Here is a 144,179-nt window from a genome sequence, read left to right on the forward strand (position 1 = left end):
CAAGATAAGTCCACATAAGGTGGAAATTCTCCTACACGCACTATCCCAATGTGGCACAAACACTCAAGTGTCTCGTACCCAAACTACTATGAAATGCATTTCCTAAGTAAACTTAAGTAAGGTGTAATAATATCCAAGATGAATAATTATTTACACCAACAAGTACTAAGGCACTGAACAGTGAATATATCATCTCGACCGCCATCAGTATCACAAACTCAACACAAATTCACATGGCCATCACAAGGCAAATTAGCAATTTAGCAATTTAACAACTGCTACATGTCTCATGTTCAAAAAAAAAAGTTCAAAATTATTAATTCAAGCCATGACAAATTAAATATAGATAATAGAAGTACCCAAAACCTAGAAATCAAAAATAGATAAATGCAGAAATGTTTAAACTTGGGAGAATTTGAGAATACAAATTTACAAGGCTGAAGGTTTGCATTGTTCATCAAAGGCTGAATTAGAAATAGTGAGTGCTAGATTTTTCCTCTTCATAAAATAGAGTTATTTCAAGCGATGCCAAATTCCAAACAAAAAACCATAAAACCTTGAAATTAAGAGTAAAAGAAGAAAATAGTGCAATACATACTATGATTCTTGAGATTTTTGTGCCAGTTTTTGTAGGGTGCTCCACTCTTCGTCTCATGGAAGGTCAATATTATTTAAACTATTGAAAGTCAGCTGCAACTTCCTCAACAATCCATATTTAGAAGAGTGACTAGACATCATTGTTTCACCCAATACCGCATTCAAAGTTGTAAATGGTTTGATGAATTCCAGAAAGCTTTGGGGAGTTGTATCCTTAGGAAGCAAGTCTAAATCAGACTTCTTTATTTCCTTCATTCTTTTTTTGTAAGCTTCTTTTCCAATGAATTTATTTAATGGGTCAACGAACTTCGACAAACCAAGTTTAATCAAAGTGCTTGTCTTTTCTTGTAGCTTCAATATCTTTTTTCCACCTTTATCCATAATTTCTGATGTTTCCCTTAGTTTCTGGCATTTTTGAAGGATAGATGATGTCTTAACTGTAGCATCAATGTGGTTGTTAATTCCCTTGGATGCCAAATAACTGTCACTAGTACTGTAGACTACATGCAAAATCTGTTTTCCCATATCCTCTTTTGAATAAACATGTATGCTCTTCTTAATGTGCCCTTTGATCTTGCAATAAATGAATCTCAGACTTTCATTCACTTCAAACCATTCACACAACTTGTCACTCCTCTGCATTATTTGCCCCCAAATGTTTTCTTGTATATACTTAATTTTATTTCTCATATTATCTTTCAATCTATCCTCTGAAGTTTTAATTTTATCATTTGCATTGTGTAGGTCTTGTTTCATTTGTGCACAGTTTTTTCTTTCTTCCTCTTCTTCCTCTTCCAAATGTTTTTCTTTTTCCTTCTCATGATCCAATAGGTCTTGTATTTTTTTTTTTTTCGGCAGCAATAGACTCATAACTTTTGTATAATTTTTGTAAACCGGTTCTTTCATCATCAAATTTTTTATTACTTTTAGCCAGTTTTTCCCTCAGTTCCTTCAATTTTGCCTCCATCTTTTCGTGCTCTACAATTTCTACTACAGAGCTCGAATTTTTTTTCCTTTTCTATAAATCATTGCACTTGTTATCTGATGCTTTCCACTTTGATTTTTTGTTTGTCAGGTTTTCCTGTAACTTTTCTATTTGTTTCTCCAGCTTATTTTTCTCTCTCTCCACCTTTAGGAGTGAAGTGTAGATCATTTTGTTAGTCTTTTTTGACACACTAATTTTGTCCACATTTTGTACTTTGGAAAAATCCATTTGGAGGGTGCTAACTTGAAATTCAGAGGCATCTATCTGACTATGTAGTGAATTTTAATCTTTATTTGGGGGCATAACAACCATGAACTCCATCATATCTTTGTGTGGGTCATAAGTTGGAAATACCCTATTTGTTGGTGTAAATAATTATTCATCATGGATATTATTACACTTACTTAAGTTTACTTAGGAAATGCATTTTCATAGTAGTTTGGGTATGAGACACTTGGGTGTTTGTGCCACATTGGGATAGTGTGTGTAGGAGAAATTCCACCTTTTATGGTATTGATCTTGTTGTTACACTCCACATTCAGTGGGTGATCCACCTCATGTGGACTATTATATTATTTCTCCTACCTACCCACACCTATTTCCTACCTACCCTTGTTTCTTATTGAGCCACATGTCATGTTTGTGTGCTCACATATCCCTAGCCTTGCCTATATAAGCAAGCTCATCTACATTGTATGTAACTATGTAATTTGATTATTGATCATTTTCTATTGATGAGAATACAGTTTATTCTTGTCCCATATTATGTCTCTATTTTGTACATTTCATTAAGCTTTTGATCTTGGCAAAATCTCACATGGTATCAGAGCAATTGGGGCTTCATTGATTCATCTTGAAGAGGCATTATTGCGACGTCAAGAGGCAAATCTAAGGAGCAGCATCTTTTGGAGGCATCCTAGACCAGATCTGACCCCGCCATTGCATCCAGAAGGCCGTTTCCATGAATTTTGGCTATAAAGTCAGCCTATTTTGGTGAGAAAAAAAATTTCGCCAATTTTGCTATAATCGTACGGATTTCAAAAAAAAAAATTATATTTTTTCAAAAAAAAAGAAAATTCATTTTTCTGAAAAATATTTTTCAAAAATCAAAAATCAAAAAATTCAAAAAATTCAAAAAAAAACAATCAAAAAAAAAAAACACAAAAAGTTTTTGGGGGGTCCGCAGACCCCCCGTACCTCGTACCTACATGTCACAGGTTTTGCAGGTCGCGTACTTGCTCTGCAGCACCTGACAGCGCCGCCCATTGTAGTGTACCGTCCGCACGATGCCGACCACTCCGGACGTCACGTCCTCCCTGCCATCCACATTGCCATCGTCACAGCGCCGGCTCCTCCCGACACCGGCTCCCTCAGTCACCGGCGCCCGCAGGTTCCCGCCGGTACCCTCGGCTCCGGCGACCGCTCCCGTTCTCCCGGCTCCGACGCCGCCACCAGCAACCTCATCGTCTGCCGCCGGCCCTCGGCTCCGACCGCTTCCTCCGTCGGTGACCACCAAACAGAAGGACCCGCGCCCGCCACGTGGCAGGCGGCCACTGGCCCGCGGGTACACCCCGTACACGCAGACAGCCGAGTCATCCGCCACATCATCCGTACAGCCACCACGCAAACACCACATGGCTCACACAGTCAGTAAATCCGTACGATACGGCCTGCCACGTCATCTGCCACGCAGAACCGCCTAGTCAGCATATCCGTATAGTACAGCCTGCACAGTCATATGCCCAATTAGCAGTCCGTACAGTACGAACACCTAGTCAGCAGGAGGAGAAGTTTTGCGACGGTCATACGACCGTCAAATTTAACCCAGTGACTTGCTAACGTCAGCACCACATCAGCATTTTTCAAAAATTTTGCAGGCCCCTCTCATTTGCATTTTTTATTTTGCAGTTCAACTTCAAATGGCCATAACTTGCTCATTTTTGCTCCTTTTTGGGTGCAATGTTTTTTGAAATGGGCTAGAATTTAATGCTCTCTGCAGTGGTGAAGAAATTTTTTGATTTTGATGCACTGATTTTTCAGAAAATGCAATTTTTGGTGACTGTACCTGAGTAATCCTAGTTTTTTCAACTTCAGAGGCTTCGTTTGGGGTCATCCGACCTCCTTTTCAAGTGCCGTTTTTTTTTAAAGTGCGTATTTTTTTGTCTACTTTCACATGATGCTATCAGATTGATGTCATTGTAAGTATAAATTGTACTTTCAGATCTTGGCCATTTTTGGCTCTCTTGGTACTTGTATATTTGCTTGAATCTTAGTTAGATTTATTGCACTATTGATTGAAGTCTCTTGTATCTCATTTGAGAAGTTGTAAAATTTGCATCATAAGTCCACTTTGCCTTCTTTTGCAAGTGGCTCATTATAATCGCACTAAGTATAAAGTGCCAAAATCATCACTTTGGGGGGGGTACTTTGATTGAGTGAATTTGGGGGGGGTGTCTCTTGTGCTTTTGTGCTCTTGTGTTCCTTCCTTTTTGCTACTATGGGTTATTCTAAGTTTCCTCTCTTAACTCCACATAATTATGCTACTTGGAAAATTGATGCATGGAGTAAACTTATGGAAAAAGGACTCACTCATTACATTGATGGAACTATTGTTGCTCCAGCTGATCCTAAGGTTGATCCAGTTGGTCACTTGGATTGGCTCACTAAAAATATCATGGCAATTGGTACCTTAAGAAAGTATGTATCAAAGGATCTCATTTTTCATATTGAGAAATGTACTCTAATCAAGGATGCTTGGCAAAAGTTTCAAGACTTTTATGGTCAAGTTGATGAGATTAGGGGATATCAAATTGATAGTGATCTCACCATGTTAGATCCTAAGAATTTTGATACTATACAAGATTATGTCACTAAGGCAAATGAGTTGAGGGCACAACTCAAAGATTGTGGCATTGATAAAAAGGATACACAATTGATATTCAACTTGATAGGCAAGCTTCCACAAGAATATGCAGCATTTGTTTCTAGTTTCCAAACCCATAGGATGACAATGGGTTCAAGCTACAAAATGCCTACATTTGATGCTTTCAATGAAATGTTGATGATGGAACAAACTAAGTTGATAAGCATGGGCATTCTTAAGGCTTCTAAGTCTCAAGCATTAGTGGCAAATCAAGGGAACAAAGGAAATCAAGGAAAGGACAACTCAAACAAGAAGAAATGGCAATCAAAGCCTAAGGAAAAAGCACCATCTTCTCCACAACAAGGAGATTCATCCTCTTCCAAGAGAGATAATTCACCAAAGAGGGAGAGACCTACTTTTGCTTATTGTAAAAAGATTGGTCATGAGGAACATTGTTGCCATTCTAAGAAGATTGATGAGCTCACACATATCATCAAAAAGAATAACATTGATTTTCCTAAAGTCTACAAGAAGGATGATTCATCAACTTCCACTTCCTCACATTCAAAAGGAAAAGGGCAAGCATTCATGGCTTCTACAAGTGGGAAGACTCACTCTTTTGGAACAAGAAAAGGAAAATCTCTATGTGCTACTATCAGTCATAATTCAGAGAGATGGCTTCTAGATTCAGGGGCTTCTCATCATATGGCATCTTCGTAGTCTATGTTCTCTACATTTGAGCCTTGCACTATGCCACAGATTTTGATGGGAAATCATACATACATGGATGTGATTGGGAAAGGATCTATTGACATTGGGGATAACTCCTTCAATGATGTGTTGTGTGTGCCCCACTTGACAAACAATCTCCTTTCTATCTATCAAATCACACATGGCGCAACTAAAAGAGTTGTGGAGTTCACACCTAACTCAGTTTTCATTAGAGACTTGGAGACTAGAGCTATCATTGCGACTGGGGTGGTTGATCATGCATCTCGGTTATACTCCTTTTCAGATTTTGTTGATGATGATGATTTCACATTTGATGATTCTATACATGATGATCACATTTCTTGTGATGGTTCAGATTTTGAGGAGAACTTTGGACACTTGAAAATGGGGATTCTCATATGTGACCCCATTCCTGAGCCTTGTATTTCATCTCCTCATATTGATATCACATCACCTATTGCACCTGATGATGCAGATAGTGCGACAGTTTTGCCTTCATGTGATTCAGTGCAGCAGGATATTCATTGTCTTCCAGCTTCAGATTCATGGGATGATTACTTGACAGATATTGCAGGTTTGTTTGTGGAATCCTATATTGCAGATTTGGGAGACATCATTGATGAAATTCATCTTCTCTTTGATGAAGTTGATCCTTCTTTGATTGTTGCGAGGGAACACTCTGACCCTCTTGTTCATTCTCTACATGATCATTCTTTCGAGGTTGACATGATTGTGGATACTTATGTACAGCAGTTGGAGGAGGTCTCTTTATGTTTTGAGGAGACATGTGAGTCTTTGGGACATGTTCTACATCCATCTCCACTAGATCTTGGAGTGCCTTTTTCAGCAGTGTGGCACAGTTTACCACCTTTGGAGGCGGTATCTTTCAGCATCGACATAGGGACACTTGAGTAGTTTTCAGAGATTCCTTTCATCATTAGTTTTCTTCATACATCTTCCCTTCATGATTGGGGAGACTTCATGGATACACCTTTGGTTTTGTTTCTTCCTAAGGGGAGGAATGTTGTTCGACATTTGTGGAGCAGTTTCTTCATACATCGAGCTTCTATCATTGGTGCAGATTCCACATTGAGGGGGGGCTTCCTAGCTTCTCTTCTTCTCTCATATGGAGGGGACTTTTTCCTCACATGGGGTTTTGTTCCTCACATACTTCTTTGAGAGTTTTTGTATAGCTTTCATCTCTTTTTTGGGGGAGGGTTTTTTCCCATTGGGTTTTTCTCTCTTTCCCCACTTTGTGAGAGATTTCATTGCATTGGTTTGCATGCATTTGCATTTGTACATGGGTACCTAACATGGCCTCGTAGCCGGGACCCATCTTGCATTGCTTAGTTGCATTGTAGACTTAAGTGCATTCCCCTAAGTTGCACCTAAGGGGGGGTGTTGGTGTAAATAATTATTCATCATGGATATTATTACACTTACTTAAGTTTACTTAGGAAATTCATTTTCATAGTAGTTTGGGTATGAGACACTTGGGTGTTTGTGCCACATTGGGATAGTGTGTGTAGGAGAAATTCCACCTTTTATGGTATTGATCTTGTTGTTACACTCCACTCTTGTTGTTACACTCCACATTCAGTGGGTGATCCACCTCATGTGGACTATTATATTATTTCTCCTACCTACCCACACCTATTTCCTACCTACCCTTGTTTCTTATTGAGCCACATGTCATGTTTGTGTGCTCACATATCCCTAGCCTTGCCTATATAAGCAAGCTCATCTACATTGTATGTAACTATGTAATTTGATTATTGATCATTTTCTATTGATGAGAATACAGTTTATTCTTGTCTCATATTATGTCTCTATTTTGTACATTTCATTGAGCTCTTGATCTTGGCAAAATCTCACACTATTCCTTGTATGATGTTCCTCTAAAACTTCAATCAGGGCAACCCTCTACAATGCTCTCTTTTTTTCGTTATTTGTATTTGTTATCTGTTCAAATTTTTTATAGTAATCACGAAATTGAAAATATGGCCTTGTTGAAGCAATTGAATGTTTGAAAGGTGAAATAGTAGAGGCTCCAGTTCCACCTATGCTTGTGGTTTTAACTAATGCATTATGAGGAGTACCAACAACCATTCCTAATCCTATCCCACTATTGCTTGCATGTGTAGTTTTTCTAGTCTTTTGAGGTGTCCATTCTGAAGTTGCAAATGATATTTTTGTAGTGGTAGTGGCAGTTGATATAGGATTTTGAATATTATGAGTATCTACCACTAGTGGCCTCTTGTGAGAGATATTTTGGTGTTGCACTTGTCCAACACCAAGACAACTAGTATCAGTAGTTGTACCCATGCCAACCCCACCAATCATAGTGGAACTTGACTAAACACTAATAGGAATACTATCCCCAGATTCCCCACTAGTGGTAGTGGCACTTGATTCACCACCAATAGGAATACCATGATGTGGTCATGGTTGTGAATTTGAACCTCTAAAAAATGCAGGTGGAGCTGGAGGGTAATGAGTAGTACCTTTCTGTGATGACTCTGACGAATCAAGTCTAATGACTGGTTTGACAAGAGCTTTTGATTTTGAATTTGATGAAAGTTGTACCTCAAGTGGAAACCAAATGCCTTCTCCTCTCGGACCTAGCCCACCACCTTCAAAACCCATTTTTTCCACAATGTTTTCCCCTTTGCTATATTTTTCTTTCATGGACTCATTAACTCCACCAAATATTGCAGGGACTGTAGTAGTTGTTGGAGTGGCCTCAACCTCATACTCATTTTCGTCATCACTCATGTCATATGCTATTGTGGGGTGCTCCATATTCTAGAACAAAGCATATCGATGGGTATGTGCACCAAGTTGTGGTACCAAAAGGGGGTCTTAAGATGCCACTTTTTTTTCTGAAATCAGCAAAGTCTGAACTTCAATGACAAATTGAAGATGCAACAAGAACAAGAGTCAAAGTGCTTCGAGTCTACTTTCTAAACTACTAATTTTTTTTTAAAATGGTGGAGATTAAGGGCTTCAAAAAGGGGGGCCACAAAAATTGGTCCTGTTTTTATGCAAAAAACATAACATAGCGTCTGTTGTGGCCCCCCTAAAATGTTAACTTTTTTTTTGAATTTTTAAAATTGCTTTAGTGAGAAATTAGCTAACACCTTTTAGTTTATGCCCGAATTTTCAGCTAATTTTTTAATGAGTATATGATTTTTTACAAATTTTCGAAGTGGTCACATCCTGAAAAACAAAAATTTGAGCGTGCTCCCCCCTAAAATAATTGAAAACAAATCAAAAATTAAATTTTTTTTTTAAATTGTGTAGAATGGAGTCTAGTTTCTAAAAATGTAATTTTTTTCAAAATCTGATGAACGTGTAAAAATCTATACCTAAAATAGTGCATGTTGGTTTTTGACAAAAAATGGACACACTAACAAAAGAAATTATAGATGAAAGACAATGCAATCAAAATTTGAAATAAATTACATTTTTGGATAGCTAAGAGGGAGCTTAGGATTACCATGGTATTTTTTTTTAACTTCATTGAAATACGTGCAAACCTGATGGAGAGAACGAACAAAAATATGTCAAAATTTTCAATGTTTTGACAAAAACACATCTCTATCCTGAAATGGTCATCCAAACCTTTGGGTTGGATGCCCAAGGAAAATCCAAACCATAGGTTTGGTGTTTCCCAAAGTGGGCCATTTGGCGCTCACCAAATATTGTGAGCACCCTATTTGGCGTGTGGCAAATGTGATGAATGGATATTCCATTTGGCGTGCGCCAAATGTGGTCCATATTCCACATTTGGCCCATGCCAAATAAGGATGAAGAGGGAGATAGCTTGAGGGATAGCAGAATAAAGGAATTGTGAGAGCTAGAAAGGGGAGGGACAAATAAGAGTATGTATCTATAAGAATGAAGCGCTTGAGAAGAGGTAAGGGGAGAGAGAGAATAGGAGATCTAGTTCATAGAGAGAGATGGAACTATGAGGGAAGGGAGATAAAGAAGGGAGAGGTGAGATGGGGGTTTCTATGTACAAATTTGGCACTCTCCCTATTTGGCGCGCACCAAATGTGGAATAGATACAAACTCTTCTTTGTCCCTCCCCTCTCTAGCTCTCACCTCCTTCCCTCAGTTTTTTTCTCACTCCCTCCTCTCTCTAGGTCCTAAGGGGTCATAGGACACCATATGACCCCTTAGGACACAAAATGACCCCTAACGACACCTAAGGGGTCATATGGTGTCCTAAGGGGTCATAGGACACCATATCACCTCTTAGGTTACCATAGGACCCATAACGACACCATAGGTTACCATACGACCCAGAACGACACCTCAGGGGTCATATGGTGTCCTATGGCCCCATAGGAAACCATATGACCCCTTAGGTGTCCATACAACCCATAAAGACACCATATTGTGTCCTAAGGGGTCGTATGGTGTCCTAAGAGGTCATAGGACACCATATGACCCCTTAGGACACCTAAGGGGTCATATGGTGTCCTAAGGGGTCATAGGACACCATATGACCCCTTAGGACACTATATGACACATAACAACACCTAAGGGATCATATGGTGTCCTAAGACACCATATTAAGTCCTAAAGAGTCATATGGTTTCATTTTTATGGTTTTGGCTATCAAACTATAGGGTACAGAGTAGAAATTTATCAAAGGGTATAGGACACCATACGACCCATAACAACACCGTATTGTGTCCTAGGAGGTCATATGGTGTCCTAGGGGTCATAGAACACCATATGACCACTTACGACACCATACAACCCATAACGACATCGTATTGTGTCCTAGGGGGTCATATGGTGTCCTATGACCCCATAGCACACCATATGACCCCCTAGGACACAATACGATGTCGTTATGGGTCGTATGGTGTCGTAAGTGGTCATATGGTGTTCTATGACCCCTAGGACACCATATGACCTCCTAGGACACAATACGGTGTTGTTATGGGTCGTATGGTGTCCTATACCCTTTGATAAATTTCTACTCTGTACCCTATAGTTTGATAGCCAAAACCATAAAAATTAAACCATATGACTCTTTAGGACTTAATATGGTGTCTTAGGACACCATATGATCCCTTAGGTGTCGTTATGTGTCGTATAGTGTCCTAAGGGGTCGTATGGTGTCCTAAGGGGTCATAGGACACCATATGACCCCTTAGGACACCTAAGGGGTCATATGGTGTCCTATGACCCCTTAGGACACCATATGACCCCTTAGGTGTCCTAAGGGGTCATATGGTGTCCTATGACCTCTTAGGACACCATACGACCCCTTAGGACACAATACGATGTCCTATGACCTCTTAGGACACCATATGACCACCTAGGACACAATACAGTATATGACCCCTTACGACACCATACGACCCATAACGACACCTAAAGTGGCATATGGTGTCCTATGGCCCCATAGGACACCATATGACTCCTTAGGTGTCCATACGGTGCCGTTATGGGTCATATGGTGCCCTAAGGGATCATATGGTGTCCCAAGGGGTCATAAGACACCATATGACCCCTTACAACACCATACGACCCATAACAACAACTAAGGGGTCATATGGTGTCCTATGGCCCCATAGGACACCATATGACCCCTTAGGTGTCCATACAACCCATAAAGACACCATATTGTGTCCTAAGGGCTCATATGGTGTCCTATGACCTCTTAGGACACCATATGACCCCTTAGGTGTCCTAAGGGGTCATATGGTGTCCTAAGAGGTCAAAGGACACCATATGAGCCCTTAGGACACCATATGACCCCCTAGGACACCGTATTGTGTCCTAGGGGGTCATATGGTGTCCTAAGGGGTCATAAGAAACCATATTACCCCTTAGGACACCATACGACCCATAAAGACACCATATTGTGTCCCAAGGGCTCATATGGTGTCCTAAGGGGTCATAGGACACCATATGACCCCTTAGGATACCATATGACCCCCTAGGACACAATATGGTGTCGTTATGGTTTGTATGCTGACCTATACAAACCATAATGACACCATATTGTGTCCTAGGGGGTCATATTGTATCCTAAGGGGTCATATGGTGTCCTATGACCCCTTACGACACCATACGACTCATAATGATGCGTAAGGGGTCATATGGTGTCCTAAGGGGTCATAGGACACCATATGACCCTTTAGGACACCCTACGACCCATAACGACACCATATTGTGTCCTAAGGGGTCATATGGTGTCATAAGAGGTCATATGACACCATATGACCCCTTACGACACCATACTACCCATAATGACACATAAGGGGTCATATGGTGTCCTATGGCCCCATAGGACACCATATGACCCCTTAGGTGTCCATACGATGTCGTTATGGGTCGTATTGTGTCCTAAGGGGTCATATGGTGTCCTAAGGGGTCATAAGACACCATATGACCCCTTATGACACCATACGACCCATAATGACACCTAAGGGGTCATATGGTGTCCTATGGCCCCATAGGACACCATATGACCCCTTATGTGTCCATATGACCCATAAAGACACCATACTGTGTCCTAAGGGGTCATATGGTGTCCTAAGAGGTCATAGGACATCATATGACCCCTTAGGACACCATGCCACCCATAACAACACCATATTGTGTCCTACGGGGTCATATGATGTCCTAAGGGGTTCTAGGACACCATACGACCCATAACAACACCGTATTATGTCCTAACGGGTCATATGGTGTCCTAAGGGGTCATAGGACACCATATGACCCCTTAGGTCACCATATGACCGATAACGACACCGTATTGTGTCCTAAGGAGTCATAACGTGTCCTAAGGGGTCATATGGTAGTAAGGGGTCATAGGACACCATACGACCTAGAACGACGTCGTATTGTGTCCTAAGGGGTCATATGGTGTCCTAGGGGGTCATATAACATAATATGACCCCTTATGACACCATACGACCCATGACGACACCTAAGGGGTCATATGGTGTTCTATGGCCCCATAGGACACCATATGACCCCTTAGGTGTCCATACGACCCATAACGACACCATACTATGTCCTAAGGGGTCATATGGTGTCCTAAGGGGTCATAGGACACCATATGACCCCTTTGGACACTATACGACCCATAACGACACCTAAGGGATCATATGGTGTCTTAAGACACCATATTATGTCCTAACGAGTCATATATTTTAATTTTTATGGTTGTGGCTATCAAATGATAGGATATAGAATAAAAATTTATCACAAGGTATAGGACACCATACAACCCATAACGATACCGTATTATGTCCTAAGGGGTCATATGGTGTCCTAAGGGGTCATAGGACACCATAAGACCCCTTATGACACCATATGACCCATAACAACACCTAAGGTGTCATATGGTGTCCTATGGCCCCATAAGACTCCATATGACCCCTTAGGTGTCCATACGACCCATAAAGACACCATATTGTGTCCTAAGGGGTCATATGACACCATATGACCCCTTATGACACCATCCTACCCATAACAACACATAAGGGGTCATATGGTGTCCTATGGCCCCATAGGACACCATATGACCCCTTAGGTGTCCATATAGTGTCATTATGGGTCGTATGGTGTCCTAACGAGTCATATGGTGTCCTAAGGGGTCATAAGACACCATATGATCCATTACGACACCATACAACCTATAACAACACCTAAGGGGTCATATGATGTCCAATGGCCCCATAACACACCATAAGACCCCTTAGGTGTCCATACGACCCATAAAGATACCATATTGTGTCCTAAGGGGTCATATGGTTTCCTAAGGCATCATAGGACACCATATGACCCCTTAAGTCACCATACGACCCATAACGACACTGTATTGTGTCCTACAAGGTCATATGGTGTGCTAAGGGGTCATAGGACACCATATGACCCCTTAGGAAACCATATGACCCCCTAGGACACAGTATTGTGTCATAGGGGGTCATATAGTGTCCTAAGGGGTCATAGGACACCATATGATGCCTTAGCACACCATACGACCCATAACGAAACCATATTATTTCCTAAAAGGTCATATGGTGTCCTAAGGGGTCATAAGACACCATATGACCGCTTATGACACCATATGACACCCTAAGACACCGTATTGTGTCCTAGGGGATCATATGGTGTCCTAAGGGGTCATAGGACACCATATGACCCCTTACAACAGCATACGACCCATAACGACACATAAGGAGTCATATGGTGTCCTATGGCCCCATAGGACACCATATGACCCCATAAGTGTCCATACAATGTCGTTATGGGTCATATGGTGTCCTAAGGGGTCATATGGTGTCCTAAGGGGTTATAAGGCACCATATGACCCCTTACAACACCGTACGACCCATAACGACACCTAAGGGGTCATATGGTGTCCTATGGCCCCATAGGACACCATATGACCCCTTAGGTATCCATATGACCCATAAAGACACCATATTGTGTCCTAAGGGGTCATAGGACACTATATGACCCCTTAGGAAACCATACAACCCATAATGACACCGTATTGTGTCCTACGGGGTCATATGGTGTCCTAAGGGGTCATAGGACACCATATGACCCCCTAGGACACTGTATTGTGTCTTAGGGGGTCATATGGTGTCCTAAGGGGTCATAAGACACCATATTATCGCTTAGGACACCATACGACCCATAATGACACCATATTATGTGCTAAGGACTCATATTGTGTCCTAAGGGGTCATAGGACACCATATGACCCCTTAGGACACCATACGACTCATAACGACGCCTAAGGGGTCATATGGTGTCCTAAGGGGTCATAGGACACCATATGACCCCTTAGGACAGTATACGACCCATAAGGACACCATATTATATCCTAAGTCATATGACACCATATGACCCCTTACACCACCATACTACCTATAACGACACATAAGGGGTCATATGGTGTCCTATGGCCCCATAGGACACCATATGACTCCTTAGGTGTCCATACGGTGCCGTTATGGGTTGTATTGTGTCCTAAGGGGTCATATGGTGTCTGAAGGGGTCATAAGTCACCATATGACCCCTTACGACACCATACGACCCATAACGATACCTAAGGGGTCATATGGTCTCCGATGGCCCCAAAGGACACCATATGACCCCTTAGGTGTCCATACGACCCATAAAGACACCATATTGTGTCCTAAGGGGTCATATGGTTTTCTAAGGGGTCATAAGACACCATATGACCCCTTAGGACACCATACAACCCATAACGACACTGTATTGTGTCCTACGGGGTCATATGGTGTCCTAAGGGGTCATAGGACACCATATAACCAATTAGGCAGCATATGACCCATAACAACACCGTATTGTGTCCTAAGGAGTCATATGGTGTCCTAAGGGGTCATAGGACACCATATGACACCTTAGGACACCATACGACCGATAACGACACCGTATTGTGTCCTAAGGGGTCATATGATGTCCTAAGGGGTCGTAGGACACCATATGAATATTTACGACACCATACGACCCATAACGATACCGTATTGTGTCCTAAGGGGTCATAGGACACCATATGATCCATTATGACACCATACGACCCATGACGACACCTAACGGGTCATATAGTGTCCTATGGCCCCATAGGACACCATATGACCCCTTGGATGTCCATACGACCCATAACAACACCATACTATGTCCTAAGGGGTCATATGGTGTCCTAAGGGGTTATTGGACACCATATGAACCCTTGGGACACTATACGACCCATAACGACACCTAAGGGATCATATGGTGTCTTAAGACACCATATTATGTCCTAAAGAGTCATATATTTTAATTTTTATGGTTGTGGCTATCAAATGATAGGATATAGAATAGAAATTTATCAAAGGGTATAGGACACCATAGGACCTATAACGATACCGTATTATGTCCTAAGGGGTCATAGGACACCATATGACCCCTTACGACACCATACGACCCATAACAACACCTAAGGTGTCATATGGTGTCCTATGGCCCCATAAGACTCCATATGACCCCTTAGGTGTCCATACGACCCATAAAGACACCATATTGTGTCCTAAGGGGTCATATGGTGTCCTAAAGGTTCATATGACACCATATGACCCCTTATGACACCATCCTACCCATAACGACACATAAGGGGTCATATGGTGTCCAATGGCCCCATAGGACACCATATGACCCCTTAAGTGTCCATACAGTGTCATTATGGGTCGTATGGTGTCCTAAGGTGTCATATGGTGTCCTAAGGGTTCATAAGACACCATATGACCCATTACGACACCATAAGACCCATAACGACACCTAAGGGGTCATATGATGTCTAATGGCCCCATAAGACACCATAAGACCCCTTAGGTGTCCATACAACCCATAAAGACACCATATTGTGTCCTAAGGGGTCATATGGTGTCCTAAGGCATCATAGGACACCATATGACCCCTTAAGTCACCATACGACCCATAACAACACCGTATTGTGTCATATGGGGTCATATGATGTGCTAAGGGGTCATAGGACACCATATGACCCCTTAGGACACCATATGACCCCCTAGGACACCGTATTGTGTCCTAGGGGGTCATATAGTGTGCTAAGGGGTCATAGGACACCATATGACCCCTTAACACACCATACGACCCATAACAACACCATATTGTTTCCTAACAGGTCATATGGTTTCATAAGGGGTCATAAGACACCATATGACCGCTTACGACACCATATGACCCCGTAGGACACCGTATTGTGTCCTAGGGGGTCATATGGTGTCCTAAGGGGTCATAGGACACCATATGACACCTTACGACACCATACGACCCATAACGACATCTAAGAGGTCATATGGTGTCCTATGGCCCCATAGGACACCATATGACCCCTTAGGTGTCCATACGATGTCATTATCAGTCGTATGGTGTCCTAATGGGTTATAAGGCACCATATGACCCCTTACAACACCGTACGACCCATAACGACACCTAAGGGGTCATATGGTGTCCTATGGCCCCATAGGACACCATATGACCCCTTAGGTGTCCATACAACCCATAAAGACACCATATTGTGTCCTAAGGGGTCATAGGACACTATATGACCCCTTAGGACACCATACAACCCATAACAACACCGTATTGTGTCCTAAGGGGTCATAGGACACCATATGAGCCCTTAGGACACCATATGACCCCCTAGGACACCGTATTGTGTCTTAGGGGGTCATATGGTGTCCTAAGGAGTCATAGGACACCATATTATCGCTTAGGACACCATACGACCCATAACGACACCATATTATATGCTAAGGGCTCATATTGTGTCCTAAGGGGTCATAGGACACCATATGAACCCTTAGGACACCATACGACTCATAACAACACCTAAGGGGTCATAGGACACCATATGACCCCTTAGGACACCATATGACCCATAACGACACCATATTGTGTCCTAAGGGGTCATATGACACCATATGACCCCTTACGCCACCATACTACCCATAACGACACATAGGGGGTCATATGGTGTCCTATGGCCCCATAGGACACCATATGACTCCCTAGGTGTCCATACGGTGCCATTATGGGTCGTATTGTGTCCTAAGGGGTCATATGGTGTTCGAAGGGGTCATAAGTCACCATATGACCCCTTACAACACCATACGACCCATAACGATACCTAAGGGGTCATATGGTGTTCGATGGCCCCAGAGGACACCATATGACCCCTTAGGTGTCCATACGACCCATAAAGACACCATATTGTGTCCTAAGGGGTCATATGGTTTCCTAAGGGGTCATAGGACACCATAAGACCCCTTAGGACACCATACGACCCATAACAACATTGTATTGTGTCCTACGGGGTCATATGGTGTCCTAAGGGGTCATATGATGCCATATGACCCCTTAGGGCACCATACGACCCATAACGACACCGTATTGTGTCCTAAGGAGTCATATGGTGTCCTAAGGGGTCATAGGACACCATATGACCCCTTAGGACACCATACGATCGATAACGACACCGTATTGTGTCCTAAGGGGTCGTAGGACACCATATGACAATTTAGGACACCATACGACCCATAACGATACCGTATTGTGTACTAAGGGGTCATAGGACACCATATGACCCGTTATGACACCATACGACCCATGACGACACCTAAGGGGTCATATAGTGTCCTATAGCCCCATAGGACACCATATGTCCTATAGCCCCATAGGACACCATATGACCCCTTGGGTGTCCATACGACCTGTTGGAACCCTAAAATTTGCAATTTTTAGAATTCCAAATTCCAAGACAAGGAGCAAGAAAAATTCTAAATATATATATACATATATATATATATATATATATTTAATAGGTACAAGTAATATATTTTATATTTGTTGCACAATATGAAACCATAACATAAACACAATAATGGGCATAAAAAATGGAGTGCGAAGCACCAAAGGGGGCATTTACATCATTTAAAGACCATTTATCCATTATATACCCATAAAATAGCCTTAAAATACCTCTAATATGCCCAAACAACTTGTAAAGTGACAATTAATTACATAAACTAAGGCAATTTCGGGATTTGGAATTATTTTTATTTAAAAGGGGGGTGTCTTTTCACCCAAAGGGGTATGAAAACCATTCAAACACATATATATGTGTGATGTAAAATGTAAAAAAAAAAAGAGAGAATAGAGATACAAGAGGTGGAGGCAATTTTGTACGTTTAAACTTTTTATAAAAAATAACCAGTTGCATTTTCTTTCTCATATATGTTGAGAGTTAACATATTTTCATAAGACAGTTGCTTGTGATATTATCTAAAGGAGATAAGGTTATTTGTGTTCTTCTAGTGAAATTTTGTGTTTCATATTGTAGATTTGGATCAAAAAAGATTTACTTGTGAATTGTAATTGTTCCCTATATTTCTTCCTTGGATGGTCTCTTAAAGTTAGGGTTAAATTCATTCAAGTGGTTTACAATATAGACATTGAAGTAGAGCTCATAAGAAATAGTAACTGACAGACTCGTCGAGGGGGGGTGGGTTTAAAAACTGTCTCATAAGTTTACACAATAAGTCCTGAAGTAATATAAGACTCTGTAGCCCAAATAAGAGGAAAGGCACTGATCATTTGTAAACAAACCCTTTAACCATCCCAATTACCCTTTACTTTTAAGCATTAGGATTAGTAGAGTAGGTATAGTAAGGTAATTTAACCAAAGTGTAACATATATACCTTTGTAAGATACATAGATCAATACACACATCTGAAATCAATCTGTTTGAGAAACTTATGCCATTCTGAGACTAGGAGATATCAAATTAAGACACTAAATCTGCTATAAAAAGCATTAGTTGAAGGAACAACTAGTGAGTAGGTATACCCGCCTAGGTCCTGCAGAGCCTAAAGTGAGAGAGTTAGTAACCAAATAGGTTCACTCTATAAGTTGGCCAAGTCAATTGGAGGGTTTGATCATAGGAGTTGGCATTTCCTTAGAACCTATCCAATCTGTTGATTTGAGACCCAACAGATTGGCGACTCTGCTGGGGAAGAATTATTAAGACTCTGCTATGGGAGAGAACTCAGAAGAAAGATTTTCCTCTCAAGGAGAGAGGTGGCAGCTCTGAATTAAGGGAGAAGAATATCTATGGACAGAAGGAGATCAGTCACAAAAGGACAGCCTTTATCCCAGTTAGATTTCTCTCAACTAAAGAATAAAAACAAAAAAGAATCCATGAATGAATTCATGAGAGAAAGGTACAATCAGTATAAGTATGAAAAAACCAACATTCACCTTTAAGAGAACAGGATAAAGCAACTACTTCAAGCCTAGTGAATGAGGATTTGGTTGTAGCATATAGAGCCCAAAAGGGCAAACATCAAATTCCCCCTGGTTTTGAATATCATGAAGCACGATCTAGACAGAACACATCGACTTCATCGGGATCAAGTATGGCAGATCCTACAGATAGATTTGCAGATTTAACTAAAAAGATGATGGAGGCAGCTGCTGAAATGAGAGATTCTGGAAGGACTCAGGAATGTTTGAAGTTATGTGCTAAATTAGGCATAAATGTTGGTGAGGACGACTTTAATCAAGATGTAAACAATTACAGAGAAAAATATGCTCAGACAGATCAGGGAGTGAGTAAAACAAAGAGTAATGATTTTAAGGCTTATGAGAACCCCTTGTTCAGTAACAAAAGGAATGATCATGTGCATACGAGTGCACCACCAGTCCAGCAAAATTTACATAATAACTTTGCTACTCATAACCAGTTTCCACCTCAAGGTCAATTTTATAATCAATGTCCACCCCCTGATCAATTTCAATACCAATACCAGAACCAATACCCTTTTCCTTATCAAAATCAAATTCCCTTATATGACAACATGAACCAAAACTTTAGAAATCTCCATGGGGGACATGGGCTAATGAATATGGAACGAATAAGGCAGTTTGATTTCTCAGGAATGATGGTATACCCATATCCTATCCCGAATGAAATCAGGACTGCAATACCAAGGTTTACTGGAAGTAATGTAGTTATAGGGGAAGCTCATTGTAAGGCTTTTGATGCAGTAATAGAGGATTTTGGTTTGCCACATGAAGATGTTAAGATCAGGTTATTTATGCAGTCATTAACAGAAGATGCAAGAGATTGGTTTAGAGCATTGCCTGATGCATCCATTAGAAGTCTTGCAGAGTTCAAAAGCTTATTCCTTGAACAGTATGGAGACCATAATAGCCCTGAATTTTCTTTACATGAGATCATTAGCATCAAGAAGGAGAAAAATGAGTCAGTGGTAGATTTTAACAAAAGATTTAACAGGGTTCTAAACAAAATTCCCAATAGGAAGAAGCCAGTACCTGAGGTAAGCATTCTATATTACATCAATTCTTATGATAGTAAAAAAAACTATGAGTTGAGAACTAGAAATCCTAGAGACCTCCGGGATGTTATGAAAGCTGCCATTGTTATAGAAAATAACAGGAAGGCTGCTGGTAAAGTGGGAAAAAGAGAAGATGCAAGGTTGTACAATCCTAAAGCACCCAAAGCTAACAAGGATGAGGATAAGCTTGACAAAGTTTTGAATGCTCTAAAAGATCTATCTGTGAGGGTAAACAAAATAGAGAAGCAACAATACTATCATCCTGAAAGGCCCAAGTTGCATGACATACCCTATAAAACTACATGGAAGGATGGAAAACTAGTAGACAGGAACCATAAAGATAACCAACAAGTCCCAGATCCTTTGAAAAGGACAGTAAACTACGCTCAAGATGATGACATGTGGTGTTATGCCTGCAATATGCCACATGCTCCTTCTTTGTGTGTTGTATCAAGAGGATTGCAGGAGGAAGAGAATGACTATGAGGAGCATATGGGTGACCCGACTGTTAATATGATATCCTTTGCAGAGGAAGGAGGATCAAATTCCATGAACATTGATCAGTGCTCTATGTTGCCTGTAATTACCAACATAGGTGAAGGTGTTAAGCTCAGAATCCCCACTGAAGAAGAAAAAAGAAGAATTACAGCTTCTGTCGTTGCACAAGCAAAAAGGACTTACGATTTGAGAAATAGAATGGTGAAAATAGAGCAAGGTAAACCTACTAGTCTTTTTATAAAAGAAACTGATGAGACACTCAAGCAAACAAATAAAGCAACTAAGACTAAAGAAGTTGTACCAAAGAATAATAAAAGGGGTCTTGGTGTTCAAAAGGAAGAAATAGCAAAAATTTCTTTAGCACAACACTCTACTTCATTTGATATTTCAAATGCATTAACACAATTAAAGGTTTCTATTCCATTGATGGAAATAATGAAGTTTCCTGAATACAGAGAAAAGACTCTGGAGATGATTTCAGGTATCCAAGAAGAAAAGGTAAATGAACAGAAACAAGAGGTTCCAAAAGGTGACAATAATGAACAAATGGCCCCAGTTATATATTTAGGGTCCACCATAACCAAAAACCCAACACAGGTAGACCCATTTTATCTCACTTTGGTGGTAAACAATAAGAAAATAAAGAATTGTATGATCGACTTAGGAGCAGCCATAAATGTTATGCCTGTTGGAGTGATGAAAGAGCTTGGATTGGAAGTTGATACTACCTTTGGGAAGTGTTATGCCATGGACAATAGGTCGGTCCCAGTGGTTGGTATCATGAAGGATGTAGAATTCAAATTGGTAGCTTGTCCAGAAGCATCGTACAAAATAGATATTATAGTGGTGGATGTTCCTCCAAACTATGGAATGTTGCTATCTAGGCAATGGTCGAACATGATTGGTGGATATGTGCAGTTGGATTTATCATATGCTACGATTCCAATCAATGGATAGGAGGTAAAAATTGATAGAGAACCCCGGTCCACATATATCATAGAAGACATAGAAGAATCAGCAAATCAAATATGCTTTTTGCAAACTGATATGGACAATTTTCAAGTGCAATTGACAAAACCTAAGGTTGAAGAGTGGATCCCCATCGAATCATGTCTAGCTGAAAAAGATGATCAAGTGTGGAAAATGTTCTTTGATGGGTCTTGTAGCAAGGAAGGGAGTGGGGCTAGAATCCTATTTATTTCACCCACAGGGGAAACCTACAAATATTCTTTCAATTTGTTATTTGAGTGCACAAATAACATTACAGAGTATGAAGCTTTGCTCACTGGTCTTAACATAGCAGTTAAGCATGGAATTAAATTGCTCAGTGTCTTTGGTGATTCAGAGTTGATAGTCTCACAAGTGAAGGAGAAATATGCCTCAAAACACTTGAGATTGAAATAGTATAGGAATGTTGTCTGGGATACTATAGAGCTTTTTGATGCTTTTCAAATAAACCAGATAGACAGATCAAAGAACATCATGGTAGACTTTTTGGCCAATATTTCATTGAAGGATAATGATATAACGTTGATTGGGATATCTGAAGTAGAAATAAAAGTTAGACCATCTGTTCCTGATAACTTATACAACTGGCAAGTGTTCCAAGATGATGCAGACTTGCTGAAGTTTTTACAATGTGTTGATCATTATCAATCTTAGGCTATAAATTTCAATGATTTTGTAGAAAAGACTGAGGGTAAAGAGACTTTATTTGGACAAGAAATTATACAACTAAAGTCAAACAAATTACCAAGGGGTCTAGTAGCATTGGAAAGGACTTTTAGTACTCAGGATGTAATTGAAACTAAAGGATCGGCTGTTAGAGAAAGTGATGTGGAGCAAGTCAATCTAGGGAGTGAAGAAACTCCTAGAGATGTCTTCATTGGGAAGAGATTAACTCCTGCCATGAAGCAACAACTGATAATGTTGCTTAAAAGGTATAAACATGTGTTTGCATGGTCTTATGAAGATCTCAAAGCTTATAGGGAAGATCTTTTTCAACATGAAATACCACTTAAGCCAGAAGCTAAACCATTCAGACAAAAGCAGAGACCTATTAATCCAACCTTGTTACCAAAAATGAGGGAAGAGATCATAAAAATGAAGGATGTAGGAATTATTGAACCCTAAAAATATTCCACATGGGTTTCTAACTTAGTGCCAGTTAGAAAGAAGAATGGGGACATTAGATTGTTCGTGGACTTTAGAAACCTAAATATATCATCCCTAAAAGATAATTATCCATTACCAAATATGGATAACATGTTGCAGAAAGTGATGGGATGCGAGTTATTGTCCATGATGGATGGGTTTTTAGGTTATAATCAGGTGAAAGTCAAAGAGGCTGAAAAATACAAAACAACCTTTACAACTCCATGGGGCACTTATGTCTATGCACGAATGCCATTCGGATTGACTAATGTTGGTGCTACTTTTCAGAGAGCAATGGATGTTGCCTTTGCAGAATTAATTGATATAATCATTGTAGTATACCAAGATGATTTGACTGCATACTCGAAGAAAGCTGAGGATCATTGTGGTCATCTTGAAAAGGTATTCAAGAAAGCCTTAGAATATGGGATTTCCTTGAATCTTAAAAAATGCCACTTTGGTGTTGAAGAGGGAAAGCTACTTGGACACATAGTATCTAAGGAAGGGGTGAAAATTGACCTTGAAAGAGTGGCAGCTATCAATGAGGTTCCTATTCCTAGAACCATCAAGGCCATCCAATCATTTTTGGGACAAATAAATTTTGTGAGAAGGTTTATCCTAAACTTTGCAGATATAATAAAACCCATAGTAAGGATGTTAAAGAAAGGAACCCAAATAGATTGGACTACAGAAGCAATAGATTCCTCTATAGCCATCAAAAGAGCAATTTCAGAAGCTTCGGTATTGATCTCTCCAGACTTTAGCAAGCCTTTTATAATATTCTCATTTGCTTCTTGTCACACAATAGCTGCAGTGCTACTGCAAAAGAATCAAGAAGGATATGAGCAGCCTATTGCATATTTTAGCAAGTCCTTAGGCCCCTCAGAAATAAAATATGAGTTGAATGAAAAGCAAGCTTATGCCCTAGTTAAATCAGTAAAGCAGTTCAGACCATACTTAGTAGGGCCTAAAGTTATAGCATATGTTCCCAATGCAGCAGTGAAAGATATCTTCAGACAGACTAAAGTCACCGGGAAGAGATGCAAGTGGATCAACCAAGTACAGGAGTTCAATATAGAAATCAAGATATCATAGGTCATAAAGGGGCAAGGATTGGCCAAACTCATGACAGGAATAGATATTGATGAAGCCTGAGTAAATGGAATTGAATGGGAAGAAGCCCAATTCAACATTGTGTACTATCTCAAATACATGAAATGTCCTGATCATATGATAGATACTCAAAAAAGGACCCTCAAGTTAAAAACTGTCAAATATGTGATAGTCAATGGAGATTTGTATTGGAAGAACCAGGATGGAATATTACTCTTATGTTTGGACAAAAATCAAGCTGAAAGAGTATTACATGAAATGCATGGTGGAATGTGTGGAGGTCACTTCTCTGCCAAAACTACTACCCACAAAATACTGAGGAGTGGATATTTCTGGCCAACCATTTTCAATGATGCACATGCATATGTTAGAAAGTCTGAGCCATGCCAAAAATTCTCTGGAAAGATGAAATATCAGGGGGCATTGCCCTTAAGATCCATGCAAGTAGAACAACCATTTCAACAATGGGGGATAGACTTCATAGGTGAAATCTCAGATAAGTCAAGTGGAGGACATAAATGGATACTTGTAGCTACTGATTATTTGACTAAGTGGGTGGAAGTTGTACCTACTAGGCAAGCCACTAGCAAAGTGGTAATTAAGTTTCGAATGGATAATATTATCTCCAGATTTGGTGTCCCTGCAAAGATCATAACTGATAATGGAATGTGTTTTAGATTAGAGGAATTCAATGATTTCTGCAAAGAGTATGGTATTCAGATATCACATTCGTCTCCTTGCCATCCTCAAGGGAATGGACAGGCAGAATCAAGCAACAAAAATATCCTGAAAATTATTAAGAAGCTGCTAGGAAATAATAAGAAAGCTTGGGATTCCAAATTAACTTTGGCACTATGGGCGGATAGAATAACTGTGAAAAAGTCCACAGGAAAGGCACCATTTGAATTGGTTTATGGAACTAGGGCCAGATTGCCTTTAGATAACTTATTGCCTGTACAGAGGTTTATCACTCAGGAGGAAATTGAACTAGAGGATCCACTGCAAGAAATATTAGTACAATTGATTGAACTTGAAGAAGTAAGGGCTGAAGCTCAGAGACAAAATGTGAGAGTCCAAAATCAGATGAAGACACTGCATGACAAAAGGGCATCACACAGAAAGTTTGAAGTAGGGGATTGGGTCTTGATGTGGGATGCAAGAAATCAGGATAGAGGAAAGCATGGAAAGTTTGAAGCCTTGTGGCTTGGACCTTTTGTTATAACAAATAAAGCTGGAGAGGATGCATATTTCCTTCATAATACAATAGGAGAAAGTTAGGAGTTTCCTGTGTATGGACAATACTTGAAGACTTTCTTTTCCTAAAAAAATAAAAAAATAAAAAAAATAAAAAAAAAAGGGGAGAAGGGATTAAAACCTGCATGTACAGTATTCTTGTAAAATACCATGTATTTATTTTTCTTTCCATTCTAAGAAACCAGAGATTTTGAATTCTTGAAGGCATTACGCAGTATACCTCCATCCTCAGTCAGAGCCACTGTTGAACAATAAATTTAAAATTTTAAAATTTTCCTAAAGGTGTGAAAAGTTGGTGCAGAATTAGGAGATTGTTTATATTTTTCCCCTTAGGAGGGTCATATGAAAAATATCTATGAAACTTAAAATGTTTCATCGATACTAAAAGATCATCGGCCAACATATTACATCGAACACCTCAAGAAGAGTCTCGCCGAAAGGAAAGTTTCATCGAAATGAAACATAAAGTGTAGAGCACTAAGATGACTTCGGAGAAATATCTCTTTCGATAGATGAAAGAAATGACTCATTGGTGCTCTAGTTTCATCGAAAAGTGGAAAATGAACAAAAGGTGATGTTGAAGAAGTTAAGCTACCAATAAAACCTAAAAATGTCCATCGAAAGACAAACCCCATCGATAGCAATAGGGTTTCATCGATAAAGGAAATATATCAATGAGAAAGGGACTTCGGCGGGCCAGCATAAAGTTTCATTGAACCATAAGACTCATCGAAAAACAATTTTGATGAAAGTCATGACAAACTCATCGACAAAGATCTCATTGAAGAAAGGATGGTTTCGAGGAAACTAAAATATGATTTTCGACAAGAGCCATTTACCGATGAAATAATATCGAAGAAACCAAATATATTCTCATCGATAGTGTTTTTCGATGAAAATGATACATCGAGGAAGCACTTGAGTCATCAACCAAAGTTATGGTTGTATCGATGAAAATCTGATATCGAGTAGGGCTTGGAATAACTCAACAACATATATTTTTCACCAAAAGGAAGGATTTCCTAACAAGCAGATAGTATATCGATGAAAAGCGGTTTTCCTGATACAAAGCTTTCATCGATCTCGAAAGAACATAAAATAAGTTGTGTCGAGGAAGAATAACTTTCGATGAGAGATTAAAGAGCTCCATCGAAGACAAAGGTTTTGACGAAAAGCTAATTCACAGTCACTTCAGCTGAACATTAGTTCCCATGAAGGAATTAAAAGCTTAAATTGAAGGTGTCACATCTGCAATTAAGTTCAAACACTTGAGTGACCGTTGCAAGCACAAAGACATTAACTATTGTGTCTGATACAAGTTGCTCACAAAATTGCAGCTAAATTGATCGAATTTTCATGAGAACCAGATAATTGCCAAGATTCAGAAAGTTGCAGGAAGCTAGCTGAGGCTTAAAAGGAATAGTCCAAGCTGACAGAAGAAGTTCAACAATTCTCCAAGTAAGTGTGATATCTTGTATTGATTGAAGTTATGGAACCTTCATCTTCTTCTAAAAAGAGTAGGAAAGGAAAAGAATTAAACCCTGAAGAAAAACCAAACAACAGAAGAAAGAGGGTAGAACTCTAGTTCAGGACTTGTTGGACCAATGTCCAACTTCCAGTGTAAAATCCAAGAAAATAAAAAAAGAGGAGGAAGGATTAGAAGACAGATTTGAACATCTAGGAGACATATGGACTGAGATCAGAGGACATGAGTTGTTTTTATTTGGTTACAAGAGAAGGGAAGCTCCTGAGCCCATAAGTAACCTGTGGAAGAGGAACTTAGGGAAACTGGTGGTGCCGAATGTATTTGTAGATGTTGAATTAATGAAAGCCCTAGCAAATTCCTATAGTATAGAAACCAAGACCATATATGATTACCGAGGAAATCCTATGGTGGCAATCAACAAATAGACAATTGATATGGTTTTTGATTTAGACTGGGATGTAGAGGAGAAGATTGACATGCAGAAATTGTCACAAGAGTTTTTCAATTTAGAGGACATCTATAGGAAATGGAGATTACCCATTCACCAGCCAAAGGTTGGAGGATCCATAGTTCCTTTTAGTACAGCTAACAAGGTGCCCTTTGACGTCAACCAATTCCATCCTTACTTCAAGTATGTGTACTATGCCGCAGCCCAAGTCTTAGGCTTAGAGGCTCATCCTCTCATGGATATTGGGGTTATGGTTCTATGTGTTGACTTGCAATCAAATGACCCTAGGCCGTTTGATTATGCCACTTATGTTGCAGAAGCCTTAAATCATGGGTTGGAAAAGTTAAAAGGAGACCTTGTAAATATTCATTTCTCCTTGTATTCTTTGTTGTTGCATGTTATTCTTTATTGTGGACAAGAGTCCAATTTCTGGTCAGATGATTTTAGCATCAAAGCTTATGATAAAAGTGGTTTGAAGAAACCAGTCCAATTGTGGGTCTTTGGATGGGACCAAAGATTTACAAACAACCAATACTGGCACTTCCAGGAATACTTTGTAAAACCACTCAGTGTAGCCCTCGGACAACATAGAGACTATACTTTGTCCCCTGAGATCAAAAGATTCCTCAGACCGAAAGATTTCTCTCCAGAGTCTCAGATTGATCATAATTGGGGTGATTGGTACTGTCACAATTAATCATACAGAAATTAGAGTATTCGGGTATGAAGGGAAGCCATACATGCTCCCAATTACAGTTCCAAACAGAGTGGCTAGTCTGGAGATTGTAAGACAATTGTCTGCTGTCAGTGCCAAACATCTCACAGATTTTGGTAAACAATCTATTGTGCTAGGGCTACTAGTATTTTCTGATTTTATTGTTAAAAGTTCTAAAATTTATCATTTACTCCAGAGTAAGTTAGATTAATATGGCATGACTCTAGGTAGTCCTAGAGAGAACTTTGATCCTGAGGGGTATGTGAAAGCTACAAAAACATCTCAGAAACTAAGGGCTGGAATACATGTGGCTCAAATGCCAGATAATTTAATCAGGAATCTTGAAAGGGAGGAAGCCAAGGCCTTGAGAGAAAGATTTGAGATGACTTGGGAAGCTTTCAAGTGGAAGAGAGTGAGGGGGAAAGTGGATGGAAATCTACTTGGAGATCTCCAAGATCCCTTGGAGGTAGCTAAAAAACTGCTTCAGCATGAGGCAGAAATTATGCATAGAGTGCCCCCACAGTTTCTCCATTTTATCAAAACTGGAAGAGACAGTGAGCCATTGGCTCACATGTCACCAAAATCAACTGCTAGTAGCATCCTTGCTGACTCCCCTAGAGAAGACTATCCCCCTGGCTTTGAGGTAGAAGTGGATATGGAAACAAGGGAATTCAATATCAGGGAAGTGGTTGATATCAGAATGACAGAACATGAAGATTTTGTTGCAGAAGAAGGGTTCACTTCCTCAAAGGAATTCCTTTCATTCTTATACCAGTACAAAGGGGCTCATGTGAGAAGAATTATGGCTAGGAAACCAGAAGAAGAGCAGATGAAAAGGCTGCAGGATGAGATTGATACTCTCATGAAGGATATGACCCCTGAAAAAGGGAGGAAGATGCTAAAAGAGGCTGGTGTCATCATCTTTTTAGGTTGGGACATGAATTCAGCACTCATGTTTGATAGATTCCTGAAGAAGCAAGACCCGAACCAGCAGGTATTACCCCAAGAGGTAGATAAGTTGTTTACAAGTTCAGGATATGATCTTGACCAAAAGGCTCTTTTGCAATGGGCACTGTACCCAAAAGGGAAAAGGCCAATTATTATGGATATAGAAGAAACCTTTGGACATCTTATGGTCCATCAGGTAGGGAAGACTGACCCTAGGGTCATAGCAAAATTGAATTTAGATGTAGCCAGGCTAAATGTGGATCAGACAGAGTTTTTGGTCAGGGAAAATATTACTTATAAGGGTTTATATGAAAAGACTAAAGATGAAAACCAGAGGCTACAAACAAGGATACTGCAGCATGAGATAGGAACTCCCATAAGTGAATATGCTGCATATCCCACAGGTCGAAGCTTGGATGATATTTCAAATGCCTTGTACTGGAAGTACAAAGTAGAAAAGGCTACCAAGTAGGTTGAAGATATGAAGCAAAAGATGTATAAGGTGGTCAATGACATAATTGATCACAGGTTCAGATCAATGATGCCTGCTGCGGAAAAATATTGGTTTACATATACTGGAACTATAAAGGCTTTCGATCAGCATAAGCAGCTTGCATCCAGAGTCAAAGGGATCACTGATGTCACACCAGAGGAGCAGATAGAGATTGATACTTTTGCAGGACCCCATGAAGAATTCGGGAGTATGCTGGAAAAAGAAATACGGACTTTGGATAAAGGGAATACCCCTAGGGTGCCCTCTTTTTATAGAGAAGGTATATTGTTTACCTTGGATCAGTGGAAAACAGAATTGGTAAATATCAAAGAGCAATCATTTCAGGAACTACAAAAGAAAGAAGACCCGATGGCATTAGCGAATTACATCCTATCGGGATACAATATACAGGAGTTTGAAATGAAGAAGTTGGTTGACACTGTCAGGCTTTACAAAGATGACAAATATACCGAACATATGGGAATGTTTAGTCTTCTTGTGTTTAGATTAGTTAACAAACTATCTTCCTAATTAATCTATAAACAAAAGGACACGTCTCTTGTCATGACCCTTCATTTACATATATAAAGCAAAGGATTTTTGTATGAAAGGACAAGGAAAAATACGGCCAGATAGAAACACAGCTTTGGGGATAATCAATTGTAATCGAAGATTGAAGAATCAATACGAGATCAAATCTTTGTTCCTGTTCCAAATTTGCAGAGTATTCTTCTTTGTGGCATTTGTGTGTGATATTATCATAATAGATAAGATTGTTTATATTCTTTCAGTAAAGTACTCATTCTATGTTATTTCTAATTGAATTAAAAGATTTATCTGTGGATTGTAATCATTCCTGATAATTCTTTCTTGTGTGGTCTCATAAGGTTTGGGTTAAATGCACACAAGCAATTTTATAATACAAGTGATTAACTGAGCTCATAAGGAAATAACAATTGACAGACCTATAAGAGATAGGTTTAATCATTGTCTCATATAGCATATATTAAGTCCCTAAAGAAGTAACTGACTCTGTAGCCCAAAAAACATAAAAGGCACTGATCATTAAGTACAACCCTCATTACAATTTACAAAATTCGCAACTAAACAAACAATAATAGGAGTAGTTGAGTAGAAAACATAGAGTAACTTGGCAATAGTGTATACATATAAAATTCTAAGCACAAAGATCAAATAACTTCTACAACAATAATCTTGAACTCATCTGCTATATCTCCATCCTAGGAACTTATGCCATTCTGAGATAGGAGGAAGCCAGATCAAGATACTTAATCTTCTATAAAAGGCACTAGTCATTGAAAACAACTAGTGAATAGGTATATACCCACCTAGATCCTGCAGAGCCTAAAGTGAGAGAGTTAGTAATCAAATAGGTTCACTCTATAAGTTGGCCAAGTCAATTGGACAGTTTGATCATAGGAGTTGGCATTTCCTTAGAACCTATCCAATCTGTTGATTTGAGACCCAACATGACCCATAATAACACCATACTATGTCCTAAGGGGTCATATGGTGTCCTAAGGGGTCATAGGACACCATATGACCCCGTAGGACACTATACGACCCATAACAACACTTAAGGGATCATATGGTGTCTTAAGACACCATATTATGTCCTAAAGAGTCATATGGTTTAATTTTTATGGTTGTGGCTATCAAAATATTGCGTATAGAGTAGAAATTTATCAAAGGGTATAGGACACCATATGACCCATAACGATACCGTATTGTGTCCTAAGGGGTCATATGGTGTCCTAAGTAGTTATATTGTGTCCTAAGGGGTCCATACGACCCATAAAGACACCATATTGTGTCCTAAGGGGTCATATGGTGTCCTAAGGGGTCATATGACACCATATGACCCCTTGCGACACCATACTACCCATAACGACACATAAGGGGTCATATGGTGTCCTATGGTCCCATAGGACACGATATGATCCCTTAGGTGTCCATACGGTGTCGTTATGAGTCGTATGGTGTCCTAAGGGGTCATATAGTTTCCTAAGGGGTCATAAGACACCATATGACCCCTTACGACACTATATGACCCATAACGACACCTAAGGGTCATATGGTGTCCTATGGCCCCATAAGACACCAGATGACCCCTTAGGTGTCCATACGACCCATAAAGACACCATATTGTGTCCTAAGGGGTCATAGGACACCATATGACCCCTTAGGACACCATACGACCCATAACGACACTGTATTGTGTCCTACGAGGTCATATGGTGTCCTAAGGGGTCATAGGACACGATATGACCCCTTAGGACACCATATGACCCCCTAGGACACTGTATTGTGTCCTAGGGGCTCATATGGTGTCCTAAGGGGTCATAGGACATGATATGACCCCTTAGGACACCATATGACCCCCTAGGACACCGTATTGTGTCCTAGGGGCTCATATGGTGTCCTAAGGGGTCATAAGACACGATATGACCCCTTAGGACACCATACGACCCATAACGACACCATATTGTGTCCTAAGGGGTCATATGGTGTCCTAAGGGGTCATAGGACACCATATGACCCCTTAGGACACCATATGACCCATAATGACACCGTATTGTGTCCGAAGGGGTCATATTGTGTCCTAAGGGGTCATAGGACACAATATGACCCCTTACAACAGCATACGACCCATAATGACACCGTATTGTGTCCTATGGGGTCATATGGTGTCCTAAGGGGTCATAGGGCACCATATGACCCCTTATGACACCATACGACCCATGACAACACCTAAGGGGTCATATGGTGTCCTATGGCCCCATAGGACACCATATGACCCCTTGGGTGTCCATACGACCCATAACAACACCATATTGTGTCCTAAGGGGTCATATGGTGTCCTAAGTGGTCATAGGACACCATATGACCCCTTAGGACACTATACGACCCATAACAACACCTAAGGGATCATATGGTGTCCTAAGACACCATATTATGTCCTAAAGAGTCATATGGTTTAATTTTTATGGTTGTGGCTATCAAACTATAGGGTATAGAGTAGAAATTTATCAAAGGTTAAAAAAATTCAATGGAAGTCATTTGGCTAGCGCCAAATATGGCGCTAGCCAAATGAGCTTCACAAAAAAAGGTTATAGGGTAGAGAGTAGAAATTTATCAAAGGTAAAAAATTTCAATGGAAGTCGTTTGGCTAGCACCATATTTGGCACTAGCCAAATGAGCTACACTAAAAAAGAGTTATATGGGACCCTTGACCCATGATCCAAGCCCACATTCTCTCATTTTGTCTTCTTTCTGCGCATGATCAGACAAAAGAATTCTTTTTGCATGGTGTTGACATTTTATGCAAGGTTATATTATACATTCCATTAGCTCTCCACCACCTTTTTTTTCATTTGGCAATGTCAAAGAGGAAGAACATAGTTTTTTTAATCAAATTTGAATAATTGAGGTAATATTTTCTTGTTTTTAGAATTCAAATACTTATTAAGTGTTATTTTGTTTAAATGTTAGAATAAAAGTGTGAGTCAAAATTGATTATAATCCTATTATATTTACATTAGATTTAACAATGCATTTGAAGGAAGTTGCATAAGAAAATTATTTTTTAAGTTGTTTAAAACATAATTTGCAATTTCATACATCCTTTTTAAGATCAAATGAAATAATTTAGAAAAGGAATACATGAAATAATTTCAATTTCGTATATCCATTTTAACATATGCATAATTAGACAGTTATAGATGCATAATTAGGACAATCATAGATGCATAATTTCACTTTATTCTCTTTTATGTGCATGTACATGTAGAAATCATCATCATGCTGAGGAAACGACCAAAAAATGTAACACTGGAAGAGTGTGAAGCTAAGAATGCAAAAAAAGAGAAGGAATGAAGCAACTTCGTGAACAAAGGAAATTGAATACCATAGAAGAAGAGGTTCCAATTGAAGAGGTGCCAATTGAAGAGGAACATGAAATATCCATCCAATCTAAGAGAGAGAGAGACAAAATTGGCCACACAAAGGCAACAGATGCAAAACCTTCGTGCAATGAGACAATTGAATCCCGAGGTTGAGAGCATTTCTACCACAATTCAAGTTGAAGGCACACCATCTCTTATTGGCACACCGTTGGTGTCTACAATATCTCATATTGAATGCACTCCCTCTATGACATTTGACATTGCAAGTACTTCACGACTGACATCAAGTATTGGAGCTACACCATCTTGTACACCTCAATTTCAAGGTATGTCATCATTTTCACCTCCGATAGAAGGTATGCCACCTATCCCTAATGTTGTTGAAATTCCTAATCTTGAGGTAACTCAAAGTTAGAGAACACCTCCTATAGTTTTGTATAGAAAGACTAAGTATTTGATTGATATTGATGCCAATGTTTTGAAACCAATGGTTGACAAGATTCTGAAGCGTACTTGTCAAAGACATGCTAACCGGATATGGAAAATATTTTTTGAGCCTTTAAATGAGACAGGAAGATGTCAACTGTTTGTTGAAATGATGAGAAATCTGAAATCTGAAATATTTTTTGATCCTTTACGCTAGGAATGCCTTCTTTTTTCTCTCCAACTCGCCCGATCATTACCAGACACACCCTAGCAACGAAATTGCCCAAGTGCTCAAACTGCTCAAAGTTGTCAATATTTGGCATCATGTTTCTCTGCACCCGTTAATCATAGGAATGATCTATCTGATCCTACAAGGTCATGTTATGGCACTCTAAAAAATCCTCTCTCGGTTTTGGTAGACTCGGATCCAGTTGCTCCTGGCGACTCTTTCTTGGTTGCGACAAAAAGAATCAGATGAGTTCAATGAAAAGTTGCACAATGCCCCATATTTCAATCCTCTCATCGCGGCACCGAACTATTAACTCATACATGTCGGGGTGGCCAGGTTTATGCTAGGAATGCCTTCTTTTTTCTCTCCAACTCGCTCGATCGTTGTCGAACACACCCTAGCAGCGAAATCACCCAAGTGCTCAAACTGCTCAAAGTTGTCAATATTCGGCATCGTGTTTCTCCACACCCATTAATCATAAGAACAATATGTCTGATCTCGCGGGGTCATGTTATGGCACTCTAAAAAATCCTCTCTCAGTTTTGGTAGACTCGGATCCAGTTGTTCGTGGTGATTCTTTCTCGGTTGCGACAAAAAGCATCAAATGAGTTCAATGAAAAGTTGTACAATGCCCCATCTTTCAATCCGCTCATCGCGACACCGAACCGTTAGCTCATACGCATCGGAGTGGCTGGGTTTATGCTAGGAATACCTTCTTTTTTCTGTCCAACTCACCCGATCATTGCAGGACACACCCTAGCAGCGAAATCGCCCAACTGCTCAAATTGCTCAAAGTTGTCAATATTCAACATCACGTTTCTCGATGCCCGTTAATCATAAGAACGATCCATCTGATCCTACGAGGTCGTGTTGCGGCACCAAACCATCAACTCATACATGTTGGGGTGGCTTGTGTCTTGGATTATAAACACATATTTAGGTTCAAAGCTTAACTAACAATAAACTTTGTGCAATTATTCATCTAATCATTTGTACTACAATTATGGATAACCATGATAAATGATTTGCATTAACCAAAAATCTACAATCCATGTAGCATTGTATACCATTAAAACTATCAAATATATCCAATACAAACAAATAGGCTTGCCAAAAGCCATATGGACTTAGAATTTCACATATTCATAAAACAAAACATATGTTCAAAATTGCTATAAAGGCATACAACATGATATCCAATAAAGTCAAATAGGGGCTTGCCAAAAGCCATATGGACATAGAATGTCACAAATTCGTAATACAAAACATATGTTCAAATTTTCCATATAGGCATACAACATAGGACCCTATTCTATTCATTTCCCTCTAGGGGAAGGAAACAGATCATGAGATATCTTTGTCTGTCAAGGGGATGGAGATGTATATGATGCAGGTGTCTTTCGAGTACGTCCACTCGACCTCCTCTCCAGACTTTTTTGTAACTCCACTTGATACAATGAAAAGAATGATGTTAGCATATACAAAAATTGAATTTTAGAATGACATATAATAGAATAGTCACTTACTGCATACAAATAATCATGATGTTCATCCACAACAGGTGCACGTTCATGATCTGGAGTGACAAGCCCCTCCTATAAGCATCACAATATAAATTAAACTAAATACATGTGTCGTTAAAATTTTCAATAACATATTATTAAGATAACAAATGTAATGCTAAATTTACTAAATTTACAAATATGTCTCATACTTCTGTTGAAGCAGTTGAACTTGCTACTGCTGCAGCAACACCGTACTCCATGGACGCACGGACAGCTGGAGGAGTCTCTGATGTCAACATCTGAAAATTAAAAAAAGTATATTGATTAATTGCCAAAACTATCTATATTATTTAATAGCAACATTAAAGATAAATTGTTTACCTGGGTGAAAGATTGTCGATGAAATACACTATGAGGTGTTGATGTTGAAGCTCTAGCATCAAACTATTTGACATCCAAAATGAGTAATTAGAAAATTATTCACATAAGGTTCAACTATCTACATATAATAATTATATTTTTTCACTCGTTGTATACCTGTGGAGTCGACGAAGTAGTGAAAAAGGGTGCTGCAGGAATGTTGCTAGTATTGTGAACACTTTGACCCTGATTTTTTATCATAATAATTTACTAATTTAGATATATTCTCAAATTTACATATAAGATTTAATAAAAAGAATGAAATGAACTTGTAATGAAATTCACCTGGGTATCAATGCCAAATGTTTCGTTCAGCAAGGATTCTGTCATGACAATGTTCTCTATAGCAAACTCCGCTCATGCACGTGCATTCTCGGAACTATTAGGATCATAAGTGCAAAGAGAACCACAAGATCGACAAAAATGAGCTGGAACTCGATGCCTAGAAGAATCAACATCATCACTCACATCACCCTCTACTAGAGGCCTAGCATACTGTATAAGGGTCTAAGTGAGTGAGCTAATCAAGTCTAGAGTTTCGACCTCAATACTCTCCTTCACAATGGAAGGAATAATAACATGCTCCACCATAGGTCTGGCCAAGGGTCTTGGTGGGAGATTTGGATCACGTTGTGCACTCTCTCTATCATGTGAGGAACCCCCACCTCTACCTTGGAAATCTAGAAAATCAAAATAGTTTGGGATCTCATTAAGGACAAACTCACATTACAGTTTTCTCAAAAAGTATTGGTGTACCTCATGATTATTGCATGGGGGCTAATCAAATACCATCCACCACCTATCCCAAAAATTGTTCTTAATCCCTTCATGATGACACCAGTGAATAGGGAATGTCCTACATCTAGGGTGTAAAGGTTGATTCATTCGAGGGTCCATAAAAAGAGCACACAAGTCAAATTTATTAATTTTCTTTTTCTTCACTGCCGCATATGATAATTTGTCAGCATAAAATTGTTTTTGTTCTTCCTTCTTACGGGACCAAAAATTTATTTGCCCACTCATAGATTGTATGTGAGATAAATAGATTGCAAAGAACTGGCAAGGTTTTTCCTATGGGAGTTTGTTCCAGTGGGATCTTTTAGCCTTGTGATTAAACCTTCAAGCTCTTTTTGGCTATTTTCTATTTGACCTAATAGGTTTTATTGTGTACCTATGGGATGTCTAGGGATTGTAGGAGGTCCTTGATGTGCTTCTTCTTCAATATGGTCTTCATGAGGAGGTGATTGATGTGTTTCTTCTTCAATATGGTCTTCATGAGGAGGTGATTGAGTGTTTTCGACATTTTCTTGTCTAATCTCATTTCCTGATAATGAAAATAAATTTAAATCAATAAACCTAGTTTAATCTTCAAATTAATAAAAAAAATGACAATAAGAAAATAAAAATACATACCTCTTCAAGCTCTCTGATGGCGTGGCGACATTTTGATGAGAGATGGACAACTTAGTGCCCAATTTCAAGCTTTTATAAAGGGCGAGCGCAAGATAATGGCAACCGAAAATGCCAAAACACGGGTTTGGAATGCAAAATGCATCCAAAATGCGGAGCAGGGTTTTTATGAAGTTTACAATGCATGCCTTATAAGGCGTGCGCACTATAGGGTGCACGCCCTATAGTGCGTGCACCTTATAAGGCGTGTGCCTTATGTGCTTTTTAATTTTTTTTTGAAGTGTAGCACCTTTTTGGTACCACAACTTTGTGCATATACCCTGATATTCAATATCACTTTTTTCATGAAGTGGTGGAAGGATGACAAATTTATTTGGCCAAGATTCACACTGATGCAAACCTTGCAGATATTATGACAAAACCTATTGGTAGAGAGAAGTTCATTTAGTGTATAACTTCTTGTAGTATGCAGATTGTGTTGTTAGGCTGCATTGGCAATGGTCTTTCAATAGAGGAATTACTAATGAGTTTGAAATTTGACTTCAAGTGGGAGAATGTTGGAATGTGAAGTCCAAATTGATTTCTTCTAGATGTGGTTGAGTCATCTTAGATTCTTATTTAGATATGGTTGAGTCATCATGAATTCTTGTCTAGTGCACTACTGGGTGCTCGCCATTAGGCGTCTTGCTGGAGGCACAATTTTTTTTTAGATTTATTATAAATATAATTTTTTGTTAGGAGACTTACAATAAATAGTAATTTCAACATGTGTTTTGCATGTAGTTGTGCAAGTCATACTTACTGTTAGTCTACTTCATATTCCACCTAGGCATCCACATAGGCTTTTAAGCCTAGCTAGGTAACTTGTTGACCATTTGGTGGAATTGATTATGTGTTGCATTGATGTCAACACTAGCTGTTTGGATGCTTTACTGGAACCCTTCTGGTCCCGGTAGGTTGAGTGGTTTTTTGGTTAACTTGGATCTGACATGATCTGGTTAACTTCGGTATAATCTGGTGATGGAATTGGCTTGTTCATAATGCCTATACTCATATTTGGTCAGTTGGTTTCGATCTGGTGATTGGATGTTATCCTACTTACATAGAAGATTGGTTTTTGGTTCCGACTAGGGATTCACTGGCACATCTTTTGTTGGAGATCTTTGATGCATTGCATAATTGGTGTTGGTGCATCTTTTGAAGGAGTTTCAAGATGTTGTTGGTAATCTTGTTTGAGACTTGGCATTTGGAGATCATTGCTGAAGCATGTGGACCTATACTTGGTCTCGGTTGATCTAGGTTATGGATTGTAATTAATGTAACGTGTGGACATGAAGTATTGTTGTATTTTCAAGATGTCTTATGTGTTGGATATTATTTGTTTTAGTCTAAGGCTGACATGGTTTGTAATAATATAATTGGTTTATAGTCTAGTAGCCGACCTAATTGCTTATGGTCGAGGGTTTGTATAAATAAGATGTAAGATCTCATTGTAGATCATCATGGTTATTGTATGAGGTCATGGTGAAGGAATGTAATGTGTGAATATTGTAATGTCATTCAAACAGAGGAGTTGGTCGATCAATGAAGATCAAATTGGGTTTGTAAGAGGATTTAGTCCTTCAGTATTGAGCTTAACTAGAACTGTAGTCAGACATAAGAGATGATATCTGTATATGGTGAAAAGTAGATGAGAACAATGTTGAAAGACTAAATAGATTCAACCACAAAAACCCTAGCTTAACAACAACAAAGATCCACCATAACATATGAAGATTACCTAACACAATGCAAATCAAATGAAATCACAAAGATTATACCATCACATGTCCAATAGGGTTTGAATCTCCATTCTTCCTATCTCCATTGATCTTGCTTGATATATTTGCTCTCAGATTTGATGTGTGCACAAGAGCTCAACAAAGAATGGAAATGTGTTTGTAAGTAGGCTTGATCACATATGAAAGTTTGAATGCTAGGATGCTTGATTAGTTTAATAGGGTTGATAATGAAGGAAGCATCTCCTTATATAGAAGACACTATAAGAAATGGAGGGATAAGATTGAGAGGTGTAAAAGATAAATGGTTGGCTAAGATTAGAGGGTAGGTAGTGTAATAATTAAGAGATGAATGACATGTGTAATGGGTAGAAAAGGTAAATGAATTAATTAAATAAATAAAGATTTATTTAATTAATAGAAGAAGTGGGATCAATTAAATAAATAAGATATTTATTTAATTTAAGAAAAGGATAATTTAAATAAATAAAAGTATTTATTTAAATGGGAAAGAAGTTTAGAAGAGGATAAATAAATTAATGAAATAAATAAAGATATTTATTTAATTAGACAGGACAATTTTAGGTGTCTACACTATCTTTTTCAGTTCAACACTTCTCTGGATTGTAGTCTGGATTTGTATGTAGTCAGTGAGACTCCTTTTGTGATGAGCAGTGTGCTCTAGGTTGTTGGTCTTCTTGCAAGTGCAGGCCCCTTCATTGTAATTCACATATTTAGTGCAAAAGTATTATCTAACTGTGGGTAGGCTTCCCATCGTGGTTTTTCCCTTTTAAAGAGTTTTCCATGTACAAATCTTGGTGTTATGTGGATGGATTTTATTCTAAGATTATTGTTTATGCTTAATTGGATTAACTGTTATTCCGGTATTGTTGTTTTAAATTGATAATGTTGTCAGTAATCTGTGACAACTGATTCACCCCCCCTAGTTGTCTTCTGGTTACCTGAACTGTCTAACAATTGGTATCAAAGCTTTGGTCCTCTCTGCAAAAAGCTTAACCGCTTGAGGAAGATCCTATGGCGACTAACAATTCGAGTTCATCCAGTTCTTCTAGAGCTATTTTTTGAAGGGATATATTGAGGCTTGAAGGAACAAATTATATAGTATGCAAGATTTAGATGGAGACTCATCTGAGATGTCTTGCCAAGGAGATTTGGGAGATCACACAGAATAGTGTCACACCCTTTAATCCAAGATCTGGCAATCCTCCTCTGGGAAACCTAGACAAGGAGCTTGAGAATGATTGTAGAGAAAGAGAAGCCCTCTTGTGTGCACTTTCTGATCAACAAATTATGGGATTAATAGATAAATCATCTGGAAAAGCTATATGGGATAAATTGTAGACCCTTAATGAAGGTGACCCTACAGTGAATATTGCTAAACTTGATGGTTACTAAGTGAGATATGAAAATATGAAGATAGAAGAAGATGAAAGGATTACTGCATTCATGGAAAGAGTAAATGAGAATGTTATGGGAATTCAATGTTGTGGTGGAACTCTGAGCAAAGATGAGATTGTTTCTAAACTCCTGAGAGCCCTACCATGGACTTACAAAATGAAGGCTACTACTATTAATGAGTTGAGAATAATGGTTAATAAATCTGTCAACAAAGATACTTTGGTTGGGAAACTATCTTCTTTTGAGCTTGAGGAATTTGGACCTTCTGGAGCTATGAAAACTGAACCTTCTTTTCATGCATCTACATCTACAACCAGTAAGAAAGATTGGAGAGTTTTATATGCAAAAGAATTAGAAAATATGAAGAGATAATATGAAGAGTTTGAACAACTTAAAGCACTATTTGCTAGAAGAGCACCAAAAGGATCGGTAGGAAGTAAGTATGAAGGAAAAGCACCTTTTAAATGTTTTGCATGTAATAAGATTGGTCATTTTGCATCTAGATGTCCAGAAAGGAATTTAAGATTTGAAGAAAGAGTTAAGAAATCATTTAAACCTAATGAGAACAAGTTTAGATTCAAGAAAAACAAACTATGCTACATAGTGGATGAGGAAGACATTACTGATTCAGATGATGAACCGGTAGAAGACTCTTCTAGTGGATCCGGAAATGGGTATTCTTGGCTATCAAGGAAGATGATCTAGCACTGGAAGAGAATGTACCTAAGGAGAAGACACTTGCTGCTAAAATTGAGGATAAGGATGAATGGGTAATTGACAGTGGTTGTTCTCATCATATGATTGGAGATAAAGGAAATTTTCTGTCTTTCCAAGAAATTGATGGTGGATTAGTTAAATTTGGATATGACAAGGCATTTATGATAAAGGGAAAAGGAACTATATCATTAGATGGTAAGAACAATACTGACAATGTTTATTATGTTGTAGGTTTGAAGCATAATCTTTTGAGTGTAGGACAATTGGTAGAAAAGGGATTTCAATTACAGTTCAAGGATGGAAAATGCAAAATCATTAACAAATCTAGCTTGTAAATTGCAACTAGTATGTAGACAAAAGGTAACATATTTCATTTGAACTCTAGTGAGAAGACATGTTTGATTACACAGATTGATGAAAGTGGGTTATGGCATAAAAGGTCGTGTCAGGTAAATTTTGATTACATTGTGAAGATCAGTTCAACTAAGGCTGTTAGAGATATACCTAAGATTATGAAGCCCTATAATCCAGTATGTAAAGAATGCCAAATGGGTAAACAGGTCAGAACCTCTTTTAGGAGTATACAAGATAAATCAAATGATGTTCTTGATCTTATTCACACTGATTTATGTGGCCCTGCTAGAGTTAAAAAATTTCATGGTGATAGATATTTCATGCCAATCATTGATGACTATTCTAGAATGATGTGGGTTACTTTTTTGAGAGAAAAATATGAAGCGTTTGAAAAGTTTAAAATCTTTAAGGCTAAAGTGGAAACTGAGATTGGATTGAAGATTAAATGTTTGAGATTAGATCATGGTGGATAATTTACATCCGAATAACTTTTGTGACAAGCATGGTATCAGAAGTCAAATTTCTGCTCCATGGACACCTCGACAGAATGGAGTTGTGGAAAGGAAAAGAAAAACTATCTTGGATGCTACTAGAACAATGATGATGGAAGCAAATCTACCTCATATCTATTGGAGAGAAGTAGTTAGTACAACAGTTTACACATTTAATAGAGTACATATCAAAGGAGAAACCAGTAAGACACCTTATGAATTATGGTTTGGCAATACACCTAAAGTTAAGTATTTCATAATATTTTGTAGTAAATGTTTTATCACAAGAGATGATGCTATTAGGAAATTTGATCTTAGAAGTGATGAAGGCATATTTATTGGTTATTCTAATGAAAGCAAAGCATATAGATATTATAACAAGAGATTACAGAAAATAGTGGAGAGTGCTAATGTCAAAGTAGATGAGATGAGAAAAAGTCAAATCAAAATTTATGAGAAGGAACCGACAGTGGAAATGATTGTATCTTAACTGGTAGCACCTTTATCGCAACAAACAGTTGAACCAATTACTCCAATAATATCAAAAAATTCTACAGTAACTGAAGAACAGGGAAGAGGAACAGAGTGTCAGAAGACTCCTAGGTATGTGAGATTGAATCATTCTGAAAATCAAATCATTAGGGATAAGAGCAATGGAGAAATGACAAGAAGAAGACTGGGAACTAATGAGGTATGTTTAATTTTACAAGTTGAACCGGTATCAGTAATTGAGGCATGTAAAGATGAATTTTGGTTAAAAGATATGGAAGAAGAATTAGATCAGATTGAGAAAAATAACACATGGACTTTGGTTCCCTAGCCTAAAAATAAAAATGTTATTGGAACTAAACGGGATTTTAGGAATAAATTGAATGAGGATGGTAATAAGGCTAGATTGGTTTGTAAAAGATATTCTCAGAAGGAAGGAATTGATTATGGAGAACCTTTTGCACCTGTAGCTAGGATTGAAGTTGTAAGATTATTTCTTGCCTATGCTTCTTATAAAAACTACAAGGTTTATCAGATGGATGTTAAATGTGCATTCTTGAATGCGGATCTTGATGAGGAAGTTTATATTGAGCAACCTAGTGGTTTTTCACTATTAGATGATGCTAATATGGTTTGCAAGTTAAGGAAAGTTTTATATGGATTGAAACAAGCACCTAGATCTTGGTATGCAAGGTTGGATAAATATATTTTGAATCTTGGTTTTACTAAGGGCATTGCTGACAATAATTTATATTATAAAATCATTGATGATGATATACTAATTGTTGAAGTATTTGTTGATGAAATTATTTTTGGAGGTGAAGATAAATTATGCATAGAATTTTATAAGAACATGGAGAAAGAATTTGAGATGTCTATGATTGGTGAGATGAAATTTTTCTTAGGTTTGCAAATTACTCAAACTGACAAAGGTATTTTTATCTGTCAAACTAAATATGCTAAGGAATTGTTGAAGAAATTTGGTATGAGAGATTCTAAACCAGTAAGTACACCTATGGTTACAAGTGATAAATTGACAAGAAAAGATGTTGTTGGTATTTTCATGATGATTAGTTGTGATTGTCATTGATGGACACACATTTATTTGATGTATGAGTTATTTTTAACCAGTAGTTGTTCCAACCGGTATTGTATGTCATTAAATGTATAGTCTTTGTTTGTTGAAGACTATCGATGTTTTTCAGAAGATGCTTACCAGTCAAAGCATGACCGAAGACCCCAAGTAGTATGAAGATCTCAAGTGGAATGAAGACCCCGAGTGGCAGTTAATCTTTTGATCGGAACACTATGTTCTAGTTTTCCAGTCTTCATTTGTCAACAGGTAATCGGTATATTGTATTAAACTGGTATAATTGTAATATGTGATGGATTATCATCCACCAACACTTTCGTGGTATTTCTGTGTCGTGTTACCAAATGTGTCTAGATGCACTGTACCTAGGAAATTATAGTCTAATCTTATTGGACCGATATGAAATTAGGTTCCTATATGAGGACACCATGTCTAGGGTTTTATTGTAGTTGTTGTGTGCAAGCGTTCGATAGAAGATTAGGTATGTGGAAGAAAAGGTATCTCACAACAGAAATAGAGAGTGCAAAATATAGAAGACTAAAGTAATGTTGGAATTCATTAATAGGGAGATGTCAAGGATCTAATCAAGCATTTTGTGCTACTGTCTAGATCATTCACTTGTTGATTACTAATATCTTCAATAAGTTTGAAACCCTTAACCAGGTAGGCCCAGCCAAGCCTATTGCTAATCCTCTATCAAGCTGGTTCATAGTTGTGGATCTGAAATCCTCTAACGGAGTAGTCTTTGGCAGGACTTATCTCCTAACAGAGATCTGGATTCCTAACAAGATCTGTTCTGGTGAAGAATGTTGTAAGGCCTTAACTGGTCTGGTTACTATTTTGTAAATAGATGACTTGTGATTTTTACTCAACATGGTTTTTCCCATTTGGGTTTCCATGTCAAAACATCTTGTGTTATGGTGATTGTGCTTCTATGGGTGAATGATTTGTTTTCTATTTGAATTTTTTATGTTTTAAACGATTTATTGTTTAATCTTCTACACTGGTTTGTAGTTAAACCGCTTAATAGTTTGTTTAAGTTTTTGGGTATACTAATTCACCCCCCTCTTAGTATTCATCAATTGGTATCAGAGCCAACCTTTCTATAAGTCTAACCACTTTGAAGGAGATATGGGGGAATACAACATGAGGGAGATCACTCACCATCTTACTAAGTCTAAGAGAGCCTATGATGAACTCAAAATCAAGTATAAAGCCTCTTTAGCCAAGATAAGAGAACTTGCTGAGAAATTGATAGAATTTACTGAAAACAACTCTTTTGATGAAGCAGACAAGGAGGACCTAGTCGGAGAAGTGGAAAAACTAAATAAATTCAAAACTAACCTAAGAAGGGAGTTAGAAGGACTGACTATCAGGATGAGTCAGGAGCTAGAAAACAAAAGAAAAGCTAAAGATTTGGTAAAGCACAAGGAGCATGAGATCTCTAAGTTGAAACAAGAAATTGGTACCATTACCACCAATCTGCAGGAGGGTAAAGAAGAGAAAGAAGAAATACAAGTTGAACTGAATGCAACTATTTCTCAAAATGAAACCTTGATGGAGACCAATGATGCTCTTTCCAAGGAACTTGCTGAGACAAAGGAGATACTTGCTAAGTTGGAACAAAAGTTGGAATCGGTGAAGCCATCAAAGGATACCACTGGACTTGGTTTCTCTGGATATGAGGAAAGTGAGACTTTTGGAACCAAGAATGATGCACTAAAGAAGTAATCGACACCTAAGAACAACAGCAGGAGCAAAGGTAAGCAAAATTTTAAACCTGTTTGCTTTAACTATCTTAAGAAAGGACATATTGCCAATGTATGTAGGAGCAAGGCTTACAATAACTTTCCTTACTTACAAAACAATGTGGCTAGAACTGGTAGATTTAATGGTCACTATTATGCATGCAACAAGTTTGGGCATAGAGCTTTTGAGTGCAGGTCAGTTATGAACAACTCTAGAAGTTATGCACCAAGATCTAAAGGAGTTCTCCCGGAACTTCCTATGAACCGGAACCCAAATTGGTACAGAACCTATGACCAAATGGTTATGAAGCGGCAACTTGTTGGAGAGCAACTTGTTTGATCTATCATGTTAGCAGTCACACTAATGCAATATACAGAAGGAAGAATGGAAATTTGAACACCAGACCACAGAGAACACCTGGAATGATATGCTATCATTGCAATAAACCGGGACACATTGCCAGAGTATGCAAACTGATAAAGAATCCATTGGGAGACATACCAATCAACCTAGAAGAGAAGATTGATGTTGAAACCGTTCGGGAAGATATGGATAAAAATTGGAAAAATAAATCTGAAGAGAAGCCACAAGATGTACCAGTTTCTGCACCCAGTGTGGATGATGTAGAGATATGGTTCCAACAACTTGAAAATGCTCCAAGTTGCTCACTTGCTCAACTAGCAACCCAATCCCTTTCAAGAGAGATTTTAACAACCAGACCTCACACATTTACAAGAAACAAATCAATGTCTCATTTCAATTTTTTTCATCCCCATAACCCCCCACTGAGACATTTTGCAAAGGCTATCAAGTTTGGTTTGTCAACCCCACAGGCAAAGTGCTCAAAAGTTGCTCAAATGGCTCACACCCCTCCAAAATGGTTCTACAAGTCCAAAAAGACTCAAATAAAGTTTACCAGGATCCAAAAACCTCCAATGATGGTAAACAACCCTCATATTGGGTTGATCAAGTCTCAAAGGGGTCAAAGTGCAAAATGGCTATTCTAGCCAACTAGCACTCAAAAGTGACTTTTTGGTTTCTCTCCCAAAAACTACAAAGGAAAAAGAAATTTTATTTTATATTCACCATTAAAAAACTAGGACATCACTTTTTCCAAAAGGATTTGATCTAGAACCTCCTACAAATACCATTTCTAGTAAACCCTCAACTAGGCTAAATGGGGCTAAATGAGCACTTTAACAAAGGAACTACCCTCCAAACCTGCAATTTATAAAGGGAAGAAATTTTAACACCTTGGGGTATCCAAATAATCACCAAATATTGATTTATAGCTTCTGGTTTGTGTTAAAACTAAAGTTATGGGGACTGTTCATGAATTTTATTCAATTCCCACAACCAGTCACATAGAGATGCCTGGCCAAATTTAATAAAATATCACCCAAAATGCATCCTTTCAGTCTGAAACCTTTTGGATAGTAAAATAAACTCCCAAATCCTCCATTTCACAAAGTTTTAGAATTTTCCCATGGTGGATTTGGAAGAAATGGGAAATTGAAGTTGAAGCCCTAGGAAAGGGCACTTTTCCGGGCTATTTGGATCTGTTACAACTTTTCTCCCTCAATAATCCACCTCTAGACATCTGGTTGGATTAAAAAGAAATATATTTCACCCCTCTAACTCCCCATGAAAAAATTTTCATTTTGTAGGTTGTGAAATTCCGTACCAACCAAAAGAACAGCAAATTTTCTGGAAAATGCAGTTTTTTATTGATTTCAAATATCAAGTTTTACAAATTTCAACCACAATGACCTCCACATGAGTTTGTTGAGGCATTTTATATTTTTCCCAACATGTTAAAACTTATTTTAGATGGTTATGAACATTGGGCAACCAATTACAACAACTTTTTGAAAAGTTGCTTTACAAATTGACAACTTTGTCAATTTTTGCATTTTGTCATTCAAACTAATTTTATCATCAACCTATGGACCTAAACACATTGAAATGGATCTAAATAGACCAAAAAAACCTTGAATCCCTAATTCTACTCGTCCTAAGTCCCTTTGACCATAGTTGACCATAGGGTTTATAATGCACCCTAGGCTACTAGGCCTTACAAACCTTATTACAAAACAAAACATAAACAAAGGATTCTTTGATCCTTCCCAACACCTTTCTATCAAAAAAATGAAGTTTTCAATCAATAAATTATGAAATTGAGTCTTGTGCCCCTGTACCATACTCCCAGGGTGGGCTGATCTCATTTCCACATGAGATAAGTTGGTCCAATGAAGTGTCATGCTTCAGAATTTCTGCCTCATCCATTTATAATGCCTCTTCAATAGGCTGTCCTACTCATTTCACAAGGTATTGTTTGTATTCTTTATTTCTAGTCTTCTTAATGACCCTTTCATCAATGATCTTTTCAGGCTTCTTTGGTGCATGAGGAGGTATATCAGCAATGTCCTCTTGAATCTCCTCAACATGAAAGTTTGTACCTGTAGCAACATGCCCTTTATAGGGTCTTAGATCACATACATTAAAGATAGGAGAAATACCAAGGTTAGAGGGAAGAGATATCTCATAAGCATTCAACCCATGTTTTTTCAAAACCTTGCGAGGACCCACTTTCTTCATGAGTAACTTTGTATGCTTCCCCTTTGGTAATCTTTCTTTGCTCAGGTACACCCACACCATATCACCAATATAAAATTGTACATCCCTCCTCTTCTTATCAGCAAGTTCCTTGTACTTTTGTGAACTCTTTTGGAGGGATAGCCTTACTTGATCATGCACTTCCTTCATGCTATCAGCAAATTGTTCACCATGAGCACTTGTTTGCCCATCATGTGGAAGGCCTCTCAACTCCAAGATGCCTCTTGGATTCTACCCATACACAATCTGAAATGGACCCCTTCCTGTACTCCTATTCATAGAATCATTGAATGCAAATTCAGCTTGTGGAAGTACAACATCCCACTTCTCTCCATATTGCTTTGTCAAGCATCTCAATAGGTTTCCCAAAGACCTATTCACAACTTCAATTTGCCCATCTGTTTGTGGATGGTAGGCTGAACTAAATTTCAAGTTTGTTCCCAACCTCTTCCATAAGGTTCTCCAAAAATGGCCAATGAATTTCACATCCCTATCAGACACAATTGTTAGAGGAAGTCCATGTATCCTTACAATCTCTTTGAAAAACAAATTTGCTACATAGGTTACATCACTTGTACTCTTACATGGCAAGAAATGTGTCATCTTACTGAACCTATCTACAACAACAAAGATGCTATCAAAGCCTTTTTGAGTCCTAGGCAATCCCATTACAAAATCCATACTACAACTTTCCCAAGGCCTTGTAGGTATGGGTAATGGTTGATACAAACCTACATTAGTGGAAGTGCCTTTGGCTTTCTGAAAAATAGTGCATGTTTCAACAAATTTCCTCACATCACTTTGCATCTTGGGCCAAAAATAATATCTTCTTACCTGTTCAAGGGTTTTATCCAACCCAAAATGTCCACTCATGCTTCCACAATGCTTTTCTTTCACAATATTCTCCCTCATTGAACACCTAGGAATGCATAGTTGATGTCCTTTGAACAATAAACCATCTTGGATCAAGTAATCAGCATATTCAACATGGTATGCTTCAGAAAAATCAAATCAAACTTTATAAATTTCATGAAAGTCTTCATCACCTTCATACATACCTTTCAAGGAGTCAATCCCCACACTTTGCAACTTCACCTCTTGCACTATCAAGGATCTTCTACTCAAGGCATCTGCCACCTTGTTTGCAACTCCCTTTTTGTGTTTGATTGTAAAGGTATATGCTTGGATAGATTCTACCCATTTCATATGCTTGTGACTCAACTTCTCCTAGCTATTCAAGAAGCTAAGTGCCTGATTGTCAGTAAAAATAATAAATTCTTTTGGAAGGAGATAATGCCTCCACTTTTTCAAGGCTTGAACTAAGGCATACATTTCCAAATCATATGAGGAATACTTCCTCTTTTCCTCATTGAGTTTCTCACTAAAAAATGCAATGGGCCTACCCTCTTGGCTCAAAGCAACCCCTATAGCAACATTAGATGCATCACACTCAATTGTAAAAACCTTTTGGAAATCTGGAAAAGCAAGCACAGGTTGCTTTGCTACCTTTTGTTTGAGACTTTGAAAAGCCTCCTCAGCCTCCTTGGTCCATACAAACTTGCACTTCTGCCCCCCTTTGATTGTTTCTTGGATAGGTGCACAAACTTGGCTAAAACCTCTTATAAACTTCCTGTAAAAGGAAGCCAAGCCATGAAAGCTTCTAAATTTAGTCATTGACCTAGGAGAAGGCCAATTCAAGATGCTCTCCACCTTCTCAAGATCCATCTTGATGCTTCCACCTGAAACTATGAAACCAAGATACACCAATTCTTCCTGCATAAAAAGACACTTGTCCACATTGATTAGGAGCTTTTCTTCCTGCAATCTCTTAAGGACCAAACTCAAATGCTACATATGTTCATCTCTATTCTTACAAAAAATAAGAATATCATCCAAGTAAACAATAATAAATTTACCAAGGAAAGGTTTTAGAACTTCATTCACGAGTCTCATGAATGTACTAGGTGTGTTGGACAAGCCAAATGGCATCACTCTCCACTCATAAAGGCCTTCATTAGTCTTAAAGGTTGTCTTCCATTCATCTCCTGCCCTTATTTTGATTTGATGGTACCCACTCTTCAAATCCACCTTTGAATACCACCTTGCACCCCCTAGATGATCCAACAAGTCCTCAATCCTAGGCATAGGGAACCTATACCTGATAGTGATCCTGTTAATGGCCCTTGAATCTATACATAACCTGCATGTACCTTCTTTCTTAGGTGCTAGCATGGTTGGAACATCACATGGACTCATACTTTTAGAAATCAAACCCTTATCTAAGAGTTCCTGGATTTGTCTTGCCATTTCCTCATTCTGTTGGGGTGTTAACTTATAGGCAGTCTTATTTGGGAGTGTAGCCCCTGGGATTAGATCAATATTATGGCTAATCTCTCTGATTGGAGGTAGGGTATCAGGCAACTCTTTGGTTACAATATCCTTATAGGTCTCAAGAAAATCTGCCACCTCTTTTGGTCCTATCCTCCTAGGTTCTTCCTTTTTCTTGTGCACCTTTCTTTCTTCCTATTTTGGCAATACAACCAAAGCATAACAAGGAGTATCCTCCTCCTTCAAACATTCTAAAAAGTCTTTCTCTCCTACAAACAAAAACTTAGAGTCTTTTGCTTCTTCACCAATTTATGGAACTCTTGAGTATAATCTAAGACACTCATCTCCTTTTGTCTCAAACAAATTCTCCTCTTATGAAGTTGGACTTCATAATCATCAGGAACATATGCATCCCTAATCAATGCAACCATCTTCTTCCAAGTGGTCACTGGATTCTTCTTCTACTTCACCCTATCATCTTGAGTGAAATTCCACCGCGTAAGGGCTGGTCCCTTCACTTTAGACTTGGCAATCTTAACTCTCTGACTTTCAGGTATGTCTTCACATTCAAAGAAGCTTGTGAGGGCATCAATCCAATCCATAGTAGCATCTGGATTCAAGTTTCCATCATAGGAAGGTAGGTCCAACCTAACATCCATGGTCCTTCTCTCCATGGCCTTTAGGGTCTTCACAAGTAGCCTCTGATCAACAAGCACTTCTTCTTCATCATCCTACTCAAGGGGTTCCTCATCACTCCCCTCTTCAACAAAATCAGAGTTTCCACCACTTTTCTTACAAAGTTCCCCATTAAATCTATCAACCTCCTTCTGCAAGGAATCAATCTTCTGAACCAAGTTTTGATCCTTCAAAAAATTCACTATTTGTGCATTAGTCATCCTTGAGGACAAATCACCCTCTTCTTCTTCCCCTAACATGGATAAACTAAAACAATCCTTCTCCTAACGATCACACTTGCTCTAATACCAATTGATGTAGAGATACTGTTCCAACAACTTGAAAATGCTCCAAGTTGCTCACTTGCTCAACTGGCAACCCAATCCCTTTCAAGAGAGATTTTACCAACCAGACCTCACACCTTTACAAGTGATAGATCAATGGCTAATTTCAATTGTTTTCATCCCCATAACCCCCCACTGAGACATTTTACAAAGGCTATCAACTTTGGTTTGTCAACCCCATAGGCAAAGTGCTCAAAAGTTGCTCAAATGGCTCATGCCCCTCCAAAATGGTTCTAAAAGTCCAAAAAGACTCAAATAAAGTTTATTAGGATCTAAAAACCCCCAATGATGGTAAAAAACCCTCAGATTGGGTTGATCAAGTCTCAAAGGGGTCAAAGTGCAAAATGGCTATTCTAGCCAACTAGCCCTCAAATGTGTCTTTTTGGTTTCTCTCCCAAAAAATACAAAGGAAAAAGAAATTTTATTTTATATTCACCATTAAAAAACTAGTACAATACTTTTTCCAAAAGGGTTTGATCTATAACATCCTGCAAATAGCATTTCTAGTAAACCCTCAACTAGGCTAAATGGGGCTAAATGAGCACTTTAACAAAGGAACTACCCTCCAAACCTGCAATTTCTAAAAGTAATAAATTGTAACACCTTTTGGTATTCAAATAATCACCAAATACCGAATTATAGCTTCTGGTTTGCATTAAAGCTAAAGTTATGGGGACTGTTCATGAATTTTATTCAATTCCCACAACCAGTCACATAGAGATGCCTGGCCAAATTTAATAAAATCTCACCCAAAATGCATCCTTTAGGTCTGAAACCTTTTGGATATTAAAATAAACTCCCAAATCCTCCATTTCACAAAGTTATAGAATTTTCCGATGGTGGATTTGGAAGAAATGGGAAATTGAAGTTGAAGCCCTAGGAAAGGGCACTTTTCCGGGCTGTTTGGATCTGTTACAACTTTTCTCCCTCAATACTCCACCTCCAGACCTATGATTAGATTAAAAAGAAAGGTATTTCACCCCTCTAACTCCCCATGAAATAATTTTTCATTTTGGAGGTCGTGAAATTCCATACCAACCAAAAGAACAGCAAATTTTCTGGAAAATGTAGTTTTTTATTGATTTCAAATATCAAGTTTTACAAATTTCAACCACAACGACCTCCACCCGAGTTTGTTGAGGCATTTTATAGTTTTCCCAACATGTTCAAACTTATTTTAGATGGTTATGAACATTGGGCAACCAATTACAACAACTTTTTGAAAAGTTGCTTTATAAATTGACAACTTTGTCAATTTTTGACAATTTTTGACAATTTTTGCATTTTGCCACTCAAACTAATTTTATCATCAACCTATGGACCTAAACACATTGAAATGGATCTAAATAGACCAAAAAAACCTTGAATCCCTAATTCTACTCATCCTAAGTACCTTTGACCATAGTTGACCATAGGGTTTATAATGCACCCTAGGCCACTAGGCCTTACAAAATGGACAATTAGGACCTTATTACAAAACAAAACATAAACAAAGGATTCTTTGATCCTTCCCAACACCTTGATATAAAAGAAATGAAGTTTTCAATCAATAAATTATGAAATTGAGGCTTGTGCCCCTGCACCAGTGGAAATCCCTGAACCGATAAACTAAGCTTCGAAAAGATTAGGGGGAACATATTGGTAAAATGTTTCGAACCCCTGGAGTATATCGATAAAGTACCTTTATCGGTATTTGTTACCTGTCAACCGACAGAAGAAATGAAGTGGTAAAAGGTAAAATTAGGGTCTGAGCCCTAGAGGTGATGCATTTATTATGGTAGGTGGGAGGATGTTTAAAAGTGACTTTTCTCATCATTTTTACTTACCTATTTTCAGAGAAGATTTTTTCTAAATCTTGAGCAGCACAACCAGTGCGATTCATCTTGTGTTCGAAAGAATTCAGAAAGGAATCTTGCACAAGATTTTATAGCCACTTCAAGATATCAGTGTGGAAGTCAAAGTGGTAAACAAGCTTTTGAAGAAGTGTGTTGTGCTTGACATCGGCAAACCCTAGTTCGGAGTGTGAAGGTATTTCTTGTTGAAACATTCTTGTCATTTGGAATCTTCTAGATATGGCTTCTGCATCTAAAATCCCTTCTAGTTCTACTAAAATTGAGGAAGCACCTGAGTTTCTTAAAAAGAAGATGAAATATAATGCCATATCTCCAGAGTCATTGTCAAAGGCAATGTTTCAAGATATATTGATTGCAAACTAGAAGACCTAGGGTCTCTAGTGATTCACTCCCAGCTGAGTCTGTTCTATGGAGATGATAAGAAGATTAAACCTGAATACAACATAATAGAGAAGAATAAATTATACAATGTAGTATATTTGATTGAGGAATTTATAGAACACAATAGGATTATCCTTAGTAGGGTTCATGGTGATAAGATGTACCTTGAGCAAACCCATGATATTACACCGGAGGCAATTCATGTTGTGACTAGTTTCTACAAAGTTGGGAAACTCCCTGTTCTTCGAAAGATCACCAAAACCAAAGTGACAAAGCTATCAGTTTTGTGAGCGACCAACGAGCAATGACTGTTAACACCATTAAAGATGACTTGGTAAAATATGCATGCATGGTAATCGGGTATAGAATATTCTATGCTAGCATAATGAACTCTATTCCTATAGTTGCAGTGCATGCTGCTTATAAGATGATCAAGGAGAATGCAGAATGTGACTTATGCACCTGAATGCAGAAATAACTCATGGATAAGCTGAAGTCGATCAAATTGGACAAAACCCTGAGGTTTAAGTTTGGTCAACAGCTTGTCGGTTTATTTTTCTACTTTCAAGAATATTTTCCTGGAGTCGGTGATGTTCAATGGTCAAGTGACCTACCATTTCTAGACAAATAAAGGAGAGTCTGCAAGTAGTGGGAACTGCATATCCGGAGAATCTGAACAAGTATTTTGATGAGTTCAAACTAAAGATGAACCAGAGAATGAGAATATCTGGTGATCTAGTTAAGAAATATGAAGATGACATCTGTTTCATAATCAAAACAGATCACTGCATAATGGAAGCAGTCAAACCCAGAGAAGATTTAGTTGAGCCTATGGGCTATGAAGTGGTAAATGATATACTAATAGGGTATGCCTCTACCCTACTTGCTTCACCACTGGATCCCAAGAAGAAGAGGACCGACACTTACTCTAAGAGGATCAAACCTATTGAGGTACTGAAGCAGAAAAAGAGTAAAGCAGTGCCATCGACATCGGCACCGGTTACATCTGCTGCCATTCCTATAGTGACCAAGAGGTCACTAGCTAAAAAGAAACCAAAGGCTATTCCGCCTAAGGTATTCGAAAGGAAGAGGAAAACCAGGAATAACTCACTGGATTCAGAAGACATTGAACCGAAGGTAGAAATGAAGAAGACAAGGCAATCAAGCAAGAACACAAAGTAAACTGGTAATGTATCAGCAACCTCTGCACCGGTAAATTTAGATATTTCCTCTTACAAACCTATGACACATTGTCAAAGGACCATAAAGAACATTAGAATAAAAGTTCTTGATGATTTAAAAGAATATTTTAATGATTTCAATGATAATGAAAAGGAGGATGTTCTGATTAATTTAGAAAAATAGATTTTCAGGCACTAAAACCTTTAACAAATGAGATTAAGATTAGACAATAAAAATTCCAGAGCATAAAAAATGCTTACCAAACTCCTGGCAAAAAAGCCAGCAAACCAAAAAGACAGCTAAAGATAAAAACAACAAAGAAACAAGGAAAGCGCTACACAGCTATAGTCTTCAAAAAGTCCTCCGCATTTTTCGCCAACTGGTCATAGCTGGCCCCAACAACTTTGAGATCTTCTAGGTCCTTGTTAGGTTTATTTTCTTTCTTTTTGCCTTTGGTTTGGGTTTTGGTCCTTGAGCATCCCCTGTCAGTGTCCAGGTCAATATCCAAAATCTCCTTCTCATCATCTAGTTTGCTAATGAGAGTATTAGTGTTGCTAACAAAAATCTTCAGGATGCTTAAACTCTGTTCAGCAATACTCTTCAGGCACTCCTCTATTTTCCTGACTTTACTGGCAGTACCCTAGATGATTTGATCATTAGCGTCAGCAAAATTTTTCCTTTCCAGCAGATCTTTCTCTATTTTCTCAAATCTAGGGTTGAAGGAGTCTCTTATGTTTTTAGCTTTTACAATGGTATTTTTTAGGTCCTCTATGTAATCAGCCATGGTCTTCCCTTCCCCAGTGTTGATAGTTTCCAAAATCTAAATTTTGTTGCGGAGATTTTTGTTGTTGTCCACAGCTTTCTTGTAACCAGTTATAAGCCACTCCATAGTATCCATGAAACCTTTCATACCCTCTAGAGGAGGGTTAGGGGGAGGATCAACCTTACCAGGGATTTCCTGTTCATTTTTTGGGGTATCCCGAATAGTAGTTGTGTCTTCAACCCTAAGAGCCTCACCCGTGGTCATCTTCTTCGGGTTCTATTAAGCTTCTGAGATCCTTTCTTGTTTATAAACCTTCAGCTCCTTCACATTCTCCTCCTTCCTCTTGTGCTTATTTCTGGTCTGGGTGTGAACTTTAGTTTTCTTTTTCAGCGACCCTTGAGGGTTCTCCTTCTCTGAGTCTTCAAAGACCTCCTCCTCCAAGGAAGGGCTAATCTGGAGGATTTTGCCTTTAGGTTTTTTACCCTTAGAGGAAGAAGGTCTTGTTTTAATGTGTTTCCTCTTCTTTCCAATTTCATAATCTGAAACATCCATGCTCTCCTTAGAATCACTTGATGGGTCACTATCAAACTCCTTATCCACTGAAAAGGCAGAGTCAAACCCATCCTCCTCAGACTCTACAGAGGGCTGCAGGCAGGCTATTTGATTGGCCTTGAGATGGTCGCAAATAAGGACAATTAATCCTTGATGCATGGTAGTGTCCCCCATAGGGTTCTCTTTGTAGGCCTTAATAGTGGCATTCATCGAGCAAAGCAGAAAATAAGGAAAATTAACCTCCTCATCATGCCTAAAATGATTCAGCAAGATGAAAAGGAGGATGTTGAAAAAGAACTTATTAAATATTTATGTATTAATGATCGGTCACCTTCCAATATTAAGTCAGTTACTTCTAAATCTTTGTATGATTATCTGGACAACAAATGGCACATTTCCATTAAAAAGGAACAAGACATCAGGGAGGAAGTTTTTTCTCAATATTTTCCAGATGTCTCTAATTCAGAATTGTTTGAAATTATTGATAAGTACAAAGGAATTTTCTTCATGTGAAGAAGAAGACTTCAACTACTCGAAGGCAAAACTTCTGAAGTGGAAAAAGACACCCATCTGCAGGTTAAGGCAGCTCTCCACATAAAAAAAGTATCTAAAGCTAATTTACTGGCTGAGGAAGAACCTGACCTATCCATAGCCAAACCGAATGAAGTCTTTGATAGTCTAGGTGAAAGAATAACAGAACAAAATGACCCCATTGATGTTGATGCACTGGATATTGAGGATATCACCCTAGATAAGGAAAAAGTTGAAAAGGAGAGAATGGAGAAAGAAAAGGATGGGAAAGCGGAGAAAGAGAAATAGGAAAAAGAGAAAGCGGAGAAAGAAAACAAGAGAAAGAGAAAGCGGAGAAAGCAAGACAAGAGGAGAAGAATAAGGAAGAAGAGAAGAGGGAGGAAGAAGAGAAGAAGAAGGAAGAAGAGAAGAAGAAGGAGGAAGCAGAGAAGAAAAAGGAAGAGAAAAGAGGGAAGAAGAGCAAAAGAAAGAAGAAGAGAAGAGGAGAGTGGAAGAGGAGAAAGTGAAGGCTGCCAAGGTAGCCCAAGAAAAAGAAGAAGAGGAGAAGAAAAGACAAGCGGAGATCAAGGAAAAGGAATCAGGACAGACTCCTAAGGCAACTGGATATCAAGCCAAGCAGGTTGATCCCATCGGTCCCACCGATCTGACTCTTGCCTGTCTAACTCAATCGGTTGATGAGGCTGAGCTACTACAGAGCATTCAACTAGCGCAGGAGAGATTGGAAGAACTAAGGAAAATTAAAGAATAGGATGTCATTCAGTTTGCTGTTGACACCCTTTCCAATCTAATCCCCGGTACTAACCTCCCCAATACCGATTCCTCACTGGCCAAACTCAAACTTCTTTGCACAGTAGTGGATGATCAAGTACAATGTTTGGAAGATGTTTCCCAGGACACTACAAAGAAAAACCATGAAAAGGAACTCAAAGTTTCCTTAGTAAAGAAAATGGATGAAGACAGGGCACAACTGCTTAAGCAAAAAGATGATATAAGTTCAGTTATGGGTGAAGGTAACCTACTCTTGAGTAAAATCTACCAACCTCACCTATTTTGTGAAGATGCTCTGAAACAGAAGACTCAACTCCAATCGGAGTTACAGAAGTATATCGGCAACTTCAAACCGCCCTATGATCTATTCACAGTATATGGACAAACTGTTCATACTCACGAGCATCAGATTGCAAAGCTTGACTCAGAGATCTGCAATCAGACTCGAGATCTGTAGGAGCTCTAGTTGCTCCTATTGCCAAAATTGCAAGTTCTTCAAAAGTGCTTCCTGAACTTGGAGGCTATTACTGTGACATAGGAGATGAGCACCATCGATGCAATGGAAGAATTAACCTTCGAGATGAAGACCGAGAGTGAAATTTCTGCCTCACTTCTTAAGTCATGGTCTTTAGACATGAAGAATTTTATGCAAAACTTTAAATCTCTTTTTGAGAAGTTTTACTCTTTATTGTTATGAAAATATACTCTATTTTTATATTATGCAAAAAAAAGGGAATATTTTGCATTACTTTGTCATTGTTGGCAAAGGGGGAGTAGTCTATATTAAAATTTTGGAGAGTATTAAAAATTTCATGCACATACTTGTAATTTTTGCAAAGGGAGTAGTGTATATGCTTAGGGGGAGTAATTTTGATTTTGGCATCTATTTTTGTTATGTAAGCACTTAGATGTCAAAATTTTCCTAAGTGTTTCCATCAATGCCAAAGGGGGAGATTGTTGGTATTTTGATGATGATTAGTTGTGATTGTCATTGATGAACACACACTTATTTGATGTATGAGTTATTCTCAACCGGTAGTTGTTCCAACCGGTATTGTATGTCATTAAATGTAGTCTTTGTTTGTTGAAGACTATTGGTTTTTTGCACAAGATGCTTACCAGTCAAAGCATGACCAAAGACCATAAGCTGTATGAATATCTCAAGCAGAATGAAGACACCGAGCGACAATTAATCTTTTGATCGGAACACTATGTTCTAGTTTTCCAGTCTTCATTTGTCAACCGGTAATCGGTATATTGTATTAAACTGGTATAATTGTAATGTGTGATGAGTTATCATCCACTGACACTTTGGCGGTGTTTCAGTGTCGTGTTACCAAATGTGTCTAGATGCACTGTACCTAGGAAATTGTAGTCTAATCTTATTGGACCGGCATGAAATCAAGTTTCTAAATGAGGACATCATGTCTAGGGTTTTATTGTAGTTGTTGTGTGTGAGCGATGGATAGAAGATTAGGTCTATGCAAGAAAAGGTATCTCACAATAGAAATAGAGAGTGCAGAATATAGAAGATTGAATTAATGTTGGAATGCATTAATAGGGAGTTGTCAAGGATCTAATCAAACATTCTATGCTACTATCTAGATCATTCACTTGTTGATTACTAGTATCTTCGACAAGTCTGAAACCCTTAACTGGGTAGGCCCAGCCAAGCCTATTGTAAATCCTCTAACAAGGTGGTTCATAGTTGTGGATCTGAAATCCTCTAATAGGGTAGTCTTTAGTAGGACTTATTTCCTAACAGAGATCTGGATTCCTAACAGGATCTGTTATGGTGAAGAATGTTGTAAGGCCTTAACCGATCTGGTTACTATTATGCAAATAGTTGACTTGTGAGTTTTACTCACCATGGTTTTTCCCATTTGGGTTTCCACGTCAAAACATCTTATGTTATGGTGATTGTGCTTCTATGGGTGAATGCTTTATTTGCTATTTGGCTTGTTTATGTTTTAAATGGTTTATTGTTTAATCTGCTACACCGTTCTATAGTTAAACTGCTTAATAGTTTGTTTAAGTTTTTGGGTATACTAATTCACCCCCCCCTCTTAGTATTCATCAGATGTTTCTATATCGATAAATCCTACAAGATACAAATCTATGATTGGAGGTCTACTTTATTTAACTCAGACTAGACCTGACATTATGAATGTTGTTTGTATTGTTTCAAGATTTCAGAGCGACCCTAGGGAAAATCATGAGATGGTTGTGAAAAGGATTTTTAGATACTTGCAAGGTACATCAGAATATGGTTTGTGGTATCCTAAGGATGATAACTTCACTTTATGTGTATATAAAGACGTTGACTGGGTTGGAGATGTTGATGACAAGAAAAGTAATTCTAGTGGAGCTTTCTTTCTTGGAAAGAAGTTGGTTTTATGGATCAGTTCTTTATCTACTATTGAAGTTGAGTATGTTGCTGCTGCTACTAATTGTATACAAGTTTTATGGATGAAGAAAATTTTGAAGGATATAAAGGTGGATTGTGATGCATTGGTAGCTATTCATTGTGATAACTCTACTACTATTGATATATCAAATAATCCGATATTTCACTCTTAGACAAAGCACATATCTATCAAGTATAACTTTTTGAAGGAGAGGGTGGAAGCAAATGAAGTTAAACTGGTTTATGTGAACACTAAAGAACAAATTGCAGATATTTTCACCAAACCTTTATCCAAGGAATCTTTTGACTACCTAAGAGACAGATTGGGGGTTTCTTCCCCTCCGGCAGAGACTTGATTGATATGGTTTGGCATCAGTCCGGTATGCATTATTAGAGACAATATTAATTCCGACACTGATGTGGGATGCTACTACTCAGGGGTAGTAGTCAGCATTGAGATTCAGAGGCTTATGTTTTTTCTTTTATATTTCTGTCAGATTTTTGGCATTTATGTCAAAGGGAGAGAGATAGCGATGTCAAAAATAAAATCAAAACTTTATAGAGATATTATTCACAGGGGGAGAGACATTGATATTCAGATCTATATGCAGGAGATTGTTGGTTGTCTTCCATAGGGGGAGACTTGTTTGGCATTTCTTGGTACTTAGATGTTTTTCACACCTAGTGTTGCCATCAATGCCAAAGGGGGAGATTGTTGGCCATTTGGTAGAATTGATTATGTGTTGCATTGATGTTTTGTCATTGATGTCAACACTAGCTGCTTGGATGCTTTACCAACACCCTTCTGGTCCCAGTAGGCTGAGTGGTTTTTTGGTTAACTTGGATCTAGCATGATCTGGTTAACTTTGGTATAATCTAGTGATGGAATTGGCTTGTTCATAATGCCTATACTCATATTTGGTCAGTTGGTTTCAGTTTGGTGATTGGATGTTATCCTGCTTACACAGAAGATTGGTTTTTGGTTCTGGCTAGGGTTTCACCGGCACATCTTTTGGTGGAGATCTTTGATGCATTGCATAATTGGTGTTGGTGCAGCTTCTAATGGACTTTCAGGATGTTGTTGGTAATCTTGTTCGAGACGGCATTTGGAGATCATTGCTGAAGCATGTGGACCTATACTTGGTCCCGGTTGATCTAGGTTATGGACCGGTATTAATGTAACGTGTGGATAGGAATTATTGTTGTATTTCCAGGATGTCTTATGTGTTGGATATTATTTGTTTTAGTCTAAGGCCGACATGGTTTTTAATAATGTAATTGGTTTATTGTCTTGTAGCCAACTTGATTGATTATGGTCGAGGGTTTGTATAAATAAGATGTAAGATCTCATTGTAGATCATCATGGTTATTATAAGAGGTCATGTTAAAGGAATGTAATGTGCGAATATTGTAATATCTTTCAAACAAAGGAGTTGGTCGATCAATGGAGATGAAATTGGGTTTGTAAGAGGATTTAGTCCTTCGGTATTGAGCTTAACCGGAACTATACTGAGGCATAGGAGATGTTATCTTTTGCACTTCAACACTTCTCCGAATTGTAGTCTAGATTTGTATGTAGTTAGTGAGACTCATTTTGTGATGAGCAGTGTGATCTAGGCTGTTGGCCTTCTTGCAAGTGTAGGCCCCTTCATTGTAAATTCACATACTTATTACAGAAGTATTATCTGACTGTGGGTAGGCTTCCCACCATGGTTTTTCCCTTTACCGGGTTTTCCACGTACAAATCTTGGTGTTATGTGGATGGCTTTTATTCTGTGATTATTGTTTATGCTTAATTGGATTAACTGATATTCCAGTATTGTTGTTTTTAATTGATAATGCTTTTGGTAATCTATGACAACTGATTCACCCCCCCCCCCTCTCAGTTGTCTTCTGGTTATCTGAATTGTATAACACTTGACACATCTCCGTATGAAGTGTCCAGGTTGTTGAGAGGTTGTGAGTGGTGTCAAATATCATTTGACACATCTCCCTTATTTCTTGGGTAGTTTTGCCACCACTCTAGTTCTTCCCTCCTTTCGTGGTTGCACTTTGACCTATATGTACATTTGCATTATTTAGTGTGAGATTTCCATTACGTTTTGTACTTGCATTATAGCTGTTTGTTTCTTGGATTTTGCATGGTATCAGAGCATCTAGATGTTATTTGCATGTCATTGGGTATTGTTTTGAAGTTTTTGGAATTTTTATTATTATTTTAACCTCTGTGTCAAGGTGTGAAGGGATCACAGAGCTCACAAAAATATATTCAAATTTCATCGACTAGTGACCTCGACCCTTCACGTCACCTATGCTTCGACTTTTGGTAGCATGAGGGTAGGCATATGCTTGTATTGGAGGGTCACATTGTTATTTGGCCAAAGACCTTTCTGGGCTCAGACTTTGTGTAGAGGACTTAGCCCTCACTAGATATCATTGGGTGCTTGAACCTGGGTAGGGTTCACTGACGATAGTTCGATCGAGGTTGGATATCCAAGAATTCAGGGTGACTACTCTTATAGTATCAGAGTAGTGCAAGTTTTTTGTAAGCCAAGAGTCAAATTCATGAATAAGTTTTGTGCATTGGAAGAAGGGACAACGAAGAGGCAAGGGTATCTTCAATGCCTCACCATAGAGGTGAGGGTTCCAGGGAACCCCTGTTGTGGTTTTACTCTAGGTGCGACACAACAATCCATGCACTTTCACTCACGACTCTCAGCAAGTGCATGGGAAATGTCAGTCCAGGCCCGCACAAGGATGGGCCTGGTCAACCCACATCTCGCTACTCAGAGTGGAGGTGTGGGATGCTTGGCTTGCCACATAGGCGGTTCTCCTACCATCAGCAGTCGGGGCTTAATTTTCTAGAAAATTTTCTTCTATTGAATTTTTTTATTAGAGGAGGTTAATTTTGTAATAAGGCAAAAATGTTTTTCTCATTAACTTTTGTTGGGAAACTCAAAATTGAGTGTTGTTTTTTGCAAAAGTGCATGGTTTTTTGCCATGAATCCAACTAGCACACTCACACACTCTCATTATAAAGTGCCAATTTTTGTGTAGACAAAGCATTCATTCTATAAAGTGCCAAAATATAAGGGGGAGAAAACACATAATCAAGGGGGGTCTTGTGTGGATTATTTTGCCACTTTCTCATGAAGTGTTATTGTGTTGTGGTATTCCTTTCACTTCACTCTTTCTCGCATTTCATCTTTCTTTTCCATATTGTACAAAAGAAAAAAATCCAAGTCAATGCGACATGGACTCTAATGTAACCATTTTGCTCTTAACTCCTTTCAATTATCATGATAGGAAGCTAAAAGTAATTCTTGTATTTAAAAACAAAGGCTTATATAAGAAAACAATGGGAACAGAAAAAGAACCATCATAATGGGCTAAAGAAATCAATTGTGCACGTTACATTCAGAATAGGGTTCATCATAAAGCCTTGAAGGGTATCACTCCCTTTGAGGCTTGGAAAGGATTGAAACCTTTAGTTGAGAATTTCAGAGTATTTGGGTCTCCAGCTAGGACATGAATTCCAAAATAACAATCCAAGGCTATGGATCCACAATCCCAACCTTGCATCTTTGTTGGATATCCAAATGGCTTAAAAGTCTATCGCCTACTCCACCCTACCACACATGAGTTGTTAATTGAGAGAAGTGTTAAGTTTAGAGAAACACCTCTTGAAACTATACTTGACACTTCTCAACTTGATATGGACTCTATAGATCATATTTACAGTACTAATGATTCAGATGATTCATAGTAGAATTCTATAGTAGAGTCTTCTTCTTCTTCCAGTTCCTATAGTGATGATAGTGATGAGGATTCATCTTCATCTAGTTCAGGGATTCCATTGGAGGTTGATATTTTTGCATCACCCATACCTCACACTCTACAAAGGGAAGATATTGGGGTACAAGACTTTCATATTCAGATAGATTTTCAAGGGGGGCCACAAGCCTTCTTTGCTTCAGTTTCTAATCCACAGACGTTCAGAGAGGCATCAAGCATAAAAGAGTGGGATATTGCTATGAATGAGGAATATGATTCCTTGATTAGAAATCACACTTCGGATTTGACTTCACTTCCTAAGAGAAGGAAGTTAGTTTTATGCAGGTGGATGTATTGAGCCAAATTTGCAGCAGATGGGTCAATTGATAAGTATAAAGCATGCTTGTTTGTCGAAGGGTTTTTCACAGGTTGAGGGAATTGACTATACAAAAACCTTTGCACCAGTTGCTAAGATGACTTCAATTACACTCACACTAGGTATAGCCGCAACACATAGATGGGTTACAGTACATTAGATAGATGTGAAGAGTGCATTTCTTCATGGAGATCTTTGAGGAGGAGATTTGCATGGAACTGTAGCGTCCTAAAATTGTGACACTTGCAATTTCAACCACATTTGGGTCTTCACGATGGCGACGCAACACTGAACCTGAATGGAGACCCCGAAACCTGATTATGACACCAAAAACTGCATTTTCTTGCACCCTGGCCTGAACCTCCTTTGCACCCTATTGTCCCGGGAGGTGGGACCAGAGCGCCCAGCGCCCTGGTCCCTGGGTCCTATTTTGGGCCCGGTCTCTTTTGGACTTCGGGTCTTTATGTTTGCAAATTGGAAAATTATCTTTCCTGGTCGGCCTAAGGTCGGGAAAATCAGTCTATTAACCCTAATTGGCAAGTATATAAACTACATTTGCCTCTCCCATTTGGGCAAGAAGGACATATGTGGACAAGCGTGGAAACTATACTCAAGCATTCAAGCATTCAAGCATTCCTTCAAGTAATTGATCATTTCAAGTCTCCATTCAAGGCTAAGTGTTGCATTCAAGACAAGGATTCAACCATTGAAGAGGAGATCACTTACAACACATTACATGCTACAACATACAACATACAACAAACAACAACATCTATACCTTCGCACATAAGGATACAAACATCCTTACAACAAGGTATTAGTACTTGTTTTACATTACATACATTTACATTTACAACAATTTCTCATTTCTTGGTTAATTCCAAAACCGGGATTTGACCTAAAGGCAAACCCCTAATCCCTAACCCCCCAATCGTCTTCGCTTTTCTGTGTGTAGGTGGCAGGTACGCGGCTGAAATTGAAGATCTGGAATCCTTGTGCAGAGACGAACAGATCCCCCTTCGTTTCGCGGATTTTTCGGAGGACCGTGTGCACGCTGGGCGCCATCGTCCCGGCAACTTTTGCTCAAATTTGCAGGACAGCGCCGTATCGACATTTTACTGCTAATTCCAGGTCCGTAGCTTCATCTTATATCCCTATCTCAGTTTATAAGCGAATCTTTCTCACTTTCTATGCATTCCTAGCTTAATCCTTCTATCAACATTCTTTACAAAAGAGGGTAGCCTTGCTTTCTTACCCCTTGAAACACATTTAGCATCCAATCTTGCATTGTGTGGGATTGGATCTTGTGGGTTTCAACCCCTCTTTTGAATGTAAAGTCCCTCCTAAGTGAAAACCATCAACCCTGGAGTGACTCTCCCTTCTCTCTCCTTGGAGTTGGAAGAGGGGAGAGCAACTAGGGTTCGATCGCGATTTTTCCGCTTTACATTTTGGTGAACCCGACGTGAACATCCTTTCTGATTATTCATAGTTAGATCTGAAAATTGGATTCCTTGATTGCATTTCCATGTTTGATCTTTTGCAAAATTTTAGAGGTTAATTGCATAAAAACCCTAAATTTTCTTTTTAAGTAATTAAACTTGTGAAATGTTTAATTGTTAATGCTTGTTTCAGATCTGCCCTTCTATTACAAATTGTCAATTCATATTTGTGCATTAATTTTGAAAATTAAGTAGGTTAAGTGTCAAAACCCTAGTTTTTGAAACCCTCTTGATTCAACCTTTGTCCGACAATTTCACTGATCAAAACATCTCCAAATCAGCTATAACTTGGGATTCCGCAATAAAATCATAATATCTTTCATCCCTGAAAATTTGAAAAAAAGTTGCGAGGACCGTGTGCACTCCGAGCGCCATCGTCCCCGACATTTTTTCCAAAATTTCGGGAGCAAGATCTTACTGTATTTTCCTACTAAAATCCAGAATTTTGGCTAATTTTATCAAATCTAACACTTTCAAAATTACAGTCAAAGTTGGTCTTGTGATTGCTTGGTTTAGGGCTTCTAATCATTCAAAAATTGTTGAAATTGAAATTTTGTGTCAAAATTGTGTTCTTACTGTCCTAAATCTGAAAAGTGTGTTTGCATTCATTCGAAATTTCAGTGTTTTATTCAAATTTTTACAATTTGTGACTTTTGAAATTAAGTGTTTAATTGTAACAACCTTGATTTCCACTTTCAAATTCGAATTTTGCATGAAATCGAGTCAACTTTTAAATTTCAAAACCTGCATTGCTTTCAGCATTCCCTCAAAATTTCAGTTTCCCTCTCTTTTTCAAAATTCAAAATTTGCATTTTTCAACAATCTTGGTAGGGTTCAATTTTGAGATTGCAACTTTATTTTGGCCTATCTACAAATTGTAAAATCACTCGATTTTTTCAGATTAGCTTTAAAATCATCATTACTTTCATCCCTGGAAATTTCGAAAAAAGTTGTGAGGACCGTGTGTACTCCGAGCGCCATGGTCCCGGACATTTTTTCCGAAATTTCGGGAGATTGTCCTGATTGCATTTTACAGCTTAAATCTAGGAGATTGGCTGATTTTATTGAAATTTGCTACCTCTAAAATTCAAAATCTTCTCTCTCTCTTTAGTGCATGAGTTTTACAACAATAAGCCCTACTTACACTATTCCCGTTAGACGAAGCCTTAGAATTAAGTCTTTCCAAGGTTTCATTACTAAGGAGATGGAACCTAATTTGAATGGTCTTTTTAACGAGGACATGGGTAATTCCTCTAATCCTCTTAATGATGAAGAATCTCTCCATGAGGTTTCTGTAGAACAACTTTCAAAATTGGATAACCAATTTGACGATTTTCAACAATGGATGTCTCAAGAATACCCTGATAGTCAAGCTCTTCCTTTAATTGAGGGTCTAAAACGTATGCTTCAAAGTGATAAGAATGGAATTGATATTTTGCGTGGTATTGCACACATTGTGGATTCAAATGTGATGCCTATGAAAGGTTGTGCCGAAACCTTAGGTTATACACAACCTCCTACTCAAGACAATCATTCTATTCCTTTGACAACTCCTATTGCTAGTATACCTACTTTTACATCAAACATAATGACTACTTCAACACAATACATTCCTCCTATGATCACTAGTCATGGGGGTAATCCTTCTTCTTCAATTAACCCTCTTCCTTCATTCAATCCGACTTCTTCATCCACTCCTTCAATGAGTGTTCCTATTATATCTTCACAAATGAACATGACGCAAGGGGGCAATTCATTTAACCATTCCATTCCTCCTTGTAGTGTTCCTCCTGTCCAATCATCTCCTATGACTAACTATCATAGTGTCCCACCACCTTACTCTCTACCTTCTTTCAATAACATAACACCTCCATCACAATCTAACACATCTAATATGAACTCTTCGACTAAAGCGACCATTAATAATCTTAAACAAACTGTCTCTTCTTTACAGCAACAAATTGCCTCTATGAATCAATCTAAGTTTAGTGTGCCCACATTTGATGTTGCGAGCCCACTTTCTCTTGATATTGTTCGAGCTATTCCCCCTAAACATGTTGAAATTCCACATTTGGAGCTTTATAATGGTAAGGGTGATCCTCTAACACATGTTAAGACCTTTCAAACAATATGTACTGATTTTGCTTATGACCAAAGGTTGCTTGCAAAACTGTTTACTAGAACATTAAGAGACAAAGCCCTACAATGGTATTGCTTGTTGCCTTCCTATTCTATTACTTCTTTCGAACAACTTGCAAATGCTTTCATTCAACAATTTCAAAACAATATAAGTCCTAAAGTTACTTTGATTGATTTAATGCATTGTAAACAAGGTGTTAAAGAAAAAGTGACTGATTTCATTGGTAGATATAAGCATTTGTATGCTCAAATTTCTTTTCCAGTGCCTGACAATGATATTCAAAGAATCTTTATTTCTAATTTACAAAAAGATATTCGAGACAAACTCCTGTTTTCTGAGTTTACTTCTTTCCAACAGTTGTGCGCAACTCTTCACAATTATCAACTGACTGTGAGTCAAATGGAACAATCACATCCTATGGCTCTGAGTGATAAGGGTGATAGTAGTCAACAACCATTTGGGAAGTTTAAACCGAACAGAGAGTCCATTAAATTCAATGAAAACATCATCAACAACAATGTGAATGCAGCATCAGGTGTGTCTCCTATTTCTAAGTTTTTTAAGAAAGAAAGAAAGTTTACTCCTTTGAATGAATCATTGCATAGTATTATGAATAAGTTATTGGAACAAAATGGGCTTACTCTTCCTCCTATAAGGCAAATTGATCCTGCAAAGATTACTTCACCTTATTTTGATAACAAATCTTTTTGTCAATTCCATCATCAACCTGGGCATGATACTGAAAAATGTTTTGCTTTAAAGGGGAAAATTCAAGATTTGATTGATAATAATACTATCTCTGTTTCTGGAGTGAATGATAAAGGCAACATATCTGTAGCTCCTCCTAACCAAAATCTTCAGATTTTCACTGATCCATTGCCTTCTCATACCTCTAATGCGATTGATACTATTGATTCCTCTGTCTCACCTGATGATCTTGTGTCTATGACTCCGAATGTGATTAATTTTGTGGAGCAACAGAAAATCCCTAAAGAACCTTCCATCACATTTGATTCCAGTGAAACTATCAGGGCACCTGATGGTCCTTTATACATAGTTGCAAAAGTCAAGAATACACCTTGCCGTGGAGTGCTTATTGATCCTTCTTGTATGGTTAATGTCATTACTGAAGAGTTTCTTTTTACTTTGCAATTGAATCAAGTGATCTATGACAAAACAGATGTGATTGTGAAATTATTTGATGCATTTTCTTCTCCTACAATTGGTTCTATTACATTACCTATTGAGGTCCATAACAAATCCCTTCAGGTGGACTTTGCTATTATTCCATCTTCTGAACAATTTCGTGTGAAGCTTGGCTATCCTTGGCTATCTTCCATGAAAGCTATTGCTTCTCCTATTCACAAGTGTTTGAAATTTCCCCATAATGGTGAAGTTGTTACTGTCAATCATAGTCTCTTTAAACCAGCTGAAAGAACTTCTAGCGTTCCTATTGATTACTTTTGGCTTAAACAATTCCAATCTCTTCCTCCGCGAAGTGATCATCTTTTCAAATCTTATCAAAAGTGGAAAACAGATATGATCCTATCTCTAAGTGAACCTAGAACACCCAAACTTGATATTCCTATCATTCTTGAGAAGGAAGTTCTTCCTTTGAAAGATAAAACTAATGTCTTTCCTCAAGAAGATTCCCAACCTATTCCTATGGATGTGACTATGCCTATATCTAATAAACTTCCTAAGAGTAGACCTATACCTCCTCGTCATGATGGACTTGGTCTTCTTCCTAAACCAAAAATTCCTCCTTTATATGGAGCAGTTCCTCCTCCTTCCTTCTATAGAGAGAAGAGACCTTCTTCTTCTCCTCTTATCCAGCCTAAGAGACCACAGCCTAAACACCCAAGTGATAAGGATGAGAACATTCCTCCTCTTCAATCTCCTAATCTTCCTACTAAGACTAGACGAAATCGTTCTGCACGTGAACACCGACGAAAGCGTCGTCTTAGAGCTCAAACTTTGCAATCTCCAAAAACACCTTCAACAAGCATTATTCCATTTTCTCCCCAGCCGACGATTGAGCCGAAATCTCCTAAACATAAGATGCATGATGGTCTTGATCCTGTGTGAGTTAAAGATCCTATTTTTATAAATCTTGATGATGATATAGATGAAAATGTTATTCATGATGCAAATGTTACTTCTCTTGCTTCTGATAGTGAATATGAACTTGTTGATATTGATAACCATTTATCTAATGAATTTTCTAAAGCACTTATCCTAGCTCCTAGACAAGAACAATGTGGCTCGGAACATGAACATAGCCCTTGTTTGGATCTTGTGATAGCTCCATCTGCTGTGTTGGATGTTCCTCCTCTAGCGTGTTCCCTACCTTCCCGAAACATTGATCAGCAAGATCGGGGGGTAGATGACGTGCTAGACTAGTTTCATTAGCATAGCAGATTCTCTCCTCCTCTCTTTTGTTACTTCTTCTATGTGTTATTCTCATTCTTCTATTTGTTGTCCTTAGTGTTGTCTACTTGAGGACGATGCAAAGCATTGAGATCTCTTTTTGGTCTCTCTCATGTTGACTCAAAAGACACATGTGTTCCCTTCTTCTAGGTGACCTTCCTTGATTGGGGAATGAAGAACAATTATGCATACATACATATGATATACATGAATTATCATACAGCATACTGACCCCGAGGAAAGCGAAGTCACCTTGTGCTTTGTGTTTTGTGTCTATTATCCTTGGGCTTATCTCACACTTGGGGGCTAAATCCTTGTGATAACGTGCTCCTTTCTCATTTCTTATATGTATCACTACCTTAAAGCAATCACCCCCGGTGAGGCATGTACGATCACTTTAACGTAGGGGGGCATACATCCCATTCATATCTTTTCAAGATACTTGAAAATTTCTTGGCAAATTTAGCCTTGCCTTGAAAATTTTTGATATCTTTCTTGCATGACTCATAGTGAGGGAACCTTACTACTGACAGTCATGGTTCTCCCTCGTGATCTTCCCTTTTACTTTGTCAATCGAAGTCGTAAGATCCTTAGTCCACTGGGGGCTTAGTGTATCTTGCCTCCTTGACGTGGTGAAAGTTTTTCAATATTGTTTCCTTGTACTTTACCGGAAGTATGAGCGTACGCTTATACTCCCGCTAAAGTGGGGGCTAAATGTAGTGTCCTAAAATTGCGACACTTGCAATTTCGACCGCATTTGGGTCTTCACGATGGCAACGCAACACTGAACCTGAATGGAGACCCCGAAACCTGATTATGACACCAAAAACTGCATTTTCTTGCACCCTGGCCTGAACCTCCTTTGCACCCTGTTGTCCCGGGAGGTGGGACCAGAGCACCCAGCGTCCTGGTCCTTCAAGACCAGGGCGCCCAGTGCCCTGGTCCCTGGGTCCTATTTTGGGCCCGGTCTCTTTTGGACTTCGGGTCTTTATGTTTGCAAATTGGAAAATTATCTTTCCTGGTCGGCCTAAGGTCGGGAAAATCAGTCTATTAACCCTAATTGGCAAGTATATAAACTACATTTGCCTCTCCCATTTGGGCAAGAAGGACATATGTGGACAAGCGTGGAAACTATACTCAAGCATTCAAGCATTCAAGCATTCCTTCAAGTAATTGATCATTTCAAGTCTCCATTCAAGGCTAAGTGTTGCATTCAAGACAAGGATTCAACCATTGAAGAGGAGATCACTTACAACACATTACATGCTACAACATACAACATACAACAAACAACAAAATCTATACCTTCGCACATAAGGATACAAACATCCTTACAACAAGGTATTAGTACTTGTTTTACATTACATACATTTACATTTACAGCAATTTCTCATTTCTTGGTTAATTCCAAAACCGGGGTTTGACCTAAAGGCAAACCCCTAATCCCTAACCCCCCAATCGTCTTCGCTTTTCTGTGTGTAGGTGGCAGGTACGCAGCTGAAATTGAAGATCTGGAATCCTTGTGCAGAGACGAACAGATCCCCCTTCATTTCGCGGATTTTTCGGAGGACCGTGTGCACGCTGGGTGCCATCGTCCCAGCAACTTTTGCTCAAATTTGCAGGACAGCGCCGTATCGACATTTTACTGCTAATTCCAGGTTCGTAGCTTCATCCTATATCCCTATCTCAGTTTATAAGAGAATCTTTCTCACTTTCTATGCATTCCTAGCTTAATCCTTCTATCAACATTCTTTACAAAAGAGGGTAGCCTTGCTTTCTTACCCCTTGAAACGCATTTAGCATCCAATCTTGCATTGTGTGGGATTGGATCTTGTGGGTTTCAACCCCTCTTTTGAATGTAAAGTCCCTCCTAAGTGAAAACCATCAACCCTGGAGTGACTCTCCCTTCTCTCTCCTCGGAGTTGGAAGAGGGGAGAGCAACTAGGGTTCGATCGCGATTTTTCCGCTTTACAGGAACAACCACCAGTTTTTTTTTAGGATTCATCCTTAGTTGGCAAACTAAGGAAATCTATATATGGCCTCAAGCAAGCCCCTAGGGCTTGGTATGCCAAGATGGATTCTTATCTTCTATCTTCAGGATTTACTAGATACCATTCATATCCTAATGTGTATCTTTTGTGACAGAATGATTTACTTTTGATACTAGTACTCTATGTTGATGATCTTTTGATTATTGGGAGTACTTCATCTGCCATTTCAGTAGTGAAGTCAGCACTTGAACACAAGTTTGACATGATAGGCTTCGGTTTATTACACTAATTCCTTGGCATTGAGATTTCACAGTCAAATTCAGGGATTACACTTGCTCAACCCAAATACACTCCTGATTTACTTTCTAGGTTTTGCATGACTACTTGTAGACCAACTCCAACTCCCTTTCTATTTGGAGTCATGACTAAGACTTCTTGCACTTCACCCTTGGTTGATGTTACTTTGTATCGACAACTTGTTATTTCATCTTATTTACATGACTCATACTAGGCTAGATATCTCATATGCAGCTGGTATGGTTTTCATATTTATGCAGGAGCCTCATGAGTTGCATCGGAAATCAGCTAAGAGGATCCTTCATTACCTTCATGACACACTTGGGTTTGGGATTCATTACTTAGTTGACTTGGTTGGTTTTACAGATTGAAGTTGGGTTGGTGATACTGAGATCACAAGTCTACTTCATGTTACAATTTTTCTCTTGGTTCAGGTCCTATTTGTTGGTCTAGCAAGAAGCAAAATGCTATTGCTTTATCTTCCACAGAGGCATATTTCAGAGGGGATGTTAACGCAGCTACTGAGGCCATATGGCTTCAAGGCATTCTTTTTTAGTTTGGTATTCCTTTCAAGCAACCTACGGTTATCTATTGCGATAACCAAAGTACTATTCAGATATGCAGGAATCTGGTTCAACATCAGCGAACCAAGCACATAGAGATTCATATGCATTACATTTGAGAGTTGATTCATGGACAAATCATTGACTTAGTTTTTTGCTAGTCTTCAGAGAAGGTTGTTGACATCTTCACCAAACCCTTTTCTGCAAGCAAGTTCATTCATCTACGATCTCTTCTTGGTGTGCGGTCTACATCAGCAACATCATCATCCTCTGGAGGAGCTTTCTAGTATTCTTCTCTTTTTCTCTCTTTTGGAGGATAGTTTTTTCCCATTGGGTTTTCTATCTTACTCGACTTTATGAGAGATTGCATTGTACATTGGTACCTCACCAAGCTAGTAGTCGGGATCCATTTCTTATGGTAGTCACCTAAGCTATGCTTAAGGGGGGTGTTAGTGTACTTTATATTCCACCTAGGCATCCACATATAAGCCTAGCTAGGTAACTTGACACATATCCTTATGAGGTGTCCAAGTTTTTAAGAGGTTTTGAGTGCTGTCAAATATTATTTGACACATCCTCCTTATTTCTTAGGTAGTTTTGCGACCACTCCAGTTCTTCCCCCCTTTCGTGGTTGCACTTTGACCTATATGTACACAACTCATTTGCATTATTCAGTATGAGATTTCCATTACCTTTTGTACTTGCATTCTAGCTCTTTGTTTCTTGGCTTTTTTACTTACCATATTTAGTAATTTGTCTTCATTTAGGACTCTGCAACTCAGTTGTTTTATGCTGCTCAAAATCATGTTTTGATGTATAGTTTTGAGATTGTTCTAACTCTGTAATTCCTGAGAATCAATACAAAATATTTTTTGCTCGTGGTTTTTTACTAGTATATTTTTACCAGGTTTTTTCTACGTAAATCTGAGTGTTATGTGTTTTCATTCTTCTCTGCAATTTCCTGCACTTGTTATTTTTCTTACAGTAACTAGCAACAAAGAACCTCCAATAGTGGAAAAGGGATTTCTTTGTAATCAAAATGTTGGTTCTTTGAGTAATCCCCAACCTATAAAACCACATTACTCAAAAGAGATGAAGATAAAGGTAAGTGTAGCTCCACAAAGATGCAAAATTAGGTAGTATGAGAGAACATAGTACTTGCATTATTCACCATGAGAAAATACCCAATGAATCACTAATGTTCAGACAATAAGAGTTGCATAAAAAATGAAGTAGTAGATTTGGGAGGCAAATTCAAACTAGAAGCTAGTGAAAGGATTGGATGAGAGGCTTCAACAAGGCTATCAAAGGCTTAAGGATAAGGGCATGATGTCTCCAAAATCAATGGTGAGAATTCAAAATTGAATCATGAAAACCTTTTGTTATATAGGCCAAGGTGAGACAAAAAAAATATAAAGTTATGGCATGTGTCTTTATCTTATAAGTTAAGACATAAAAGTGAAATGTCTTACATAAAATCCAATAACTAGGTGCGAAAAGAATCTAAGAGGGAACCCAATTAAACAATATATGCCAATTTATAATATAAGTCCTTATAATTTTCATGTTTCTATCAATATGGTCCAAGACCAACTTAGTATATTTTATGAATCTCTATTTAGTGATATATGAATATATTATTCACATATTTATAGATAAGAATATTTTTCTTAAATAACTGCAATGTTTCAATCATAAAAAGCATCTTGTGGGTGACTCTCTATTTAGAATGTAGTACTAAAGAGTATAGACATTTTTTGTAATGTTATGGAATTCAATAAAAAATATTATGTTGCCTCAAGTTCCAACAATGAATTAGATAATATTCTAACTCTATTTGTAATGTTGTATCCCCAATTCTTATTGGTTTGCCAAGTTTTGTTGTAAATGACTCTCGAATAGAAAAATACTCTTTTTTTTTCAAATTTTATTTCAAGCTTTTATTGGACACTTTTTTCCTTGCATATCTTTTATAAGTGTTCCACTAATATGAGAATTTATGTGGGACTAATAGAAGCTAGACTAATACACACTCCTTAGAAGCACATACACTAAAAATCACCAATGAAAAATCAATAAACATAACTTAAAAATCGACTTTATGTAGAAATCGCATCCACATTAAAAACCAACTATGAAAAACCAACAACCATCACCTAAAACTCCACATTAGATATTCTTACAAAATTTAAACTTCGAATCTGTTATAAAAAAATTAATCATCAATCAAATAAACTGAACTACTTACAGATTACTCTCAAACTATCTAAATTAATAAATAAGAGAACTAAGTGCATTGATTAGTAAATTTCACACTAGTAATTACTTGTCGTTGCATGTAATCTAAAGACTAATATATTAAGAGGCAGCTTCCACGTCCTCAACGATTTTCACTTTCCATAACTTAAATGGCATAGCTGTAAACAGTTCATTAACCATGGAATTATTAGAAACATTTCAGAACTCTTAAAACTCTGCAATCATAGCCTGTAAAAATTAATTTCTATCCAATATATACACATCAAGTGAAATAACTCTGGTTAGCAGTTCAAAGATTCCCAGAGCTCTCCCAAACACTTCTGTAATGTACGGCATTGTTTCACTGAGGTGTTTGGAAGAACTCTTAAAACTCTGCAGTAAAATATAATTTATATCACATAAGGAGAAATATATGTTACCTTGACATAAGTTTAAAGATCACCAGAGTTCTCCCAGACACAAGTCTGTGATGTATAGCTCTGTTTCACTGAAGTGTTTGAAAGAACTCAAGGAGTCCTAAACAGAAATAATCTTGTTAAATGAGATTGAGTTGCAACGGGAAGATGTATATCTATAACCACAATGCGCTACAAAAACATGCTTCTAAAATAATTTCCACTGGTTTTGTTATAGCAATACCTGCGCTGTAGAAGGATTCAGGGTGAATGTGCCCCCCTGGAGATTGCCTCGATTGGAAAACCAAACTATTACGGTGAAGGCATATTCACATTCAAACTCTAAATTTATTCAAGCAACTCACAGGGAAAGTTATGTTTCTGTAATTTTAATGAAATAGATTTTGAGACACATTATAACAAGATCAAAATAGCCAAAGCATATATTATTTGCCTAAAATTTTCTAAATCCTTTTCAATAAATCCAGTTTGTGCATATTGTGCAATCATTGCATTCCATGAGATGGCATTTCAATTAAAACCAGAAATGACAACAGAAAAGATACAGCTGAATCATTGCTTATTTATATGTCTTCCTACAAAATAGAAAGTTTAACTGACACCAAATTATTGACTGACATTTAACTAATTTAAACCCTGTTCCAGAGCTCACATATTGACAGAAGGGGTGTGGATGCTGTCAAACGTCATGCAATTTGGCTTTGAACTTGCTAATTCCACTCTTATGATGCGTTTTGCCTTTCCAAAATTAAAGTCAGGGTAAACTGATCCGTTTTCATTTTTTTTTATTTTTTTTAAAGTGAAAGAACTGATGAAACCCTATTTTATCAATCAAAGAAAATAGAGGTCTTTGTAATCTAAGAATTATAAAGGATACAATCAAATTATAGGCAACCAACCCAACGCCCTTTATGTTTTGATAGCTCTCCCCTCGACAGCAAGCAACAACCCCTTCCTTCTAGACATTAAAAATGCAGAACAAAGTATTTGAAACAGTAAAGCAATCTAATCTACCATAAATCAAACTGTGTATTTTTTAATTCAAAACATACTTATATTTTTAAATTTAAAATATATGAAATAAAAAACATACAAAAATCAATTTAAAAGCTTGCACTTTATAACATTATAATTAGAGATATAAGATTTCCACAATCCATAGAATTTTTTATAGTAGATTTTTGAATAAAATGGTGTGCGAGTTTTTGAAATCTACTACAAAAAAAACATTATAACACATTATAACTGTGAAAAACTCATACAAACTGTTTGCAGTACTTATCATCACTAATTACAGTATAAGTCAAATAAAGGGTAAGAGATGAACTACCTTGCAAGAAGACTTTCTTTGTGAATTCAGAATTTAATATAGAAATTGTCGCAAATATAGGCAATTGGGTACGCATGGAAAATTGAAAGAGAAGCAGACAAATGAGTAATAACACCAAACAAAAAAGATCAAGGATTGGACGCTGCTAAGAACTAGAATGAATTGTATAGCATTCTTTGTGATTTAAAATGTAAAGCAAACACGCCAAGGGTGACAAGGTTTTGTACAGCTCAATGGAACAAGTCCCTTGAAAGCATTGTGAAACTTGCGTTCTCTGCAACAACTAGAAGAGATTAAATTACTTTATAGATCACGAAAAAAAATGAAGTATATTAATATCAGTTAGTAACTGAAATGGGTAAATAGGACACTATGGTAAACCCAATTAAAATAGTATAACTGACCAAAAGATGAAACAATATTACATAAATTGATTAATGTCTACATAATTTCAAAAGCTTTGTGAAACTTGTGTTCTCTGAAACAATTAGAAGAAATTAAATTACTTTACAGATAGGCGGCATAGTGGGCATCCTGCATAGTGCTTTAATGCAAATGGAGAAAAACACTGTGTTCAGAAAGATTGTACTAGTTCTACCTCACATCTACACAAAAAAAAATGCCATGCACTGTTCATAGCAAAAAACAACCGATCATCGGAAATCGTCCATGACCGGATTGTCTTGCACTTCTACCGGAGAAATCCCCCACTAAAAGCCTATCGGCTTAAATATATATACATCAGAAAAAATAAATCCGAATGACAGAAGTTCAAAGATTCCCAGAGTTCTCCCAAACACTTCTGCGATGTTGTAAGAATTTTCGTCTCACTTTCTCTGAAGTGTTTGAGGGAACTCAAAGAGTCCTGAACAGCAATTATCTTGTTAAGATTCAATCCCAAAAGGTCTGTATTGAGTTAAAATGGGAAGTTGTATACTATATATAACCGCAATGCCCTACAGGTTAAAAGAGATATGAGGTGATTTGTCTGCTTCAGATTCTTATCTCTCTGCAATTAGCAATATCTCAATAATTTGATTTTTGAAGTGATTTGTCAACTTCAGATTGAATCCCAGGCCATCATATTTTAAAGTGCTTTGAGCTTAAGCAAGGAATTCATGTGTGAAACGTGAATATTTTGGAAACATCTATATTCCTATACGTAGGAGATTGAATATGACGCCATGCAATCCTCAATCAGCGAGGAAAGTTCTACGAATGTCACGTGCTTCGCCTTAGTTAAGTATTAGACCTAGAGTATTTAAAAGTGTTATTGAATATTTATAAGCAACATATATTAATTAGTTTGATTGTTGTTTTTTAATTATTTCTAATGGTGTTTGGTCAATAGAATCATTTATACATATGCCAATCCATCATTGAATAACATCTTTTGATGTTTTTATTAGTTTACAATAATTTTTTTTTTATTAGTCACTAATGTTTTCACTTCAGCCCTCCAATGCAATTAATCATTTATGGAGAATTGTATTAGTAGAAAATTAAATGCTTATTTTAAAGGTTGTGCATCTATGAATTTCTTGAGTTTAATTTTTATTATTTTTTTCTAATTGTTATTTGTCACTTTTTATTTTGCTGGTTTTTTTCTTTTTTCTATTAAAAATTGTAGTAAAAAATCTTCTAATCAATAAGCAATAAGCAAATTCAGCCATAAATGTAATCATCAATGTGATCTTATTTAACATTAAAAGAATATGGGTTCCCTATGAATTTTTCACACTTGCCTTGGGAGAACACTTTTGTTTTTATAAGAGGCTAGTATTCTAGTAGAGAGCTAATAATTTATTTATTTTTATTTTTTTGTGGGTTGTTATTTGATTTCAAAAAATATATATGATTTAAAGATAATAATATGTTATTGTTTTATATTATGTTGATATTTGTTAAAAATATATTTATTGAATTTTGAAAATTATATGAAAATAATATTATATTAAGATATATTCAATTTATAAAATTAATTGATAATCATATTAATAAATTAGTATAAGAAATAATATAAATATTTTTGTTCATCATAATAATCTTTGTGTTTTTCGACCATTTTGGAGGTGAAGCGAGGTGCAAGCTATGCTAGGGTTTGCAGGGATGGCTTGCGGTGCCAGCCGACAGGCAGTGCCTCCCTCCTAAATCATGGTGGCAGTTTAGGGCACGACGGCAACAGTGCTTTCAGGAGGTCTTGCCTCCATCTGACCAAAGACAACGACGTTTCTCATCCTAGGTGTGGGGTTTCGGGAAAATCCGGCATTTGGGACACTGCTCGGGACGCAGGTTTAAAGATTAACAGGCCTATGAATGGCAACACCCCCAGCGATTGGGTTAGGGTTGGCTTCTTCGACTCGAGTAAGACTACTACTCACTGTTTTCCGATTGCAGTTAGTCCAACTATTCACTTGGGAGCAAAAATTGTGGCAGAAGTAAAGGGTAATGAAAAATATTTTTCTGAAATGGGTCTTATTGGGAGATTCAAGGGCTTTTGGCCCAGTTTGCCCGATTTCTACAAATGGATCTCTTCTCACTGGAAACCCATTGTTGATGGGAACATCCATATTTTTCCAGGGGCCCGGGGCTTCTTTGTGATGGTTTTTGACAGTGTGGCAGATACGAATCGGATCCTTATTGAGAATAAATGGTGATGGGAAGATAAATACTTGCTACTGCTGAAACCGTGGCACCCATCCTTCAACCCTACAACTAGATCCTTTGACCATGTTCCTTTGTGGGGTAGAATCCCATATTTGCCTCTACAATTCTGGTTTGAATCCTGCTTTGAGGCCATCTGTGATTCCTTGGGTAAATTCTTGGGAGTAGATGTGGGTATTCATCACACTTCCTTTGCTCGCATCTTGGTTGAGATGGATTTGAGTAAGGGACTTCCACGGGATCTTAATCCGAAACTTGGTGAAGGTTGTTGGCTGCAAGTAATCGATTACAAGGGCATCCCTTTCAGATGCCGCCGATGATTCCAGATGGGTCATCTTGCTGCTAGTTGTGAGATGGAAAAATTATCCAAGTACGGCACTTGGGGGAAATATCTATCTGATGCCCTTTATGTGGTGGAACGAGATGATAATAAAGTCTCCCCACATGAGGAAGATTGTGCCACACCCTTGGGAGTGATTACCCCCCCTCTTTTTCCTGAATATGAGCCTAGGGTTAAGTGTTGATGCAGGATGCAGGAGTGTCACAACCGATGAGGACAGTTGTGTTGGGATTTTAGTAAGATTCTGACAAGAAGAAGGAGAATGAGCTACAAGCTCTTGTGAACTGACAGGTGCCTTGTTTGGTTGTATCCAAGATGGCGACACATGGGGCAAGGACTCCAAATGTGGGATGGACAGAGGTGAAAAAGAAAAAAGATATTAGAGGCATGGAGAATATCCCTCCTAATGTCCCTCCTTGTTCTAAGGACGCGTCTATTCTGGCTCCAAAACGACAGTACGGATTGACTAATATGCATGTTAGTCACGCGTTTTACACTGTTGATTTTACAATTAATGGCTACGATTGACTAACCTATCACTAACATGTTGTACAAAAGGTCTGTTTTGGAGCCAGAATAGCTTCAGCCATGTTCTAATGTTAAGGGCAGTTTAAAATTGCAGTGTAATGATAGACCTATCCATGGGTCGTACACATGTGATGGGGATGGGCTTCCCTTGCTATAAACCCCACTGGTTCGGGCTAGGTACAACCTGATATTGAATAAAATGAGAAACATTTACCGATCGAAAAAAAAATATAAATATTTTTAAATTAATGTTTGAATAACATAATAAAGATTATATGAATTTTTTTTACATTAATTATCACATGGAACATGAAGGTTATAATTATTTTACATTCATATTGTCTACAATTGTATATAGGTTTTTTAATTTTTCATATGAAAAAATAATAAAAATTGGCCAATTAATTTGCAAAGATGGGATAATTATTTTTTATATCTTCTAATGTTGAATGGGCAAAGACCATAACACTTTCTTGGCCCCACATTAACCTAGGCTCAAATTGAGCCTTCATCTTATTTTTTTTAATTGACAATATAGAGGTTTATATATTAAAATGAAAATACTTGCATACATATATAACTTGTCCATAAACAAGAGATAAACCCAAAGTCTGAGAGCAAATATTAATAGAGTACATATCTAACATTAAAAGTTGTACACAAACAACCACTACATCCATCTACCCTATCCAAACTCAACCTTTAAAAAACTAAATACCTATTTATGCTTATAATTTTTGTATATAGACAACAACTAATTTTTTATGCTTATATGTTTTGTATATGTGATTAAATGGTTTTAACTTTATTATTATAAAGCATTTAATATTTTCAAATTCTCACCTTTAATGTAAATAAAAAAATTTAATTTCTTATCAGCTGAGCTACAAAAATATTGTAATTAGGATGTCACTGCTATGAAATAATTAATAGGTGAGATAATTCACAATTTTATTTTTTATATTATGTCGTGTATAATTTTTAATTTAATTTAAATATTATTAATAGATTTTAAGATCAATCATAAAAATATTTACACAATTTAACAAATCTCTACTATTTTCATACATGGCTCAAATTTTTTTAACAAAAAACAAATCTCCTTTTATTTTTTGCAAAGTTTCCTATTTTTGCATAAGGCAGGGACTCTAGTTGTAGCACAACTCTTGTTAATATATTAAAAAATGTGAGTTTAAATGTATCATAATTTGTTGATAGTGATTACTAGTTGAAAATATATAAAACTATATATTTAAGTTTAAATTACAAGAATTTTATTTTTTTATGTCATGTTTTTATATAAGATAGTGATACGTTGTGTATAATATAGGTATATGTTATATGGATATACAAACAAATTGGCGAAATTCAGGGCTCCAAGTCGAACTCACCTCCCAATAAATGTATGCTTTCATCCTAGGTTTTCTTTGGCACAAAATTGTGGGCTCAGTAACTCTGTTGCTACTGGGGCCAATTGAATTCCTTTGGAGGAATTGCAATCCTACCCTCATTTAGATAATTTTTTTCAAGCTAGATTCTTCTGGTATACAAAAGAAGTCTTTTCCTTCAACAAAGCATTTGATTCCCAAAAACCACAACCGACGAAGCTCACACCAAATTGCTTTGCAAAATGTAGGGCTATTGTTGTTTCTTTAAGTTTTTTGGATGTTGTGGTTATTAAACTCAAGGAATAAACATTCTTTGTCAATTAGGCTGGGAAATTGTTAGCTTGAACAAAATTTCATAATTGGTGATCTTAGAATTGGTGTTTTTAGCTTTCTTTAAAACCTTTACCTAATGGATAGTTTCAAGTTGAGTGGTTACATTTTGCCATATAAAAATATTAGGATTGGGAATAAATTGGTGGGAACGTGTAGACTAACATATTTAAAAATAGGCCAAACTAGGGGTACTATGACACCTAGGACCCTAGTCCACCTAGAAAGGGGTGAAACAAAGGTGGTTCTAGTATACATAGATTCAAGACAAGGATTTAAATCACCATATCATCATATGATATCATTTTTGTAGTGAAAAGATAGAAATAGGTTGAGAAAAGAGCTAGGAGAAGATACACTAAGGCAAGAGAACGAAAAAGGAGTATGAAATTGTAAGGGGTTACAATTTATGACATTACACAACCAAAAGGCTAACAAGACAAAAAGAAAGGGAAGTTAAAGTGTGTAACTTCAAATAGGTTCTAGAACTTGTGTTAGCAATTGATGAGGTTCTTGCAACCTTTTCACATATTGACAAGGTTCCCCAAACTTGTCCCTTTGCTAAAAATAGCACCAACTCAAAAAAATAACTATAAGAAGATTAAGATGGACACATCAAAAGATAAAAGAAGAGATAAACCTAATGACAAGGAACAAGGAGAAATAGAGAAGACAAGTTCCATCTAAAGTTTTTAGAAGTTATAAAACATTTTTGAACTCTTAAAATGATTCTCAAAACCACATTAGGTTCCAACAAGGTTCTTATATTTAATCTTTTACTAATGGAAACTACTATAAAGTAAAAATGGTGACACTGGGGCTTCTTTCCTCTTCTTACCACTACGCAACACCATATTTTTTTGTACAACACTCATTAATTGCTAGATCTACCAAAATTCATTAAGCGAAGTTGCGAAAAGTATCCCAATCCCATGCAAAGAAAAGTTGGGCTTTCAAGTAGGTTCTCATTCCTATACAAATCTATTGAAAAATATAGATGGCACAATGCACACCAACCACAAGGAAACAAAAAACTTGGCTACAAGAAACTAACAAATTATACAACTAAATAATTGCATCAAACCTAAAGAATTTTACACCCTCAATTTGGGCATGGGAATGGTAGACTTTCTTTGGATGACCTTTCTTCCCATGTTGAAAAATAGTCCATGTAAACGTGTGATATACACCACTAGAAAGTAGATAGGAGGGAGGAGAAAATATTTCCTTGGCCAAAATGGTAGATAAGCCACAAGAAGAGAGATGAATCAGAGAAGAGGATTGTAGAGGAGGGGATGTACGACCCACAAGGAACTCACTCATCATACCCCAAAGAACCAGTGGGTGAAAAGAAATAACTTAAGAAGTGTGTGGATTAGGAAGTGATGACTCAACAAAAATAGAGGAACAAGGGGCTCCAAATTAGAGTCTATTTTGAAACCCAACACCATGGGTATATCATGTTTAGTATTCTTCTACCAAGAGTAGGAATGTGAAACCTTCATGTGAGGATAATCCAAAGCCAAATAACCAGTAGTAAAGTATCGCCAACACTGAGAATATTTCCTTCATAATCATAAGGCTGGTTCCAAGAGCATCCTCAACGTATAAAACCACCTTAGCCAAGAGAGATGAGGATAAGTATAGCTCCAAAAGGATGTGAGCTCAGCTAGCATGAGAGAACATAGTAGTAGCATCATACACCATGAGAAAAAGACCCAATGAATCACCAATGCCTATATAACAAGGCTTGCACCAAAAATTAAGCAAGAGATTTCATAGACAAATCCAAACTAGAAGCTGGTGAAAGGGCTTCGTGAGAGGATTCAACGAGGCTACCCAAGGCTTGAGGAGAAGGGCATGATGTCCCCAAAACCAAGAGGGATAATTTAAAACTAAGTCATAAAAACCCTTTGTTATATAGGCCAAGGTGAGAAATAGAAAAATATAAAATTATGGCATGTGTCTTTGTCTTATAACTTGAGACATAAAAATAAAAAAGCTTTAAGTAAAATTCAATAACTAGGTGTGAAAAAGAGGGAACCCAATTGGACAATATATGCCATTAACACCAACATTGTTCTTCCTAAAGTCAATAATATTGTAGAGTAGGATCTCACACTATCTGCGTTGAGGAGAATATTTTGGCATTAGTAATCGGGGCCTATTAGAGAGAAAAGTCTTTGAACATTAACAATTATTAATATTTACAAGAACTATGCTCATATAATTTTTAAAAAAGAATGATTTATTAATATGCTAATTATAAATTATATATTATTTCATATTATTCTATTTTCTTTTACTTTTATAATTGTAATTGTTATTGATATTTCATATTATTTCTTTTTCTTTTATTTTATGTTTTTAAACGAACGGAATCAATTACAATTGTATCCATTATTCGCATACGTAGGAGAATAAATATGAGGAAAGTTCAATGAATTTTACATATTCTAGACATACTAGGCCATTGGATATAATTAAGAAACCATTCTTCTCGCTTACCATTAACAATGGTGAGTTAACCTGCTTTTGTGAATTGACCTGCGAGTTCAATGGTTCAGCAGGGGTTTGAATCTTGGTGGCCGCTTCATCAACAAAGTGTTTTAGCAGCGACACTACATGTCCAAAGACATTTTTTTGAAGAATCTATAGTATGAAAAAGATTGGATATTTTATCAAGATGTGTATATTAAAATAATAGGAAAAAATGTAACATATTTCGTTATTCATTTATGAATTTTTTAATTGTAATCGTTTAGAAGGTTATAGAGGAAAATGCATGTTATATAAATATATAAGCTAATTAAATAATTAATAGAATTAAAAAAAAATTAGCCTGGGTATAAGAGTTCGGATTAGAAATGGTAAATTGAATGAATTGATTGAAGATATTAAATTAATTTAAATATGATGCTTGGATTTTAGAGATAGGAAAATAATACTAACAATGTTATAAACTGATTTATAGCAATGTTGAAATTTTAGGGCCTAATTAAACAAGCATCTTAGAATTTGTACATTGATTGTGCACATATTTGACTTAGATCCGCACCTATACAATTGAAATTGCATGTAAAATAAAATTCATTTACCCATAAACTTGGTAGTTGTGTTTAAGTGGATAAGTGTGTTAAGGCACTAGTACAAAGATCACTCCCAATTCTTTGAATGCTTCATCCTTTTAAAATTTCACCTCTCCCTTATTATAGCTCTCATATATTGAAATTTCCATATCTATCCTTCCTTCCTCCATTCAAAAATGTTTCATGTTATTTTTACTAGTGTTATGACTATATATATTTGCACCTCTAGTATCACATTTTTCCACATTTCTTATATCACTCTTACATCCATTAATGACATGTCTCACTCTATCTCATGTTATCATTCTACTAGGCCATGCTTCCAAAGAACCCTTTTGTGAAAAATGAAGACCTCTACTATGTAAAAACAAATAAAGTGGAGAACGTTGATCAAAATTTTGAAGGTAGATTACCATAGGACATTGCATCCTATTGAGAATGGGTGTCTCAAACTTATTGGTTGAAATCTTGATCATATGGCATTTCATTTCTGCAATCAATAGTTCGGTGTGGAAAATTGTCATCTTGTTGACTAGCTCTGAAGACAGCTGAATACCTTTCATGTTTTACACACGGGTGGAGATGCAACAAGCTCGATAGGACTTATAGAAGTCTTGGCATCATCGAGCGTTGAAGCGATTTCAATATAACATGCGAGTTCGGTAAGACACTCTCAGTTGTTAACCAAAGTCATAGTTCTTCACCGACAAAGACCATTTCAATATAGCTTTGGTTTGTCGTGATGGAAAGCTCTTTTGGGTATAACATTGCATTTCGATAAAAGCAGTTCTAGGAGAATGTCGAAGTGAGATATCTTGCCGATAAGTCAAGAGATGTAGTGGGAACCATGACTAACTCATGTTGTCCTACTGAGTTGGAAGCCAATGGTTGGTCTGAGTTGTATCCTATGTTGATGATCTATGGGATTTAGTAGGGACCACATGTGACTAGTTTTTTCCTGCTGAATTGGATGCCAGTAATTGGTTCGAGATAAAGTCTATGAAAGGTGGTTGGAATGGTTTTTTCTAGGCAGAGGTATAAAAGGTTGAAGAAATGGTTGCAGAGTGGGTTTTAGAGAGCACATTGCTTGATTTATTGGGTTGTAATTCTTTTGAATGATATCAAATTGAAGGGCAACCCACATGTGTGGTATGTGGGTTAAATTCTATTTTTAGGTTAATGCTGCCAAATCAAAGTTTGTGAATTTACACCTAAGAGAATAATCTGTAACTTGTATGTAATTGTCTTATTACTGTAATACAAGTGATTTTCCTTTGGTGGTGGGTTTCTTTTTCCCGTAAGGGTTTTCCCATGTAAATTGTGTGTTTGCTTTGTGTGTGAATCTTGTTCTGTCATGGTCTATTAATATGGAAATGTGCATCTTAATGACTATAATCTAAAATTGAAAGTAACCTCTACTTCTCTCCTCTTTGAATTTAAAATTGTGGAAGGTGTTTTTGTGTCGTTCTTTCCTTACAAATGGTATCAGAGCATGGTCAATTGTGTTATCCTTATGGGTAGGATAGGTTTTTTATGTTAATTTTGTTGTGGGAGTTTTGTAGAGTACTATTGATTGCAAATTGAGATGGAAAGAACTTCAGGAAGAGTATACATTAAGAAATTCAATGGTAGAAACTATGAGTTATTTAAACTCACTATGGAAGACCTATTGGTGGATAGAGACCTTTGGGTCACAGTGTTTGGGACTAAACCCTCACGAATGAAACAAGTGGATTGGGATCTTGCAGATAGGAAAGCCAAAGGGCTTATTAGACTCTATCTTGCAGATTTTGTTCTTCTAAATGTTCATGAAGATAAGACAACATCCTTGTTATGGAAGAAACTTGGTGACATTTATCATGGAAAGTCTCTGGTAAATAAGTTATTCTTGAGGAAAAATTTATACTCTTTGAATATGAATGAAGGCGCACCTATAGTAGACCATTTGAATTCTCTCAACTTGATTGTTACATAGTTAACGTTTGTGGGTGTAACAATCAGTGATGAGGATCATTGTATTCTTTTGTTATATGTTCCTTGCCTGACACATGGGATCATCTAGTGATGGCCATTGGAAATACAACAACCACTTTCAAAATTGAAGATGTGGTTGCTTTGCTTGTGTCAGAGGAAGCATGAAGGAAATATTCTAAGATGGTCAATGATGCTCTAACTGTGTGAGTTTACTGATGGTGGATACCTTTGTGGTATGTGAGATTGGATGGTTAGCACTTACTGTGGGTGTTATTTTTCAATCCTATGGGTTTATTAGTTGGATGGGAGTAGTCATTTTAGCTATTGTTCTAGCTATTGTTCTAGCTGATGTTAGTCATGTATGTTCTAGAGATACCAGTAAGTTCTTCATCAAGTGGGAGAATGTTGAGAATGGGTGTCTCAATAGTGCAACCATAACCAGTGAATCCTCAAAGAGAACTGACTGACTCATGCAATGTAAGAGTAACACAACGAAAGCAACAATAAAAAATTGAAAGATTATAGAATTCGATCATATTATTGTCTTAGAACCTCTGGTAACCAACTGGTTATCATCATACATTCATCATAGAACATCTGGTAATCAACCGGTTACATGTAGGCTAACATGTCGAGTACAATCCATCTAGAACTCTCAGAGTCATCCAGATCTCTAATCATGAATCTAAATGCTTATTTTGATCTACTATCCTACAAATGATTACATAATACCATATATATACCCTCTAGAACATATTCAGGTCGGCCACAAAAAGATTACATTTACCAATGCAGGAAAATGAAACGTGTAAATAGGTCGACCCCAAGAATGAAAGGAACTTCTCTAGAAAAGAACCACCAAGAAGTGTGAATCAACGAGAAAGTTGACCAAGGACTTAGGAACATTAAGAAAGACCCAAAATAGATCCACACGCCAAGAAACCACTCCAGAAAAGAAGAATCTCCAACTGGTAAGCCCAAAACTGCTCTAAGAAAAAGAAAACCAACCAGTAAGCCCAAAATTGCTCTGAAATCTAGAAATAGTCAAACCAAAAGAAATATATTGTCGGAAAAGAATCCAAATAGACTGAGAATCTGGAATTAAGCACATAAATAATCTTGGAAACCGAAAGTCTGATCGACAAGGAAAAGCAAGCAACTACCTGAACATACCAGTAGGAACACAAAAACTGCACATAGAACTGAACAAGAACTAAACTGAAAGGAAATATTTTTGGTTGATGCAAGATTGCTCATGCATCAGGGATGCTCCTACATCAGGTACCCCAAGTAGAAAGAGATGTTCCATGAGAGGAAAATCATGAACATCGAAAAGGATTCGGGAAATAGATCCTATGCTCATTTATAATCCAAACATCTTCCTTATTTACAAACCTCTTCCTTAGCTCCTCTAGAACCTCAACCGAATTCTCTAACTCCTGAATCTCTTTATTTATCTTCCCTTAGTTTAGACCTGCATACTATCTCTACTTACTACTCTCTTTTAATTGTAACCCTGACTTATTTCTGCCACAAGACTTCATCTGGTTTGTCACCATAAGCTTTCTGTCATCCAGTTCCATCTATCTATTAGACTTATCTATCAGATTCTTTTGCAAATTCATTCCACTTTCTGGTACAACCTCTACAACTAGTTTCTCAGCACTGCAACTTCTCTCAAGACTCGGATTCTTCACCTCTTTCTCTTTCTCCTTCAAAGAAGCCAATGTGAACCTATGCCCATCCTTCTCAATAGTGATTAGGTTTCTTCTATAGTCATAAATAGTTCCTCTATCAAACCACTAAGGTCTTCCCAACATGACATGACAAGCACTCATAGATACAACATCACACAAGACCTCATCCCTAAAAGGTCCAATATAAAAAATCACCAAACACTGCTCCTTTACTTCTAACTTTTGATCATCTAGTAAACAACTTACCTTGTAAGGACAAGGATGCTCAAGCCTCTTGAATCTAAGCTTCACTACCATCTCCTCAGATACCAAATTATCAGTACTTCCACTATCCACAATAACCTTGCAACACTTACCACCTGATTTTCACATAGTCCGAAAAAAGATTCCACTGAGTAGGTTCAGTATCTTCACTGCTCTACTCCATCATGACACTTCTAAACATAAGGGATTCTCATTTCTCTGGTGCACACTTGATTCCGGTAAATCCACCTTCTGGTTCCTCATTTATCACACAACTTCTTTCCACTCCCTACTTACATTCATAAGATCTATGTCTGGTTTCCCCACACATGAAACATTTGCCGATAAATTCTTTGTTTCTACTACCACTCCCTTTCATTTGTGGTTTTTGATCTGGTTCTTTATTCCACTTAGTTTTTTATTCTTCTTCAACATTCTACTTCTTTGTACTCATATTCCCCTTGAATCTCTCCTTCCCTCTAGGGTTATTTTGTTGTCTTCTTCTCACCTTCTCCTCAGCCTTTAAAGTATACTGGTAAGCTTCCTCATCTATAGAAATCCTCAACATACTCATCCCATCCTGAATGTTAAATGCAAGTCCATTTATGTACCTTGCCACCTTTTCTCGATCCATCTCTCTATGTCCAGATCTTATCATCACCTTTTAGAATTCCTTAGTATACTCTTTCACAGTCATGTTTCTCTACTTCAGGTTCTGGAGCTTCTTCAACAATTCCAACTCATAGTCTCCTAGTATGAACTTGGCCTTCAATCTTGCAACCATCCGCCTCCACTAGGTGATCTTCATTTCACCATTCTCCACTCCATCTCTCTGCAATTCTTTCCACCATAAGGCAACATGCCCTTTCAACTTAGTCTATGCCAACTGAACTCTCTGCGGGTCCTTGACATCCTCAAACTCAAAGTAATTCTCCAACTCTCTGATCTAATCAATCAGATCCTCCGGGTTCAGTGTTCTAGAAAATTTTGAAACCTCCACTTTATGAACTTTACTTTCTTGCGCCACTACTTTCAGAAACATTTCCTCTCTTCCATCTTCTGGTCCTTCAGCCTCTTCTACCTTAAGCTCTTCTATAACTTCTTCATACTCATCCTCATACTCCAAATTCCTCCGCAAACCAATCAATGTGTTTCGGATCTCATTCCTCATCTCATTCTTGAAATCCTCCATCATCTGCTCTACCCTCCAGGGGTTCATCCTTCTAGGTATCATCTCCTCCTCTACTCTAGTGAACTACCTCAACTCGACTACCAGTTTTAATTGCTTCTCACTTGGCGATCTATTGAACACACGTGTATCATGCCTCCACTTGGCAGTCTGCTAACCCAAATGAATACCTCAAGGTTCACAACTAGCTCTTCCACCAACTGGTTCATAACCAACTCTGATACCACTTAGTGTAACCATAACCAGTAAATCCTCAAAGAGAACTGACTGACTCATGCAACAATAGTAACACAGCGGAAGAAATAATAAAACATTGAAAGATTACATAATCAAATCATATTATTATCTTAGAACCTTCGATAACCAACCAATTATCATCATACATTCATCATAGAACATCTGGTAATCATCCGGTTACATGTAGGCTCACATGTCGGGTACAATCCATACGGAACTCTTAGAGTCATCTAGATCTCTAATCATGAATCTAAATCCTTATTTTGATCTATTAACCTACAAATGATTACATAATACCATATATTTACCCTCCTAAACATATCCAAGTCAGTCGCAAAAGATTACATATACCAATGCAGGAAAATGTAACGTGTAAATAGGTCGACCCCAAGAATGAAAGGAAATTCTCTAAAAAGTAACCACCAAGAAGTGTGGATCAACAGGAAGGTTGACCAAGGACTTAGGCACATTAAGCAAGACCCAAAATAGATCTGCACGCCAAGAAACCACTCTAAAAAAGAAGAATCTCTAACCGGTAAGCCCAAAAATGCTTCAGAAAAGAAGAAAACCAACCAGTAAGCATAAAACTACTCTGGAACCTAGAAATAGTCGAACTGGAAGCAATATATTACCGGAAAAGAATACAAATGAATTCAGAATCTAGAATTAAGGACATAATCAAGCCTAGAAACCGAAAGACTGATCTACAACAAGAAGCAAGGAACTATCAGAACATGCTAGTAGGAACACAAAAACTGCACACAAAACTAAATAAGAACTAAATTGAAAGGAAATATTTTTGGTTGATGCAAGATTTCTCATAGACTAGGGATTCTCGTGTATCACTCAAACATACTAGTTGAAATCTTGATCAGATGGTGTTTGTTTTTTGAAGTGAGCAGTTTGGTGTGCAAAACAATCGTGTTGTCGACTCGCTCCAAAGGAAGTTGACTACCCTTCGTGTTTTACACACATCTGGAGATTGATTGATTTTGATAAGACCTAAAGGAGTCTTGGTGACATTGAGCATGGAAGGGATTTCGATATAACCTTTGAGTTTGGAAAGACACTCTCAGCTATTAGCTGAAGTCATAGTTCTTCACTGACAAAGACCATTTCGATATAGATTTGGTTTGTCTTGATGAAAAGATGTTTTCAAGACAAAAGATGTTTTTAGTATAACATTACATTTCGATAAAGAAGTCCTAGGAGAATGCCAAAGTGAGATATCTTGCCGATAATTCATGAGATGCAATGGGGACCATGGCTGACTCACGCAGTCCTGCTGAGTTGGAAGTCGATGGTTGGTCCGAGTTGGTTCCTATGTTGATGACCTTTGGGATTCAATAGGCACCACATGTGACTAGTTTTTTCTATTGAAATGGATGACAATAATTGGTTTGAGTTGTAGTCTATGCAGTGGAGTTGGAATTTGGTATAGATTACACATCATGTTTTCGACAACTAAAGAAGTCCGACAATTGAGCTATGAGTAAACTGAAACAAACCATTTTTTTATGCAGAGGTATAAATGTCTAAGGAAAAGGTTACAGGGTGGGTTTTAGGGAGCATGTTCCTAGATTGATTGGGTTGTAATTTTTTTGAATGATATCAAATTGAAGAACAACCCATATGTGTGGTCTATGGATCGAATTATGTCTATAGGTTGAATGCTTCCAGGACAAAGACTATGAATTTATACCTAAGAGCATAATCTATATGTTGTATGTAATTGTCTTATTACTCTAATATAAGTGATTTTCCTTTGATGGTGGGATTTTTACTTGTAATGGTTTTCCCGCGTAAATTATGTGTTTTCTTTGTATGTGAATCTTGTTTTGTTCTGCTCTATCATTCTAGAAATGTGCATCTTAATGACTGTAATCTGAAATTGAAAGTAACCTCTTCTTCTCTCCTCTTTGAATTTAACACTATGGAAGGTGTTTCCGTGTTGTGCTTTCCTTACACATCCAAGCCCAACTTTGACACTTAGCTTAAAAGATAGTTGGTGGTTGTGAACTCAAACAAATAATTTGTTCAAAGTTTCAACACTGACTACATTTACCACTTCTCCATTTAAAATAATTGGATTCAATTTTGGTCTAAAGATTCTACACGTATGACAAGTTTGTCTTCTTAGAGTTGTGTCATTTTTTATGAAGCTACTAGTCCCAATGAAAATGGCGATTCTACAAAAGGAAATTTTCCAAGTGCAAATAATTGTATGCATCACACTATTGTGGTTTGAACAAAAGAAATTTTGCCAAGAGATTATATCTTGAGATTAGTTCAAAAATGATTTTGGCATTATATATAGTTTAACTAATCACACTGTTCGACTCAACTAGACATTAGAGAATACTTGGAAGAAGTTTTTAGTCAATAACTCAAGTATGTTAATGTTCAAAAAAATTATTTGAAGAAATGTTGAAAATTTGGGAGAAGCACACTTATTCAAGCTCCTACAACCATTACAAGGATCAAGCATACATAGTTTTGAATGAAATCTGTTGGGAAAATTTGATGTCATCACAATTACTAGAAAGTATGTTTTTATGGATATATAAGCAAGAAAGAATGCCTATTAAAAGGGGTTACTTAAATTGTTCAATTAAATATTGAAATAAATTAATCTTCAAAAATAATTTAATTGGTGAGTATTGGAGAAAAGAAGAATTCACACAAATTATTACACTTCTACATGAATATGTAGATCTTTAACTAAGTAATATCAAAAGAGAAAGGATTGTAGTCTTCTTAAAGAAAATGTAAATCAATTTGATACCAAATACAAAGTTTGTTTCAAGTTTGTCAAAAATAATAGTATCATCTTAACCCAAAATTGAATACAATAGTACATACAAGAGTACAAGAAGAGATTGACAAGATATTAGAATCTAGTAGGATTTGTCTAGTCAATGAATCAAAATGAGTGAGCAAAACAATAATCTCTAGAAAAAATAGATGAGTATATAAGAATTTGTATTGACCATTTAGTGCTAAATAATGCATGCATGACTAGTCCATTCCTAACACCAATTATAAAGATATTAGAAGAAATGAACAAGTGAGAAATATACAACTTGTTAGATAGACTTTTAGATAACATCAAGTACAACCTAAATAAAATAATAAAGAAAAACAAACTTCATTGCTAAGTGAGTCAATTTAATATACAATGCAATGCCTTATGGACTAAAAAAATGTACTGATTATATTCCAATGCATGATGATACAAATTTAAAGATTTCTTTTATCATTTTTATAAATTTATTTAGATGAAATGCTATCATATGGCATGTTAGAAAATCATTTACACAAAATCTAATTCAATCTTTGACTAATGTATTAGGTCATTTCATATGTAAGAAATGAATTCTTGTAGATATAGTTTTTGAATATGGGAAAAGATAATTTGATGGGCCCCTAAAACCCAATATAGTTAGAAGATCAAAAGATAAACATTACAGTGCACCAAAACAAAAAGACAACAAACTAAGGAAAGACAGCTGGCGAACAAAATGCCAGCAAACAAGAGACCGCAGATTATAGACCAAAAAATACCGTGAAAATAGCAGGCTTAGATTAATTTCTGAAGCATTTTCGCCGCTTCCAGCTCCATCTGTTCCATATTGTCCACTGCCCACTTTATATCCTCAATTTCCTTGTTGTGGCTTTGCATCCTTTTAGTGATCGCTCTCATTCTTCTCCCAAGCCCTATGTCCTTGTCATCTGGGGTGTCATCCTTAACATCAATAATGCCCACCGCTACCTTATCCCCTTGGTAGTTCTCCAACTTGCTAATGAGGGCTTTCTTGCTAGTGGAGGCAGCCTTCAGAATCTTTTGGCTTTGCTCACCTATTTTTTTTAGTGTGTTCTCAACTCCATCAAGTTTCTTTTCAGTGGCACTTGCTCTTTTTTCCAAGCTAAGAAAGCTATTGCGGTTAGTATTGATAATCTCCTCTGCATTACCAATAAATTTGGTGAGCTCACTGAGACAGTCAAGGAGGGAATTGAACTTTCACGAGCCTAAAGCTTGTAATGTCTCAATTTTTCCTGCTTCCTGGGCCTACTTGGTTTTAATGCCTTCAATTTCCTTATGCATCCAACTGACCACCTATTTGAATCTTTCCATGTTGTTATTGATGCAAAGATCAATATCCAAGTGATGCTCTTCCTAGTTCTTATCACCAGTGGTATCAAGATTAACTTCCAGACCAACCTCCCTAGCTTCAATTCTTGTAGATATAGTTAAAGTAGCCACTATTTTTCAATTAACTATCTTTGAATCACAAAAAAAAGTTCACACAATTTTAGGACACAAATCTGTTAACATAATTTCATTAGAATACACCCATATTTGTGTACAATTTTAACTACATCTCCAAAAGATAGTATGATATAGCTACAGAAAAAGAATAGAACTTGTAGACAAAAGAAAAATAGAGAGAAAGAAGAATATGAAAAACTATTCATTAATTTACAAATGAAGGGATTACAAAATATTTAACCTTTGTGAAAGCTTAAAAAAGAAAAAGAAAAATAGTAATACAATTGTTGACCTTGTTAGCTTATAATAAAAATAAGAAATGATGATTTTCAAATCACAAGAATAAAGAAGAAATGAACATCCATAAAGGATGGATAAGTAAGATTTGTAAGGAAAAAGTTATAAACTTGTGCTAATATCCCCCCTTAAGTCTATCTAAGGAGAAAAAATCCTAAGGGAAGGAAAGAGGAAAGATGTAAAACCCGCTGGGAATAAAACCCCCAATTAAAATATACACTAAGTGTGCATGGCAGCTACTTTTGTGTAGTGCCCTTCACCCCATGAATATCTTAAAGAATGTGAAACTTTTTCTCAATGAAAGTCTTTGTGAAGATGTTGGCAATCTGTTCAAAAGCGGGACAGTACTTCAAATTGATGACCCCATCATGGATCAATCCTTGGATGTAGTGCATGTGGATCTCAATGTGTTTGGTTTGTTGTCGATGTAGTGGATCTCTTCAAAGCTTCAATTTACTCTAATTGTGACACTGAATGAAGGTCGGAAGATAAAAAATAATACTAAGCTCAATTAGAAAGTTCTACAACCAAATATCTGAAATAGTAACATTGATTGCACCTCTATATTCAACTTATGTCGATGATAAAGCAATGGTTGTTTTCTTCTTTCTTGAACAACAAATGGGGTTGGATCCCAAACTAAGAACATATCTTGAAGAAAATTTATAATCAGTGTTATCACTATCGCAATCAAAATTAGTGTACCCAATGAGATCTAAAGTACATCATGTTGAATAATGAATCTCATAGCTAATAGTTACTTGAACATATTGAAGTATACACTTGGAAACTTCATATGGATCCTACATGTATCTGAAAACAACCCCCACTGCATATGAGAGATCTAAATGAGATTAAGATAAAGAATACTTCCCACAAGTCGGTATTGAGTGCAATCAATCAATGGTGTATCTTTTCCATCTTCAAGCTTTACCCCAAAAAGAAAAGGTATGGTTGATGGCTTGCAGTCAGTCATGTGAAACCGGACTCGGAGATCTCAAGCATACTTTGATTGAACAACTTTGATTCTTGATTCATTCGGTCGAATTTCAAGTCCAAGTAAAAAGTGTAGGAGACCCATGTCTGACATGAAAAATCTATCATGCAAAGCACTTTTAATTGCAACAATGAATGTGGTTGAACTACCTGTTATTAGTAGACCAACTACATAAAACACTATGATAAAAAATGAGTCATATTATCTTATCATATAAACATTTGGATCAGATTTGCATCATGTGAAACTTTTAGATAAAAGATACGAGATATCATACTATGCTCTAGGTGTCTTCTTGAGGCCATGGAGTGACTTCTTGAGTATGCATACAAAAGATGAATTTTGTGCATACCCTTGTGGCTTCTCCATGTAGATTTCTCAATGATATCACCATGAATAATTTCATTCTTCACATCCATGTGGTGAACCTCCCATCTTCTTATTGCTACAATGAAAAGAGCCAACGAAATGTCCATTTTTTCTACTAGAGCGAAAGTCTCATCATAGTCGATGCCATGAACTTCTTGAAATTATTAGGCTACCAAACTTTATTTGTATCTTCTCACATGTCCATATGTTGCCTTCTTTTACCTATACACCCACTTACATCTAACAATCTTGCAATAGGAAGGAAGGGAAACCAAGTCCCAAGTTTGGTTCGCAATGAGGGAGTTGTACTCCTCGTCCATGGTTTCTTCCCAAATAGGATTCCATGTAGCTTCTACATAAATTTTATGGTAAAATCCTAGAACCACATAGGCATAGATTGGAATGATAGGCTCAGTAGCTAAGAGTGCATGAGTGGCATAATATATCTCAGCTAAGCTCCTTCTTCTTTGATTTCTCATAGGGGATACTAAAATTTTCATCAAAAACCAAAATAGGAGCTAGATGTGGGTCTACATGTGCATGCTCATGTTCATCTAAATTAGATTTAGATATATCATAAATTATATCAGAATGATTGCATGTATCATCTATGAGATTTGTAAGAGGAGGTAGCACAAAAGTGGTGGCATGTTGTTCTTGAGATGCACAAGGAGACATTCATTAAATTAAACATTCCTCTCAATGAATACCATTTATGTGCAAATATCTAGCATTTTATATCCCTTAATTCCATCTGGATATCCAATAAAGATTAATTCTTTTATTGAGGCTCGAAATCCTTCCTCTTTTCTGTATGAATGCAAGCCCACGCACATGATCCAAAGATGTGAAAATGTGTGACTTCTAATTGCATGCCTCTCCATGATTCAAAAGGTGTTTTACTTGTAACATATTTGTGAGGAGATCTATTTTGTTTGTATGAAGCAAAGCCGATTGCTTCAATACATAATTTGGAAAGAAGAGATCTTGCATTTAACATGCAACTAGCCATCTCTTTCAAAGATCAATTCTTTCTCTCATCTAACCTATTTTGATGCAAAGTATATAATGGGTGAACTCACAATATTGGTCCCCACTTTTTGACCAACTTTGACACTTAGATGAACATTTTGAAAAAAACCTTCACTTTCTGACACCTATAACTTTTAAACCATTAAGAATTTGAAGATGATGTAAACTAGTGATTTGTAACATCTTATTTGTAGATTCCAAATATATTTTTTTCAAATTTTTTTAAATTAAATTTTACTGATTTTTCCATCTCCCTCAAAAAGTAGTTTTTAATAGCAAACAACATTTTTTAGAGTGATGTGCATCTTGAAGCACATAATTTTTTTTTATAAATGATAAAAACTTAATTCTATTACATTTTGGTTTGTAACATCAATACCCAAGGCATGCAGTTGGTTTAATAGTGATATGTTGAATATTTTTCATTTTATTTAGTTTTGAAGTCTGATTAATTATAATTTAGATATAGGCGTACGTTTGAACACATAACTTGTTCTATATATATCAAAATTCAATTTTATTTATTTTTGTTAGAAAGAAGACATCAATACCTAGGGCTTAGATATTTTTCAGAATCTTTTTGAATTAGTTTACTATTTTTCCCAATGCATTGAACAAAGAAGTTCATGTCCGGTGAAAAACCTACATTCTTAAGAAATAAACAAAAATATATTAATGAAATTAAGTATATTAAAAATTATACTATTTGGAAAGCTTATAATAAGGACTAAATAGTTTAAAAAACAAACCTTCTAAATGAATTCATTTGACCCCCAAAAAAGCTAATGTAAAATTGGTTTTTTATCAGCATTTGATAGATGTAAAGGAGACTTCATTGCAACTATGATTTAGAAGTAGAGAGGTTCTATCCAATAAATTTTTATCTAAGAGACTTTGATCTAACTCTCTTCAATTAATTACTTCAAATGGGACCTCCTAAAGCCTAAATCATTATATTTTTTTTAAAATGTATGATTTCAACAAAAAAACAGAACTGTGTTCTACAAATATATTCCATCTTCATCACAAAGATGTTGGACATCAATGTTGATATACTCCTCCCCATTATTTGAGTGGAGGATGTTGATCATTTTCACATACTTCTTCTTTGCATATTCTTTGAAAATCTTGAGATTCTCAAACACTTCATACTTGCAGTCGAGAAAATACACCCATATGTATTGCGTGCAATCACCAATGAATGTAAGCACATATTTGGATTTTCTCATGGAAGGTTCTAGAAACAGACCCATAAGATAACTATGAAGATGCTCTAAAGGAGAGGAAGCTCTCCATGCATTCCCCTTCTCAAACATTTAATAAGGATTCTTTCCAAGAGAACAACCTTCACAAACTGCATCAGAAAATTCTATGGTAGGCAATCCTTTTACCATCCCCTATTTCCTAAGTTTCTGCATGAATCTAAAGTTTAAATGACCATATCTTTTAGGCCAAATTATAGTTTCATGATTTGTATGTATTAGTACTAAAGTAGGATTTGATCTAGCAAGAAAGCCAAAAAAAGTATGCAAATGAGATTGATGATTTTCCTTACCAATGGCAATTTTTGAGTTGTCTTGCATGTCAAATATGCTCACCTAATCTAGGGTGAATTCAACTCTCTTTCTAGTGCCAGTATTTATCATTTGATAGATAGAGAGAAGTTGACATAAAGCTTTGGAATGTGTAGGACAGTCTCAAAACTACCAATTGCCTCTATTGGAGAGTTATTGCCCATGAGAATAGGCAGACCTTCATATAGTTTAAAAGATCAAAGAGTATCATTTGTATTTGTCATGTGTCACGAACCCTATTTTTCCATAATTATTTAATTAGGAAAATAATGTTTATTTTTCAAATGAAATTGAAATGAAATGAAAATAGAACTGTTAATGAAATAAGATAGGATATTGAATGTACTGAAATGATTTATATACAATTGAATGATCAGTAATAATTTTTATTGTAAATTGGGATCGTCATTGCTAATGAGCGATTGAGTGCAAGTGAATGCAAGAATAGGTGAACAATGATGAAGGCGAGAACATGGTTTATGTCGAGTTGTCTTAGCTCTTGTATTTCGTTAGAATAGATGGAATCTCTCACACACCACATTAGGATTTATAATTTGCATCTTGAAACTATGGATGATTTAAATGATCTTATTTGAATGTTTGTTAACATTAGAATGATGAACTTGGAATGAATAGATGATTGATTTAATATTTATACATGTGAATGATTCCATGATTTGAGCAGTGACTGAGTTAAATCTAAGTTGCAAAAGTGATAGTGAAATATTATGCTTTATTGTTAAAAGAGATGAAATGTGTAAATGATTCAAAAACGAATATTGACCCTAGGTTTTTTATGTTCTCTTTAGATATGTATAAATGTATGAAAAATTATACTTATGAGTTTACTTTTGTAAATTGGACAATAGTATAAAATATATATGTATATGAGAAATCAATTTAATCATATACATGTATATCTATATAGTTATAAATATCCAATTATCGTGAAATATGATTACTTCTTGAATTTAGTTATTTAATGAAAATCCAAAATATATCTTTATATATATATTTAATTATAGAAAATGGTTATTAAAGAATTTGTTAACAAGTTTAATGTTTAATATATATATATATATTAATGAAAAGTCATTAATTATATATATAAATATAAATTAATTAAAAACTAAAAATTAGAAATAATAATTTGTGGCGGGTTAAATTTTAAAAGAAGGGAATTAAACAATAAAGAGGGTGGTTGATAGTAATATCGACCACCCCCCTTAATTAAAGGGAGGGTTCAGTATTATCACCGACCACCCCTCCTCCCTTTTGATAAAACATAGTCCACATTGCAGATCGAATTCGGTAGTAGGCAAGTTTAAAGGTAAATTGTTTGAATTAAGGTAGGCGTAGTTTAGGGGAAGTAGAGACCACTGACTACCACTCCTCCTCCATTTTATTTATGCTATAAACCAAGTGAAAAATACATAAACCACCAAATAAGAAATGTTTAATAGGTAACCTGGTCTAACAACCATAAAGCCACCGATATCCACCGTGATCGACATGTATAAAGTTAGTTATTTAACTTGCATGTTTTAAGGAAGTCATTTTTAGTAAAGTCGACTTAGTATTGGAGTGAAAGGCCACATGGTAATCTATAATTATGGACTTAACAACTTTAGTGGTTGGGTGTCACAAAATAGATAATAAATAACTTGCATGGTGAACACATAGGTGTTCAACGATTAGGATTGTTATGATGCAATTAGATTATGAGTGGTATCATTTAGAATCAATCCACCACTAGGAGAGATAGCCCGAAAGTAGGAAAGATGGTAGATGACAAAACTATATATAGACCATTGAGTTGGAAGAAAGGGATAGATAGAAAGTTAGAGGAAGAAAGTTAGAGGAATCAAGATAGAGGAGAGCAAGAACGTAGAAGAACGACAAGAGACTAGAGAGAATGGAATAGAGGAGATTTTGATGTGTTTACGACCGAGTCGTAAAAGATCAACAATGATCATCTCCAATTTAGTGTCGAACTTAGGGGTTAGGCTCTTGAATGAGTATTAGTTGCTTTGTTATTATCAGAGAAATTTTTAGAATATAGAATGAATAAGGACTAGAGAATAGAGAGCTCGTGAGATAGAAGAGCGTCAAGAAGGAAAGCAATGAAACCCAGACATAACGCTAACAATTTAAAGTTATCAAGGATCATAATAGACCTGGATCGCTTTTCTTGAGGTAGGCTCAAATCTAGTATGTTTATTTGAAGAGATTTAAGAGATAAAGAATGATCTTGTTTTAGATTTATCAAATATTCTAATGGAAGAGTTAGAGTCGTAATATGAATCATCTTTGATTGTTTAAATTACGATCATGCAAATATAGATGCAATAATGATATATTTATGAAAGTTTGTTGATAAAACTTAGTGAAACTCTTACAAATTAGATCACCCAATCCTCTAGAAACAGAGTAAGAGGATAGAGAGAGAAACTCTGAAATTAAACTGTGAAGAAGATGAAATATTAGGATTATGACTTATTTAATATTGAAGTTTATTTTTATATCCCAAGAAAAGACTTGCACTTTCGAATTTGATCCTTGCATGAAAATTAAAGATGGTTATTAGGTATCTTATTTGAAAGGCCATATAGATAGGCACTTTATGGATTATCATCATGTTAGATTGTTGTTATGGAAAACTAGTAAAATCAGTGAGTTGAATCATGGAAAGTCACATATTATTATGTTGTTCGAGAAAAGAGGTAAATGAACCAAGAAACATGGAAAGATAGAGAGCCTAGACGATATAAAACTTAGATTTCTAAACGATAATAAATGGAATGCATGTTAATGATTACGCTATTTAAATGTTTTGATAATTGAATAAAAAAATGTGTACTCATTTTATTCAATTTATATGTAAGATACATACATGTGTTACACCTTCTTAATATTTTGATTCTTGTCTTTAAATTGCTTGAAAGATAGAAGGGAAAGATTGTTTTCTTTTAGATGTATATTTGATTATCCATAAAAGATTGTTTCCTATCAGATAAGATTGGTTGTAATAAAAGATTTATTCTATCAATTTCTATTCAAACAAAAGATTGTCTTCTTAGCATTGTATTTTTATCTTGCAAGAAATAGGAAGCTAGAATTGAAAGGTGAAAGATTGTCTTCTATATGAATTTATTCTAGATTTATGTGAACAAAGCTAGATAGGCTTGTGTTTATGGAAAGTTACCTTCCCGAACGGGTGTCGAATGTGGATTATAGAGAGAATAGTTGCTTTTCCAACTATCTATTTTTGTTGTGCATGGTATTATACTCGGTCGAGTAATCAAATTGAATAAACCATTGAAATAGATGGAATTATTTTATTTTATGCTCTCTACCATATCCTTGATTGATAATGAATGCTTGTTTCTTAATAGAACTAGAAAATTGAAAATGCATGTATCATCTAGGCACGCACTAGATTCCATCTTGCCTTTCGAATTCTTTTGCTAAGCAATTCGTGCAGTGTCGGGTATTCTTGATTGACCAAGAATTTTGGGGAAGCATAAGATTCAAGGTTGGGCAAAAAAAGCACCTGAATCTTGTTCTTCATGTTAAAGATTGCATTGGCGATAGCTTGGGTTTTAGATCAATGGATGCATCTCACCCTTTACTTTGTATTATTTATTATTGAACTTACAACAACTTGAAATGTGTAAGTATTGTATGATTGAGATACTACTTTTATCAATTTATTGAATGAAGAATCTTTATCTTTTATAGAAATTTTGTGTTTACTATGATCTGAATGAAATGATTAATTGGAGCTATTAATGGAAAAGTGGAATGTAATAGACTTATTAAGTGATTTATGAGTTTATTTAAGAATAAAGAGTATTTCGGCTATATTTGAAGTTAGCACGATTTACGTCTTTACATCATGTGGTGTGAAGATCTAGAGTCTATGATCCATGTATCTGGAGAAGAATGAATAGCAATTAATACATGCATACTACCTTTTGTTTATGGCACTTTTTCTTCCTGCTTCTACTTGGCACCTTTTGGAATAAAGTTGACAAGATTATTCTATTGAAGTTTCCACACCATGAGATCAATGGTATTCTTCATGGATGATAATTATGTATAATAAGAAGGGTTGCAATAGTTGCAATTTGATTTGATAGGTTGTCCTTCTTTTCCTTCAAGCTGGAAGATTCATCTCGGGGTTTGAGATTAGCTTCCTTTTTAGGATCAAGTTCCTTCTACCCTTTGCCTTTGGATTGTTGATTGGATTTTGAATTGTTCTTCTCACTTGCATGCACAACAAGTTCACATGAGCTTTGTAATATTTCAATGTACCCATCATTATGATCTTATCTTGCTCGTGTATTAGAGAGTCAATAAAAGAATCAAGTTAGGGCATATTCCAAGATGCTCCAAATTTAAGCCTGACTATGTGAAAAGTGGTGATAAATACAACATATTCAGGACCCCATTTTCACAGAATAACAAGAAATAATTTCATTTCTTCAATGGATTTTTTGATTGTCTATCCCTTTGGCTAGAGCAATAAGGCCTTGAATATTGTGAAGAAGTTTTAAATGTTTTCAAAACTTCTTGGATCTAATAAATTGAGCTTATTTTTGAGGATGGGACCCCACATCTCATCTTGATTTCCAAAAGAGTCTCCAATGTAGTCCAAATTTGGTTTGGAGTTGTGAATTTTTCAACATTAAACAACAATTTTGGAGACATGGATAAGCATAGAAGACCATAAGCTCATCCATCTGGTTGAAATATTTGGAGTTTTCTATTACAGAATTAAGTTCAACCTTTGTATCCATGACTATTTGATACAAGCCTCTACTTCTGAGTTGAATCAAAATCTTTGTCTTCCATTCAAAATAGTTGTATGGCATGAGAATAGAAAAGGCTACAAATTTCATTTTTTTAGATCTAATATTCAATACCTACAAAAAAATTTATGTTTCCTTTTTCTATCACCTATGTTCTCTAATGCCATGTTAAATATTAACTAAACTTGCAAAAGATAGTATGATCTAGCTAGAAAAAAATATAGAACTTGCAAATAGAAGTAAAACGGAGAGAAAGAAGAATATGAAAAACTATTCATTAATTTACAAATGAAGAAATTATTAAATATAAAACCTTCATGAAAGCATAAAACAAAGGAAAAAAATAGTAGTAAAAATGTTGACCTCATTAGCATATAATAAAACTAGCAACACTAGTTTTCAAATCGCGGGTTTAAAGTAATGATGAACATTTGTAAAGGATGGATAAGGAAGCTCTGTAAAACAACAAAAAAGTTGTAGACTTGTGCTAACAATTTTCACTACTAGACTACTTGTTCTTGAGCCATTCCATTGGATAAATGGACATATAATAACTTTTGATAGTCTAAAAAAATTGTCGATTACACCAACCTTATAATTTTGTCATTCCATGTCCATGTCAATGTTGTAAGTACATAAATCAAAGTTGATTTAGCAATTATGTCCTAGGTAGAATGTATTGTTATTTATGGACATGGCTGATATGTTTCAATTAGTTAATAATGTCGTGTGTGTGAAGTAGGGTACTTGCAGCTGCAACACAAACACTCAATAGATCATTACAAGCATGGTTAGCAAAATGAAATTAAACAAAAGATAAACCATGACAAAGAGACCTGTCGCCTCCTAAGAGATGCACATGTGGATTTGCTCTCAAATCTGGATAAGCAATCCCAGTGACCTGACTACACCTAGATGGGGGATTTGAAATGATATGATATGCAAGCTAGATGATATTTATTATGCTAGATTGATCCAATAAGATAATTAAGCTAATGATATGCATGATTAAGCTATGATGATGATGCAATTGAGCTACAAAAGAGATTGATTAAGCTACATGATTCAACAATTATGCTGGAAAATGATCAAATTAAGCTAGATCTAGGATGCAATTACCTATAATAACAATGTTTAAATGATATGATAAAAGGGATATGCATATAGTAACAATTCCTAAAATGATATGAGATCGGATCCTTTGTGCTCCAAAATAGGGGATATTTATAGGATTTCCAAGGCTAGAGGTGAGGTGGTAGGAATCAACGGTCAAGATTGAGTCTAAATATATCAAGGGTCAAATTGGAGGAGGTTGGAGAAGAGGTTGGAGGGAGGGACACTTGTCATCTTTGTGGTGACAAGTGTCAAGGAGCCTTTCTCATAAGAGGGCAAGTGTCCAAGAGAGGAGACGTGCCCAAAGTGCCATGTGTCTCAAAGAGAAGATATCCAACACACATGAGGTTAGGATAAGGAGGTTAGGATGTGCAAGATAGGATAGGGTTAGTTAAACCCAGGGTTAAGTGGTTAGAAGGTAGGAGGCATGTGGGTAATTTGAATTTAAAAATTCAAATAATAGGAAAAGGCTAATTAACTTTCAACAACTCATAAATTGATTTGTTTTAATTAATTAGGGGATTAGAATGAATGAATTAAATAGGGGGAGGGTTAATGAATTTAGATTAATTAATCAAAGGGGACTATTCAAATCAACCTATTAAATAAATCCTTAGATTTATTAATAAGCAGGTGAATGAGGGAAATTAATCAAATTTCTAGTGAATTCAATTAAATTGGGAAGGGGGATTAATTAAATAATTTCTTATTTAATTAATTATCTTCAGACCATTTTTAGGTGTATATATTTTTCCCCTCTTTGAAGCAAGGTGTGATGACGCGTTGATTCAAAGAATAATCTCATTTTGATGATGTTGATGCAATATTGGTTCGATAGGATGCCCTAGACATTGATTGATAAATTTTGGTACGATGATGCCCCCTCGGGAGGTCAATTGAGATAATTGACTTTTGGAGTGGTTGGATCATTGCGAAATTGATTTCTCGATTAAAAATGATTTGATATTTGCAACGTTGATTGATGAAAGTGTGAGTTCTTTGATCACGATGATGTGATTCTCGATGTGATGATTGATAAATTTTGATTGAATTCGATAAGATTGATTAGATTGATAAGATCGAGATGTAGTCTGGTTTCAAGAATGACACCTACTATATAAGACAAAGATGATCAAAGCATCTAGTTTCAGGAATGATATATCCTTTATAAGACTTGATCAAAACATCTAGTTCCAAGAAAGATACATCTTGTATAAGACATGATAGAATAGATCAGATGCAATCGATTGATAGAATTGATAAGATTGATTGGATAAAGAACTGACATTTTGTTGATATTAGGTTGCAAGAAGATTTAGATATGTTGATGTTGGGATATTTGAGGGAGTAGCATAAGATTCACATTGGGTCAACAATATTTATTGAGAGATGAGTCATTGTTTTGATTGTCTATACACTTATGAGGATACATTGATGATTCTTGCAATAGATTTGGCCTTGGATAAGATGAGCTTGTGGGATCCTATTCAAGAATCAAATGCAAGATAAATGCAAATGAAATGGAAAGCTACGATCGGACCAGTCACTAGGTTATTGCGTTTTGTCATCATTGAGCTTTTTTTTCAAATGTGGGAAGTGAGTGCAAACATCGATGGTATAATTAAACCATGATAACCTGAGCACTTCTTTCCTAGATTTTGATATTGCAAGTTAGCACAAGCATCGAGGTATAATTGAACAAAGATGACCTAAGTGTTCCTTGCATAAAACAGGCATGATTAACCATTTCTATATGAAAATCCAAAATGTCTTCGATGATACTCTAGTGATCATGTCCTGAGACAACTTTGCACATATTAATGATTAATTTACAAACAAAAAACAAGAAAAATATCATGTTCCTTCCTTGTTCCTCTAGTCAAAAACATCCAGGAATCACTCAGAAATCATGATAGCAAAAATCAAGATATAAAATTTGAACCCAGGTGCTAAAAGCATTATCCAAAAGATATCATCCATTGAAAAGTGTGTGATGTGCTTAGACTGACATGTGATAGGTTGATGGATGACAATTTGATCTCGTGTTCAACGTTGGATGTGTCTCAGTTTCACTTGTTGCCTAACTATTGTTCTACTTGTTTGGTTTAGCTCAAAATGATCTAACATTTTGCCCCCAGCTAGGTGCAGGATTTTGCTCCAAGCCTAGAAAAAAAGTCATTATGATATACCCAATGATCCAAACCATGGTGAGAAATCAGCTACGATGCCTGCATATGTACAAAGGCTTATTATGGATATGAACGACACTGATGGAAAATGGATGCAAGTGGAAGGATGCATGAACTAATAGAAGGAAGAGCTAGTTGATAGATAGCACCTGTTTGCCAGGTTTTCACCATCTATTTTTATTACACTTTTTCTCATATTTGATTTTTTTTTTGTTTTTCATTATTTTCGCTTTTTTTGTATTTTTTGATTTTCCACAGTTTTTGTTTTTTTTGTTTTTTCACTGTTTTTTATTTTTCTGTTTTTCCACAGTTTTTTATTTTCTGCCTTTTCACTATTTTTTATTTTTCTGCTTTTTCACTGTTTTTTGTTTTTCTGCTTTTTCAAACATAATTTTTTTTTAGATGCATGCTATTGATGGGCTCCTCGAGCTAATCCCCGTCCTGTGTTGATAGTTAATATGCTCCTGATCCAAAGACTGTTGTGACCACAAATGGACCCAACCAGTTTGGTTCAAACTTCCCTTTCTTTTCCCGATATGCTTGGTTGTGTGGATTTTCCTTTAGTACTAGTTCTCCAATTTGAAATGCTCTTGGTTTGACCTTGTGATTGTAACTGTGACACATTCTTTGCTGATATACCTTGAAATGATCAAAGGCATTTTGTCTTCGTTCATGGATCAATTCTAACTCTTGCAATCTAGATACTCATTGATCTTCATCTGGGATAAGACTTTTTAATGATACTCATAGAGAAGGTATCTCTACTTCTATTGTCAGTATTGCTTCTTATCCATAGATAAGAGAGAAAGGTGTGGCACATGTTGGTGTGTGAATACTGGTAAGGTAGACACATAAAGCAAGGTTCAATTGAATATGCCAATCGTAGCCAGCATCATTCACTATCTTTTTGAGAATTTTTAAAATAGTTTTGTTTGATGCTTCTGCTTTCCCATTCCCTTATGGATAGTAGGGTGTGGAAAATTTGTGTTGGATCTTGAATTTTTCACATAGCTCTTGTACATCCTAGTTCTTGAACAGTCGCCCATTATTAGTGATAATGGTCATGGGTATGCCATAGTAGCATATGATGTAGTTCAAGATAAATGCTATAATTTGTTTTCCTATGATATTGATGAGAGGTATTGCCTCAGTCCATTTGTAAAATATTTTGTAGCTACAAGGATAAATGTGTGACCATTGGATGAAGGAGGATGTATCTTTTCTACTAGATCAAGACCCCATTGGCAGAAAGGCCAAGAGGTTGCCAAAGCATGAAGCTCTTGTGCTATTGCATGAATAAAATTCCCATGGATATGACATTGTTCACATGTTTTTGCTATATGAAAAGAATCTCATTCCATAGTTGGCCAATAATAGCCCAAGTGTATGAGTTTTTTCAAAAGTGTAAGACCACTTGAATGAGTTCCACAAATGTCATTATGGACTTCATTTAAGGCCTTCTTAGATTCTTCTTGCTTGAGACATCTTTAAAAGAGTATCGTCCAAACCTCATTTAAAAATGGTATATGTGACGAGAGTATAATAGGAGGATTGGCGAATAAAGTTTCTCTTTTGGTTCTTTGAAAATTTAGGAGGGAGGATATTATCTTTTAGGTATGTGTAAGTTTGGTCATAGCGAGAGAAATCATGCCCAATAAGGTGATAGATAGTTTGGGAATTAGGACAATTATGTGTAGGGTAAAACAACTCTTCCACCAAGAATTCATAACGCTCTTGATTTTCTTGTGTCTGCAATAGAGAAGCAAGTGTTTCCATGGCATCTATTAATTTGTTGTCATTCCTCAAAATTTGCTAAAAAGTTATTTCAACAAAGTATTTCTTGACATCATCAACCATCTTCTTAGAAGGCATTATTTTTTCATCCTTTGTTTGATAATCATCATTGATTTGATTGATGACAAGCTGAGAGTCTCCAAAGACCTGAAGTTGTGTAATGTTTCATTCTATGGCCATCTTTATTCTCGTTACCAAAGCTTCATATTATGTTGTGTTATTGGTGCATGGAAAGCTTAATTTGTATGCCTTTGGAATTGTATGACCTTGTGGTGTGATGAATAGAATGCCTGATCCTAATCCATGTTGTGTATATGAATCGTCAAAGTACAATTGCCATGTTTTTGTGGTGACCATTAGGATATCAGCATCGGGGAATTCAATATGTAAAGGATAGTCATCTTGAAGTAGTGCCTCTGCTAGCTAGTCGGCCATGACTTTCCCCTTGATAGATTTTATATCTACATATTCAATATCAAACTCGCTTAGGATCATGACCCATTTTACTAGTCTTCCTATCAATGTCACCTTGCTGACCAAATACTTCAATGGATCGATTTTAGCAATCAACTTGATGGAGTGAGATAGTAGATAATGTCTTATTTTTTGAGAAGCAAAAACTACCGTCAAGCATGCTTTTTATTTTGGTGAATATTTGATCTTATATCCCACTAATTTTTTTGTTGATGTAGTAGATGGCTCATTCTTTTCCTTCATTGTCCTATTGTGCAAGTATAACTCTTAATGAGACTTCAGTGGTTGATACATATAGTAACAATGGCTTTCCTCGAATTGGTGATATTAGGACGGGTGGTTGCATGAGATAGGCCTTGATCTTATTGAATGTGTCCTCACATTGATGGTCCCACTTGAAATTAACATTTGACCTCTCAAAAGATAATGTAAAATTGCTTTTTTATCAGCATTTGATAGATGCAAAGGAGACTCCATTGCAAGTATGATTTAGAAGTAGAGATGTTCTATCCAAGAAATTTTGATCTAAATGTATTTGATCTAACTCTCTTCAATTAATTACTTCAAATGGGACCTCTTAAAGCTTAAATCATTATATTTTCTAAAAAATGTATGATTTCAGCAAAAATCAAGATATATATATATATATAAAAGAAGATAAAAAGAACAAGAAGAATATAATAATATTAAAAAAAAGAAAAAAATAATATATGCATAAAAGTGTTGAAATTATAGGCATTACATATAAACAATCCAAAAAGAGAAGATTGAAACATAAAAAATAAAAGAAGACAACAAATCACAAATCGCAGTGTCTACTAGGTCATTGCCAAAGTAAAGTCATAAAGACTTTCCCTGAGAGGAAGGATTTTTGTATTATATACAACTCCTTATCATGTCTCTACATGCCTACCAAAACATTTAGAGAAAAATGCAATACAACTCAATTCTACATAACATAAAATAATACACAAATTAAAAAAAATGAAAGCATGAATAGCATAATATCCCAAATGATTATAGTGTGTTAAGAAACACATTTACATTGATATAATGATCTTCCACAACTATGATTCCTCTCTCAATGCTCTTGCATGCCTGCAAAAAAAATGTAATAATTGGGGGTAGTAGCGCTCTCACAACAAATCATCCATACAATATTGCATGCACAACAATATTTTGACTGTCTTCAACATTTCACAACATGCATACAATCCTTACACACATTTATACATACATATTCAAATACATAAGTACATAAATATCCTTCTACATACATATGCACGTATACATAGAATTACACAAATGCACATATACATACATATGCATATGCATATATATAACATACATACAAAATGGATATACATAGTTACATATTAACTGTAGGAATGCAAAATATAATCTCAATTTATGAAAACCTAAATTTAGTTATTTAGTGTGTACCAATATGAATTAACACCTATCAATCAGGTATGATCTTTATGATATAGTAATGAAAGTAGGATTGGAAATTATGTGTAATAAAATCATTCAAATGTGGAAAATGAATGCATTCATTTGTGGTAGCTAATTTCCAAATTTGAATATAGGTGAGAAACAATTAGTTGTTTCATATTTAATATTCAACCCTTCAATGATTCAACCCTTTCACACATCATATGCAAACAATATTTATTTTCTAAAATGGCTTCAATGAATGGAGGTATATATCAATGCATATATGTATATATCTAATATATTTATATACACCTGTTAATATTTTTACAATGCGTACATTGAATGAAATAGATTGACCCAGTAATTGAAAGAATTATATAATTGAGGTCATATTTCAGTGCAGAAAAGATGTTATGTTCAGTGTAGAGCATGATTATGTAATCAAAGAAGATTTTATGAAGGTGAATTCTCTTTCCCTTTTTGTTTAGCATTTTATAAAATTTGATTTGCGTGTGTGCTCTAGCTTATAACTTGTACCTATCTTTGCAATTTGCAGGTTGTTCGTAATTTGAATGAAGCAAAGAAATTGTAGTCAAGTTCACACTGTAATGCATAGACTTTGGAAAAGACTAGCAAAATGGTTAAAAGATAGAAAAGGGATAGGATATTGACTCTACAATTTTTTGTCCATATAGGAGCATTTTACCTTTCAACTCGATCAATTTTCATATATATATCAATGCATATATATATATATATATATATATATATATATATATATATATATATATATATATATATATATATATATATATATATATATATATATATATATATATATATATATATATATATATATATATATATATATATATATATATATATATATATATATATATATATATATATATATTTGATACACACACACACACACATATATACATACATATGTGTCTGTGTGTGTGTACATATGTGTATGTGTATGTGTATGTGTATGTGTATGTGTATGTGTATGTGTATGTGTATGTGTATGTGTATGTGTATGTGTATGTGTATGTGTATGTGTATGTGTATGTGTATGTCTATGTCTATGTTTATGTCTATGTATGTGTGTGTATATATATATGGTTGTTAATATGTTTTACAATGAGTACGTTGAATAAGATACATCGAGTAAGTAATTGAAAGACTTATAAAATTGAGGTCATATTTCAGTGCAAAACAGATGTTATGTTTGGTGCAAAGCATGATTATGTTATTCATGAAGATTTTATGAAGGTGAATTATCTTTCCCTTTTTGTTTAGCATTTATAAAATTGGATTTTCTTGTGTTCTCTAGCTTGTAATTTGCACCTATCTTTGCAATTGTAGGTTATTCATAATTTGAATGAAGCAAAGAAACTGGAGTCAAGTTCACACTATAATGCAAACTTTGAAAAAGACTAGCAAAATGGTTAAAAGATAGCAAGGGGACAGGATATTGACTCTGCAATTTTTTGTCCATACAGGGTCATTTTACCTTGAACAACTCGACTAGTTTTCATGTGTGTATATATATATATATATATATATATATATATATATATATATATATATATATATATATATATATATATATATATATACATGTTTGTATATATATGTATATATATACATACATACATGTATGTATACATACATATATACATGTATATATATATACATACATATATACATATATACATATATACATATATACATATATACATATATACATATATACATACCCTCAAATGCAGACCATATATCAAGAGAGGGGTTTGAACTTATGACCAAAATTTGATACCACTTGTTACAAGTTCAGTTGTCGTTGCACTGAAATATATATATATACATGTATATATATGTATAAATAAATATATATACATATACATATATATATACATATACATATACATATACATATATATATATATACATATACATATACATATAGATATATATACATATATATATATACATATATATATATATACATATATATATATATATACCCTCAAATGTAGACCATATATCAAGAGAGGGGTTTGAACTTATGACCAAAATTTGATACCACTTGTTACAAGTCTAGTTGTCGTTGCACCAAAATATTGACTTGTTAATGCTTGATTTATTTAATTATTAGTCTATTATACTCTACGCTTAAGCTAAACTTAGGCATTTAATAATATTGTAGGTATTCTAGTTATTAAATACTCTTTATCATTTTAGGGTTTCTTTAGGGTAGCACATATTTAGGGTTTCTATTCTCGTGTCATAAGGATTGTATTGTAACTTTTCTTTTTCAATTCTCTCTCTAAAATGATAATCTTTTCTTTAGCCCCTTTTTTGTATTCTGTCTCCAATCTTCTCTTGTGACAAGTATTTTTCTTGCAGATGCTCTTGGGATCTCAGATGTTGTACTTTCTCAACTTCTTCATGGTATCAGAGAAATCATCTATTGTTCCTTGTTCCTAGTTTCTTTTCAAAATATTTTCTTTGGAGGCAAGAGTTTCAGTTCTTTTTCAGAGTTTTTTAGTTTGGATTTTGTGTATCTTTTTTGTTTCTGGGCATTTTGAGCTCAAAAGGACCTCACCATTGAGCTCAGAACACCTAAAAACCCCCATTTTAATATAAAATTTGTCTAGTTTAGACAACTTTAGCTCTGGGAATTTTTTTTTTGTTTGGCCCTTACAGGCACGTTTTTCAAGAATTTTCTTTTCTTTTTTTTTACCCTACAAGAGGGGTTTTTGTTTTTTGTCATACAAGAGGGTTTTTTTGTTTTTTCTTTTCTTTATGCCCTACAAGAGGGGTTTTTTGTTTTTTGCCATAACTTGGGCAAACAGAGTCGGATTTTTGAAAATGAATAGGCATCAAAAAGCTCTTTTCCAGCCCTACTCAGATATGGTGGTGAGATTTGCTGATTTTTTTATTTGGTACCTATTTTTTGCCATTCAAGTCAGTGCTCTTTTCTGCACTCCGGGAGCCATAAATTGGGCAAACAAACTTCGTTTTCGGAAAACGAATAGAGTTATCTTGTACTAGCTAATAATTATTTATTTAATTATTAGTCTATTATACTCTACGCTTAAGCTAAACTTAGGCATTTAATAATATTGTAGGTATTCTAATTATTAAATACTCTTTATCATTTTAGGGTTTCTTTAGGGTAGCACATATTTAGGGTTTCTATTCTCGTGTCATAAGGATTGTATTGTAACTTTTCTTTTTCAATTCTCTCTCTAAAATGATAATCTTTTCTTCAGAGCCTTTTTTGTGTTCTATCTCCAATCTTCTCTTGTGACAAGTATTTTTCTTGCAGATGCTCTTGGGATCTCAGAAGTTGTACTTTCTCAACTTCTTCATGGTATCAAAAAAATCATCTGTTGTTGCTTGTTCCTGATTTCTTTTCAAAATATTATTTTTGGAGGCAAGAGTTTCAATTCTTTTTCAAAGTTTTTTAGTTTGGATTTGGGGTATCTTTTCTATTTCTGGGCATTTTGAGCTCAAAAGGACCTCACCATTGATCTCAGAACACCCAAAAACCCCCATTCTAATATAAAATTTGTCCAATTTGGACAACTTTAGCTCTGGGAATTTTTTTTTGAGTTTGGCCCTTACAGGCATGTTTTTCAAGAATTTTCTTTTCTTTTTTTTTACCCTCTTTATGCCCTACAAGAGGGGTTTTTTTGCTTTTTGTCATAACTTGGGCAAATGGAGTCGGATTTTTGAAAATGAATAGGCATCGAAAAGCTCTTTTCCAGCCCTACTCAGATATGGTGGTGAGATTTGCTGATTTTTTCATTTGGTGCCTGATTTTTGCCATCCAAGTCAGTGCTCTTTTCTGCACTCCGAGAGCCATAAATTGGGCAAACAAAATCCATTTTTGAAAAATGAATAGAGTTATCTTGTACTAGCTAATAATTATTTATTTAATTATTAGTCTATTATACTCTACACTTAAGCTAAACTTAGGCATTTAATAATATTGTAGGTATTCTAATTATTGAATACTCTTTATCCTTTTAGGGTGGCACATATTTAGGGTTTCTATTCTTGTGTCATAAGGATTGTATTGTAACTTTTCTTTTTCAATTCTCTCTCTAAAATGATAATCTTTTCTTCAAAGCCTTTTTTGTGTTCTGTCTCCAATCCTCTCTTATGACTCGAGTATTTTTCTTGCAGATGCTCTTGGGATCTCAGAAGTTGTACTTTCTCAACTTCTTCATGGTATCAAAGAAATCATCTCTTGTTGCTTGTTCCTGATTTCTTTTCAAAAGATTTTCTTTGGAGGCAAGAGTTTCAGTTCTTTTTCAGAGTTTTTTAGTTTGGATCTGGGGTATCTTTTTTGTTTTCGGGCATTTTGAGCTCAAAAGGACCTCACCATTGAGCACAGAACACCCAAAAACCCCCATTTTAATATAAAATTTGTCCAGTTTGGACAACTTTAGCTCTAGGAATTTTTTTTGAGCTTGGCCTTTACAGGCACGTTTTTCAAGAATTTTCTTTTCTTTTTTTTACCCTCTTTATGCCCTACAAGAGGGGTTTTTTTTCTTTTTGTCATAACTTGGGAAAACGGAGTTGGATTTTTGAAAATGAACAGGCATCAAAAATCTTTTTTCTAGCCCTACTCAGATATGGTGATGAGATTTGCTGATTTTTTCATTTGGTACCTAGTTTTTGCCGTCCAAGTCAGTGCTCTTTTCTGCACTCCGGGAGCCATAAATTGGGCAAACAAACTCCATTTTTGGAAAACGAATAGGTGTCGTAAAGGTCTTGGAGATTTATTCTCAGATTTGGAGTTTTTTTTTTCAAAAAAAATCACTAGGTACACAAGATAGTGTCTATTGCATTTTCTTTGCTCTTGTCTTCTTTTCTTGCTATCAGATTTTACTGGTTTTTTGTTTTTCATATTGTGGGGGGCTTTTATTTTTTACTATTTTCTATAATTTACTTCAGAAAATCAGAACACCTAAACTCAAAATAAACAAAAAAAAACCCTTCTGCATCTTCTGTCTAGTCTGAAAGATCACTTAATTAAAAAAAATCAAGAGTAGGTCTAGGTTCAGGTATAGGTGCCCATGGAAGATTCTTCAATTGATCTTCTTACATCCCAGAACTATCACCTCTAGAAAGCTCGTATGATGAGTCTTCTCAGATCAAGGGGGTTGTGGTCCTATTTGGATGCAGATCAGCCATTGTTACAACGTCCTTCTGAGATTCTTCAGCACCGGAATAAGATGGATGAGGCTATGGGTGGCATCTCCTTACATGTTTTAGACAGCTTGCTTTTTCACCTTCATGGTTTGCTCACTCCTTAGGCTATGTGGTCCAAATTTGAAACTCTCTTTGGTACTGTCAATGAGTTCATAGCATTACAAATTGTGGTCAAGCTCCCTTCCTTGTTACCTAAGTCTTTTCCTGACATTGAGGAATTTATGAACAAGTTCAAAACCACCAGATCTATCTTACAGAGCTGTGGTAAGAATAAGAGAGACCCAGAGTGTATCTACTCGATTCTCTCTAATATTTGAGGTCCCTATCAGATATTTGCTTCCACATTTTATTCTACTATGGATTTATTGGGTACACACTTCACCATGCCTACTTTTGATGTATTTTGTGATTGCTTGACTCGTGAGAAGGCTCACCTATCTCAGTTGGACACTCTCATAGGATCACAGCCGAAAGAATTGGTTGTTCCGACATCTAAAGAGAACAAGAAGTAGAAACTGAAGCCTAAGAAGGATTCAGCTGGTAGTGAGCATTCCTCAAAGCCACCACCTAAGTCTGAGTACAAACCAAAGTCCTATCCCAAACAAGAGCACTCTTCTAAGTCTGGTGAGTCTTCCTCCAAGACTAAGAAGAAGTCAAATGCACTTTGTAGTTTCTATGGCAAAGAATGTCATCTAGTTTCTCATTGTTGGAAATGATTAAAGGCCTTCGAGGAAGCCATGCAGCAGCATCATATTTCTCCTCCTCAGCCTCCATCTTCCTCTTCTACTGGGAAAGGACATGCTCTTTCTGCACGAGCTATTCCATCTACATCCACTTGGATTATTGATTATGGGGTTTCTCACCACATGACACACTCACCGTAGCTTGTTACTTCACCTGCTCACAGTAATACTTTACAAATTGCAGTTGGTGACTCAGCACAACTTTCAATTTCAGGTTTAGGTTTTGTTACGTTGATAGGTGGTTGTTTTCAGGATGTTCTTTTGGTTCTTGACATTTCTATGAACCTCCTCTCTATTTATCAAATTTGTCATTCTAGCTCTGATAAAATGATTGAGTTCTCACCACATCATGTGGTTATTCGAGAGCTCCATGATCTTGATCTGGTTGTGGCTACTGGCTATGTTGATCATGACTCTTGGTTATATCAGTTTGATGGCTTTGAGAGTCCAAATGGTTTAGGTGTTTCTCTTATAGCACATGCAAATTCATTGAGTAGACTGTGGCATGAGCATTTTGGTCATGTCAACTATAGATACTTACAGTAGATGAGCACACAGGCACTTGTTATTGGGCTCCCTCAGATATCTTGTATTGATGGTGTATGTTGAGGTTGTGCACTTGGAAAGCACCATCATGATCCTTTACCTATAGGCAAAGCCACCCATGCTAAGGCACCCTTGGATTCGATCCACAGTGATCTTATGTCATTTCCAAATCCATCCTTTACAGGGTCCAAGTATGTGCTCACTTTCATTGATGACTTCTCCAGACGCACATGGGTGTACTTTCTTAAGTACAAGTCTGATGTCTTTGATTAATTTTGAGTCTTTAAGACATTTGTAGAGAAGCAGTCTGGTATTTCTATAAAGAGGATACACACAGATAATGGGAGAGAATATGTGTATTAGGCTTTTACAAATTTCTGCATAGAGCATGGTTTGCAGCATCAGTTATCAGTTCCTCACACCCCTCAGTAGAATGGTGTTTCTGAGAGAAGCAACAGAACACTAAAGGAGATGGAAAATTGTATGCTTCAGTCACATTCTATGTAGCCTGATTTTTGGGCTGAGGCAGTTAATTGTGCCACTTATATTCAAATCGGATGTCTCATAAGGCATTTCTCCAGTTGACTCTTGAGGAGGCTTGGTCCCATGTCAAGCCTGATGTTTCTTCATTCCAATTTTTTGGTAGTGAGGCTTGGGAATTTATTCTAGATTCTCAGAGGAAATCCATGGAGAGGAAGAGCCAACCACTCATTTTTGTTGGCTACTATGAGGATGTTAAGGTGTATAGGTTGTTTGACCCTAATTCCAGAGATGTCTTGTTTAGGTAGGATGTCCAGTTTGATGAGCACCTTCCTCAAATGGATTCTCCATCAATAGGTTCTCCCTCACTAACTCCTCCTCCCTCTTCATCTTTTGGGGATTCCTTCTTCCTTGAGGATGATGCAGATGATGGTCCACCTTCACCACCACCACCACCCACTGCTTGGCCTTTGCTCAAGTGGGCCCAACTTACAGTTGATGTTGTTGGTTCTATGGCAGGTGATCCTACTAACACTCATCATACTTGTACACAGACATCTGGTTCTAGTCTTCTGAGTCATGCCATTTTGGATGATCCTCAAAAACATTTAGAGGCAATAGGTCATCCAGAGTGGGATAGGGCCATGGATGAGGAGTATTCCTCTTTGATGAAGAATCATACTTGGGATCTTTGTTCTCTTCCGAAGGGAATAAAGTTGGTTTGGTGCAAGTGGGTGTATCGTACCAAGTATGTTGGAGATGGTTCTATTAATAAGTATAAGGCACGTCTTGTTGCGAAGGGTTTTTCTCAGGTGGAGGATATTTATTACTCTGAGACCTTTTCTCCTATCGCCAAGATGAATTCTATCCGCTTTGTACTTTCTCTGGCAGCTTCACAGGGATGGACCATTTTTCATATGGATGTGAAGAGTGCTTTCTTGCATCGAGACCTTCGTAAGGAGATCTATATGGAGCAGCCTCAAGGATTTGTGTAGGATTCCTCTTTGGTTTGTAGACTTTGACGTTCATTGTATGGTCTCAAACAGGCTCCTCGGGCCTGGCATGAGAAGATGGACTCTTTCTTTCTTTCTTTCCACACTCTTTACATGTTGTCATTCCAATCCTACAGTCTATATTTAGCATCAAGGGGATTATATAGTTATTCTTGTGCTCTATGTTGATGATATTATCATTACCGGTAGCTCATCCTCCTTGATTCAGGATATTCAGCGAGCCTTGATGGAGCAGTTTCAGATGATAGATGTTGGCCTTCTGCACTATTTTTTGGGCCTATAGGTTATTCAGTCTTCTGATCAGATTTCCATACTTCAGAAGAAGTATGCTTCACAGATTTGACATTCTTACTTGGAAGCCTACTCCCACACCATTTCAGTTAGGTGTTGTTTTGTATACCACTTGTTCTACACCTTCTGTGGATTCTACCTTATATAGGCTATTGGTTGGCAGTTTGCTGTACTTGACCCATACCCACCTAGATCTTTCTTTTGCGGTTGGTCTTGTCTCTCGATTCTCCCATGATCCTCATGAGAGACATTGGCAAGCAGCCAAACATATTTTGAGGTACATTCAGGGCACTACATAGTTTGGCCTCACATTATTGGCTTCAGTGACTCAGATTGGGCTGGTGATGCTCAAGATTGAAAGTCTACTTATGGCTTTGTTTTTTGCCTTGGTTCTTGTCCTATCACATGCTCTTGCAAGAAGCAATCTACTATTGCATTATCATCTATAGAGGTTGAGTATCGAGCAGCGGTGTTAGCTAGTTAGGTGGCTTTATGGCTTTGACAATTAATGACTGAGTTTGTGTTTCCTCCTGATAGTCCCACTATTCTTTGGTGTGACAATCAGAGTGCCATTCACCTTTTCCACAACCAAGTGGAGTACTAGAGGTCTAAACACATTGGGCTTCACATTCACTTCATCAGATAGTTGATTCAGGATGGCTTTCTCATCTTGGAGTACATTCCTATAGAGGAGCAGGTTGTCGACATCTTCACTAAACCTTTTGTATCTCCGCGCTATCTTCAGTTGTGCTCTATTCTTGGGGTGAAGGAAGCTATCCTTGGGGGGTGTCATTGAGGCCTTCCTTCCTTCATGCTCTTTTTTGTATGCTTTTCCTATCTCTTTTTTGAGTAGAGGTTTTTCCCATGTGGTTTTCTCTATTTCTCTGTTTCATAGATATTCGGTTGTGATTGGGTACCTCATCAGGCCTTGTTGTCAGGACCTAAATTTGCCTTCTTCTTTTAGTTTCCTTTCTCTTTCTTGCATTTAGTGTTTTTAGCTACTCCCTAAGTTCATCTTAAGGGGGGGTGTTAGAGTTATCTTGTATTAGCTAATAATTATTTATTTAATTATTAGTGTATTATACTATATGCTTAAGATAAACTTAGGCATTCAATAATATTGTAGCTATTTAATAATTATACACAGACACACACACATATATATATATAATGCAGCCATAACCGGTAAAACCCTCAAAGAGAATCAACCAGCTTATGTAGCAAGAGTAACACAATGAAAGCAACAAGATCACATAAATAAATCATATTATTGCTTAAGAACTTTCGGAAATCATCCATCTATTAACATATAATCATCAAAGAACATATGGTAGTTAACTGGTTACATACAGGCTATCAGCCAGATACAATCCAATCTGGGACTCAAAGAATCAACCGGATCACAAAATGCATATCTCAATCCTTATTCCCAATACTACTCCCACTACCCTTACAAATGATTACATAACACCATATTTATACCCACCAGAACATATCCAGCTCGGCATCATAAGATTACATTAACCAATGTAGGAAAATGAAACGTGTAATTAGGTCGGCCCTAAGAATTAAAAAAATATTTTTGAAAAATAAAAACCACGAAGTGAGGTTAAACAAGAAGGTTGGCCACATGCTAAAGAACATCGTACAAGACCCAAAATAGATCCACACACTAAGATTTGTGTCGGTAATGAAGGAAAACCAACCAGTAAGCACAAGAACTTTCCCAGAACCCAGAAAGACTCAACCAAAAGCGATAAATGACCAAAAAAGAACCCAAATGAACTAGAAATCTAGAATTAATCACAAGAACCAGCCTAGAAACCAAAAATAAGATCTGTCACAAAAGGAAAGCAACTACCGGTGCCAACCCATAACAACACAGAAAACTACACAAAGAACTAAGCAAGAACAAAACTAAAAGGAAATATTTTTGGTTGATGCAATATTGCTCATCGACTGGGGATACTCCTACATCAGACAACCTAGGTAGAAAAAGATGTTCCATGAGAGGAAACTCACAAACATGTAAAAGGATTATAAATAAAGACCCGATGCTCATTTCTGATCCAAACATCTTCTTTATCTGCCAACCTCTGCTTTAGCTCCTCTGGTGCCTCAACTAGCTTCTCTAACCTCTGACTCTCTTTGTTTCTCTTCCTTTGCTTCAGATCTGCATATTGTCTCTTTTTACTGTTCTATTTCTTCTATAACTCTGATTTTATTCTACCACAAGTCTTCATTCGATTTGTCACCATAAGCTCTCTATCATTTGGTTCCATCTGTCCATTAGGCTCAACTATTAGATCCTTTTGCAAACTCATGTCACCCTTTGATATAACCTTTGCAATCAATTCTATCAGATCTTTCTTCAAACCTCTCAGTATAACCTCTACCATCAGACCTTTCTTCAAAGCTTTTGGTATAACCTTTGCCACCGGTTTCTCAGTACTGCAACTTTTCTCTAGACTCATATTCTTCAACTCCTTCTCTTTCTCCTTCAAAGAAATCAATCTGAACTTTTTCCCATCCTTCTCAATAGTGACTAGGTTTCTTCTACAGTCATAAATAGCTCCTCTATCATATTGCCAAGGTTTTCCCAACAAGACATGACAAGCACTCATAGATACAACATCACACAAAATTTCATTTCTAAAAGGCCCAATGTTGAAATTCGCCAAACATTGCTCCTTTATCTCTATCTTTTGATCATCTTGTAACCAACTTACCTCATAAGGACAAGGATGCTCAAGCCTCTTCAATCTAAGATTCACAACCATCTCCTCAGATAACAAATTGTCAGTACTTCCACTATCTACAATAACCTTGCAACACTTACCACCTAATTTATACAAAGTCTAGAAAAGACTCTTCCTCTAAGTAGATCCAGTATCCTTTCTCCTGAACATAAGGAATTCTCCTTACTCTATTGCACAGCCAAATCTGGTACCTTTCGTTTCCTCACTTGCCACACAACTTCGTGTCATTCCCTGCTTATATTCATAGAATATAGGTTTGGTTTCTCCACACTTTTAACATTTGATAGGAAAATATCTATCGGTACTACCAGTGCCTTTCCTCTATGTTTTCTGCTTTGGTTATTTACTCCACTTAGGTTTTGATTCATCTTCCTCAACCGGTTTCTTCATACTATCACTCATCTATCCTTTGAATTTCTCCTTCCCTCTATTCGGTTGTCTTCTTCTCATCTTCTCCTCAGCCTTCAAAGCATATTGGTAAGCTTCCTCAGTTGTGGAAACCCTCAACATACTCATCTCATCCTGAATGCTAAATGCAAGTCCATTTATGTACCTCTCTACCTTTCCTCTCTCCATCTCTCTATGTCCAAATCTAATCACCACCTTCTAGAATTCCATAGTATATTCCTTTACAGTCATGTTTCTCTATTTCAATTTTTGAAACTTCTTGAATAACTCCAATTCATAGTCTCTTGGTATGAACTTGGCCTTCAATATTGCAACCATCTGTCTCCACCGGGTGATCTTCAATTCACCATTCTCCACTCTGTCTTTCTGCAATTATTTCCACCATAAGGCAGGATTTCCTTTCAACTTAGTTTATGCCAATTAGACTCTCTATGGGTCCTTAACATCCTCAAACTCAAAGTAACCTTCCAACTCTCTAATCCAATCGATCAGATCCTTCGGGTTCAGCATTCCGGAAAAGTTGGAAACTTTAAGTTTATGAATTTTACTCACTTACGCCACCGCTCTCAGGAATATTTCCTCTCTTTCATCTTCTGGTCCTTCAACTTCCTCAATCTCTTCATTGGCTTCTTCATATTCATCCTCAGAATCAAGGTTTCTTTGCAAACTAGCCAAAGCATTTCGGATTTTGTTCCTGAGTTCATTCTTGAATTCTTCCATCATCTGCTCTACCCTTTGGGGGTTTGTCCTTCTAGGCAATCTCTCCTCTTCCACTCTAGTGAACTGAATCAACTCAACGATTTAACTATCGATTTCAATTGCCTCCCCTCGGCGATCTATTGAACACATGCACAGCCTACCTCCAATAGTCGATCTGTCCACCCAAAGGAATGCGTCAATTTTTGCAAACAATTCTTCCACCAGCTAGTCCATAACTAGCTCTGATACCACTTGATGTAGCTATGACCGGTAAAACCCTCAAAGAGAATCAACCAGCTTATGCAACAAGAGTAACACAACGAAAGAAGCAAGAAAACATAACAAGATAACTTTAAAAAATCATATTATTGCTTTGGAACTTTTGGAAATCATCCGGCTATCACCATAATCATCAAAGAATATCTGGTATTTAACCAATTACATGTAGGCTATTAGCCATATACAATCCAATTCGAGACTCTAAGAATAAACCGAATCACAAAATGTAAATCTCAATCCTTATTCCTAGTTCTACTCCCCCTGCCCTTACAAATGATTACATAACATCATATTTATACCCATCGGAACATATCCATGTCGGCCTCATAAGATTAGATTTACCAGTGCAAGAAAATGAAACATGTAATTAGGTCAGCCCTAAGAATTAAAGAAATCTTTCCAGATAATAACAACCACGAAGTGTGGTTCAACAAGAAGGTTGGCCACATGCCAAAGAACATCAGACAAGACCCGAAATAGATCCACATGCCAAGAATCACGTCAGTAATGAAGGAAAACCAACCGATAAGAACAAGAATTGTCCCGAAACCCAGAAATAGTCAACCATAAGAGATAACCGATTGGAAAAGAACCCAAATGAATTGGAAATCTGGAATTAAGCACATGAAATAGCCTATAAACCAAAAAAAAGATCTTCCATGAATGGAAAGCAACAAGCAACTACTGATGCCAACCGGTAATAACACAAAAAACTGCACAAAGAACTAAACAAGAACAAAACTGAAAGGAAATATTTTTGGTTGATGCAAGATTTCTCATCGACTGAGAATTCTCCTGCATCAATATCTATGTATGTATGTATGTATGTATGTATGTGTATAGATATATAGTCATGTATATATACTCTGAAATGGAGACAATAATCTATTTTTTGGTATTCTATGTAATGATTTTGGCATTATAAACAAAGAGGGACCATTTAAATGAAACCCTCAATGCCATTGAGAGAAATGATAAAAAAATAAAACAATACATGCAAGTACCAATGAGTACAAATCCATCATTGAAAATCATTGACTAAAATAAAATTTTATTGTGTTAATGTGTGTGTGTGTCTATATATATGTGTCATAAAATTGTGACCCTAACAATTTTTTACCACATTAGGGTCCTCATGCATGCAAAATTAAATCCCCTACCCTAATCGGAGACTGGAGACTACTCAACCCCTAAAAACTTCTTCTCCCATGCCCTCCACACCACAGTGTCTGCACTCTGCCTTGGAGAAAAGGGTAGGACATGTTAGACAGTTCAAATAACTGGAAGACAACTTATAGGGGGGGTGAATCACTTGTCATAGATTACCAAAACTATTAGCAATTTAAAAATTTAATACCGAAACTCAAAACATTAATATCGGAATAGAAGTTAAACAAATTAAGCATAAACAATAATCAAAGAATAAGATCCATCCACATGACACCAAGATTTATACGTGGAAAACCCGATAAAGGGAAAAACCACTATGGGAAGCCTACCAATAGTGACATAATACTTCTGCAATAATTATGTGAATTAAAATCGAGGGACCTGCACTTGCAGGAAGGCCAACAGCCTAGAGTGCATTGCTCATCACAAAAGGAGCCTCTCTGACTCCATAGAAATCTAGACTACAATCCGGACAAGTTTTGAACTGCAAAAGATAGCATTTCCTATGCTTGAGTATAGTTTCGGTTAAGCTCAATACCGGAGGACTATATCCTCTTACATAAAACCAATTCAATCTCCAATGATTGACCAAATCCTCTACCTGAATGATATTACATTATTCACATATTACAATCCTTGACCATGACCTCTAACATAACCATGATGATCTACAATGAGATCTTACATCTTATTATACAAACCCTCAACCATAAACAATTAGGTCAGCCACCAGATAATAAACCAATTACATAATTGCAAACCATGTCGGCCTTAGACTAAACAAATAATATCCAACACATAAGACATCATGGAAATACATCGAGAGGTCCAATCCACACGTTACATTAAAGTTGGTCCATAACCTACATCAACGAGGACCCAATATAGGTCCACATGCTACAACAATGATCTCCATCGGGCAAGTCTCAAAAATGATCACCAACAACATCCTGAAACTCCACCAGAAACTACACCAACACCACTTATGCAATTCATCAAAGATCTTCATCAAAATCTCTATTAGTGAAACCCTCGTCGAAACTAGAAATTGAGCTTCTAAGCAAGCAGGATATCATCTGATCACCAGACCAAAACCAACTGACCAGATATGAGCATGAGTATCATGAACAAGCCAATTCCATCACCAAACTATATCAGAGCCTATTGAATCATGCCGGATCCAAATCAACCAGAAACCACTCAACCTACTGGGATCAAAAGGGTGCTGGTAAAGCATCCAAATAGCTAGTGTTGGCATCAATGAAAAAAAATAGATGCAACACATAATCAATTCCACTAAATGGCCAACAATCTCTCCCTTTGGTATTGATGGCAATACTACATGTGAAAAATATCTAAGTACCAAGAAATGCCAAAAAAGTCTCCCCCAATGGAAGACAACCAACAATCTCCCACATATAGCTCTGAATGTCAATATCTCTCCCTTTTACTTTTCTTATTCATATCTCTCCCCCTTTGACTTTTTCTTTTTCTTTCTTTGTCTTTTTCACATCAATATATCTCCCCCTTTGACATCAATGCCAAAAATCTGACAAAACTATCAAAGCAAAGACATAAACCACTGAATGACAAAGCTAACTACTCCCCCTGAGTAGTAGAATCCCACATTAGTGTCGAAATGAATAGTATCTCTGATAGTACATATCAGACTGATGCCAAGGTGCATTAATCAAGTCTCTACTGAAGGAGCAAAAACTCTCAATCTATTTCTTAGGTACTCAAATGATGCCTTGGGTAAAGGTTTAGTGAAAATATCTGCAATCTGCTCTTTAGTGTTAACATAAACTAGTCTAGCTTTATTTGCTTCCACCTTTTCTTTCAAAAAGTTATACTTAATAGATATGTGCTTTCTTTAAGAATGAAATATCAGATTCTTTGATATATCAATAGAAGCAGAGTTATCATAGTGAATAACTATCGGTGCATCACAATCCACCTTTATATCCTTTAATATTTGTTTCATCCATAAAACTTGTGTGCAGTTAGTAGCAGCAACAACATACTCAGCTTTAGCAGTAGATAAAGAAGTACATGACTGTTTCTTGGTAATCCATGAAACCAACTTTTTTCCAAGAAAGAAAGCTCCACCGAAAGTTCTTTTTTAGTCATCAATATATCCAGCCCAATCAACATCTGTATATGTACATAAAGTAAATTTATCATCCTTAGGGTACCACAAGCCATATTCTAATGTACCTTGCAAGTATCTAAAAATCCTTTTCACCACAATCTCATGATTTTCTCTAGGATCACTCTGAAATCTTGAAACAATACAAACAACATTCATAATGTCGGGCCTAGTCTGAGTCAATTAAAGAAAACCTTCATAGATTTGTATCTTGTAGGATTTACCGATGTAGAAACATCTATTCTTGTCAATTTCTCACTTGTAACCATAGGAGTACTTACCAGTTTAGAATCTCCCATACCAAATTTATTCAACAATTTCTTAGCATATTTAGTTTCATAGATGAAAATACATTTGTTAGTCTAAGTAATCACTCCATTGCTCTCATCCCAATTGATCTGATCTTCTAAACGATTCAATCTCACATGCCTAGGAGTCTTCTGACTTTTTGTTCCTCTTACTGTAGAATTCTCTGATATTGCCAGAGTAATTGGTTCAACACTCTATTCTGATAAAGGTGCTACCATTTCATATATAATCATTTCCACTGCCTATTCCTTCTCATTAACTTTGATTTGACTTATGTTCAGCTAATCTACTTTAACATTAGCAGTCTCCACAATTCTCTGCAATCTCTTGTTATAACATCAATATGCTTTGCTTTCATTAGAATATACAAGAAATATGCCTTCATCACATCTAGGATCAAATTTCCCAATGATATCATCTCTCTTGATATAACATTTATTATCAAAAATTCTGAAATACATAACTATAGGTGATATGAGGTATGCTAGCCTCCATCATCATTGTTTTAGCAGCATCCAAGGTAGTTATGTTCTTCCTTTGCACAACTCCATTCTGCTGAGGTGTCCAGGGAGCATAAAATTTTCTTCTTATTCCATGCGTCTCACAAACATTATTAAACTCACCAGATGTGAATTCTCCACCATGATTTGACCTCAAACATTTAATCTTCAATCCTGTCTCAATTTCCACTTTAGCCTTAAAGATTTTAAACTTTTCAAATGCTTTAGATTTTTCTTTTAGAAAAGTAACCCACATCATTCTAGAATAATCATCAATGATTAGCATGAAATATCTATCACCTTGAAAACTTTTAACTCTAGCAGGGCCACATAAATTAGTATGAATAAGATCAAGAACATCATTTGACTTATCTTGTATACTCCTAAAAGAGGTTCTGACATATTTACCCATTTGACATTCTTTACATACCGGATTATAGGGCTTCATAATCTTAGGTATATCCCTAACTGCCTTAGTTGAACTGATCTTCACAATGCAATCAAAATTCACATGACACAGCCTTTTATGCCATAGCCAACTCTCATCAATCTATGTAATCAAACATGTCTTCTCACTAGAGTTCAAATGAAATATATTACCTTTTGTTTGTGTACCATTTGCAATCTCTAAACCAGATCTATTAATGATTTTTCATTTTCCATCCTTGAACTATAATTGAAATCCCTTATCTACCAATTGTCCTACACTCAAAAGACTATGCCTTAAACCTTCAATATAATAAACAATGTTATTATTGTTCTGACCATCCAATGATATAGTTCCTTTTCCTTTGATCATACATGCTTTGTCATCTCCAAATCTAACTAGACCGCCATCAAATTCTTGCAAAGATAGAAACCTCTCTTTATCTCCAATCATATGATGTGAACAACCATTGTCAATTACCCATTCATCCTTGTCTTCAATTTTAGCAGCAAATGCCTTCTCTTCAGGTACATTCTCTTCCAGTACCAAATTATCTTCTTTGATAGATAGGAACACCCATTCCTTCCCATTGCTAGAACCACTAGCTGAGTCTTCTACCGGTTCATCATCAGAATTAGTAATTCCTTCTTCATCTGCTATGTAGCATGATTTGTCTCTATTTTTCTTGTACTTATACTTGTTTTGATATTGAGGTTTAGGCTTAAATGATCTTCTAACTCTTTCTTCAAATCTTGAATTCCTTTTAGGACATCTAGATGCAAAATGACCAATCTCATTACATTCAAAACATTTGAAAGGTGCTTTTCCTTCATACTTCCTTGAGGTCCTCTTCTAGCAAATAGTGCTTCAAGTTGTTCAAAATCATCATCTTCTCTCTTCATATCTTCTAATTCCTTTGCATACAAAGCATTCCAATCTTTCTTACCGGTTGCATATGTAGATATATGAAAAATAGTTTCAGATTTCACAGCCCCAGAAGGACTGGATGAACTTGAATTGTGAGTCCCCATAGGATGTTCCTCAAGTGGTTAAGCTTTCTGTAGAGAGGACCGAATCTCTGATACCAATTGTTAGACAGTTCAAATAACTGGAAGACAACTGGAGGGGGGTGAATCATTTGTCACAGATTACCAAAACTATTAGCAATTTAAGACTTTAATACCGAAACCCAAAACATTAATACTAGAATAGCAGTTAAACTAATTAAGAATAAACAATAGTCATAGAATAAGATCCATCCACATGACACCAAGATTTATACATGGAAAACCCGATAAAGGGAAAAACCATGGTGGGAAGCCTACCCACAATCAGATAATACTTTTGCAGTAAGTATGTGAATTACAATTAAGGGGCCTCCACTTGCAGGAAGGCCAACAACCTAGAGTGCACTACTCATCAAAAAAGGAGCCTCACTAACTACATAGAAATCCCAACTACAATCTAGAGAAGTGTTGAACTGCATAAGATAACACCTCCTATGCCTGAGTACAGTTTTGGTTAAGCTCAATACCGGAGGACTAAATCTTCTTACATAAACCAAATTCAATCTCCATTGATCGACCAAATCCTCTACCTGAATGATATTACATTATTCATACATTACATTCCTTGACCATGACCTCTAACATAACCATGATGATCTATAATGAGTCTTACATCTATATATATACAAACCTTCGACCATAAACAATTAGGTCAGCCACCAGATAATAAACCAATTACATAATTACAAACCATGTCATCCTTAGACCAAACAAATAATATCCAACACATAAGACATCTCGTAAATACATCCAGAGGTCCAATCCACACGTCGCATTAAAGTTGGTCCATAACCTAGATCAACGAGGATGCAGTATAGGTCCACACACTACAACAATGATCTCCATCTGCCAAGTCTCTAACATGATCACCAACATCCTCAAACTCCACCAAAAACTTCACTAACACCACTTATGCAATTCATTAAAATCTCTACCGGTGAAACACTTTCCAGGACTAGAAACTAAGTTTCTAAGCAAGCAGGATAGCATCCGATCACCAGACCAAAACCAACTGACCAAATATGAGCAAGAGTATCATGAACAAGCCAATTGCATCACCAAACTATACTGGAGGATACTAGATTATGCCAGATCCAAATCAACTAGAAACCACTCAGCCTACTGGGACCAGAAGGGTGTCGGTAAAAAATCCAAACAGCTAGTGTTGGCATCAATGACAAAACATCAATGCGACACATAATCAATTCCACCAAATGGCCAACTGGACAGGGGTGTGGCACCCCTTTCACCCCTAGGATAGAAGCGTGGCACCCATTTCCATGCCCTATTTTGGGGCAGCAGCCTTCCTAAGTTTGCCTTGAAGTTATTGCAGTGAGTGGGAAAACTTCCTCGATGTCGGCCTGTGATGAAAATTAGTTTTATTAACCCTAATTGACATGTATATATGTCGCATTTTTCCTCTCATTTGGATGAGTGAGATAAGCTGGATAAGCGATGAGACAGATACATGAGATCATGCATTCAAGAATTCAAGAGCATTCAAACATTCTTTTCCAACATTGTTGCATTCAAGTCAAGGATTCAACCTATAATGCCCCGCTAGGAAACACCGAAGGGATTAAGCCATAACACAAGAATAGAGTGCAATAAAAAAAAAAATTTAAGATAAACACAACATTGAGATACAACGAGATGTAAAAGATTCATATTACATAGCAGAAGACATCAACTAACACCTAAAGACTTTCCCAACGTGATTACTTTATTCCACAATTCACTTAACTCACACTAATAAATCCAATAAGTTGATTATCTAATAACGAGATAATTCTTAAACAAGGATAATTTCTTTCAGATAGATGAAAATATAATTCACAAGATAAGGTTTATCCATTAAGATTTATTCATATCTTACGTTCGATCTTTTCATTAAAATATAAGTCATGCATCTAATATTCTAACACACTAGAATTTCATCATAAGCTAATGAGTTCTTCCCATGCATACTTAATTTCCTTAATAATAATTGAATGTAATCCATTATACTACGCTACATTCATTCATGATCCAATTTACTGCATCTAAGACAGGACTGCATACATGCATTTAATATTAATTCCATCTTATCTACTTATACATCCTATCAAAATGTCAGCTCATACATGCTAACACTAAACATGAAACATAAGAATAAAAGCATCACATAACACCAAGATGATCTCGGAGTTTGCCCCTAAAGGGCGACATCTCCTGGTCTGCTCAACTGCAAGACCCCTCTGATAAATAATAAAGTTACGATTACATGACGTTCTCATAATTTACAATCCTCCCATCAAGGCAAAACATAATCAATATGCAAATGACGGCATCGGTCAATAAATACATAAATGATCCCTGAAAAGGAAAGGATCCAGCTAAACATAATCGAAGCTAATACGAAGGTCCATTTGGACATCCAAAAAACTGAGTCATCACAACCCAAGGTCTAACATAAAACCAGTACTCACAAGGGCATAGACCATAGGATGACCCACAAACATGCTCCTATCAGACAATACAACAACACACTATCAAATGTAGGAACAAGTGTCATCACACAACCTGGTATGGTTACCATGGTAGGTCTTCATAGGTTTCGGCCCCGTACACTGGGTTACTTTGGCAACCTAATCCGAACCTCCGGCCCACCCAAGCCTCATGTGGACCCACACATCCTCTCGTGAAGACAAGGATGATGGTTTGCCATTTCAAGCCTTCTCACAGCATGTTGAGTCTATGTTAGCACTCGTCCCATGTGTGAGGCACAATTATCTTACTTAGAGATTAACATTCTAATCTACTATTAGGATATCACTTATTAGACTCACTTTCGTTGGGTTACCCAGTAGCCACTTTGGGCGCGGCCCCCAATCAAAAGCCACTTCCCCATATGGCACTAGACTATAATCAGACGAACTCAAAAAACCAAGAAATACACAAGGTCAGAGGAACGAAGTTTAAAATGGAAGGAACAATCATTTGGTCAAACACGACTTCTTATGCAGTGCACTAACTGACAGTACTCTAACTAGAGACCTGACCAACTATGGTCAACCGCAAAACATCATTCGACACCCGCATAAAGGATATGACAAATTATGACACTACCACAAAACAATAGTCAAACTCGAAATCGAGGACTGAAACAGGTACCCAAATCAATCCATACGACAGGGTCCAATCAAACAAATCAAAACTTGCCATTACTTAAGTAAGAGCGAATACATAAATTAAACTTGCATAAGTAATAATCTGTAGATACAATCTTTTTCCAAATTAATTTAAACATTAAATGTCGATCAAGCTTTCTAAATGATCTAAGTTAGATTGCAATTATCTACCTCATTTAGGTACAGGTTGTTCTTGGTTTTCTAACTCTCTAAAGTTCAATTACCTCAAACATACATAAATGCGTCATTACGAGTTTTTAAACCAAGTTCACAGGGATATAATTAAATAATCATTAACCAACTAAATAAGATATTTATTTTTCAAATAAAACATCATTCTCATACTAGCTCAAAACCAATCTCTCCAATTTCATATTTTCCAAGCCTAGTTACACTATACGGATCAAGGAAACATAAATATATAAGGAATCCAAATGTAGATAATCATTTCCAAAATCCAAAAATTACTTCCTTATGCGCATATAGAAGGATCCAAAATTAACTATTAATTAATGAATATATTTATTAATCTGTGATTAATTAAATATAACAAATTAATAATTAATAACGAAATTAATAAATCAAGTATTTAATTAGAAAAGTATGCATTAATAATAAAATGAGATTTAAATATTAATTAATGTATATTTAACACTATACAATTAATTAATAACAAATTATTCATGAATTATTATTTAATGCCAAACTTAATCATAATTAAAATAAAAATTAATTTAAAATTTAACATTAAATTTTATTAAAATATTTTTATTTTTTTGAAAATAAAAAAAATATATAAAAAAACATTTTTCCTTTTTTTAAATTAAAAAAATCATATTTAAATGGGGAGAGGGTACCCACGTGGAAGCCCACGTGCCCCCCCCCCCCCCCCCCCTTGGGAGCTCACGCTGCCCCTTGGGGAAGCGCTGCTTCCCAATGGGAGCACGCAGCACCCCATGGGGAGCGCTACTATCCCCAAAGGGAATACGCAGCACCCCCTTCCACGTGGTGGGGAAACCTTGCCACGAGTTGGGGGGGGGGGGTGGTATAATTAATTTATTTTATATTATTTTCTTTCTTTTTATTTTATTTTATTTTATTTACAAAATTACTATTAAACACACAGTAAATAAAAGAATACAGTCCCAGTGACTTCAAAAAAAAAAAAAAAATTATTTTATTTACAGGAAACATGGGTTTCCAATATTGGCAATTTCAAATGCCCAGATTTAGAAATGGGAGGATTTCTCTAAAACCAAATCCATATTGGCAAAATAAGATTGATTAACATCCATATATCCAGACACGGGCGGATTTCTTTAAAAAAAACCTTGAATTTGAAAGCATTTAATTGGAATTTTAACAAATTTCCATGGTAAACAGCCAATCTCAAGTTCATTTTTTTTTATTTTTAAAACAATCAAAGCAACCATAAACTAAACTTGGAATGGAAACAAACAAGAAGGGTTTGGATTGGAGTTAAATTTACAATTGTTTCATTTTCCCCAAATAGCTGAGATTTATCAAACTTCACAACCAGATTTCTCCAAAATCCAAAACAATTTCTGATAAACAAAGAAACCAAAAAAAAAAAAACTAGAACCTTACCTCATATAGCAATCCTGGAAAAGATTTAGAGAGGAGCCTAGCCTGCAGGCTCAAGAAATTTCTCCTCCTCCAAAACCCCCAATTTTTCATCCAAAAAAATCTTTTTTTCCAACAATCTTTTTCAAACAAAATATCCATCCCCAATATTTTCCAAAAGTCTAGGTTAAATGGGAGAAGTTTGACCAAAATTTTCTTTTTGGAATTAAAATATTTATTTAAAATAATTCACAAAAATCATCCTTTTAAACTATATCAATAATTTAAATTTGCTCTTCAATTTAAAAATTGATTTTCTCAATTAATGGAAATTAACCTTTCTATTTAAAAAATGCCAAAAGATTAAATTAATTCTATTGCAATTAAATTTAAATCTTTCTTTTTCAATAGCATAAACATAACAAATTTAACATTAAAATTAACTATTTAATTGAACTTGCTCCCTGTTTAAATCGAGCAATTCAAATTAACGATAATCGCATTAAGAAACCCTGTTTAATTTAGTCCCTTAATATTTAATGCACAAACACATATTTAATCCAATTAAATACTAAGGACTAATTACTTAGTTTAACCATACACACAAAACACGCAACCCAAGAAGCCAAATAGACAGAAGACTCGCATACCCAACCAAAGGGAATACCGACGACGCCTGACAACGCTCACTTGAGCATGACTATGGTCAAATGAGGGTCTCACAACCACCTAATCCAACTCTAAGGATTAAAGAGGTACACTCAAACCTACAATCTAGGCGGTGACAAACCTCGCATCCATGAGGCACTGTACCTGAAATCTCCTGCAACCAAGAGTCATACATGCATACATATATAAACTTAATGAAAGCGTTAGCTCGAGATAATAACACGATAAAAGGAGAATTAATTAACTTGCATACAAACTAGTGCGAAAACCACAATAACAGGTATGCACTAAAATCAAAACATCTGACCATAATCATTGTATAAAAATAAACTAACCAAGGTCAAACCGAGATTAGAAATTGATTAGGGTAGGGGTACTACATTCTCCCCCCCTAGGTTCTGACTTACTCCTGGAAGTCATAAGGCTAGATGGAGAACATGTCGCACGCATAAGTCCTAAAACTCATTCAACAAATATCAAATTGCACATAGGAATCTTTCCATAAATAAATGAAATATTATTGCTAAGTCCTTTACGAATGCTATTACCCATTGGCAAGATACATCTAAATCCATACATTTCTTATAACATTCTAGGAATTATCCACAATCATAGCAAAGAAACCAGAATTTTCTCCCTTTCATTACACCAAATTAAAGCATTAAAAGAGGTACGCAACAATTACCATACTTATCTATCAAACATGACAAGAAAACATGCCATCAAGATCAATTTTTTTTACCAATCCATCTTTTTCAAAAAATTTAATCACATAGAACTAGCTTCAAAATTTAATTTCTACAACCAAGTTAACTTCCAAGAAATAAGAGCAACATAGATAACTCAATTGTTTACACTTGGCAGGCATACGAAAACCTTTCCAAAGACTATGTCCCATAACATAGTGACAAGTTAACACAATTTACTCCATGATACACATAATAACCATCCAAATAATTGGAATGCACAACTCAAAAGGCCACATGTGAGCATGTCTAATGCTCGGTCAAAGATAACATGCATGATCAGCATCTCTATGCCTGATCTCAGAACAATAATATGATCATAAGAAAATCCAATATCTCACTCAAGGTTCGATGGTGCTAGGCACACCATAGGGGTGTTACCTTCCATACAAGACCTTCGTGAACATCCCTTGTTGAGTAAGGTGGTTAGCCTCCAAGAGATAGTCACCACACATAGGTAGGTAGTGGATCCTAGCTGCATCACAGCCTCACATACCCCCATCCTCAAGGTTCCTTAAGTCTACTTCCTCGTACACACTCTACCAAGACCATCTCATATGTCCTTGCAGAGGGATTTCACATTTCAACACAAGACTAGCATACGAAAACAATAAGGATAAACCAGTTTAGCCACCAAAGTACAGATGAATAAAGGTAATAAATCATCAATTCCAACAATAAGGCAATAAAATAATTCGGAATTGCAACACCAAATCAAAAGTGCAAAAGATCACAAGATCATGGCTAAACCTTCAAAGTCAAAGTAAAATAAATTGTTGGTCCCCAAAGAAATATAAAGAATATCACAACTGCACATAACATCACTATGTGACTAGCATCTAGCCACCAACGAGGAAGGAAGGAACAATCGTCTAGCTATTGCGGTAGCTCTTCATGTGGTGCGACATAGTCACACTACCCACATGGCATGGTGGTGTGCACCTCGACATCACCCCGCATCACATCGTCACGTGGCATGGCAATACCCCAAGCAGAGAAGACACGCAATGGACGTATCCCGCATGGTGGTGTACCTCACGGAAACAAGCACATGCAAATCACGTCCCACATAGCGACGTATGTATAAGGATACTCACTGTAAGCTAGAGGTATACATGACTAAAGTCTACCCACATGCCCACCAACACATACTAACTGGAAGCTCATGTGGATAAACCTACCTTTCATGAAGACAAGGCAAAGGATCCTCAAAAATACACCATCACTATGCTCAAGAAATGCCATCAAAATGCTCAAATAAAGGAGAGGAATAGGCTGTCACACATAAACCTATAAATAGATTCACCAAAAGGGAATGTATTGAGTACACCTATGATACAGTTTTATAGTATAATACCATATCATTCCTCAAAATAGAGAAGCTAAAGTCGCTTCACGCCGACATTACTCGTACGCCAATCCATACTATTCAAGGAATGGTGACTTCAAATACTACCCCCCTAACATACTGAATTACCCACAACCTGAGGTTTGGTACTCAATAGGGAACAAATAAGCAACATCACATAAACAGTATGGTTTCCCATACTCATAAGCAACATATCCTCTATGGTTGATTACTTCACCAACCCATGGGCACATATATCAAGCATTGGTTTCTTACAATACACCAGTACTGGTTTAGTCACATTTACGGGGAGTACTTTTCAGTACGCTATCATTTACACAAGGAAGATTTTAATTATGCTTCCCACATGAACAACTGAATCAAGGCTACTCTAGATACAAGTACTGAAATTATTAATAATTCACAATTACATAAAGAAATAACATCATTCCTATATCTTTCTAGAATCTCACTAAGCATCTGTATTCACATGCTTAATAAACATTCTATTTAAATCAATGCATTCTTTAATACCATTTCTAAAAATCTTATCATCTAGGCAAAGAGAGGGGAAAGAGGGTTTGATAATCCAACTATTTCCTACAAAGACACAAGATCAACAAGATCACACTATGATACAAAATTTCTCACTATAAGCCTATCATTTAATTGCATGGTTTTCATTTCGCTACCATTTAGAAGGATGTCAATCAGCCTAACAAGACATTTCCAATAATTATGGTTGTAACATAATGTTCTAGTTTTCCAAACAACAGATATCAAAACAGGCAGTCTTTTCGATGATGCAAGGTCTCTTGAGAACACTCACTACTCTAATACAATACAGACACATATCATAATTTGCAACCTATTATCAAAAATCAAATTACAATCAGAAGGTAAGCGAGGAGCTATCAACAACATAATACATCTTAATGCATGCACATCAAACAAGCTTTTCATTTGCATTTTCTAAACCTAATAAGGTAATTACATATACCCAAAAGAAAGTTCAATGGAGCATTGCTAAAATAAATTCTCAATCAAACTGGTTTAATGAAACACATAAAACAATCTTTCGTGGAACAAATTAATACCCTCTCGAAGCTACTATAACATGTTTCGCTTTTATACTTCTTTTACAAGCAAAGTAGTTTCACATAACAGCTATTCGCATATTAATGCACATTACATAAGATGGAATTTGATTATGTTACTCCTACAATACACATGGAGAATCCTTTAATGTAAACATACGGTTTTCTCCCCACAACCAAAATTAACTTTTAAACCCATAGCCCTTTTATAATCTAAAAACATAGAAGCGTCATAGGGTTCACACAAGGGTTCAAGAAGTCAAAACCTTTCTCTCGCACAAAGAAAACTCAAATCAGAGATAATTACACATATCCCAAACATTTTAATTTCTAGAGAGAGAGAGGAGGAAGGGTTGATAATTATTCAATTTGCTAAAAAATAAGCATTTGATATTTACCATGCTAGTCCTTCAAGTGGACAACACTAAGCTAGATCATAATCTTAAACAAGCACATTTCGCACTTTCAGATTCAAGACAAGCACGGACCAACCCAAATGGATTAGTCTAAAGAGTACAATAGTTAATAAGGAAGGTACATACGACTCTCTTTCAGAATATGAGTAATCATAGACCAAGACATCAATAAGCAAACAAAGCACAGTTATAATCATTCAAAACATTAACATCAAGAAGGTGAGAACAAGGTGTGAACACACATGTTACATACAAGTTAAGGCCTACTCAATCACTCACATACATAAGGAAGGACAAGCATGTACGTAAGGTCGATACACGTCACACCAACTAAGGGAACAATGAAACCAGAGATCCCAGTGTTTGCAACATGGGCTCTGATACCAAATGTAATGCCCCGCCAGGAAACCCCGAAGGGATTAAGCCATAACACAAGAATAGAGTGCAATAATTTTTTTTTTAAGATAAACACAACATTGAGATACAACGAGATGTAAAATATTTAGATTACATAGCGGAAGACACCAACTAACACCTAAAGAGTTTCCCAAGTGATTTCTTAATTCCACAATTCACTTAACTCACACTAATAAATCCAATAAGTTAATTATCTAATAACGAGATAATTCTTAAACAAGGATAATTTCTTTCTAATAGATGAAAATATAATTCACAAGATAAGGTTCATCCATTAAGATTTATTCATATCTTACGTTAAATCTTTTCATTAAAATATAAGTCATGCATCTAGTATTCTAACACACTAGAATTTCATCATAAGCTAATGAGTTCTTCCCATCCATACTTAATTTCCTTAACAATAACTGAATGTAATCCATTATACTAAGCTACATTCATTCATGATCCAATTTACTGCATCTAAGACAAGACTGCATACATGCATTTAATATTAATTCCATCTTATCTACTTATACATCCTATCAAAATGTCAGTTCATACATGCTAACACTAAACATGAAACATAAGAATAAAAGCATCACATAACACCAAGATGATCTCGGAGTTCACCCCTAAAGGACTACATCTCTGGGTCTGCTCAACTACAAGACCCCTCTGATAAATAATAAAGTTACGAATACATGACGTTCTCATAATTTACAATCATGCCATCAAGGTGAAACATAATCAATATACAAACGACGACATCGGTCAATAAATACATAAACGATCCCTAAAAAGGAAAGGATCTAGCTAAACATAATTGAAGCTAATACAAAGGTCCATTTGGACATCCATAAATCTGAGTCATCACAACCCAAGGTCTAACATAAAACTGGTACTCACAAGGGCATAGACCATAGGACGACCCACAAACATGCTCCTATCAGACAATACAACAACACACTAGCGAACGTAGGGACAAGTGTCATCACACAACCTGGTATGGTTACCATGGCAGGTCTTCATAGGTTTCAGCCTCGTACACTGGGTTACCCTGGCAACCTAATCTGAACCTCCGGCCCATCCAAGCCTCATGTGGACCCACACATCCTCTCGTGAAGACAAGGATGATTGTTTGCCATTTCAGGCCTTCTCAGAGCATGTCAAGTCTGTGTTAGCACTCGTCCTATGTGTGAGGCACAATTATCTTACTTAGAGATTAACATTATAATCTACTGTTAGGTTATCACTTATTAGACTCACTTTCGTTGGGTTACCCAGCAGCCACTTTGGGCGTGGCCCCCAATTGAAAGCCACTTCCCCATATGGCACTAGACTATACTCAGACGAACTAAAAAAATCAAGAAATACACAAGGTCAGACGAACGGAGTTCAAAATGGAAGGAACAATCATTTGGTCAAACACGACTTCTTATGCAGTGCACTAACTGACAGTACTCTAACTAGAGACTTGACCAACTATGGTCAACCGCAAAACATCATTCGACACTCGCATAAAGGATATCACCAATTACGACACTACCACAAAACAATAGTCAAACTCGAAACCGAGGACTAAAACAAGTACCCAAATCAATCCATATGACAGGGTCCAATCAAACAAATCAAAACTTGCCATTACTTAAGTAAGAGCGAATACATAAATTAAACTTGCATAAGTAATAATCTATAGATACAATCTTTTTCCAAATTAATTTAAACATTAAATGTCAATCAAGCTTTCTAAATGATCTAAGTGAGATTGCAGTTATCTACCTCATTTAGGTACAGGTTGTTCTTGGTTTTCTAACTCTCTAAAGTTCAATTACCTCGAACATACATAAATGCGTCATTACAAGTTTTTAAACCAAGTTCACATGGATATAATTAAATAATCATTAACCAGCTAAATAAGATATTTATTCTTCAAAAAAAACATCGTTCTCTTACTGGCTCAAAACCAATCTCTCCAATTTCATATTTTCCAAGCCCAGTTACACTATACGGATCAAGGAAACATAAATATATAAGGAATCCAAATGTAGATAATCATTTCCAAAATCCAAAAATTACTTCCTTATGTGCATATAGAAGGATCCAAAATTAACTATTAATTAATTAATATATTTATTAATCCATGATTAATTAAATATAACAAATTAATAATTAATAACGAAATTAATAAATCAAGTATTTAATTAGAAAAGTATGCATTGATAATAAAATGAGATTTAAATATTAATTAATGTATATTTAACACTATACAATTAATTAATAACAAATTATTCATGAATTATTATTTAATGCCAAACTTAATCATAATTAAAATAAAACTTAATTTAAAATTTAACATTAAATTATATTAAAATATTTTTATTTTTTCTGAAAATAAAAAATATATATAAAAAAAATGTTTTTCTTTTTTTTTAATAAAAAAAATCATATTTAAATGGGGGGAGGGTACCCACATGCCCCCCCCCCCTTGGGAGCTCACGCTGCCCCTTGGGGAAGCGCTGCTTCCCAATGGGAGCATGCAGCACCCATGGGGAGCGTTGCTGCCCCCAAAGGGAATACGCAGCACTCCCTTCCACGTGGTGGGGAAACCCTGCCACAGGGGGGGGGTATAATTAATTTATTTTATTGTTTTTTCTTTTTTTTATTTTATTTTTATTTTTTTACAAAATTAGTGTTAAACACACAGTAAATTAAAAAATACAGTCCCAGTGACTTCAAAATTTAATATTTTTTTTATTTTATTTCCAAAAAACATGGGTTTCCAATATTGGCAATTTCAAATACCCAGATTTAGAAATGGGAGGATTTCTCTGAAACCAAATCCATATTGGCAAAATAAGATTGATTAACATCCATATATCCAGACATAGACGGATTTCTTTGAAAAAAAACTTGAATTTGAAAGCATTTAATTGGAATTTTAACAAATTTCCATGGTAAACAGCCAATCTCAAGTTCATTTTATTTTTATTTTTAAAACTATCAGAGAAACCATAATCTAAACTTGGAATGGAAACAAACAAGAAGGGTTTGGATTGGAGTTAAATTTACAATTGTTTCATTTTCCCCAAATAGTTGAGATTTATCAAACTTCACAACCAGATTTCTCCAAAATCCAAAACAATTTCTGATAAACAAAGAAACCAAAAAAAATAAACCAGAACCTTACCTCATATAGCAATCCTGGAAAATATTTAGAGAGGAGCCTAGCTTGTAGGCTCAAGAAATTTCTCCTCCTCCAAAACCCCCAATTTTTCATTCAAAAAAATCTTTTTTTCCAACAATCTTTTTCAAACAAAATATCCATCCCTAATATTTTCCAAAAGTCTAGGTTAAATGGGAGAAGTTTGACCAAAATTTTATTTTTGGAATTAAAATATTTATTTAAAATAATTCACAAAAATCATCCTTTTAAACTATATCAATAATTTAAATTTGCTCTTCAATTTAAAAATTGATTTTCTCAATTAATGGAAATTAACCTTTCTATTTCAAAAATGCCAAAAGATTAAATTAATTCTGTTGCAATTAAATTTAAATATTTCTTTTTCAACAGTAGAAACATAACAAATTTAACATTAAAATTAACTATTTAATTGAACTTGCTCCCTGTATAAATCGAGCAAATCAAATTAACGATAATCGCATAAAGAAACCTTGTTTAATTTAGTCCCTTAATCTTTAATGCACAAACACATATTTAATCCAATTAAATACTAAGGACTAATTACTCAATTTAACCATACACACAAAACACGCAACCCAAGAAGCCAAACAGACAGACAACTCGCATACCCAACCAAAGGGAATACCGACGACAACTGACGCTGCTCACTTGAGTACGACTATGGTCAAACGAGGGTCTCACAACCACCTAATCCAACTCTAAGGATTAAAGAGGTACACTCAAACTTGCAATCCAGGCGGTGACGAACCTCGCATCCATGAGGCACTGTACCTGAAATCTATTGCAACCAAGAATCATACATGCATACATATATAAACTTAATGAAAGCGTTAGCTCAAGATAATAACACGAAAAAGGAGAATTAATTAACTTGCATACAAACTAGTTCAAAAACCACAATAACAGGTATGCACTAAAATCAAAACATCTGACCATAATCATTGTATAAAAATAAACTAACCAAGGTCAAACCGAGATTAGAAATTGATTAGGGAAGGGGTACTACACAACCATTGAAGAAGAGATTCATTCCAACATTCAACTTCATACAATAATTTCTACCTACATTCTATCTACAACCTCCCTTGAGGTGATTTACATTATAGTCTTTCAGTTACATTTACTTGCAAGTACTTTCTTTCATTACTTGGTTGATAGTAAAACTGGGGTTTGACCTGATGGCAAACCCCCAATCCCAACCCATTTTCCTCTATTTTCTGTGTGTAGGTTGTAGGTGCACTGCTGTACTTTCAGATTCGGGCTCCATTTGCATAGGCGAAAAAACCCTTTTCTTTTCACGGATTTCTTGGAGGACCATGTACATTCCTGCCACGGTCCAGGCAACTTTTCCTCAAATTTGCAGGGCAGCTTCATCTCGGCATATTAATACCAGATCTAGGTGCACAACTTCGTCCCACTTCGATCTCAAGTTATAATCAGTTCTTTGTCACTTTTGCACTTAGTCTTAATACGTAATTCAATCAATTCCTTTCCATTTCAAATAGAAGAGGGGATTAACTTATCATTCCCATTTCACTCAGAATTCTATCTTCTTCTTGAGAGGTTGAATCTATTGAATTCCTCCCCCCCACCCCGTTCCAACATAATGCATGAAAAGTTTTGAAAAGAAATATGTAGTGAAACTCTCCTCTCTTTGGAGGGAAAGGGTAGCTTTCCTCTTGATCTCTCATTCACACATTTTTCACCCACCATTGCATTTTGGTGACATTACATTTTGGTGAACCCGATGTCTTGCATGCTTTCCTTTGAACAAAATTGCATATTTTTCATTTGCAAGTTTCAAATTTTTGCAAACTTAGTGGTTAAATCATTATAAACCCTAGCTTTTAAAATTAAAATTGAACTTGTGATTTGTAAAAATTGCTTGTGGTTATCTTAGATCTGAAAAAAAAAATTGTTTGTCAAATTCAATTTCCTCATTGTCTTGTTCAATTTGCAAATCAAATTTATAAAATTAAGTGGTTACTTGTTAAAACCCTAATTTTCAAAAATCATCTTGAACTAGTGCAAAAATTGGATTTCCATTTAATTTTCAGATTTATGATTGTTCTCAGACTTGTTTTCATTGTTACAATTCAAATTTTCAATTTCTCTCCTTTTTCTCAAAATTCAAATTTTAAAATTAAGTGCTTAGGTCATAAAACCCCAATTTTCAAATTTAATTGGATTTTGTGCAAATTTCACTCAATTTCATTCCAATTCAAATTTCTAAATTTTTTTCAAGGTGTCCCTATCCATTAGGTTTGACCTTTTTCAAATTTGCAATTAAGTTCCTCTTTTTCTTCAAAACCCTAATAGGGTCCTATTTTTACATTTGAACCTTAATTTTGCCCATCTAGAAATCATAAAATTTACCAATTTTGGGGGGTTAGCTTTGAAATCATCGTAATATTCATCCCTGAAATTTTTTGAAAAAAGTTGGTCAGACCATGTGCATTCCCGCCACGGTCCTCAGCTTTTTGCTCAAAATTTTGGGAGACTATTATGATTGTATTTAATAGCCTAAATCTAGAAGATTGGCTGATTTTGTAGATTTTTGATCCCTCTAGAATCGAAAATACCTCCAAAATTTAACATTTCAAAATTTCAAGAAAGTTTTTAAAATTAAGAGGTTAATTATAATCTGCTCTGATTTTAAAATTAAGTGGTATTCCCTTGGTCCTAATTTTTAAATTCTAATTTCCTTTCATTTTTGGAAATTGTGTCATCCTC

The sequence above is a fragment of the Cryptomeria japonica genome, chromosome 7 (assembly GCF_030272615.1).
Source record: "Cryptomeria japonica chromosome 7, Sugi_1.0, whole genome shotgun sequence".
Classification (NCBI taxonomy): domain Eukaryota; kingdom Viridiplantae; phylum Streptophyta; class Pinopsida; order Cupressales; family Cupressaceae; genus Cryptomeria; species Cryptomeria japonica.